At 34.8% G+C, this 129,133-nt stretch overlaps 2 protein-coding genes across 2 annotated transcripts; one reads left to right on the forward strand and one right to left on the reverse strand.

The window, feature by feature from the left end:
* Positions 1 to 44,479: 44,479 nt before the first annotated feature.
* On the forward strand, positions 44,480 to 108,111 carry LOC112688659 (G1/S-specific cyclin-D2-like). Its single transcript, XM_025561966.1, has 5 exons — positions 44,480 to 45,089; positions 69,348 to 69,563; positions 90,978 to 91,143; positions 105,782 to 105,918; positions 107,900 to 108,111. The coding sequence occupies exons 1-5, from the start codon at positions 44,895 to 44,897 to the stop codon at positions 108,041 to 108,043; spliced, it is 858 nt and encodes a 285-aa protein (XP_025417751.1). The 5' UTR covers positions 44,480 to 44,894; the 3' UTR covers positions 108,044 to 108,111.
* A 3,554-nt stretch (positions 108,112 to 111,665) lies between these two features.
* Positions 111,666 to 112,392, reverse strand: LOC112688647. The gene has a single exon (XM_025561945.1). The coding sequence runs from the start codon at positions 112,367 to 112,369 to the stop codon at positions 111,824 to 111,826; it is 546 nt and encodes a 181-aa protein (XP_025417730.1). The 5' UTR covers positions 112,370 to 112,392; the 3' UTR covers positions 111,666 to 111,823.
* Between the last annotated feature and the right edge of the window lie 16,741 nt (positions 112,393 to 129,133).

Genomic DNA, 129,133 nt, shown 5'->3' on the forward strand with positions numbered 1-129,133 from the left:
AAATATTCGAATTTGCATATTATGTTACGGCGAATGAGATTATAAAACAATTTTGTACAAAAGGCTGAGACCTCAGGGCTGTAGCCCTCCCTGTCCCATCCTCTGGCCGGTCTTGTAAGCACCTCTCGTCGGTCCCGTAGACATCTCTTGCCATCCCATTGCTACAGCTCTGTACGTGTTCACTATAGCTGCAGCGGTGGGACGAAAAATATTCATACGTATTCCGTGCGTAATCGCGGAAAAAAAAGAATTTTTTTTTTAAACCTGAACTTTTCTCGTATTTTTCATCGATTCGCGACCGATAGAAAAGTAATCATTTTATATGCGATCTCAAGTCGTTACAACACCGCACGCGTTTCGTACTGTACTCGTATTTCTTTAGTCTGGTCTACATTCCTCGTATCTCCGTTCTTTTAAATATTGTAACAAACTTTTTTTATTTCGCATTATTCGGAATGTGGGGATTTTTTTTTTTTTTAAGTTTCAACGTACAAAAATAAAAAATAAATACGAACCATTGCATCTAATTAATTAATTATAACCATTTCAAAATATTAGATTTTTTAGGTGAAGCGTGACAATAGTAAAGAGTAACATATATGTAATATATAAATAATCTAATAACGATGCATTAATCGTCAAATGTTTAAATGATTAACTAATCGGTTACACGGAAAAAAAATTACTATTATTTTATAGTTAAAATAAATACAAATAAATATTTACTGTATTTTTGGTTATTAAAACAAAACGAGCCTAGTTTCAATAACTATAATAATATAGTATCATTATAAATAAATAATATAGTTAAACTACCTATAATAATGATTATTATGGTTTTTATTATTATTATTATGGTCTTAAAAATTATTATAGATTAATTTTATGACTATAAAATGTAGTTAAAATAATACAAATTATAGTTGGCAAAGATGTTGTTACTATCAAGCTTTATTGTAAGGTGCAGTAGGACACTAATTGTGCATTAGGAACAATAAAATGTGCTATAGAATTAACGAATATGTGCACTTTATTATTAAGACGATCTGACCGTTAATGAAATATCAATAAAAATAAATAAATTATAAACATGACGAATTGTTTGAATATTAGGTAAGTGAAACCGATGTTGGCTACTTCCACGTCATTGGATTCATTATCTGCTTCATAAGAATCAATAAAATGAGCGTGGAGAGTGTGGGGCGAAGCCTCCTTGTAACCAGTGGCGTATCCAGGGGGGTTAGGGGGTTACAGCCCCCCCCCCCGAAAATGTTTAGTGTATGTATATTGTTTATTGATTATAATAAAAACACACAAAATTCAAAAAAAATTTAATATTCCATTTTTTATAACCCCCCCCCAAAAAAAAAAAAAAAAAATTCTGGATACGCCACTGCTTGTAACATATATTTTATTTGTGCATTTGAAAAAAATTCTTACAATAAAGCCTGGTTACTATTATTTATAGTAGGATCAACTTTAAAAATATGTTGGTTCATATTTTGAGGTTATCAACATGGATTGTTATTTGTTCCGATTAATCACATTTTAGTTAGCACACACGCTTGAGATCACTTTGTTTAATTTAAATTAAGTTAAGTTTTTAAATCGTGTACATCGCAATATCGCATTGACGGACGCCACGTAGGACACGTCGTATTATCGGATTATCCGTTTATCCGTTAATGCGATAATCCAATAATACAACGTGTCCTACGAGGCGATCGTCTATGCAATATTGCAATGTATACCATTTAATAACAATTTTTCGTCAGTCCATCACAGGCGATTTAAGAGTACGTTACTCTAGCAAGTTTTACTCGTAGTAAATTATAATTTATTATAATGTCATTTTCAAAATTAGAAATTGTTTTGTTATTAAATTTATCTGAAAGTACGTACCTCAAGTATCTAATTTTAAAATATAAAAAAAAAAACGTTTGCCAATACGACAGATCTATAAAGATCGTTTTATGTTCGGTGAATTCCATCATCTATATGGAAAATTACGTGGCAATGCTGGTTTATTTTTAATATATACTAGGATGTCTATAGACACATTCGACTACATCTTAGAAAAAATATCACCTGATTGTAGTCATGGTTCAACAAATTTTCAAAAACCAATTTCTGTTGAAAAAAAGCTCCTTGTATCCATAAGGTAAATTAAGTTATTAATTTATTTAATACAATATATTTTCAGTTATTATAACTGATAATCTACTATGTAAGTAATCATTCGATTTTAGTCTGTCCCGAGAGAGGGGAACTCCCCCAAGAGTGTTTCAATTGTCACATTAGCTAGTGAGTCGGTGGTAAATTTCTGAATGACCTTTTTTTATAAAATCAGCAATTTTTTTTTCATATAATATTTTAAATAGAATTGAAGAATTTTTTATAGAATAAAAGTTCATATAAATACTAATACCTAATATTAATATTAATATGTATTTAAATATATTAATCATATAATAAATATTGTAATTATTATGTAGTTTATTTATTATATAGGTGTAAATAATTATAAATTAATAGATAGGATAAAAAAATAATAATCACTGGTTTAATTAAAAAAATATTAAAATAGATGCTTTACCTGCAATTCAGCTGATTATCTAGATTTAAACTTTTAATGTATCTAATCATAATAACATAATATTTAATAAAAATGTTTTGACCAATAAAAAAACACTTAAATACTAAATAATGAGTTTTTTTCTAATGTGTCACTACTATTTTGAGAAATTTTAATGGCAGTAGATGGTTGAGAGTTATTAGTATTATTGTTATATTGAACATAATCTGGATCATTTGATGCGTAATAGGATGCCATTGATGAAGAAGACGAAGGATATGAATATGAAGTACCTGCAGCTGTAGTATTATAATAATATGGCATATTAGCCGTTGTTAATAATGGTTGTCTTATTTCACTTGACTGCAATTCGTTAAGAATAATTCCTTGAAATTGACTTCGTACACGTAATTTTTATATTGCATTCATTTTTTTAAAATATGGCAATAAGGATTTAAAAAAACACATTTTCGTCATTTTCGGAATTCTGCAATTGATTTTTTAGCAAAACTGAGATCTTATTATTTTTGTCGCGTTCTAAGTTTAAAAGTTTGTTGACAAATGTGTTTGCATAAGTTTTTTTCTGTTTTCTTTTTTTTTAACTATTTAACTATAGAAAAACTAAAAATGATTGGAAAGGAATTTTACCAAAAATGGAACTATCTAAATTGTATTGGAAGTTTAGATGATAAACATATTAGAGTTCGATGTCCGAAAAATTCTGGTAGGGTATTTTTTAATTACAAACAATACTATTCAATCGTTTTAATGGCTATTGCTGATGCATATTATAAATTCATAATGGTAGATGTAGGAGGTTGTGGAAAAGATAGCAATGGCGGTATTTTATGCGCTTCAAATACATATCACCGTCTTGAAAACGAACCGTTAAAAATCCCAAGTGAGAAAAAATTTTCAAACTCAAATGTAAAAGCTCCACATGTTTTTATTGGTGATTAAGCATTTCTACTGCGTACTTATTTAATGCGACTATTTCCTTGATATCAATTACAAGATGCTGATAAGATGTACTCAGTGGCGCATTTAAGGGGGCGAAAGGGGCAAATGGCCCGGGCGGAAAATTTTTGGGAGCGGCAAAGTATTCTAACTTTTATTATTGATGTATTCATGATTTTTTTAATTTTCACACATTTTTTGGTATTGTTTAGTATTTTAAAAAATATTATTGAGCATCTAATAAGAAATTAAAAAAATTATACTATATCTAGTCACCTAGGTAATAGTAAAATAACAAAATAGGTATATTACATTTATTGTTCGATAAGATATTTTATTTTCGTTCAATGTTTATAATAATGACTCGGGTACACAGAACGCGGTATTCACTTTAGGGCACATTTAAAAAGTTTACAAAAGGAGTAAAATTGTACATAAAAGTGTTCAATGTATGTTAGCATTTATAAAAGAGAATAGTTTAGTTAAAGTATATCCTTATATTAATACTAACTTGTAAGGCGTTGAAGCTTCTCGGATTTGTGAAAAGAATTTCGGCTGAATTTAAACTGTCCAGCTCTCTTAAGACGTTATATTGCTCTTTTGTTCGATCTGTGTTGGAGTATAGAGTAATTATTTATCCGTGCACACTTGATGGTAGTAGTCAACTAGAAAGAGTTCAACGGAAATTTTTGAAATTTGCTGCTTTCGCATTACGCATTGAATGTCAACCTTACGAGTATCAACCTGTGTTACAGTGCCTCCATTTGTCTACCCTATCTGACAGGAGGAAACAAGCTAATCTTTCGTTCCTTACTAAACTTATAAATGGTGATGTCGATTCCCCTGTCCTCCTAAGTAAACTTAATTTCAGAGTTCCATGTTTTTACTCCAGATGCTCCTTCCCTTTCCTAATTCCTTTTAGCCGCTGTAACTATCTCAAAAATCGTCCTATTGTCCGTATGACGAAACTAGCCAATGAGGACTCACTATTTTTGAGTGCTTGACACTAATTATTGTCTGTTCGCTCTAAATTTTATTATTATACTTGTATTTTTATGCAACATTTTTCTAGTTATTATGTTATTATGTCTGTTCGCTCTTTATCTAATATTTTATATTTCTAGTTTTGTAATTTATGTAACTTTTTCCTAGTATTATGCTAATATTCTATGTAATTGGGCCCGTCCCGTTTTTCAATAAATAAATAAATAAATAAATACTGCTCTAAGGATGCTACTATGTATGTACACCTTCAAGTAATTGTTCAACGGAAAAATCATTTTCTACATTAAAAAGGGTCAAAACTTATTTAAGATCAACAACGGGAGAAAAGCATCTTAATTAATTAACAACCTTCAACATTTAAGCCGATTTAACGAAAACTATTTATTTTAATGATATTATTGAACATTTTTCTTCTCAAAAGTCAAGAAAAAAATTGTAAGCTATCGATTATTTTATAATTTTAATATAATATATATAATCTAATAAAAAACCATGTATTGTTGTTAATCATTGTGTATATAATAAGTGTTAATTCCGTTTTCTATATTTAATATATATATTTTTTAAGAAAGGAATATTCACTTTGAAAGGAAAAAATTAGATTAACGTTAGGATATGTATTACTATAAGATTATCTAATACAATATCGTAAAACAACAATAATTTGTTTCATAAAATGTATTTTTTTTATTTTTTAGCTTTGAATTTATTTATATTTATATTTTTTTTTTTTTTTTTTTTTTGATAAAGGGAAGGGCGGAAAAATGATTTTGCCCCGGGGCGCGTATAAATTGAATGCGCCACTGAATGTACTACAACTATAGACATGCTATAGCCAAGATGACTATTGAATATGCTTTTGGTATTGCTTCATCAAAGTTTCGTATTCTTCTAAAAACTATTGAAACAAAAATAGAAAATGCCGATCATATTGTTAAATCAATCTGTGTTCTGCACAATATTTTAATTGATTTGGAAAAAAATATTACTGATACCGAATATTTAGCTAGTGTTGGAGATTTAAACACAAATATTAAAGAGAGGCGTAGAACTTTAAGAGCTAACAATAGGGCAACTCAAACAGCAATAAATATTCGAAATAAGTTTGTACATTTTTTTGTATAAAATAAAATTTAATCTAAAAATATGCATCTCGTTTAATATATTGTTAAAGCAAATAAAATAAATATTACACATAAAGTTAATAATTTTATTTTGTAATTTATTTATTTATTTTATTATTTATTAAGTATCACTATTTATATAATTATATAATAATTACGTATAGATATTACTGTATTAGGTATAAATACTACACATACTTACTATCTAATTTTAATTTCTTGGCTATGTCATTCCACGATTTTTCTGTAGTATATCGATCACGATATTCGTTGTCCCATTTATTCCATAGAACTGAATGTTTCTGAATTTCAGATATTAATAGCTCCATTTTTTTAAATAATATAATTTAAATATTACTTAAAAAAATAGTTATCAATATTTGTATATAATTATTTTAGTTTTTGAACGTTATTACTGTTACCTACCTACTTCGGTGGTCCATTACGAAATGACTAGCCATCTGAATACAATAATATATTATAGGGATTATAATAAAATGTAGATTGTATTTGTTATCTTCCGATTATCGTATGTTAACGATAGTTAGTGTGTGGTTCGAAAAAAACGTCCGTACACCACCGAACCATCCAATAATAAAATATTATTGTATTATAAATAGTGTTAATAATAACTATAAATAGTCGATTATTTGTAGTACGTAGTCGTCACTCGGTCAGTCGGTTGTGTTCATCACTAGTAGATGTACTCGATTTTCATAATGATTTAATATAATATAATATCATATTTTAGCACTCGATCGACGTCGATTATCAATGCATTGATCAAACGCATTATCGCGCACGGCGAAAACGAATTATTTTGTTTTTTTTGAATTTGCGTCCGATCCGTCCGTTAACGGATCATCGCATTCGTCGCACACACTTTGGACAGCTGTATTAATTTATAATAATATTAATGATGTGCAGTATTCACTCGATAGTTCGAAAAACTCCATAAATCGAACTAAACGCTTAGTCTCCCGAGACTAAGTCTCCCTATAATTAGAAGAAAATACATGTATTCTAGTCCCCTCGATAATTCGAAATGTCTGTTGGTGAGACTCAATCTACAATTCGAATGTTTTTTTCCAGAACCACTATAATTCGAATTTGCTTTAACGCGGTTATACATATGTTCATACGTATAAAGTATATTCATATGCACATCTATTTGACGTACTCGCAATGAAATGAATAAGGATGGCAATTAAATATTATCCTAATTTATAAATTTTATCGTACCTTACCTACCTAATCTAGACTTTAATCATATCATTTTTCCATTTTTATATCAGGGTTGTGAAAAATTGTCGAACGTTCTGACATGTACGAAAAAGGATGCAATACAATTTCCAATGCTATTAGCAAGTTAGATAACGCTATGGACTAGATTGTGACCAACAATTTAACAAAAAAAAAAAAAAAAAAATAAAGAACAGATTTCTTTAAAATGTAAAATATAATAACACAATGAACAAATGTCATTTAATAAATGTAAAATACAATACATAACATGCATAATAAATAAATTTCAATTAATAAATGTAACGCACGCGTATAATTGTTCACCTCTCTTTAATTCGAATTAATTTTTTCCCCGGGATTTATTCGAACGCTCGGTATATCGAAAACCTCTAGGAATCGAATTTTTAGCTTAATCCCCTGAATTTCGAATTATCGAGCGACTGCTGTATATATTACACATTTGTTTTTATTTCTCGACGGATTATCGGATCGGACACGTAGGAGGACGCGCCGTGCCGTATCCGAATAGCAAATACGGCAACGCCGTGCGATATCACACCGCAGCAACATTCCGTCGGCACGGCGTAGAGTTCGGTTGGTGGTATGTACCCCGTTTCGACAACACCGTTCAACACATCGTACACGTTTACTTAAATGTGACGTGTTTGCACACGCACACACACACACGATAAAAAAATGTATATTATATTTGACGTTGCACCCGGATGGCGAAATCGCACGCCGTACGTTAACGGCACGTTTTCGAATTCGGTTGTCAATGCAGGATATCAAAACCGCAAGATGTACAGCGACATGAATGGAAAAAAAAAAATGTACAAAACATAAATATACATTACCGTTACGTTTCGGCTTATTTTTTCGTGAAAACGATTCGGTCGCGATTTACTAACCATGGACGTTTCGAAACGATCATGAAGCTTGCGGCGAATGCTGCCGGTTGAATACGTTTGTTAACAATGAAAATAGTGTACTTTGTGAACTACCGTCAATAGAAAAAAGACCAAATCCAATCTAGTTCGGGACCGGAATCGATTTTATGTGTTTATTTATTAATTTTTTTTTCTTTTTATTAATAGACACTTAAGACCGCAGCAGTGTTGCGCTGATTTGGGTTGTGATGTTTCCAACATTTCGTGCAAATTTAAACTACGAGTAAATCAAAATATAATGGCAGTACAGAATAAATGGAGACTAACGCATTTAAACGTTGGAAAATCATAATCACGTTTAACTCAGGAATAAATATAATCTACTTGTATTGTACACCGAAATGGATAAATCGTGTTTGAATATTATTGATACAACTTAATTATTAGTGATGGGTCGAACCTTGATTTTTTATATCGAACCGAACTTTAAATTATTTTTTCAACTCGAACTGAACCGAACCTTCATATTTTCTACCGAACCTATTATGATTTTAAGTCGAACTCGAACTCAATACTTTTTATCATGTACATTGTACCTACCTACAAATTAAATTAACCATAATTATTAATTACTATTGTATTTTAAGTTTTCGTATTACCTATTCTACATTTTAACTTTTAAGTCTAAGTAATTGTATTATCTACAATATATTTAAATTTTAGATAATTTCTTATTATTATTATTATTATTTTACAAAACCAGTATGGTGCTCTCTCGTATTGTCTTGTAGCTTATAAAATATTCATTAAGTATTGAGTATTGAGTGTAATATGACAATACAATCCGTACATTTTAATAATATATAAAAAAAATAGTAATAAGAACTATAATTCCCAAATATAGAATGATTAGTAGGATTTAAAATGTAAAGTAAGTAAACATAAGTAAACATGTTTTTATCAACAGCACAGTCGCGGTATCGGAATATTATCATGGATTTACCCAAAACAGATTTTAACCTCTACAATAAATATGATAAAAACAAAAATAGCTAATTTATGAATGTAACTGCCTCTATTGGCGATAAACAACTTATTAATGTTTTGGTCGGCGGAGGGTGGTTGTGTAACATGCGACTAGAAAAATAACATTATTATTATAAATAATGCATAACGTGCCCTTTACAGATTATCACTTTCTATAGTCAATAGTCTAATTATTTCTAAATAATCATTATCAATTTTTATTTTTAAAAAATAAATTTTGAAGAATTGTACAAATATTTAGTTTTCGAACTATCGTGACCAGTAAGTCTGGTTCGACAAATATTTTCAAGTTCGATTGTCGAACAATAAAAGATGCTTGATAGTTCAGTTCGATTTTTGTTCATGCCGAGTTCGAATTTTGAACCAAACCGAACATCAAGGGTTCGATTCGGTTCGGTTCGAGATTCCAACAGTTCGACTCATCACTACTTAAAATCAAACAGTTGGATAACATTTGAATTACAAACATTTGAAGAAGTTTTCCTGTTGCGTAATTTAATCATCTCGAATACGGATAAATCATGTTAAAAATCGAAATTGATTTATAGTTTTGTAATTAGTCGTCTTGCAAATTGAATAAAATAGTTTTTCAATTAAAAAATAAAATTTACCTACATTTTAACAATATTCTATAGCTATGTTATTTTATGTTTTTTTTTTCTAAGAGAAAAATAAACTCACTATCGAAACTTTATAAAATAATCTTGCAATTTTGTAGTTCATTTTAACGTTTTTTTTTTTTTTTTTTTTTTTTTTTACGAACTCAAATATCTATGCCTAGCGTACTATTCGATCCTTCATTCATACATTTATCAATACGTAGTGAAAAAAATTACAATAAACATCTGTGACCATTTTTTTCTTTATTTTCTTGCACCGCTTCAATAGAATACAGAAGTACATGGCACTGCACGTAGTGTTTGGGATTCCGCAACCGCACGGGATATAGTCAAAACTCCCGTACGTGTTATTTTTTGATATTTTGTCATCGGTAACATAATAGCAGTACATGACATATTATATACATAGGTTAAACGGAGTTTATTTGGTCTGGAAATGTCGACTGGAAAAAAAAAAACACTGTTGAAAAAATAACAATAAAATGTACTTATTTTTTTAGTTTTTTCTTTTTTTCTCTTCGTGTATCATATTATCGATCCGGTTCTCGGTTACGTCTTAGGCGTGGAACTGTAGGAGTCTAATAATATGACTTTTAACTGCTTCTGAAATTTAAAAACACATATATTATGCTTGTGCGTACAAGTAGGTTCGCGCAGATGTTTCGGTGCTGTAGACAAGACTTTTGTTCGGGAGAGGTCCCGCCGTCTCCGTGAAATGTACTCGCGGAGCCGTACAAAACAACATATGTTACATACATGAATAATATATTATCATTTGACAATCACATATCGTAATGTTATTATATACGTCGACTGGCGCGTACAATCTCTCATGTGCGCCGCGGAAAAATATTTTATCATTTCAAACTAATGTCTACAGATACGTGCGTGTACGCAGACGGTGATCCTCTGCGTTAGCACGACACCTCCCTTAATAGAAGCGAAGGATCTTTAAATTGCTGACACTTTCGTCAGCGCGAACATTATAAAACGTTGCAATATCCTATGTATCTATTCAATTCTACGTTGTTGCATTATTATACAGCCCTCGTTACAACACCCCCTTAAGGATGTTCAACGTTGCGAATTCGAAAAAATACAAATAAAATATACTCAAACACCGAAAAACCTACCGATTTGTTACAATGGTAATATCATTTTTCTACATTTAGCCAGCAATGGTGTAGTATTTTTCGGTATTCTCGATTACAATAATGTTATTAAAAAAATAATTTACAGTTCTTGAATTATACAATCATTTTTATAAAAGTGGTTTCAATGTTACGTTTCTTTCACGCACAAAAATACATTGAAAATGCGAAGCGTTAGGAGGCTTTATTGGATTTTGTTTTCGTTGTTACGTAATATTATGGTAATTAATGTATACTGGTTGTTTGAAATATATGACATAATTAGTGAAACAACATGTATAAAAGATGATTTCATTAAAATATTAAGTATGGTATTTTTTATTTTTTTCTTCAAGCGATGAACTAACATCAGATCACTTTAGACAGTATATTGTACGTGGGAGGTACTTTACGCCGAGCAACGATTAATTCTTTGGAATTAATATTCATTTGCAATACGCATGCTTATGAATGCGTCTTTTCGTAACACTGAATGATAATTCTGTTCGTTACGAAAATCTCGGATGTGCAATGTACACCTTAAGGGTTATTAGTAGGGAACGGATTTATATGTAAATGCATATTTTTATTTAAACGAGGTATTTAAGATTCGATAAGATGATTTATGATTTAAATCATTCCTATTAAAATTATGATACTTTTATTTTACATATTTTGGTATAATTACATATTTTTACGTATTTCACTAATTTTTAAATATTTTTAAACATATTTTTATCATTTCATCATTCATACGTCTTCTTCGTACGAAAATACAAGAAATTATTTCAAAATTAGATCCAGAAACTTTTATCGCTATTGGAAAAGCTCAAAATACTATGCAAAATGAAACATTGAAAATAATTTAATTTTAATTAAAAATAATTTAACAAAATTATTAATAAAAAATATGTCCCCAAACAATAGTATGCAAATTGTTGAATCAGCGATTAAAACTCGTAAGCGGACCAATAGATGTCGTAAAAAAGAAAATTCATGCTGTTACAGAAAAAAATTCCAGGCAATATTGATTTTAAAACAATCAATGACATAATGAATGGCAGACAACCTTTTAAAAATTTGGAATTATCGCCTTCTGATAGTATGCACTTGAAATATGCTTTTAATACATCGGTTGATGTGAAACGATAATTTAGCCGTTTTAAAAATATTTTGATAACTAATAGGCGACATTTAACATTTGATAATTTACAAGATATTGTAATAATTCAATGCAACAATTATTTTCGATAATTTAATAATAATAATCACTTTTTAAATTTTATTTTCCCCACATATTTGGATATTTTTAGCACATATTTTATTAATTATACTTACATATATATGTACATATTTCTGTATTTTTATTACATATAAATCCGTTCCCTAGTTATTAGTAAGTATTAAGACTACGGATCGAACAATAAAAAAACCCAATAATAATATAATTAAATGATTAATAAACAATGAATTTCCTTACTTTTAATATATTCAAATTCATTCTTAATGTAATCTTCTGTGTTCGGTGGTTCTTTTCCACTGTTGATGAAGTTTCTTCGTCATAGATTTTTGTGTCTAATATGTTGTAATATTTCAATATGGCAGTGCCACATTTAAAAGTTAAATCTTTGTTCACTTTCGTCAAGTATTTTATTTTATTTTTCAATTCGAGTTCATCCGACTAAAATCGAATTATTGAATAATATTTTAGAAATCGGTAAATTATATCAGAAATATACGTATTCAACATAATACGAATATGTAAATACAATTTTATTTGTACACTTTATTGTTGTTCACAGTTATTTATTTTTATCTATTTTTTAATTATTTAAATTATTTTACCTGTGTCCAGACTAATTATTTAGGAAGGGTGGTAGAAGGGTTCGTCGCCTCAAACATCATATTATAGTAACCACGAATTAATGCACATGGTGTACACCACTTGATTGCACATTATTTATGCTCCAATAATTTTGTAGAAGTAAAATACTCTCCCATCCCCCCACCCAAAAAAAAAGCACATATTTACTTGGCTGTGTTACATGATAAAAGAACTGGCATATTCGTATTAATAATCAAAAATATTTTTTTAACTAATCTCAAAAAATAAATAAAATTTTAATTTTTAAAATATTAACTAATGAACGCAGTGGTGTTATATATTATATAATATAAACATGAATATAGTGTACATAATGCACTCAAACACTTATTTTTATATTAAAATTTAACGTAGATTATTATTAATATTAACATGCGTGTTTCATTATAATTCATAATGTCTTAAATCTTAAACCTATGATTAGAAAACCCTATATTTGGTTTAGGTGTGGTTGGTCAGTACTTAATAAAATCTAATGTGTTGTGACTTTATACGTGCAAAGTTCTAAAAAATATTGAATTTACAGATATTCATTATCAACAATACCATTTTCTTAAATTTAACCACCAGTTGTTCATCAATTTAACATTTTAATGTGAGCAATTAATTTTATAAATTCAATTGAATTAATACGAGTTAAGCAATCAAGCGTGACGACGGTTTCTCACGCGGATTTGTGTGGCACATTAAATTTATTAAACCACTAAGGTAGTAATCACCGGGGTATTGAAAATACATGTTTAACTTATCGGATTTTAATCACCACCAAGTTTTTATAATTCACTGTTCACTTCTTTTCGGTTAAAAATAAATAAAACAAACTCGGGCGGTCAGCCATACATCCTCAACCAGTGTATACAGAACACTATAGTATTGACTAATAAAATACCATCCTATAACGGTAAAGCGGTTCTACCGACATTTTTTCGAACATATTGTTATTTGTACAATAAAAGATACGAACGTATATTATCCTTATACACTACATATTGTATAGTTTATTGTACACTATAAGTAAAATATAACTAAAGGTCTTTAGAATAAACTCGAACATTAGGCCTTGTACTGCCAGTATAGAATATCTAAAAGGTATGTACGTTGCAGTGAAACCATGCAGGATAAACAGTTTTAAACATAATCTGGCAGACATGGAGTTGCACGGAGTTCCATTTTAATTTGACCAATACGTAATCGTAGATATTTTAATAATAATTCCTTATATTAGCATTGCTTACATTCAACGGCGCGACGATCAATTCGTTACACTTCAAGCTTATCTGTTCACTTAGGTTTTTCAACAAAAATTTGATTTTTCTCAGTTCATTGTATGTCCGGTATAAAATAAATCCTAACTCCTCGTTGTCTATCATTTGTTGTCTCAAAATCTCATCTTTTTCACAACACAAAAAATTTCACACATTGAAATTGAACAATATCATATTGTACGAGAAATTATTTGCATGATTATTAATGACTTTACAGTACCAAAAAATAATTTTAATATGGCACTTCTCATATTGTCAATCCCTTTTTTTATTGTTGGATACAACTCTAAATATTTGTCCAGCTGACTAGTCGTCACAATCGTATCAGTATCCAATGTCAATTCCTTCGAGACCGTCTGTCGGAATGTTCTTATCTCGTCCTCACTAATTTTTTCAGTCCATTCTCTAGGTGGAAAAACACTATCTAAAATAGATGTTTCTTTGTTATTTTCTTCGGTGTCAGTACCCTAAATATTGATTGTTTAACAATAAAATTATCAATAATAATCGTGGTATGTAATAATTATTACTAAATTACAAACAAAACTAGTGTATATGACTCAAATATATATTTTACCATAACTTACAGTTATTTTTCGCATTTAACAATAACATTTTTAGCAAGTTAATAGTACACATTTTATAATGTACAGTAAATTTAATTGTAGGTTGTGTTTATTATAAACAATTACATTTCATAATATTTACAAAAATATCATTATTATTATGCAGGCTACATTTTCATAATTACATTATAGTTTATTTTTTTGATTTCTTACCTCTTTTCTGATATCTGTTATATCTACAGGAAGGTTCCATTTCAATAACTCACCAAGGTCGGTTTCTTGAATCACATTAATGTCCATTTTAAATTGTATGAGTATTTAGAAAAAAATTGGACAAAAATCGTATTGATCAACAAAAATATATCTTATCATTTGTATTTGTTTATTGATTAGTTACACACAATGTTTATAATTTACTATGTATATTTTATATTATTCTTTATAAGTCATCTGCCAAACAAAATCGATGACAATTAATTTTCGTTCATAGTAACAATAATGCGTTAATAGAGGAACATTAGTTTAATTTGATAATGACGAATAAACTCGTTTATAAATAATATTTATAATAAAAAATTTATTTTATATATATTATTAAAAATAATAAAAATTATTTATTTATAGTTAAATATTATAAAATTTATAATATTTTTATAAAACGAGAAAAATAAATAAAACCAAATCGTTGTTAAAAAATGTGTTTCGTAGAGTTGTGTTTCAAATTTTAACAAAATCTACAAAAATTAAACCGTCAACTCTATGGTCTATTTATTCTATGCTTGAAAGTATGAAAGATATGAAACATAATATTAACGTTAGTACTCATTTAAAATTACAAGTTTATTTTAAAGAAAAAATCGAGTGGATTAAAAATAAAAATTTCAAAGTTTTGACTTCAACCTATATAAAAAATTCATTGGTGAAGCTCCTGATATTCAATATTTAGTAAAAAGGTAGGTGAGATAAAATTGTTTTGTATATATTGGCTATTTATTCTCCTTTCATTTATGACGATATATGTAATATTAATTAGTGAAATAAATATTGCACATTAAACTTCTCTATTCAAAAACATCTAATCAAAAACAAATCGTTCACGATCATTTACTATTAAAAAGGAATTATATGATATTTTTAATAAATACACGGATTTATGACCCACAAATTTAACGTCAGATAGATTTTTTTTTAGTTATAAAAATGGTTAATTTATTAAGCAGGTTATTGAGAAAAAGGAAAATTGAAAATATGCCTAAAGAAATTGCAATATACTTAAATTTACTGTATTCCCAAGCTGATACTGGTTATTTTTTCCGTCAAACTTCAGTAACCTTACTTACAAATTCTGCTGGTAATGTTACAATTAGTGATGGGAATAATTAAACGGAATAATCGAATGATTTTAATAATCGAAATAATGGTAACAGACATATTTACCAAAAGCAAATCAATCAAATTATTCGAAAAATTGCGTGTTTTACTCATTTCTCATTGGGTACTAAATTAAGAAGTCGACTATCCATTAGTATTGGATTGTAATTGTTAAAAATAATAAAATTACTAAATTTAACTGTAACCACAGGTACCTTTTTGGTAAGGGGCCTAGGTCTTATAATTTTTGAGAGGGCCTACCGGGATTTTCCCGATAACCCGGTGGGCCAGTATGCGCCTGTATGAGCTCAATTGTTATAGTATCGATATCACGAAAACTGTTTTATAAAGATCATGTATTAGGAAATATATAATATACTAAAAATAAAGTTTATAAGGTTCGCGTAATAACGATTGTCGTAAACTGGGGAGGAGCCAATGTTTCCTAACTTTTAATAAACTGTGAACATGTATTTAAAAGAGAATATTATCCGATTTCTGAGTAAAAAATAGTAAATAAAAATTTACTATTTACCGATTTTAACATTTCATCATCGGAAAAAGAATTGCCGACTTTTTAAAATTTCTTAGAGTGGGGCATTTGCCATAGTCTGCCCCCCCACCCAAATAACGTCACTGCTTCATGCTTTACTTTTTGATATAATATGAAATTAATCTACATGTGACATTATTTCGAACAATAGCTTGTTTGCAAAACCGGTTTTCAAGAACACAATCTAAAAAAAGGGAGTCCCAATACCGACAGATAAATACACCAATACTTTAGAATACGAGCATATAGTGATATCGGGTTTTTAAATTTACAAAATGTTGTTTTGTAATCCAATAAACAATGCACTGTGTGTTTGATAACGTTTTTACAAATGTACTATTGACTTAAATGATGGGTTTCGAAAACAAACCATTGAAAATGTATTTATATTCGCGTACAACAATCACTTCAAGAGTGTAAGTTTTTTTCATAAGAAATTCGAAAAATATTACACAAAATGCATACTGTAACATATTTTTATTACTGTTACTATTCAGTGCCTTATAATATCATATCATGTTGGCACATGATATATTTAAATCACGTACGCGCGTATTATGTGCTCGTGAAAAGGATTTGAGTGTATATATTTTGTCGGTACGGCGTTGAAACGCATTTAACGGAAAACGTTTAACAAAATATTATGTGCGTTTTGCTATAGCATAGCTATGAATATTTTACTTCGCTGGTAGTATGATTGATAAGCGCAGTAACTGTATAAAAATATGGCATTGCTCCTGACGTCACGATTTCAATCAAAAGCATAATGTATTAATGTGTAAAATAATACACGTGAATTTCGTATAGTGAAGCGTGTATAATACTTGATATGTATTGGGTTAAATTGTTTATATTATGTGTGTATGTGTATATGTGTATATATATATATATTAACAGCGCATTTACATATATTTAACGTAAATCATCATATTATATTCATATCTATGTTGCACACGGTGTTGGGTAACTAAACGTTATAACATAAGTAGCCGTGTAGTAAGTAAATGTATGCATTATGTATACAGGTACCCCACAAAAAAATAGTAGGCCTCCAACTCAATAAAAAAATAAATAAAAAATATTTAAAAAAAATGCTGACGTTCTTCACATGTTGGGCAAGACAGTGTTTGGGGACGACCACATGCTTGTAAAAACGTGTAATGACATGAAATTTTAAAGTGATTGAAATAGAGTTCTCGTCATGGTTCCGATTATTGAAGCAGCTTAACGATAATTAACAGTTACGAAAGTAGTTTTTTTGTACTTTAAAATGATAACACATGAAATTCAAACAAATTTGATTATACTTCGTAATAATTATGAATGTTAATACGGTACGAATAAAAAATATAATTGAACGCAACTTGTGTTTTTCATCAAAGTATATTTTGATCATATCATAATAATACATTAAACACGTATATTACCTACATATATCATTGTATTAATTATATGATATATATTTTAGTAAATTTTTACTACTACCTTACAAGAATTTTTCAATGATAAAATGAAAAAATATCAAATCCCTCAATTGGTTTTTAGAAGTAGAAAAGAATTTGAATATTTTACCCAATAATTGGAAACATAATAAGAATATCTAATTTTCTTGGTCTTTACTATTGACCCGGCCATTACCTTGCTATAATGTATAATATGCCACAAGTTATATGTCAAATGCAATGCAATTATTTTTTACACATTTGATATGGGAAAAATGTATTAAAAACATGTATTATTTCAAAAAATCTTTTTGGCGTTACGTCTGTAGTATCTTTGTTAGAAATTTACATAAAAACTATACACAAAATTCGGGAACTAACAATTTTCCGAATTTTTAGTGTAAACAAGTTTCGGTTTAAAAGTTATGAGAAAATATAATGATTGTTGGTCGTTAACAAGAAACATTACCTAAAGCCAAATAAAAATTTAAAGGAATTCCAATATTTGAAAGAAAATATCCTAATTTGTATAATTATTTATAGCATATACATATGGTGTTATCGAAGGAAGTTACTGAGAAATTTCAATGTCGACACTTTTATTTAGAAGTCATCCAACGGTACGAATAATTCTGATTTCTTTTGTACGTTTTTTCATTAATATACAATATTTAAACTATTAAAACCGCTCCGATATCGTTCATGTTTAAACATTTAACTGATATGAGTCTAAGAATGTACTACATGCATAGTCAGTAGTTGATTAATGTTTGATAAAAGTTATTTAAAGTAAATAATTAAAATCTAATAAACGATTTGACTATACATTATACCCTGAACAAATAATACTAATCTATTGTTATTATTTTGCGTCGATAAAACATCCTCGGCACTTTCGTTATTTTTCAAAAATAAAAATATTTTCGGACAGTTAACAGATTCTATACATTATGTACATAAAAAATTATTTACATTTAAAAACGGAATAAATTCATTATGCTTTGATTTTTGTGATTTTCTTTAAAATGTATACCATTAGAGAAGTATAGTTGTATGAATAATATTTGCTTTGTTCATGCGATTACATTTATGTCAAATTTTATATTAATTTTTTTCACCGTGTATGACGTATTGTATGTTGGCATTACATGTATTTGAAAATTTGTTATCACAACTCTAGTGCATGAGATGTACAGTGGATAATATTATAAATGGGTGTGTATTCATCCACGGATTAAATTCTAAATACACGACTATAACTGTATACAAACTCACATTATCACATTTACATGATATTATAATTGAACGTCATGTTTAAAAATATTTGTTACTTTTAACTTATTGTCGTTTTTTCTATTCCTCGAAAATCTTTAAACCGTTTTCTCCGATTTTCATTATTTATTTAAATATTCATACTTATTAAGCACGTAAGTATGTGTTTACTTGCGAGTGTAACACATACGTAGAGTATTAGATGAGCTGTGTGGTAAAATTATAATTATTCGGTTTATCAATGATTGATTTCATTTCGGACACACTCCCAAATAGCAAACATAATACAAAGATAAAGTTAAATGTTTTTTTTTTCAATCGTTATCACTTTATCGGGCTGTAATTAAATGTATAATCGTTAGTTACCAAGAATGGATTAAAATAAATATATTAAGTTGTTATATTATACGCTTTCAATTATTTTATTGATAAACGCATTTTATCTGTAATATATTTTTTAAATAAACTTAACACAATATGCTCTCAAACAACTTATATGTATATACTATAGCACATACAAATTAAGTATACGAATTTAAGTATTTAATATTTAGTGTATGAATAATAAACGGCTCACGTTCATTGAAATGTATATCTTCAATAGCTGAATATGATATTGTCGTATGACGAATGATATAAAAATAGAATTTTATGGAAAACAAAAAATATAAGCCAAAGAATTTGTTATACATTATCTATTTATGTTCAGCACTGTCCTTTGAAAATAAACAATTAATTTGAAAAGAAATGCAAAAAATGTTAAATATATCATAATATTAATATAATAAAATAATCGCAATTTTAATCACTATTAATTCATCGAATAGAATATTTCAAGTTTCTGCGATTAACATTGACCAACACTAGTGTACACATAGTAAGCTACGAAACGGAAATTTCACAGTCGGTATGCAAATTGTGAATGCATGATCGATGACTTTACGTGTCTCTAATTACAATTTTTACCCAAATAATTTATATTAGTAAACGCATAATACTCTTTGCTAAATACGTATATTATTTGCTATCGTTTATTTATCAATTCACTTTTACACTGTTGCTGTTGACAGAAAATAATCGCATTGTTGTCACTCAGAAAAAATGTGTTACTTAATCTACGTATCACCGTCGTATCATTCATACATCGTGAACAATGACCAACTTTTGCCGGGCGTTATTTAGATCCATTTCTTGTTGATGGTAAATCCACCATGTCTTTATATATTATAGTGTAAACTAAATAAAATTAAACAATCCGGCGTTAGGTTATATATATAACTTATAATTTATAACGAAGTATGCTATAATTCAATTACGGTCCATCTCGATCTAGTGTGGCATCATTTTCGGGGTTACTAAAATTTGTTTGTTGCGAAAACGTGTTATTTTTTAAAACCTTTTTTTGTAGCAATTTCGTCTACGTAAAATATTTTTATACATTTGCGTAAGTTGATATAGAGGGACCGCATATAATAGCCGATAATATATCAGCCGATCCGAAAAATAAATGATCCTACTCGTAATTTGTCCGAACCGTATTTGAGCCGACACTCCTAAAATATGTTATCTCCTACTATCTTATACCGTATTACTGATTAGGTTATAGATAATGATATAACATGATCTAAGATGTTTTGGCGTCCTTAATCCCCTCATTACTTAGTTTGAGTAATAGTAAAATTAAGTTTTTTTTAGTAAGTTTAAATAAAACGTAAGTAGGTATTTTGTATTATAACTTTGAACTTTATTGCATGATTATATAATATTGTAATAAAGTTATTAACTTATAAAATTGTAGATTGTTAATGTGTATTGAAATATAAATTAAATAAAAATAATTTTCAATTTGGCGCCCCAGTCGCCCATAGCTTTCGCCGGTTCTGATTAGTACCTATCTATCATATCATTGAATCTATAACCGTGGTATAAACTATTACCACAGTATGATATAGCCATGCTCAAATGACAAATACTGTCGGCTAAAATACGGTTCGGCTGAAATATGTGTCGGCTAAAATACGGTTCGGACGAAATATGTGTCGGCTACAATATTTTCGGCTATTTTAAAACTCCTCGATATAGAGCGTAGTGTATAATACAAAATATACATTAAATTTGTTGCGAACACAATACTGAATCAATGTAGTGCATTTTATCGTCCTACTATAACATTGACGAATATTGGCTCAGGCGGTAACCGAGTAAGTTGCCTATACCTAATTAAACATTGGGCGTTGTTAGAAAATGCACGATAACATTATACGAGTACCTTTTAATGTTACATCCTCGAGTATTTTTCATTATTATGTATTCATTGGTTTACAGTATCTTGTAGGTGTATAACGTGCAATCGATTCCCTATGTGCACGTCAGCAGTTATTATACATTTTTAACTGTCAGGTACGGTTTGTGCTCGCTCGTGTGTGTTGGACATGTAATTTTATAATAAATTCAAAATGCAAACGCGGTTAACTCGTCGGTTTCTACGAGCACCGAATGCCGTTAATGCGATTGTATTTAAAATCTATGTTCCGGAAAGTTAAGAAGAGAAGCAACGGTAGGCAGCGCATGCCGTTCAATAAAATTTTAGATAATGCAACGCGGTGTATATAATGCGGCGTGCGTTCGTTTCGTTCTTCGACAACTGTCTACTCGATGATATGATATCAGTATTTCGTAGAATTGATTTGGCCAACGGTTTCGGCAAGGAAAATATTTTCGTTTAAATAACATACAGTCCACAATATATGGTAAATATTTTGTATGTTAAAAAATATAACACTAGATCACATACCATAACGATCATAATACGCTATTATATTTATTTTTAGTTAAACGTAATCGTATGCGGATAAATGGTTTTTTTTTTAGTTAGGTCAAAATAAGTTGGCCAGGGATCTTAAGAAATATTTATGTATACCTACGAGCGAACGTGGTTCTTTCGATTAACGATTTGATCTTGATAAATGCCAACTTAAAAAAAAGGAAAACAATGGTTTTTTTTTTATTATTCTCGTTCTTGAAAATACGCCGACTGACAGTCAATTTCCCCTCTAAACTGGGGATTAGCAAACGATTTCGGAGTGCAAAAGATTAAAGCAATCAAGGTCTAGAAAAAAATGTAGTTTATTATATTACTCAAACTAGTCATTACTTACTGAAAGGTTTTTAAAAAAAAAAATACGATATTAACTATGAAACAACTATATAATATTCCGTGTTCCATGAATCAAATAGATTAATCATTTTTTTTAATTTATCATTATAAATATTAATTAAGTTAAATTAGTGTATAAAATTTACGCAATTTTGACAGTCCAGTTGTCTAGCTTCCGCCAGTTACCAACCATAGCTCTAAACCCTAGGTACTATTTTGTTTTAAATATGAATTGTATTTGTTGTTAACTATATTTTTGAAAACTTAACATTTTAGCACTAATTGGTGACCATTTATTACGATTTCGTAAATTAACATTTATATTGTTAACAATTTTTTTACTTTGTTATAATTAAACGCACATGTTACATTAATAACTAAAATATTGTATATTGATGGACAGTAAATATTCTCTATAGGGATTTTCTTTTTTTTTCTTTTGCCTTTGTCATAAAAATTACACCAACAATTTTCTTTTTCTATAAGAGATTCCGAGGAAATTGCTTATAAAGATTTTTGTTAGTAAATTTAATATAAAGTTTTCTATGAAAGGATGTTGCCTTTGTATAGTGAATGATATAAAAGAACTTAAGTTGATACCTCGGTATGGTTCGCTGCCTATTGAAATACAAACTTTATATTTCAAGTTCACCCTTCCTAGACCTTCCTAAGATTTAACGTGTATTCCTTATATTATTTTTGACATTTCCAAATTAGTTAAAAACTTAAATGTTTTGATTTTTACTGGTCTATTTGTAACGAAATATTTATCATTTACAATAGAGACTGATAAAATGAAACAAAGCATATTTTTGAGATAAAAATGAAGAGAGATTTATCGTTTTATTAATACAATAAGTCATTCAATTGGAATGTGTCAATTGTATTGATTATTTGTTTTAGGGAAATTATGTATTTAAATTATAGTGATTCTATCGTTAACAATAGTTTTTTTTTTTTTTTTTTTACATCAAAACATAATTACATATTTATTTATTAATAATAATTAATGAGCGGTGCCCTTTGAGTACAATAGATAATATAAAATTTCAAATAAGGAATAGAAATTACATATTAATATTAATTATAACAATAATAATGGTTAAAAATATAGCAATAAAGAAAACAAGAAAGTAAAGGTTTTTATCTTTAGGCAATATTCAGTCGACTTTTCTCTAAGAAATATAATTTTAAAAATTGTAAAATTCTGTTTTTCAATAAACAGAAAATTTAAATATTGTAGGTTTTTTTTTTTCAATTATTTTGTAAATTTAATTCAAAATTGCATGCAGTAGTGATAAATATCAAACAAATATTATGAACAAGGTATGAGTTGTATATTGTTCAGTAAGTATACGTCAAAACCGCATGTCAGATGCGTATTTGGTCTGAACCCAAACAACGCATAATATAATATGGAATTGTACTAGGATTTAGTTTTATAGCGTTGCGATGAAGTATTGCTCTCGTTCTTAAAAAGACAATTCCACATCTTCAACACACCCAAGTAATATAATAAAACTCAGGCTCCATTCCCACGGCACCAAATCCCGACCGAAGTATATAGAATAAAACGAAACGAATCGTCTCACATTATATGGTCGCTTGTAATTAAATAATATGATATACATTCCGCCCTCGACGGATGGATATAATTAACTAATGATTTATTGATAATTACTGAATACGTGATGTTCTCCGTGTAGGTACGTATATTCATTTTTCAACACAAATTATTTGATTTACTCGCGCTGCCTAGCATTGTGTTACAACTTATAATCCATAATAAAATATTAACAAACAACGGTGTTTAATACATTCGATTATAGGGACACAACGTTTTAATTGAATTTTCAGTGAGAAATACTGTACAACACCCGTAACCATAGACCTATAAACTAGTTTATAGGTCTATGCCCGTAACCGATGCGCGCATGATATCAACATAACACTAATGCAGTCGGTCTCAGTCTAACATTCGTCATAGTAATTGTTAATAGACCAATGGGACGCAATATACTCTATATAATGCTTACATTTTTATACATATTTACTTTAATTCAAGTTTGTGTTATTTTTTCAAGGTTTACTCTTCGTTTGAGAGTTACATTTTAAACGATTGCCAAACAATTGTAAAAGAAATTGTAACTAAAGAGCTAATAATTTATTTCCACACGGATGTTTCAAATTTATTTCTAATTTTAAATATATTTAATAATGTTCTTATTTGACTAATTTGAAACGGACTATCAATATTCATGTCATACGTGTATTATAGGTATAAATTAAGTTATAGTTAAGATGTCCGAAGTTGGTTTAATAGTTATTAAAAAATCATATAAGTAGGATTGACATTAATTATTTTGAATTTTACTCTTTGGTGTTTTAAACTTTTGTACCTAACCAAATACATAACAAGGTTATGCTTTTTTCATTGATCACCATCCTTTCAAATATTTGAGAAAGTTGTACGCGTTTAAATAAGAAAAGAGAAAGAAAAATTACTCGATCAATACAAGGAATAAACTTTATTTATGTAAAACAATAAAACATTGACGATTTAAGTGGTAATTAGTAAAAAAATAATCTGTCAGTCTTAATTTAATTTAAATGTAGTGTCAAAATCATTACAGAAAAATAATTTAGTATAAGTCATGCCCACTATATTGGATAATTATAATATTTAACATAATAAATTATATTAATAATCAATATTAATGTATTATGTATAAAAAAAAAACTCCTACATTTTATAATTGTAGTTTTAATTTTATATTTACATATTAATGGTACATTGGTATACAAAAATGACAGTAAACAAACAAAATCAATTATTGCTTTACGTTAACGTTAAGAATAATCATAAAAATTAACAATACCAACTTTCATATGGTATGTACATGATCAAATAGTGTATTTTGTATTGTAATGTTTTACAACATTAGAATATGCTATGAAATATATTAATAAATAAAAAAATAAATAAAATTAAACATACCCATGTGTCACAGTAAATGTAATTTCTCCAGTTCACTGGTTCAAAAATTAATATGAAAATATTAATGTTATTGGATTCAGTGTCGCCGAACTTGGCGTTCAAGTTTGGTCATGACCAAACCATATTTTCAAAACATTATTTTACCACAATTTTAATGTCTTATTTGACCGAGGAAAAAATCTACTGTTAGATTACTAGGTTAAAGTATTACGCATTTTCGGAAAAAAATTATTCGTAAGTCCAACTGTAATTATAGTTACCTATATGTTAAAAACTAATCTGTTAGTAGTAGTCTATCTGTTGAATTTAGTACCATATAGCACGGCACAGTTATATTTTTAGTAAATAATTAGTTGAAATAGCTGATTAATTAGTCACTAAAATCAAGTCTCCCGCTTATTTAGAGGACATCCCCCGCGTGTGTTGTCTCTGTATGGGAAACGTACAATATAGCAAATTTGCGTTCAGTAGTTCAAATGTAGCGATGTTAACTTTAATATTAAATTAAACTGATCTATGATAATACTTTAAGGAAAGGAAATTATCTGTGTTTTTTTGGACGGTTTTTGCCATATTTTAATTTTCAAACAAGTTATGAGTTTTTTTTAATTGTAACGTACTACATACTCATTACTCGCTTTAATGCGGCCTCTTAATATTTTTAGTTACAACAAATTCTACTGTACATTAGTTAACTTTAGATTTTAGAAAGTTTCACGATTAAGTTTATATGTTGGACAATTTAAAATTTAATTTAATCAACTATATTATTTTAGTAAAACTACTAAATAGTCCGACTATGTTTATTTAGTAGAATTGAGCATAAAATCGTACAAAAATATAGTTGGAATAACCAAACCTGTGTTAATTAACGTTTGGTAAATATTTTTTTCCACGAGAAATCGGTTGTCTTTTGCACGGTATATGTTCGTAATTCAAGTTTATAACTTAAATTTGACGAATTTTGTTTTTAAAAATGTTGCATCCACACATTATAGGTAAGTAGAGTTGTATATTGAAATAATTTCAAGCGTACGTTTCTGAAATTCAAAAAAGGCTCTTAGCTTAGCTTCCACCAATCAATTCAGAAACTCTTGTCATAGAATTACACGATTTTTCTCATCGCACTTACAATCATACAGGTACATATAGGTATCGTGCATTTTACTGACCATTGCGAACGCAGTTATAAGTTACACACGGAAGAAAAAAATTGCTGAAATATAATAGTTACGTAAAATGTAATAAGAATCACTATTTTAGGGGTAGAATGACTAAAACAGTATTGTTAACAGTATAAAAATAGTTGGTTTTAATAGTGAATATTACTATATTTTATAGTTTATTTTTTTTTTTTTTGTATGTTTTTAATCAACTATATTTTATAGCCCAAATAATTGAATACTATAGTAATATATCAAATTACTATAAAATAACACTAAAATATAAATTAAGTAGATACACTTACACTATACACTCAAGTTTTAACTAGTATAAGCCATCATTTCTTGGATCACTTACCTACATTGTTAAATTAATGCCTATTTAGTTTGTTATCTAATAGCTGTTGCGAACATTTTATTAAATTATACCAATACATTATATAAATTATATCTATGATGTGCTTTAATAAATACTAAAATTCAAATATCTAATTCGGTTTAGTGATGGAAATAATCAAAAGAAAACTCTCAAAATACTCCATTGTTTGATTTAATCAATTCGATTATTTTAAAAATAATTGAGTGATTCTTTATTCTCGTAATCTCGGTATTGAAATCAATTAAAATAATCAATTTAAAAGTAATATCCTGAATCGCTGGAGAGGTAATTTTTCGAGTGAATCGCTTGATTGTAACAACCAGGAACGTACCTAGAAATTATTTATGGGGGGGGGGTCCAACATTTTTATTTTATCTGTTTTCTAATTATAATTATAGTTTAACTCAATACCAAAAAATTACTGTTAATATACTATAGTATGGTTTATACATTATAGGTATATTATATAATCTATAAACTTTGTATATTGAAGATAATGGGAAATTAAAATACACTATATACTATTATTATACTATTTACTATTAAATCCTTGAGTATGTAGAAATTTCAATGGGGGGGGGGGTCTGAACCCAAAACCTCCTCCCCTAGGGTACATATTTAGTAACAACATCTTAATATTCTTAATATTTCGTTTATCAAAATCTCTTGAATGTTCCTATCACTATATTAGGTCTATTTACACTTTATGGTGTAACTATATTATTATAGTACTAAATACGGTATTAATTTAAAATTGCTTATTTCACAGAATAGCAATGATATCAAGACAACCCACGAACAAAAAGTGAATAAAGCATTTGTTAATAATTTAACTGTTCAACCGTATATCGCCATCGTATGGAATATTGAAGATGCTAGTAGTATATTGAATTATACTATAATTATATTATATTATACTATACTAAAATTGAAACGCGAATTAAGGCGTTAGATATTTGTTTTAAATAATTTCATATATTTAATCTAAACAATCCTCCAGAAGCTGAACAGGTTTGGTGGTTTATTCAAGATTATTTTTTTAAAATAACAAAGTTCTATAAAAAAAAAAATTGTGGCTGTTCAAACTTTAATTAAAGATTTTCAATAGTAGTTAAAGTTTAAATTTGGTTATAATAAATCTATACTTAGTTATCTATATTTTTTTATATTATTTATTGTAAAAAAACCTATACAATTTTTCGAATAAGAATACATCGCGTCGCACATGATAAAACACTAAGATAAGACTTGGAACATTTAATCTTTTTTTCTATGGTGTAGTGTTTTTCGTCTTTCTTTTACTTTTTGTTCACGTGTTAAGGCAACACATTAACGGTGTATAATTTAAAATTGTTTTTCTTTTAATAATTAAAGTTACAAGTCATAATACATTAATTGTCTCTTATTTATTATTTAACACCTCCATGTATTGACACGGCGTCAAACATAATAGTGGTTATGGTGATTTCATTTATTTACCATAAAATTAAACGCTGTTACCAAAAAATAACACAATTGTTCCAAGTCACTTAGTTATTATATTTATAGTATATTTTTTTTATAGTCCAATATTTTTTTTATAATTCCCGAACTCATAAAAATAGTGATGTTCTGTTCGTTTTCGGCCGCATAACTAATCTCCTTACTACTGTGTCATGTGAGGAAACCGATTTCAAAATTCATTGGAATATGCGCAAAATACTCACCCTTATTCAAATCTTATGTCTGTATACCACCGGTTCAATTTTATAATTGGGCCGAGGTTAGGAGCAACATGTAACATTAGTACTGCTGGCAAGGCAAGCCTTTGAGCGAAAAAAGGGCCATTGAACTGGGGTCAAATCAACTGGGTGATGTCATTCTATTTGCTATTGCTGAAAAAAGAAGAATGAATTGCAAAGAAAAAGAAAAAGAAATATTTAGTATTTTAAAACATATCTTGTATGGCTTTTATAATTTTAAGTGTTATATTTTCGTTACTTTTTTTGGAAAAAGATTCTCCCGGATATTTCATGTTCATTTTGTTTACTACTACTTTGTGGTAATTCTGACGGTGTTAGATTCTTTGATTTGGATATTAAATCGTCAATAAGGATATTATGACGCCTTAATTCATCAGTATGTTCATAAATGAATTGCAAATTTTTTCTAGCATTTCTTAGATCTTGTTCTCGCAAACGTTGTGTTCATATTGTCCTACTTGCAACATATACACACGCATAGATTGCTTTAACAAAAATACAATTTTTATATTATATATTCATTTATATATTTATAAATTATTACATTTTAATATAATAATTTCTTAAAGTTAATCGATATTTAAGTATTTTTCATATTATAAACTGTATTTAATACCAAGTATTGTACAAAAGTATTTTTAAATATTGTCATTTTCATTAAATTTTTTCTAAGGTTAAAATTTACAAAATTTTGCTTTTTTTTATACCAAAAGAATTGTCATGTTCTTTTTCTATGAATTAAATTTATCCGCCACTTGCAATTAATTAATATCAAATTTGTTGTATGACATGCTCGACCAGATTTATGTCCGCGCCCACGGTGAATTCTTATTTGAAAAAAATTATATATGTCCTATTGTTATTTGCTTTTGAAATATAACTATACACAAAATCTTAGTATGTTCTTATTTTAATTAGTCACCAAATAACCAGTAAATCTGTTACCAGACTTGGGTAGTATTCCGAATACAATATTTTGAATACTTATAACGAGTATTCTGAATACTGTACTTCAAATACCGTTAAATCATCTCGTTTTTAAATGATTTTATTACTATTAACTTACTGTTAACTATACCCTATCTTGTATAAGCTAATATCAGGTATTTATTGTTGTTGTAAATCATAAACTATAACAGTTATGTAATATAAAAATACAATAAAATAACATATATTTAGCCTACAATTTCAAATATTTCTGTTGAGTGGACATCTATTATTTTTATAATATGAAAACTAGAAGTATTTTAAAAGTATTCGGAATACTTTTGAAGTATTCTAAATAATGTATTCGGAATACAATTTGTATAAAGTACTTGAATACATATTCGGAATACTATTTTTTGTAAGTATTCGAGTATTTATTCTAAATACTTTTAAAAAGTATTCTACCAAGTCTGTTTGTTAAACAATTGAAAGCAGTGCCGGAGCAAGCGTCGGGGCGAACGAGGCACGTGCCCCAGGCCCCACGATTTTGGAGCCCCGTTATAGTGCTCCCATCTGAATGAAACCAAAAAAAAAAAAAAATAAGTTTACTCAAGACATACTCACAACATATTACCTAAAGTACTCAAGTATCACAAGAATTTTTACTTAATTTCTACCAGATTATTTTCGTTAGATACGTTGAAAATATAATATTTGTTAAAACTAAAATGCTTAACGTTTTTATCTTCTTTATTGGTTTATCACATATTCGCATTTGATATAGCCACTAATATGTATGTATAGTTTTAATACTAATACTTGCCTACTTTCTACAAAAGATATAAATAAATTTGATTCGATCAAATAAATTCATTTAATGAAGTTTTTGGATTTTTGTATGATGTTGAGAAACTTTGTCATGTCCCTGATTTAGAAATTTTAAATTTCTGCAAAGATTTGGAAATGCGTTTGTCAGTGAGGAACAAAAAAGATATAAATGGTTATGATTTATATGAAAAAATATTAATTTTCTGCCATTTAATTGATAAAAAATTTACATCACTTCAAGTACTATCTGAAATAAAAAAAAATTAACACATTTCCCAACTTGAATATTGCATTTCGAATTATGTTAACAATTCCTTTTATGTCAGCTGAAGCAGAGAGAACTAATTCTCTAAATTAAAACTTAATACTTAAATGAATACATATTTATGAAATACCATGTCACAAGAAAGACTTACTAGACTTGCTACAATTTGTATAGAAAAATAACTTTCAGAACAATAAATTATGAAGATATTATAAGTGACTTTGCATCTAAAAAAGCTAAAAAATTAAAGAATTATGATTCATAATTGACAATATTTTATTTTAACAATGTATTGTATATTTTTGTATTTTGTATTTTTTTTTAAAACTTCTTTTATAAATTAAAGTTATTACTTACCTACCTATTAGTTATTATAAATTAATTTATTTAAAGTAATTATTAATAATATTTGTATTTTGAGTTTTTATAATAATGATTAATATGATCAGTTTATTTTTTATGCAAATAATATAATACCTAACTATTGTACAGTAATTGTTTGTTTAAAAATAGATAGACAAAATTATATTTTGTATTAAATCTATAAATAATTTAGAATGTCAATGTAATGTATAAGATACGAATGAGAACCCCACATTTTTATTTGCCCCGAGCCCCGCAAAACCTTGCTCCGGCACTGATTGAAAGTAAAAAAAAAATAAATATTTTTTTTACATAAACGAAATTATATTTGGATACCATATTTAACAACAAATTTATTTTTAAATTTCATAAGTAAAAGCATATACTAGCCAAAAAATAGCAATTATAATAGTTACAATTTGAATAAATATAATATTATAATTTTATTCCTATAGGAATTATAAAATACAGTTAAATCTGCTATTTTAATAGTGGGTTAAACTGTTTTGTTTTTTCCGTGCAACTATATATTTTCTCCTTCGAGTACACCTCCGTGCCTTAAAAATTACACGGTTCTCGTAAATAACTTAATTAACAAAGCCGCAAGTCGACTGACGACTTCCATTGCTGCAGATTGCTGCAGGTATAAAAATGAAAATTTACCTAGCGTTCCAAAAACTAGAACGAGTCATATCTCCATGGTCCCTTATAATTTTAATTCCCATAACCATACGTTGTATACATAAACCCTTTTTTTATTATTTTTTTTTTTACACGGAAACAGGTTTCCGTCCGAACGGTTCTCATAGAACAAAATATTATAACCATACACATTATTTTACTAAGTACATAATCTACCTACATTATTCTTTGTAATCTTTTATAGTGTGTACCTAATATATTGCAAATATACGAGCGTGCGCCTGTTATGTATGTGTGCATATTGTAATGAATATACAGGGCTGAAGAAAAGGTGAAATAGGGAGGGACTGAGCACCGGGCCTAGGACCTTCAAGGAGGCCCATCATTCTTGGTCTATCACGTAAAAAAAAAAAAAAATGTTATAATGATTTGTTGTACTACAACGAAACAAGTAAAAAGTAATACGGATACTAGTTGATCTTATGTATGTACAGTATGTTAAGTAGGTATTAGAGTTTTATGAGCGATGTGACCATATGGGTTAAATAACCAATAATAATAATATTATGTTTATCCTGCTTTGATTTTCTTTTTTCTTTTATTAATAAAATATTACCGACTAAAAACTACTGTTTTTTTTACATTTTTTATTCACGTATTACCTTTAACATTTATACCAGGTGTCGGCTACCTTTTGAACCACGCGGGCCATATTTTTTTTTTAAATGTTTATCAAGGGCCACATTAAAAAATAATTTTACATATGATAAATACTAATAATTGTATTGCTATTATATTTAATTATTTTACATAGAAATATGTGTAAAAAATACGAATGTTACTGGTAAAAATTGTTTTTAAGAAAAAATTTAATTTTTTGACAAATTAAACAAAATGGCTTAACTTTGTTTTCGACGAAAAAATATAAATCAACCCAAGAATTACTAAAAAAATGATGTTCATCACAAATTTTTCTTTTTTTAGTCAGTCGCCATAATGTTTGGATTTACTTATGTATTATACATATGTATTAAATACATAGATTAAATATATTTCAAATTTTAATTTTTAAATACATAAATAATATATTAAGTATATTTAACATATTAAGATATCTTAATATGTCTATGATATTTAATTTATCCTATGACTGAATAGTGCAGCCATCATTATCTTCGACTCCGATTAGATAATAATAAAAATTTTATAGATTAAACTGACTATAAAACTATATAGATTAAACATCAACTATTAACGATTAGATTAGATTTTATTTATAAAGAAAAAAGAATTGAATAGTATTGAAAATTGTATGAACAATTTTATTGAATAAAAATAAAACACAAAAATTAACCACCTTTGTTCGGGCCATAAAAAATTGCTTCGCGGGCCACATGCGGCCCGAGGGCTGCGGGTTTTATTTTATTAACATCAAACTACGATAGCTCATAGTTAAAATAATAAGACTGATGAATCTATAATTTATGACTCTTGTATTAATGTTAGTTATTTATCAATTATTTATTATATAATCTAAAAGTTTTTATTATAATCATTGATATTAATGGAATGAGTACTAACTATATTATACATATACATATATATTGGTTCAAGTTTTTAACTATTTATAGCATTATAGCAAAACTTGGTTTATTTTCTCAGGAAATTGCTTATCGATGACGTCGACAAACAATGCATCATTATATTATTCTATTCATTGGTACAGTCGACTCGCGGTAACTCGAAGTTCAAGGGAAAAAATAAAAATTCGACTTACTAAAAATTTGGAGTCATCAAAAACTTTTAGAAAATATGTTTTTATTTTAAAATAATTTTTACACTAAAGGAATAAAAAAATATGTTTTCTTGCATTCCTACTTACATTTTATTATTTTTAAATAATTGGTTTAAAGTTAATTATTTTTGTTTATTTAATACATTGTTCTCAATTCTATTTTCTAAAATACCTAGTGGTTTAAATAAATAATCTCGGTAAAATATTTTAAAATTATTTATTATGCCTTGGTCTAATGGTTATGACACAAACGTAGTATTAGGAGATAAAAACTGCACTTGAATAGCATTAAAAGTCGAATTTAAATTGTTTGCAGTGCAATTATCCACATTAAGAAAGATTTTCCTTTACTCAGTGACCATTTTTTTTTATCTAATTTCATTAACCACAAATTAAAAATTTCAGATGTCATCCAGGATTTTTTGTTCGCATAATAATCTAATGGTAATGATTTTACTTGTTTAAAACATCTTGGTTTTTTCAACTTATCAAACAAAAATGGTCTTAATATTTCTGTGCCTAATATATTTACCTCTAACAAATGTGTTACTCTTTCTTTACTATGTTTCCACTTGAACAAGATTAACATTTAAATATGAATGTTTTTTTTAGGTAAACATTTGAAAAATAATAAGTCATAAGAAAAATAATCGCCTTGATAAACAATTTTTAGTACTGAATTTGGATAGAAAATTCGAGATGTTGAAAACTTGTCAAATTAATTTTCGAGTTAACAAGATTATTTAGACATTAAGTGTTATTGTTATTTGAAGGGGATTTTTAATTATTCGAGTTATCAAAGTTCGAGTTATCGAGGGTCGACTGTATAAGGTATTAACTATTTTTGAATATTATATTACTGTAAACGTTGAGCAACAGTGAAACACCAATTTCTATTATTATTTATATTATAATAAAACTAGTAATAAAATAATATTTTTTCTTTAACTGTGTATGTGTGTTTATTGTGTGATAGTATAAATTAAATATATTACTAAATTACATATTAAATTATTAAATTAAAAATGAAAAGACAGTCGAACGCCTTTATTTCTTTTTTTCAAAAAAAATAAAAGAATCTGATCAAGAAAACAGCTTGTCAAAATGTGATTCAGATCAAGACCAACCTAGCAAAGAACTTGTGATAATAAAGTTGAACCATTTTTTAAAATAATCTAAAGGTTCATACATTTATATATTTCTTATTTCTATGTAATTATTATGGAATACCCATATCCATAAATTTAAAAATCAATAACACAATGATATTTTCTTAGGAAAACCATAAAGAATTAGATCAATCTACATCAATGATTTCTGTGGAACAACCTGTAAGTACAAAGTTAGGAAAATTAATGATTAAAAATTAACATTTTTATAATCATCATTATACCATTTGCCTCATTTAATTTATAATAATTAATTAATATAATATTGAGATATATGAGATTTAATATATAAGGAGGGTGTGGAGGGCATAGCCCCACTATAACGATAGTATAAATTTATATCCCAATCCTACCCCAAAACCAATTCCAAATCACGCCATTGGCACTGGAGGCCTGCAAAAACTCTCAAAGGTCCAGAAAATACCTACACACACGATGTACAGCTACAAAAATTATTAGTAGTTTTTCATTAACACCCCACAAGCAACTCGAAGACTTTACCGCTCATTAACTCTGCGTGCAATATTTTAACAGACGACAATATTATAGTTTTCGATAAATATTGTTTAGTGAATGCGAAATGCATATGGCAGCGTGTAGGTGGTAATAACTTAACTATTCGATAAAACATATTTGTAGAACAGAAAAACAAATACAATATTGAACCGTATTACCTAATCGTAAATATGGTATTATCAAATATTGATGTCTGCATCACAATACTATGTGTGTTATCCAACCGGATTATGTTAAATAATAACATATAACTCTTAATTTTCAAAATCTCAAACACTTTGTTCACGTTGAATTTTTTTATTATTCACAAATAACACATTATTTTGATAAAATATACCTAGTCTAATTAAGTGATATGTGAACTTTACTTGAGGTTTTTTATAAAGGTAATCATTTTTTTTTTTTGTCGACGTTTTGTATTGATAAACTAGTGGCGGGCTGATAATTTTTACCGGCTTAGTTACTATAAAGTCCATATATTATCTGTGAAATAATACAAAGGTATTAGACTAGATTTTGTAAAACGACAATATTTACAAATGTTCATTATTCTTATTTAAAAATAAACCGTACGATTTTTGCTTGTCTGTGTTTCGTAAATATTATTAAGATTTTTGATTATAGCAAGTAGACGGAAACAAAAACATTTCCCAAATTATATTTTAACCATACATCGTTGATGACCTTAGTTTATATTTTCCTCATCATCAGTATGTATTATATTTTACCGTTTCGAATTTTAATAACAATCTGATGTTATGTATGGATTTATTTGGTTATAATCTTGTGTGGTTATTAATTTATTACTACATTTTTAACGGTAGAAAGGTACCGTAATGGATAGACATTGTTGCTATACTTATTAACACGATACGGCCATCCAGAGAGTTAAGATTAATCGAAATCCCGGTATTTTCCCAATTTTAAATTAAACTACAGAATATTAAAAATATTTTGTGCTTAAATAATATGCGTGCTAATATTTAAATTATAATACAAAAATGAATTAACACGAATTTCATGTACATTCAATATTATGTAATACATTCGAATTTTTATCGAATTCGGTAACAAACGACAACCAGTGACAACGCACAAGAAAAAAAACCGTTCGTTAATAGTTAATAACAACTATTTTAAATTGTATACAGTATATAATATATATATATAGATATAAATATGTATATTAGCAAGTAGCACTTAAAAAGACGCGCCATGTAATCGACCATTTATAATATATAATACTCGTATATATAAATATTTCTATACATAGAAAATGCAGTTGCTTCAATAAAAACGAATCAATTTACCTTGAGAAATATTAGCAATGATGTATTTATAGAAACGCGTACAACGTCATGTTATTCTATCAAGGAGTACAGTGATAGTATACAATACTCTATTATGCGGAAACCGTGTGATAGCCATGTGATTTTCAAATTATAGTCAATAAACTGTATTATATTATTGAGTCTCGTGTATTGAAAATGAGCAACATTTTTCGTGTACTTAGAGAATTGTTCTTTATGTCTCCAATACTAAAAATTATAATAGTGTTGGTAAACTCATACATTATGCATAATTCGATAAAAGCATACCAATATGTTTATAAAATAATCTTTCGGCTTCAAATTAAAATATGACATTATCAATTTTAGATTAGAAAATCCATTTTAAAAATGGTTGAACACTTCTTGCCGTATGATTTTTAAAAATAAGGAACGGCTAAGGACGACCAATATTACATTATTATATAGAACAGGGCTTGCTGAAAATATTCTAAAAACAAAACAAAAGTTATCAATATTTGTATGTTGAAAAAATTATCATTCTGTATGATCATTGAACAGTTTATGCAAGTCTACATAAATTTAAAATATTAAGTATTTATTATAATATTAATACTATTATTATTTATTCTATTTTCAGAATATAAAATATTGTACAATTATATTATTATATTTTATATTATTATTATAGTTATCAAAATATATTTTAGAATTTAAAATATACTAATACCTAAAGAATGTGCTATGTGCGTTATTAAGTTCGTAAGGAAAATCACAAAACATGGTGGTTCATTAATTGGTCTGAGTAGGTAAATTACGTGCTTTAAAAAAAGTCATAGTCTTACACTATGTAAATTGCGGCCCAATAAAAAAATTATATTATATAAAATATACGTAAATTGCGTCCAGAGTATATTTAAAATGTACGGAATTGCGGCCTGGGATATTCCGATTTTCAGTCGGCTGTACAATTTATAGATAAGTATTAATCTTTGATAGATTGATGTGGATAATAACTAATATGAAAATATATAATATTCACCAGTAGTGCCGGAACAATTTTTGAACCGAAGGGGCTGAGCACCAGTGGCGTGCACAGGAATTTGTTATTGGGGGGATGTCATAAATAAAAATATATTATTTTCAATCTTTATTATTTACTATTATAAAAAAAAAAAAATGCAATCAAGGCGGAAATTCATCCTTCTGGCTTTTATACTAAATTCATTAATTATTTGTTCTGTAGATAATGGATGTTTTGATGTATTTCTTAAATACGTTTTTAATTGTTTCAGACTAAAAAAAAAGAAAAAAAAAAAGAGACCATGGGGGATATACCCCCTTGCGCACGCTACTGCACAGCAACAAGTACAGATGAAGGTAAATCAGATATATTATAATAACTGTGTCCGATCACATCGGTTTTTGGTAACCAAATGATTCTTGAAATAAATTAGATTTATTGATGGGCACTGCCGAGTGAAAACTATCAAACTATTCGGTAGTTTAAACTATCTATAAAATCACTCGGTTGTTAAACCAATTAACTTGAATGTTTTCGGACTATTAGTTTATCTAACTTAGATTACAAATCTATTGTACAGTTGCGATAATGGATTTCCTGTTCTGAAAGTTATTCTATTTTGAGTGTTGCGGTTAAATATTAAATAGTTTCCAATTTCTAAACAAAGGGTAATTATCTCCATGTTATCTTATTCTTATATACATACTTCGTACACTAAATAAAATATCAACTACTACATACATAGTATGTAAATGTAAGTTATTTCAAAATAAACTATTGGTTTATTGTATATCACAATATATGTTAACACTTAAAAACAAACAGTATATTAAATATATTCGCGTTTTGTTTCTATGTTCAACATAAAAATTAATATAGAAGATGGCCTATGTACGAGTATATTAGTTACGGGAGCGTAAATTATAGGAAAATGTCCGTAAGGACTATGCCCTCACGGAATTTTTCCCATTGTTCCGATGCCCATGATATTCACTAATATAATATTACAAGCAGCCAGTGTGCATTTGATCGAATATCTTACGTACGAGGTTTTACGTTGTTCTACAGTTTAGATTTTTTTTTCAATTTAATAAAAATGGATATTATGAAAAATGAAGGAAAACGTTGAAAGTATTCAATGGTATCAAATTTCGTTTTCGCACATTGCTAAAAAATGATATTCAACGTTGATGTTGAACAGTTAAAACTTGTATTATTTTTTTTTTTTTTTGAAATTTAATGACAACAATATCTGTGTAGTTTTAAGGTCACAGTAATTTTAAAATTTTTGGAAAAAAATAATAAATCGACAGAAATTTAACAACAATTTATAAAAAAAAGCCGTTGACGATATGTCTACCAGGCCATTTAAAATTATTCATCCTGAATTATAAACTTCTGATGTCAAATCTTTAACTCGAGATGTAAAGTTGACTAAACGAAATTTACACTATGCTCGAACACCTATCCTACCAAAATGATCAGCCACTTTTTTGGATTTACACAACATTTTTGAAAACAAGGAATTTAAAAAAAAATAAAATTTAAACTTTTTTGTTTGTTAATAGTAAAGAATCAAATATAGTAGGTTATAGTGCTATGCATTATTGTATTACATGTAGATGGTATATTCAAAAGTTGTCCGAAATTATACCATCATCTATTTACCGTTTATTGTACAATAAATCAGTCTTATGATCCACTCATTTATATTCTACAACCTTCGTTGAAGACTACGCAATGCTATTTACAGACATTTAAACATTTAGTCATAGTGTGTAAAAAAAAGTAATTTACCATTTAATCCTATTCGGTTGTATGCCGATTTTAAAAAGGCTATTCGAAATGCTGCAAGACATGTTTAGTCTTCTATTGAAGTAAAAGGGTATAGTTTCACCTTGGTCAAAGTTGGTATAGGAAAATATAGCAACTGGAGTTAAGTAAAGATTACAAAAACAAAAATACTGATATAAGTAATTTTTGAAAATTATTTTTTGCACTTCCTTTTTTAAGTCGTGATATGGTTGAAGATTGTTTTGCAATAGCATTGCAACCACAAGATTATAGGATAGTAAAATTTACCGACTATATATTAGCAACGTATTAAACCAACGACGCAGGGTTTCCACCACAGATATGGGCCGAATTTGTATCCTCAATGATGAGTATAACAAATAATTGTGAATCATTTCATAAAAAATTAAATAGTTCATTAAATTCATCACAATTAAACATCTTTAATTTTATTGACATTTTAAAAAACAGGCAATATGATACGAATATCACATTGAGAAATCAGGGAACAGATTAACAAAAAAATTACTGAAAAAGAAACATTTATACATGACAAAACGTATGAATTGCAAGACAGAAACAAAATTACTAGGTCAGTCCATGTGCGGAAATTGTCTTCCAAATGTCTACTAATTTCTTAATTGCAAAGTTTTAACAATACATTTTTTAATCATACACATTTTTACTAATTACTAATAATATATTTTTTAATCATAAACAAAAAACCGAAAATCCAATATTTATACTATTATATTGCCAGTATTAAGTCTGAAAAATGAGAAGTAAAATATTGATTTTGCAAAAAAATCCTGAAACGTAATCTACGTATAAATAAAAAATATTTAGGTGGGCGTACAGTAACGAATATTTCATAACTAACAGGTCGCCACGACCGCGTTCATACATACAAAAATATACCAAAACCACAATTTACATAGAAAAAATGGGACGAAATTTACAGCGACCCCATTCTGTATATGTAAGTACGACGAACATGTTGACCGATAAAACTGTTTAATTTTCTTTCAATCGTCGCGTTTTTTTTTTAACAGGACGGTACATTAGGTTCAGTCCACGCCACTCAACGCTGCACATAATATAATGTTTACAATTCCCATTGAAAATCGAAACATCGGTACTACGTATGATAATTTATTGCAGGCACTTTTATTTTATTCTCAAGGTAAAATTATTTCCCATAAAACATGATTACAAAAGAAGATCGTTGGTGATTTATTGCCTTATATTGGTTACCACCGCGAAAAATCACTATACGTTGCGGAAAATCGCTTAGAAATAACTACATAACATATTGGATCTACGGTTTACTCTTACTGTGCACTTCCGTGGATAATGGGTAATCTCTCTCGTGTGAACCACACGGTGCGGTTTCATTATTTATATTTATTTTTTTTTAACTTTTTACCAACTAATGCTCATTTTATTGGAATTATTATTTTGATCCAAAAATGGGATAAAAATACAATTCGTAATTATTTCCATCGTTCGCCGAAAAAGCAGATTATTCTATTAAAGAACGCTTCGATACCGCGAGCGATACTATATTAATTCTGTGCGGAGTACAGAAATAAATAAAGGATATCCCAGAGCTTATCGCCCCATTAATTGAAATAATAATAGATTTCATACAGTGGAATATTATGAATCGTCGACACGTGAGCATGTACGCACAAGCAACACCGCAGTACTGTGGGTATAAATTTAAAAAAAAAAATGTTATTTCGTCCATCATCGTTCGGGAACAAACCGATAAGTGTGTGTGTATTTTATGGTCGAGGAGAAAAACTACTACGAAGTACAGATAAAAATTACTTAATGGGCATTTAGTGCAGGGATTTTACAGTTTCGACCTTGACTCGGCGCAGCAGTCCTGTTATCGACGTTGACGATTTCTTCCATCGTTCAATGGGGGGGTTTTTTCTTTTTTTTTTCTCTTGTGTTTGTGAATTCATTATATATTATTACAAGCAGATGTGTATGTTTCAATAAAAACCGCTCGAAAGACGAATAATAATTGTCGGCGATAATTTACCGTCAACCCGCGCGGTGGCGTCGTTTCATTCGAAATCGTTTTGTTGTATTGTAGACGGTGCCCACCGCGAAAGGAAGAGACACTGACGTTTTACGAACCGTAAAAAATATGATGGGCGCGTACCTTGGCGTACCGAAGTTAACGACGGCCACCCTTTGTGGACGAGGGAAAAAACAGGAATGGTGATTGGTGGCTAAATGACAATCGAATCATTTCGTGTACGGATGAAGAACTCAAGTGTTTTCGCCTCACGGTATAATTTGTATTCGAATTTTAACTGGTGAAAACGCCACGACGGTGAACCTATGTGAAATAAAAAATAAAAAACTAAAATCGTAGCAAAAAATGCAAAAGAACCTATTATTATTGAATAACATCAAATAATAATAACAATAATAATAACAATAATAACGATCATATGTTTATGTGTGTTCAGTGTGTGAATTGCAAACAGTGCATACGTGTGTATTTCGAATAAGTATCCTTATAGAGCAATTCATGTGAAAAAAGCTTATAAAAAAAGTCATTACCTCGGCTTCTGAATAACAACCAAGTTGACCAAGTATGAAAAAAATAAACTCATTGCTCCGAATCGATTATTTAATAATAAACGTTTGAATTTTATTTTTTTGAAAAAAACAATTTATATTTCAGTTATTTTTTGTATCGCGAATGGATCTAAAAATAATTTACATTTACAAAACGTACATAATGCTTTTCACTTTATATAGACGCACACAACACGAGTGATTTCTCATTTCCAAGTTCCATAGCGAATAAAGTTAAAAAGTATGTGTAAACATTAATACCTGTAGGTTCCACCTCTCATCATATCAACCCGTTATAACTAATTGCGGTCCAACGAATTAATCCGTTTGATTGGTTATCGACATGAAACCATTTTTCCAAATTTGTTTCAACGTTTCACTAGTTTATTAACAATCGTGTAAGACGAGTGTTACCCTTTTCTGTATATACTTGGAGTTTTCTTAACGTAACATTTTTTACCTTACAGTAAAAAATCCAGCGCGATAACCACGGCAGTGGCATAGAAAGACTGGCTAGCACCCAGTGACAATATTTTCGGGAGGGACTATTATGGACAGAATTAAATTGCCACTGTTATGTAAGAATTATTAACAAGACACAGTAGGTTCTACTTATATACATTTCATTTACAGTATGTCCCAAAATTATTTGACAAAGGCAATAAAAATTATCTCAACTGATCACATGATTTACGTATTTCCTATGGTAAGTATAATCCTGTATTTATGAACAAAGGATATATGATGTGGTACTTGATTGTTTAATATATATATATATATATATATGTCTATTGGACTACTTAAAAGGCCGGATTAAGGGAGGTTCTAGGCGGGGCCCTCTCGAGTACCCAAGTGAAAGGGGCCCAAGCAATTTTAAGCTGATATACATTTATTATCATACTAAAATTAGTAGTTTTATAGATATAAATTGTACATACCTAATAATTTTATAATGCAATTGAAAATTTGTGAAATAGTTTAAAAAAATGTATCGGTCTGCGAGCGGAGCGAGCATCTTTATAAAGCATGTTTGGTCAAAAGGGCCCATATAAAATTTCAGCCTCGGAACCCAATAGGTGCTTAATCCGGCCTTGACTATTTCTGTAGTAAAATATGCTATGAATAAAATGTATTATACAATTAACTCTTAATAATAAGCATTGAATCATAAATTGAGAACTTTAAAACATTTTAATGAGCTATTGAAGTACAATTGAATAAAATAAATGCAATTAGGTTAGTATTTCTAACAAATTAAAATTTAATGTCGTGATATTTTTTTTAAACTTTAATTTTACTAATATTTTTAAGTATACAATTTATATTTATAAGTTATTTTTACTGTATTAATTTTAAACTTTGAAAAAATTTGTTTTCCTCACTTTATGACTGGCAAATTCAACAATAATTTATTCATATGAAATATTTTATTTGAATACCCTATTTTCACAATTTCATAATCAAATTCACACGTAGCGTGTACAAATAGACAACATTTACGTATTTCAAAAAGTATCATGGAAAATTGTCGATTTAATTGTAAGATAAAAATACGAATTTTGCACAATTTTGCGCCCCTTTGCAATTTGCGCGGCTGGCGTAAGCACAGTTCGCCATACCCTTGGTACGCCACTGAACCACGGTTGCGAATGCGCGCCCAACCCTTCGCGAACTCGGCGACGACGGTTAGGCGAACACCAGCTACGTGGATCGACCGACGTGTACCGTAACATGGACGTGCGCGTACCCGGTCTCAGTGGTGGTTTTACGAGTGTTGGAGGGGGGGCGATAGGTGAACCTCCCTCCCCCTTGAGCCGAAAAACTAATAATACGAACGAACAAATCGTTTACTAAAAATCGTTTTGGCGATAATTTTATGTCAAAACTGTTTACGAAAATGTTCGCCGTACAATTTCATTTATCGATACCAATATTTTTACGTCACGCCATTGTGGTGTAAAGTTTATAGAACTTGTAATTACTTCTCGTGTGTCAAGCAACAGGAAAAAATAAACGGGATACGGACGCGAACGGCGAGTACATGCAAAATATTTTTGCCCCCCTCACCCCATTGCGGGTTCTCAAAAACCGTCACTGCACGGTCTATGATGTTCTATTGGAACGCGTTTGGGACCGTGTACGGCGGCGGTACATACGACACGACGCGGCGGCCACGGGCAACAGTATAATATGCATATTTTAACGTACAACGATGCCCCCCCCCCAGGGCACTCCTGTTTTCGTTCTCTCTCGCTCGCACAATTTCTCTCTGCATCGCATACACGACGACGACGAAACCGGTGCGGCGGCGGTCCACAGTTTTTTTTCGTCCGTATTTTTTTTTTCTCTATTTTTATTGAACATTATTATTATTATTTTTTTTTTTCGGCATGTGAAAGAAAAAGATTCTTTATACGTCGTCGTCGTCGACGGGACCTACCGTACGACCGAGGGTCTATCCGCGCGCGAGTGCGTGAGCGGGTCCGTGTGCGCGTGTTTGTGTGCGTGTTTGTATGTGTATGTGTGTGTGTGTGCGTGTTTGTATGTGTGTGTGTGCGTGTGTGTGTGTATGCGTGTGCGTGTGCGCGCGCGTAAACGTATGTACGCGTGCGTGCGTGTGCGTGTACGTTTATGTGTGCGCGCGTACGTGTGCGCCTCTCCTTTGACTGTGTGTACGGTTTACCGGCGCTATACTCGGAGATACATTCGCACGCACACAAGCACGTTTACACGCACACGCACGCACGCACACACGCGCGAACATACGCGCGTACACACGCGCACGCCCGAACACGCACCGCTCTGTCCCACTGATACTGATTCGATTTCGGCGGCGGCGGCGGCGGCGGCGGCGACGACGGCGACGGTGACGGCGAGCCGATGCGCGCACGGCACACGCATTCTGACCTGGTCCGCTGCCGGGTTCGGACGTTTCGTTGCGCACACATCGCCTGTTCAACGCCCCAAACACTCTCCGCACAATCAACGTACACACGTCGCCCACGTACTCGCTTTTTCTTTCCCCTCCGCCCGTTTCGGTTTTACCCGGACGATTCGCCGTCGACAGATTTTGTTCCGATTCTCGACGACCAACAAAAACATAACAGAAACGTGTCAACGGGGAACGAACGATTGTTGTTGCTCCATCGTCTGCTCGCACGCGGTTCACGGTTCCTGATCGTACACATCGCACGTGGACACACGCGCACGCACACCCCGCACGCACTCACGTACCCAACAGCTTACTTACTCAGCGCTGTTCGCCAGCCAAGTTCAGAAGTCACCGACCGCCGTCATGGACCTGTTGTGTTGCGAATCCACGTCCAAGTGTGTCGCTCAGAAGGACCCGGCGCTGTTGCTGGACGACCGCGTCTTCAACACCATGCTCAAGTCCGAACTGAGATGCATGCCGGCTCCCGACTACTTGGTCAACGTCCAGAAAGATCTTACGCCCAGCCTCAGGAAAATCGTGGTCGACTGGATGTGGGAGGTCAGTAATTTTATGATACGGTAATTTTAAGATTCTTAATTTTAAATTGTACCTGTCACCCGCACCGTTTCTACGATAGTGGACGCGTCGTGGTGTTAACTATTTCCGACTCTGTGCTCGTTTTCGGCAATCTTCCGGTCCAGGGTCTCCTTTTTTTTTTAATCAGTATATTTATGGTGCTTAAAAAATCCCACTTCTAAAATATTTTATTTACACGTCTTCAAAAACATTTAACTGACGAGAGTGTGAAATCGAATTAACAATACGATGATTTTTAGCCGATTTGTACCTGTGAGTTGAGTGTTTTTTAAATTTTAATTACGACGAACATAGGTTATTGCACGGATCGCACTGAACGAAGTTAATTGTATTATTTTATGCATTGCTTTCGAGGTGTTATCGCCAGCTGTTTTTACACGCAACAAGTGGCCCCGCACTACTGTCCCCCCCGACCATGCTTTGAAAAAGACAACTGCGGTGACAATCATACCGGTTATTGATACACGTAAATAACAATACATTTTAAACGTATTATAATTTTTATTACGTATATACAATTATTTTCATAGTGATTAATTGCTACACATATTGGTCTAATATATCTGTTAATATTTGATCTGTCATATGAATCCATAAAGAATGCAGGAACGTTATAATCATAAATTTATTAGTTTCCAAACTAGTTAAGGTGTGTGTTAAATAAAAATTAATTTGTTTACTTTTATTTTTCATTCATTAAAGTACTTCCAAGCCCATAGAATTTATTAGATTGCAGAAATATCCCGCCCTCTGCAGTACCTTTCGTCGTGTTATATAATTTTAAAATTTATATTTCGTTTACTGTCTCGCGTTAGCATTTCATTCCGGATTTATGACAAAAACTAATTTTTTAAACTAATATTATTACTATTAAGTATTTTAATTAAAAATCTAATTCTTAAAACATTTTTTTTTATTTACACTTTGTACTTTTTATTGAAATGTAATATTAATTTCGTCGAATTAGCATTAATGTGTTATATAAAAATTTAAAGAACCAGTTTTATTGCGTTTAAATCCACTGACGGATTAAAATAGATTAAATATTGAAACTATTCTTCCATTTATTACGACTGTATTTCTGCTAAAGTGTAAGTACCTACCTATTTAATTTAAGCTTGTGAATATTATTTACTTTTGATGAATTTTTTTCGGATCGATATTTGGTTTTATACATCAGCTTTGTTTATGTAGATACGTATTTGTAAAAAAATACGCGAGCTTTTCATGAACCGACCAACCGTATGTATTGTACCATTATGAACGTTTGGTCGTTACATTTTTTTCGTCAGTAGCGAAACCGAAAATAATCTACCCACGCTTTGTGTTGGCTCTAAGCCAGAAAATAAAAAAATGCAACAAGACTAGCTTATGTGTGTTGTTTGTATATATAGAACTACTTTTTAATCGACGGCTTACATTGTAAATTTTACATTTTATACTGTTATATATACGGTATGTACGTGCTGAACACGTTTCAGTACTTAACAGTAGGTCATTTCGAAAATAAAAAAATCAAATCATTTCCAGATGATTCACAGACTTTGTTGTAGCGCGGCCACTCAATCGAACGAGAATATTGTCGGACAGGTGCTGGGGCGTATTTATTATCAAAAGGTTGGAATTATATTTTTATAGGACGTGATTTTTCAAAGAATGCCATAATAACGTTTTCGGGAGTCCATGTGTGTGAACGACTTCGTTTTTCTGAAAATTAGAACCCACACAGGTGGTTTTCGATTGTAAGATCGACTATACCGTAGTACTGTGGGTGACCGATTAAGGAACAACATTGTATCGACGCGTCGGTGTTGTTTTTTTTGTGCAGAGAGAAACAATTCCCGGTTGCAGCGAACTAATGCGCCGGGCGAGAGCCGTTTAAGTGAGATAATAGCCGTGTAAAAGTCATAAAAGTCATGTACGTTTCACGTCTTCACTGCAATCGAAATTTACGCGGAATGTAATACCCCGTCCAAACTACTCTCGTGCGAGGATTTTTTCCGCCTGGTTTAACGATTTTTTTCTCTAAATGTTCAAATCTAGTCTATTGTTACGAAAACTAATTGTTGGTGTCAGTCGTCGACGACGGCGACGGTAGGTAAATCTCGTCCATATATATGCAACAATCGTATAACGCCCAAAGAGGCCGGTCCGGGGTAAGCTGCGCGGTGTGGTTATGCGTTGCAGACGGCGAATTACATTTTACCTATCCCCGCCACGTATCGCCCAAAAATATCAAGACCGCGTAATAATGTTTTATCAATAATCTTATATTACCTATATCGTCGCTATGTACTTGCCCACCTTTATACCAAAAACCTTTCACGTGTGTGTTCAATTACCTCGGCGACGGGTCCTTGTAGTAATTTACATTAATTATTATTGTCTTATTAGCCGCACCAGGTCGTGAACCAGGACGGTCATGTAGCGATCGCGAGCGGAAAACACTCGTGATCTTTCTTCGGGAAAACCGTTGGGAACGCTTGTTATATCGTTATTTGCCTGGAAAACCATCAGTCCACACCGTTATTATTTATAGTCGTATACATTTTTGTTTCCCGTCACAATGAAGTTAAATTTTTGCTTTTATTTCGGTACCATGTAGAGAAATATTATACTTAGTTATTGGTCTCGACGCGGTAACTCACGCGATAGTCTGAATTTAGACTCTGGAACGCTTAAATTAAATTAATTTTTTTTTTAAACATTTCAACCGGAGGAAATGAATTATTTTCATTCCACATACCTATTGTTTTTACACAGTTGTAAAATTCTTATCGAACATTTTAGTTTCTGTATAAAAATTATCAGCTACACACGAACCAAGAGTTTTTATTACAATATTCTTTAAAATACATTAACTACTTTACTTCGTAAAAATTGTTATCATGATAATAATAATAATTATAACTAATTGGTTTGTTAATGGGCAAACAGAATTTCATCGTAAATATTTTTTCCTAGTGGCAAACGTAATTAAAGCCTACGCGACTTAATGGAGATCGTTTAAAATAATGATCGTAATATAACAACTGCTCGTAAAAATAAATATATAATTATTTCGTTAGGTGTAATATCACACGCATGGAATTATTCTGAAAAATTGTCTAAATGTCATTTTTAATTATTATTTATCGTATTTGACGCACATCGTTCCGCGTTCCAGTACAATATGAAATAAACTGTCGAACGGGCTTGGATTTCACCCCCTCCCTTCCCTTCCCAAATACTGGCCTCTCTCCGAGGGTCCTTCCGGCGAAACTTTCGCGGTCATCTGGTGTACGTGTTATACGTATGATGTTATAAACTCGACGACGAGTAGAGAGAATCGTTGTTGGTGTCGTGTGATGATGCGATTCGCGTAAAGTGCGAACCGTTCAAAACTGCACCACGTGACATTTGGAGGGGAATGACTGGGGAGTAATGTAGTTGACGGCGGCGGGAGAGGGGGGCGAACACTATGTGTTGTTGTCATAATGAATTGTTCTTATACACTCTTTTATCGAACGAATCCGTCTAATTAAAAATAATAATAATAATAATAAAAAATAAATCGAGTGTGTGCCGACTTTGTAATTTGTTCAGCTGTTTTCACGCGCACGCGCACTCACACACACATAATATATGAACGATATGCGGTGATGTGTCGATCCGAGGTCATTTCAGGGGGGGGGGGCTCTCTTCTAGTTCAACTTCGGCCGTAATAAGTTTATCATATATATATGTATACGACGAGAGGAGAACATGTGTCGAAAAATCCGAAAAAAAAATAAAAGTTTCACGTCGGACGTGCACAGTGCGCGTTTGAACGCTCTTTTTCATACGTTCATCATGTTAATTGTTTTTCGTGTGTATAATTTAAACGGATCATTGTCACCGTCGCATCGCACCATTACTCGTAACTAGGGGTTAGCTAAACTTCGGTACGAGGTTGTTTGTTGTTCAGCCCCTTCGCAGCACACAGAATGCGCGTTACACTTTCAATCGGCGTGGAATCGATTCGACGTTTTCCTGTACGAACGGCTTAATTTGTACCGTTGTCCGGCGGTTTTCGACCGTAATGTTTTCGCGTCGTCCCCGTCCGTCGAACACGTTCTGTACCGAAAAGGTGGTGTCGCATGAAATTCGAAAACGCGCCCCGAGTACGTCGCCCCGCGGTGCCGTACACGCGTATTACGTACGCGCGTTACCCCGTAATTCCGTATGCGCGCGCACGTTGTAACGCGGTACACACGTACACGTAATACGCGCTTTCGAACACGTGTACGCGTGCGTGTGTGCGTACGATGTGTGCGACGACGACGATTCATTAAAACGGCTCATCTGATATCCGCGAATCATTGCGGTCGTCGGTCGTCGTCGTCCGGCCGGTGGTTACACGTACTACACGTATTACCAACAACCCGACGTGCGCGCGCGTACAACACCCGTACGGTTAGTATGTGCGTGTATACCGCGTGTTGCAGCGGAGTATACCCACCGTGTACGGGTGTGAGGTGCGTCGGACGCGGGAAAAGCGTGTAATCACCAAGCAACGTGTTCGTGCGTCTACCCGTCCGGGTTATCGGACGACCGCGTTCGATTTTAACGCGAAACGAGACAGCGCGTGCAGGTGAGAACGACGCGCACGTCGACTTCATTTGGCGTCCGCTGACGCAAAAACAGCTGATCGGCCGCGGCTACCGTCTCGCGCGCGTGTGCTTGTCGTGACGAACACCGACCGACCGATAACCGACGCGTTACGGGGCGGTATATGTGTGTGTGTGTGTGTGTGGTGGGGTGGGAAGGAGCGCCGCGTTGATCTCGGTGAATCGCGCACGTGGAAAGATTTTCGGACGAAAATAATCGTGCGCTGGTCGTAACGTCTCGTCGTGTCGCGCGGTCTTGTCGTACCGACAGCGAGCAGAGAAACGTTATCGAACGGCGGTTTCGCGTAATCGCGCTGCCCGTTATACGATCGTGTCGAACGCGCGCGCGTATCCCTCTCCCGGTCATCGTTTCGTAAAGCGATTATCGGTAACGATCACCGTTCGCTGAAAACGTTAATGAAAAAAAAATATCGTTCGTCGAAATCCGCGATTCGTACGAAATCCAACACCGCCGCCCCCCCCGGGTGCGTGTCGAACGCAACGACCCAACCGGACGGACGTAAAACGTGTGCCACATACACAACAACGCCCGTATTCCACTTGTGCGTATTTCACATGTGCGCGAGTGCGCGCTCGCGCGTGTGTGAGAAAATAAAAAAAAAAAAAAAGCGCATTGGAATTTTTTTTCAGTCGCACAACGTTACACAATCGGTCGTGTGTTCTCCAAAACAGTAACAATAATAATAATGAATAATGGTATTCATATGTCGTCGTCGTCGCTACGCGCGCGTGTGTGTACGTGCGTAACGCGCTTCTCGCACATCTGACGAAATATCGTAATAAACTTGCAGCGATTTAAAATGATTTTTCGTTTTCCGTTCCAATGTTTGCGCGCGCAACGTTTACGCGCGCGCTGCTGCCGACGGTCCGGCGTTTTTCGTTTCGGCTCGACGGTAATACTCGTCTTTACTGGGGCGGTTTTTCGAAACGACCGATGGCCGCGAGACAATGACGACGACGACACGTGTAAAAATGGTTTTCGGACGAGGAATGCGTCAACGGTTGATTGGAATCGCACTTGGACCGTCGTGTCGGCGATTAAAAATTACGGACCTTTATTGAATGTTTTCCGTTCCCCGGAAATCTTTTGTCGTCTCCGATCACCACCAGTCGAACGCGATTCGTTTGCTCGTCAAACCTGCGTTAAGCCTCCGGACTCATTGTTCCGTTGCGGACTGTCGTACAGTTGCTGCGGAGTGTTCGATTGTCATCATTATTATATTTTGCTGCGATAACTTGTGTGTTATTCGTCACCGGATACAGAAATTAAGGATCATCTTTTTTTCCGCGTAAAAGACGATAATGTTTCGGTAACGGCCGATGGCCGATAATCCTTCTCGACCCTAAATCGCAGCGTACAGTCTTCCGTAACGATGAGCCGCGCCTCCGCTGATTTTGTCGGTGACCTTCGTCACTTCCTTTCGTTCGCGGTCCGCATAAATGAACGCGTACGGGCCGCCGAATGTCTATTATTTCGTCGACATTTCGATAAAATCGTTAAAAATGCCTAAAATATAAATCATTTACCGTAAATTACGATATACCTACGAACTCTGCACGAACAACAGGGAGCGGCACGCACGCTGTAGTGAAAAATCGCGCGTTTTCGTTCCGATCGTTGTACTCGAGATCCATCTGTTTTAATCCGGTGCTCGTCAACGAGTATTGTTCGCATTTTTAAAGCTAAACTATGTGTGTTGCGGGCGGAAAGATTTCCTCATCGAATCCCTTCATTCGCCGCCCACTTGGCGGTACACGAGGTTTTTTGTCGCGCGCTGCGAGAACGTCGTATTGCTTTCACTGCGATTTCGTCTCGCGACATTACTAGGATTTCCCGACGTTCGAGCGTTAAACCCATAAATACTTATAACGCGAACGTGTAATCAAATCATTAGCATAATAATTCGTTACGTAGTACGTTATTAAGTTGTAAAATCGCACAAGGTCGTCGTCATCGTCCGTTGGAGGTCTTGAAAGTGATCGTGTAATATTATTACCATTATTGTTATTTACAGTATTATAATACGCGTCCACACGCGACGCAAAAAAAAAAACCGAAGAGCCGTCGGATAGTCATCGATTGTAACGTTGTTGTGTATAGTTAGCTGTGTTATTTCTCTGCCATCAATAACGTTTCATTATACAAATGGTCGCAATATTTCGACCACCAATGCTCTAGTAGTTAATTTCGTCAATAATAAAACGCAAAAATTAACCGCACAATACGCAGTTCGGTCAATAACAATAATTATCGTTCGAATTAACACGTGTTCCAACTAACGATAACAAATATGTCATTCGGAAACTGCGGGTGACGTGAAAATCCGGTCTCGTCGAAAACACACGATGAGCTATTTTTAAATTCGTCGACTTGTGCCCGGATTGGCCATATTATTATTGTGCATTTGACTCTCTGACATCCGTAATCCGTGTTCATATCGTCGACTCGATAATAATCGTGGTAATAATAATAGTAAAAACCGATCACCCTTGAATCAACGTTTTATGATTTATTTATATTCAACAGAAAAGAGAATATTTCGTTAGGAACCATAATGAATTCGCGACCGCGCGCAAAACACGCTTATCCTCGGCGTTGAGTGTAAATAGTGTTTTTTCTTTTTACTGTAATCATCCATGTATAAAGAACTGGTAGAAGGGGTATAGTATAGTTTAAGGCAATTCGACTTCGATTGTCTCACTGTCGTTTTCCGATTTTAGACACGAATTTTTTCGGAAAACGATAGACCCGTGCGTTCGACTATAAAGTTGCGGTTCCGGGGTCTGGTGAGGGTAGAGCGAAACGGAAACATGAGTTTTAAAATCGGTGCGTGGAACGTTCGTCGCCATATCATCATGACCAAATAGTATTTACATCTTGGGGTTTTTTGACGGTATTTTTATTAATGCGTGTTGCGTATCGCGGCGATTAGCATCGTGTGTTCATGACGTTTCGGTTATTACGTTTTTGAGTTTCTTTTTTTTTTTACACGCCAAGTACACTCATCAACACCGTTTCCACGATATTTTTTCTTCACCGATCGGCACAAGTCGAGAATCGACGCGTTGCAGCGTTGGAGGTTTCGTCGAAGTTTCCTCCCAACTTCCGGAATCGCGTTTCCTTTTTCCCGTCGAAGTGTTCCGGAAACGCGGGCGAGTAGCACATCTCGCGTGAAATACTGCGCGAAACCCGAGCGCAAACTGTAAACCGTGCCATTATAATTGAACGAGTTCCCAAGGAGTTCACGGGCGTGCGTGCGCGGTCGACGACGATCGAAAAATCGCGCCGGCCACACGTATAGGTGTACCTGACCACGATCCGTTGCCGTTTTGGTTTGCTCGCCACCGTGCGTCATCATTACATCGTTACGACACCGTGTTGTTACCGGAGCCTACCCCAATTACCGCGCGACGTGTATATTGCATTACAAGAAAACCGCCCTTCCGCGCTCCCCTAGCAAGGTGTGACAAACGGAAACGTTAGGAATAAAACCCGTTTTGCAACGTTGTCGGCCGGCCAGGATTTACCATCGTTCCGAGTTCGATTTGCGTCGGTTCGATACAATGTACACAATCAATCGCCGTTACGACCGCGGATATTTAATTTTCTTCGAAGCCAACAGTGTAGCACTAGTAGCTGGTAGCGTTGCGTGACGGGCACGTTTAATCGTTGGAATTACACGATAACAATTAGACGAAATGGTTGCGACGACTTTTTACGTGCGCGGGGGAGCGGAGGCAGTCGTAATTCATAACACTTTTTAAATATTTCTTCGAACCATCGCATGCCGTCGACGGCCTCGTTGAAACAATTAAGTAGATCTGGAACAATAGCTTGACCGTTACAGCGATTTATATTAATAGCAGCTGATGGCCAACGAACAATATGGTGTGTAATAATTACGTTCGAAAAAACACGCGTTGAATCGTTATTCTTATTGTTACGACGTCGCGCGTTGTCCGGTCATATTTATACACGTCGCTTGGCGCGTGTACGCGGTCTACAAATTGATAATTGTAAAAAAAAAAAAACACGATAAACGTTATTTTTACGTTGGTTATTATTTTAATGTCCGGGTACATTATTTTAATTCGGTGGGAATGATAAGAAAACGAGAAATAACAATTTGTTGGTTCTTTTACGCACCGTATTGATCGTACGCGTACTCGTCGAACGGCGGAGAATCGTACGCGATACGGTTAATCCAATAAAAACGTTTTTTTCGTATCTACAGCTATATTGTACGAAGACGACTGGGTTTGGCCGATTCCGTGGCCTCTTATTCGTTTTATTATTATTTTTTGTTTCAAATCAATTCAACCAAACACTTGTCGTTTCTGTTCGAGTATTTTTGATTAATCGTCGTGTCGGAAGTACAGTGTACTTAGTACACGCATCTATCCGGTCGTGGTGTGCGGACACTACCCACGCAAGTGTATCAATGTTCGATAGTGTACACGTTTATCAAGAACAATAATATTATCGCGCGGCGGTTACATTCGAAAATTGTAATCCTACTGCTGCGCGACACACCGCGCGGATGGGCGATCGGCCGATTCTGTGCGCGTATACACGATTTATTCAGGTCCCTCGGCTACCCTACGGAATCGCATACGTTGTTTTTAATATTTTTCTGTCAGTTTTGATTCTGATTACCTGATTTACACGTTTTTCTGGCAGTAGTAGACGAAGTTAAACAAAACCAATTGGATTTCATCTCGCTTCGAGGATTTTACTCCTACAGTTACACACTTATTTTATTAGATTGTTGTTGTCCAGTTCTTTAACATAAAAAAAATAAAAAAATCAACTTTGACGAACGGATATTTCATTTTATGATTTTATCGTGTTTAATGTGGCTGGTTAGGGACAAAATTGATTCGTACGATGCCCGGATAAAAGTAAAATTAGTGAAAACTGCTGTTTATGGGGGAGGCGCGATGTTTTTTGTTTTGGGGATGGGTGGACCAAAAAAGTTTGCGAACCACTGATATAGATGAAGATTTGTTACATAATTTTATTGAAATCCGTCGCCAAGAGTATTCGTTCACGTATTTGTTAACCGATTAACACTGTATTATTATGAATAACGTGAATGGGCTGGGCGAAAAAATAAATTAATTTTCTAGTGTCGTGGGTATAAAAATGTCAGCGTTTAAAGAATCGTCGGTTAGGAAAACAACGGTCCGTTACTGAAATGTTATCGAATAACAATAATTTCTATTGAGTTGTATGATTATCAGTTTATAAATAACACTTGAAAAAAAAACAATAGGATTCCGTGTTTGAAGTACAAGAAAACCCAGTGTTTCTGATACATTTCTATTTCTATTTTAACTCGCTCTCCCCATCACCAGTACATTGGTTTTTATATCTGGAAAATCGATTGATTTAGACACGAGAAAAGAAGTTTCGGAAAAATTACCAGTTCAAGAGCAAACGTTGTTTGCGTTGCATAATATTGATTTCACCCGACGACGACGTAATTGGGAATATTTTTGATCGTGTGTGCGATCAACAAAACGTGTATCGATTGAAATTCGGAAATTCATCGTAAATTGTGCATATGTACACGAGTATAATAGTCGGGATAACCCGAAGCCTTCTGGGATGTTTGTTGTGCTAATGTGGAGAGGAGAAGAAGGGAACCGTCCGATTCATTGAGTGCGCAACGTTGTCGTACTGTTCACTGCTTCTCCCTACAAAAATTATGTATTAATACATGAGCGTTCATTATCAAAACCAGTTATGGGAAATATAGTAATACTGAAAAAAAATAAAATATCCAAATAAAACAAAACGAAGAAAAAAGACAAATTTGAAGTCTTGTGTATGCCTGTTCGTGTTCTGTTGTTTGGACGCGTTCCCTCGTTACGGACCGCAATAATTCCTCTTGGTTTTATTTTGCACTTCGATTAATCTTCATCGTCGAGAAACAACGGTTATGCTCTCGTACATCGCAACGCGTTGCAGCGTACACGTTGGCTGATATTTTTTTTCTTCGATTTTTCTAATCGTGTACGATTCTGTCGAATATTAATTTTTGTTGTTCAAACAATCTTGTCGACTAACTTCGATAGCTCGACGAGAGGGGGCAGCTAGGGCTGTAGCCCTGGGGCCCGGGCTTCAAAAGTTCACTACGCCTCGGTCATGATGTCGAGCTATTTATGAATCACCAACATGAATCGTGCTAATAACCTACCCAAATTATAGCGTATGCTGTTTAGTTACAACGAGTCTACAATTAAGTGAACACTAAATTATTGATCTAAAACGTAGACAAATAATATTTTCAAGAAAGACCCATAGGCTATAAATAGTTATTTTCATTTAGTTTGTGGAATAACCATGAATGCGATTACATTATATAGTGGCGCGGAACCCTACGCATAGGTCAAGCCGGGGATCAGATGGGCCGATCTATTGTTTGCAATATTTTGACCTCACGAGACATATCACCAATGCCAGACGGACTCTGTCGGATCGGTGTGTGCATGAACGAAACGGAATCGTTCAAATGTAAATCAAATGTAAATTAAAACACGTTACTGTACGGTGTTTGACTAGTACGAATACATACCTGTAATTTGAAAGCGCAAATTATTTTTCTATGCATATTAAAAATGTAGGCTTGTGGCCGCTGTATTTTTATTTGGCCCAAGTAAAATGCTAAAAGTTCGGCGCCACTGACATTATTTCTTCGGTACACACATTTTAAAAGAAGACATTGGATGTCAGTGGCAAGTTGTGAATACCTCGTGTGAGAAGAGCTTGGATTAATTTGTATCTGGGGCCCTTGATTTCTCCTCACGGTCCTGTGTGTGTGTGTGTGTGTTGAGCGTGTTGAGCATCCGCCGTCGAGATTAATTGCTCGCACAACGTCGTGTCTTCGTCGCAGAACTCGTTTATTTTCACTTTATTCAATATTAATACTACCGAACCGACGACGTCGCGTTATGCAATTTGGACGCTCGCCGCACTCGCTCGACAACAATAAATCAATTGTGTACGTCTGAAATGGTATATTGGCCTGCAATCTTACACGCGTGCATTAGAAATCGCCAATAGCCGTTATTGGTTTGGGGCACCGAAATATTATCCCGCTTTTATTACTCGACATTTGAATAAAGCCGATCGTGTATTAGTTTTCGTCCGCGTTTTTTCAATCGATACACGGTACGCATAATGTTCATTTAAACGATTCAGCGTCTTTGAAACGTAAAACGAAAACATCGGTTTACGGTCTCGTACATTAACGTACTAATGATACTCGTCGCTATACGTATTCGTTTTCAACGTAAATGCGTATCCGTAGCCGATGGGAACCAAACGGGTATCGTCGGAATAGGTGTCATATGTAAAATAATAATATCGTTAATCCGGACGAAATCAAAACGACCAGTAATTGAAAACGTGAACGCGTTTCAGATGTAAATCTACTAGCTCGCGTTGTCCGGCGACATAACGCGTGCTGTATAGAAAATACATAAATTCTTTACGGTTCGTTTTTATGGTACGGCGTGTCCTAGTTGAAAACACGAGATTTCGAACACGTTCTCCGGCGCGTTCGTACGAGAGAGGATAGTGCGCGTTTACGTTTTATTCGGTGTCGGATAGTCGTTCAGGTTTCATTCAGGACGCGACGGCGGCCGCGTCGGATGAGAAAGACGACGAGTTATATTATATCGCATTTAAATGCAATAAATCGTGTGCGCGCGTGTACCCCCGCAATATGATTATTTCACGTTCCGTCAAAACCATCCCGTTTAACGGCATCTCATCTCCATACCGCCGCCGGTTCGTTTTTTATTATTGTAACGCGCAGAGCAGACCGGTGGGGGGGAGGGAACAAGGTGTAAAAGACGTAAAAAACGATGGGCACGATTATTGTAGACACCGCCATCGCAGCACAGTACCGCCGGACACCGCGGTATTTATTTGTTGCGATTTCGCGTTTCGTCACCGCTGTTCCCGCGGAAAATCGATTATTTTCGCGTCAACGAAAATCGTCGCGTCGCGAAACGGGGATGGAGGATTATGAACACAGATTTTGGTGTTCCCAATATCTTCCCTGAACTATGGTAACCGGTACCCACCCGTGTGCGAGTGGTACGCGATCGACGAACCTCGAACCGACGCGCGGCCAGTAGTAAATCGACTCGGATGTAGATCGTTTGACGATCGTAGTACTATTGTGTGTTCGTCGTCAATTACTCGGTTGCTCGGACGTGTGCGCGAGCGAGCGACGTCGTTATTAAAAATCGGATAAACCCCGCGAAACGTTGTGTTCGTACGTGACGAGGTTCAGTTCGGTGTATATTTTCGTAAAATGATTAAAATAACAACGGGCGGGCCGTCACGTCGGGGTAAACACTAGAACGGAATGGATGGGGGGGGGGGGAGAAACCCCATAAAAAACGAACGAATCCATCAAAACAACTATAAATGGACGGGAAAACAATTCGGTCCGGCGGCGCCGCCGACCAAACTGGTTGTGGCTATTTATACCCCGCCGCCATTTCGGCATTAATATCGAAAAATTCCGTGTGTCCGAACGCGGACGGTTTCGGTTAAAATTAATTCGTGAATTCCCGGTCGTCCAAGAAATCGACTAAGGGGTAAACACAACACCGTCGCTAAATCGTTTGCAATCCGATTGGATCCTCTTGCCACTGAGGTGACGGGGACACGCCGGCACACATTCGATACGGCGACTTGAAACTCTGCGGAATATCCGCGCGTACGTGCGTGTTCGATTGTTGCGTTTCTCATTATCGTTATTCATTTCTGGCGTGACCGCACCGGCAGTGGTGTGTGCTGCTCGTGCGGCAGTAGTGGTAGGTAATAGCTTTGCAGTAAACCGTGACTGCCGCAGCTACGGAGACCACCTCGGCGACGCGACCGGTCAGTAGTGGTGCCCGGCAGAAATCCTTCAACGGCCCTCTCGGTGGACGTAATATTTTTATTTATTTTCTCCGCGCACGGCGTAAAAGCCGGGTGCCGCTGTAAATATTTGAAATAAATAAAAAAAAAAAAAAAACGCACACATTTTTATCGTTCCATGTTTTAAGACAAAAACAGAATAGTTGCACCATCGATCCGCGTGCTTTCGACCAGGAAAAACAATGTGTTGTCATAATCGTCGAAAACAATATCATTCCGCGAGACGTTGTTCTCGAACGTTATTCTTCGGGGGTACCTCTCGGATCGTGCAAACAATCGATAACTTCCTCCGACTGTATGCAAATGTAGGGCCGTCGTCAACGGGGGCCCGTATGATATAAGCGTGCGCCACGAAGGAATGCCCGTAAGCGAATTCGAATGTCATCACCATCGGATTCGTAATGATGACCGTAATGATAACCAAAAAAAATATTACCAAATGCAAAAGCGTAGAGAGCTCGGGAGATAGAAAAATAAATATCAAATAAAAACCGACGTTTTTGCCCCGGGTAATCCGATCCCCGTCGCTCACGAGTCGCAACGACTACAGTGGAATAATCCGGGTTTTAATGATTACGTCGTAGTCGCGGCGACGCGTTTTAATTACAGGGACGTGGTCGTTCGGTTTACTATGGCGGCATCGGACGATATATTAAACAAATTTTTTTATGTATACTCTTTCGCGCCACCGCCGTCGTACCGTGGGGGCCACCGCAGTGAAGTGCGGCGTAAGATCGAGATTTCGATTATCGCTGCGGTATACACAGACGTGGTGTGGTGTATCGTCTGTCGCGAGAGATCTTCGCTAAGATTTTTCGATACGGCCAGAAATCGGTTTTTTTTCCCACAAACCCATCCATGGGCTACGCTACGTTTCATTGATAATAACGTTCATGTATTTTTTCTTCCATATTTTCAATCGCGTTGTACCGGTTTTTTCTTTTTATGATAATTTCTTGTGCATCTATTATATAAGTGCGCGTCAAACCCAAACAAGGATATTTTGTTGTGCGAAAATCTTTCGCGTGTTTCCTAACAACTAAATATTTAATATACTACGCGGTAGGTAAAAAAAAATCCGATTGTTTGACCGTATTGCAGATCCATGTGGTCGGATTCGGTTGGCACTGGATTATAAATCGCGTGTGTCGGATTTTCGAAAACAATGTAAATATCTCTTGTCCACGCACCATATTTTTAACCCAGTGAAATTCGTGTGCACTGTTCGTAAAACATAACGGTGTAGTTTGTGGTACGAGTGAAAAATGTGTATCAACGCAAAAAGAATATACTGTACCTGACTTGCGTGTACAACATGGACGGGACTGGATCTTTTAGAGGTAGGAGAGCTGTAAGTATCATGATAACACAGTCTTACTGGGACTGCGCCCCCTATACCCCATTAACTGATTTACATGCAGCTTTGTCACTATTATAATAGGTTTAGTTCAAATTTTAGTAAGAAGATGAAAAAGCGAGATTTTGTAAACCAAATTTTGATATTCCTAGGCAAACCGTCGTAAATACACTGAACAACAACTTAATAAGTATTTTGATTCGTGCATTGAGCTTACGGACATAGACCATAAGATTTCATCTCACAAACGCGAAATTCTGAGATTCATGGTTTTTAATCTGAGAGCGCTATAAAAATATTAATGGGAGTCAAGTCCTCCAATGTTCTCCCTAGTTGCGCTTACGGTGTAAAAAGCTTTACGGTCGTCATCCGGGTCCGAAGACTGTTAGGCTGTTATTGCGCCGCGATAATATTCGTTTAAAACGTGATTTGTATGCGTACGCGTGTACTTATTTACAGGTGTAGCGAATATGTGTGTTTTTATTGTACATTGGTTGGTCGCTGTCGACTAAGGTTTAATAGGCGACGGTATGATATGCGTGTACGCGCAGTGATTGTGCACTTGTCGTTGGCGGTGGTCTCGTGTGACCGAGATCGGTATAGAATAATGTTTATATGTAAGTACACATGATCTTAAAATTTTATGCGACGGTTTATTCCTCTACGAAATAGTATTCTTCGACTTGGAAATAATAATAACGTCCTTGTTAAAACATAAACAATTATATGAACTATTCGAATTGCAGCCGTATTAAATAATTTGATTTTCCAATTCGAACAGCATAATATAATACGTATAATAATAATACGGAGTGGGGGGATGATCCGTATTTTCAAACGAGAACTTTTTTATTTAGAAACTATATCATTGACACGTGTACACGTGTCAAATATTTTGCGCAACGATAAACGCGCTATTGGAGTCGATTCGGTGACCTGTGTAGTCCGGTGCATTCGAGAAAAGAGCATTAGTTTTGTTATTGGCTTTCCTTGTTCGATATAATATAGTCACCGTTTTCAGTCCGTCATTCTCTTATATTTACCGAGTCAATGTAAACATGACATTATTCAATGAAAGCAAAACAATATCGTTCATGATGATTAAACATTTTTTTTTTATTTTAATTTTTTTTTTATCAGTTTTGTTTTTAACTCATTCGTGGCTAATCAATAACGTTTCACTGCGATGGTACAGTGCATAGGCAACGCAGTGGACACTGTTAATATATGATATAATATGTTTACGACCGTTTCAGCTGTTTGAAACATAATTCAATTTTTTTCAGCGGTTGTACACTTCCCGGAATGTATTAGTTGTTATTTCTTTTTTCGGGATCGTGCGTTTTTCAACTCGTATAATGTGGGACGTGTCGGAATACCTAATTTTCGGTTGATATTTCACGTTGTCGACCATATCCATAACGACGTGCAGCCGAATCGCGCATTTTAATGGATATGGTGGGGGAGGGAGGTATTTGAATCGGCTCGTTGCAATAAATCCGCGAAGTTGCACGTGTCAATGTTATCCCATAAATATTAGTTTAAAAAAACAGAGTAAACGACCGGTTTTCGTCGTCGTTTGGTAACAACTACGCGAAGGCCGCCGCCGAATTTCTCCATTTACAATATATTATGTGAACGTTTTTCGGTCTCGAACATATCCTCTCCGCTCTACGGACGATAATTCCACTGCTATCGACGACAATGCGGCATTAATAGCGCTTAATTATAATATCAAAGTCGTAAAGCCGTTTCTCGTCGTCTCGTTATTTTTCTACATCCGAGCATTTTATTACTACTACTACGATTATTATTGACATCGAATTCGTGGTTATCAAAATATTTCTATGCTGTGTGTGTGTGTGTGTGTGTGTGTGTGTGTGTGTGTGTGTATGTGCGTGCGTGCGTATGTTGTACGTATCGCATAATTATTGATCAAAGACATTGGTCGTTATTGCGCGTAAATGTGCGTTTGCTGTGCGTACGCGCGTGAGTGGGCGTATACGTCACAAAAATTCGCGTTGGTGTTTAAAAATCGCGTCGAACACAATCGCCGCAGTATTAAAGAATTCGAACGCGAAAAAAAAAATTAAAAAAAAAAAAAACTAACCGTTCACGACGCTTATTATTATAATGCAAACACGACGGTCCACTGTTCCGACTAATCACGCTGACGTATGCCCTGGAAAATGCATTTTATTGTTTCGCGCGCACACCCACAAGAAAAACGTCGATCTGTTCGTTTTGCGCTACACAAACAATAACGGAACACTTTCAGTCGGCGTCGTCGTATGTGTTTACCGTGTGTAAAAACAGCGAATCTTTTTTTTTCTTCCTTTCTCATTTTTATGTTTTCGCTTTGTGCTCGAACGATAATAATTGGCTTTACGTTCGACTCCCGTTACGGATCGACTGAACCGCTTGTACGCGACGTTTCTGTTGGCGCTTTCGTACACGTGACCCCCGTCCGGGTCGTCTGCAGGGCGATTGTTTTGCTCGCTATACTTACGGCGGTACCACGTTCGAACAGTCCGGTTATTTTTTTCCGTTTATTTCCGGACAATCGTTCACTCGTGTACATTACCAAAAAAAAAAAAAAAACTATAATTTTCGAATGTCATTCTAAATGTTTTCGGCGTGCTGACAATACAACGTGTCTCAATGGCGCAATCGATGAAATTTGTTTTTACCGCGATACACCGGTTAAACAGAGATATTCACATGATTGTTTTTTCATTGTAATCTATATTCGTAGAGTTACTGCGGTTCAAAATACGTCTTAAACATCAGGCAATGTTCCGTCTATCTTTTTTTTTTTTTTTTGTTGCATTTAACGTTTTGGAGTCGATGACGGTTTTATGGTGACTTCTCGTCGACGTTCATATTCGTATATTTCATAAACGTTACCCGTTAAAAACTTATTCCCGCGCGATAACGATGTCAAATTTATTTTTTTTCGTCCCGATAATATACGTGTTGGGCCGCTGCTGCCGGGCTCGCCGTTGTGGACTTACCAGACGATTGACGATCCCGGCCGACCGACAACGAGTTATTGACACCTGTTATTATTCGCACGCAGTACATGACTAATGGGCTCAAGGCTGATGAGGAGAAAAAAAAAATCAACGAAAACCAAATCGATAGCTATTTCTGAATCTTCTAAATATTATTAAACGATATGTGTTTAAATCCATCGCCGGTGCTGGTGGTGGTTGATGGACCGCTCTCTGCTCGAGTTTTCGAAACAACGCGTTTACTTATTATTACCTAATTTATAATAACATTTTTTATGCATTTTTTTTTTTTTATCCGAAACATGCCTTTAGGGACGTACAATATATAGATTAACCATATAGTTGCACCGTGTATGTGTGTGTGTGTGTGCGTTACGAGAGGATAATACGTACTACTTATCCTTGGGTAAAATCGGTATTCGACTATCGCACTTTGCTTGTGCAATTCATATACATTATGTGTGTTCTTCGGACGTCCACTGTATATACATACATTTTCGTATAATATATTATTTATTTCTTCGCCGTCGTCGTCCAATGGAACACGGGGTAGGCGGGTAGCGGATCGAGGAAGGGGGGTTACGGTCACTCGATATATTTTATTATTATTTATTAACGATCGTGGCATACGTTACGCGCGTGTTATACACCGAACGACAGCAATTTTCTCCTCTAGTCGAGACGGTTACGCCGCCGCCGCCACTGCCGCGTAAAACGTCTTTTTTACGATTTTTTCTTTAACCCTCTCACTCCGTCACTTCTTATACTTCCCTCTTTCTCTTTATATATATATATATATATATATATATATATATGTATATATTTTTCTCTCTTTATATTTCTCTCTCTCTCTCTCTCTCTCTCTCTCTTGGGCGGCTGTAGAAAAATATAATGTATTCTAAAAATGTCCGTCGTTGTCGAAGCTGAATGTCAAATCAAAATACGTGTAGTTCGACTTCGTGGTTTTTTTCAAAAAGAAATCGACTTCCGTTCGCGTACGTTCCAGGGAAAGCTCGTTCGCCTTAGCGTTGGAGTTAACAAAATATTCGTTAGCTGAAAAATTGAAAAGAAAATTGTAAATTACTTTACGATGTACACGACGCATAACTGAACAATGGTGCTCCCTATAGAATACGCAAAAAATAGCATAAACCTCTATTATATACGGCACATGTGTTTTAATTTGATGACAAGCCGTATTTCGCGAAACCCCTCCACGGAAATGTGTGCTTATCCCTCCTCAGGATAAATATCCGAACGCACATTATGCAGACCTTGGCTACGTACAGCCGTGCAAAATGTCCACGCGCATAGACAAGGTCGAACCGACGAAATTTTTTTGCGTCATACACGCGCGCACTTTTTTGGTGTGTACAGACAATGTCGCCGGTTACATTTGGTGTGTATTTTATTTGTAATTTTTTTTTTCCTGTTCTATCTCGATAACCAGTCGACCAGTGAATTCGTTGGTACGTTTTATTATTTTAAGGAATCAACATGTTGTACATTTTTTCTATTTTTTTTTTCTCTCTCATAGTAAACGTTTTCGACGTTTAAGGTACCTATAGTTTCATCGAATGGGCGCGATAAATTTTGATCGGATGAAATGTTCTTAATATATGCACTCGGTGGCGGCAACGTGCCAGTTACACAAGATCTCCGGCTACGTAGGACCGTGTGCCAGTAATTTATGCAAAATATTCGATTTTAATTTAATTTTCAAGTGTACCTCTGACGTTTAAGTAGCGTTCTCTTGTCGTCGTCATGGATCGTTGAGTAACATTTGTTGTTAAATCACTTGTCATTTGTACGCGAGTAGCGTGTTTGTTTATATTTTCGAATCGTGTACGGTAAAATAAATAAACAAAAACAGTTCATACTCGCAAATCGTTCTGCAGGAAAACCAACGTTATTCACGGGAGTGCTTCATATACGGATAAGCATTGCGTAACCGCATCTCCTCCCGCAGGAAATCAAAATGTATATTTCCCGTACGGTGTTCGAAAACAACGTTTGGTCTCGATTGCTTCCATACCAACGCTGCGTACATGCCATGTATATATAAATGTACATCACACAATACACGAATGTTCATTTGTTACACTGGTCCACTCCATTATACCACTATCGGCGGTTGCTATTGCGGCGGCGGCAGTGATTAAAATTCTATTTCATATAAAAGTCGTCGCTTTTTAATTTTCTAATTTATTATTCCCCACCGTGGGCGCCATTAAATGGAACGGACAAATACATATATATATATATATATATGTATATAGAAAAAATAAAAAAAAACAACCCGAAAATCCTATCCTTCAATTACGAGTACATGCGTTTCGGGTTTAACAACATTCCAACGTCCATTGTCGGCGTACCGGCCCCTCGTCTCTCACTGACAACAACCCGGTTAGTGGTACGTACCTCGGCCACCGCCACCACCGACCTAGCTCCACCCACAACCGCATTTTATCCGACAGTGTTGTGTATACGTGCACACAGAGAGATATACGTGCTCATCAATCTCGCAATAAAATCTCTCACCTCGGAGCTAAAAATCAATGGTCTTCGTTGTATATCCCTTGGGTATAGTAATTGACTGCGGCATCTTCACGTCGGGAAACACCGCAGCGCGTAGAAACGTTATTATACACACTATGTATATCATCATCCCTCGCACGATTAGGATTCGGATAAATAGTTTTCGGTCGGCCGGCCGTTTGGCCTCAGCTGTACCTGGAGGCACATTCCATCAGTGGTGCAGTTATATGTATACACCGTATTTATAATATAGTAGTCGTTATCGTCGTACACGCATTTGCGTATACACGTATACATATACTCGTACCGCATTCCCACGTATAAACATTATTTAAAGTCTTTGGTAATTTCTTAATTAATTTCTTCGGCCGGCCGCCGCCGCCGCCACACGTGTTTCGGGCGGCACTCTGCTGGTGAGTATTTCGTGTCCCGTCGGCAGTGGCGACCGGACGCATATATCACGTGCTAACCAAAGGAAATGTCCGAAAATGCCGCCGCCACTTGTCCCGTTCGGAGCGCGACGTGTGTGCAGCGCAGCCTTCCCAGGAATCCCGAACAACAAAACGAGTCCTGTCGGAGGCTCTCCCCGGAAACCGTATTGTATACACAAAAACCGGCCGCCGCCGCCACCGGTTTCTTCCCATGGTTGTCGTAAAAATTATTTTTATTTTATTTACCCCATTAATGATCATTTCACTCGGCGACCGAGACAACAACAACACCGGTGTGCACGCCTATGTGGAGTGCTGCTTGTGCTGCTGCTGATGCAATAGTAGTAGTGTCGAGTGCCTACTCTATGCCCACCCGCGATAGTCGTCCCCGTACATACCGCGTAACGTTTATTGTTTATACGTGTATACACCGTGTTTGCCGCGCGCACGCGTGTGAACACCGTTGTCCGTCTCCGTCCGCCGTCGGCATTATCCGTAACAATAAGACCGCAAGAAACGTGAATCAAAACACGGGGGAGACGATGTATTACATTTATTAATATAGGTAGGCTGTGTCCGTTCACGTCGTCGTTCCTTGTTACTAATTTTTCCAACTGCGGTGCGTGGTGTTGATACCGGGTAGGCTGCAGGATCACCACGCGCGTTTCGTGTACAACCACCAGGTCTCTCGACTTTGACACCCTGTAATTACTCGTCGCAGCGACGATTTGACTTAAGGCGACATGACACCGGTTCGAAAAAAAAATAAAATAATGAAAACCAGATAGTTTCGTAGGAATATTTTCGTATTATCCTATGCGTGTAATAATTGACCGGAGCGCCGTAAAAACTTTACGTGTGCGTAAGTGTTATCCGGGCGCGTTATTACCCGATCCGGTGGAATTTATTTCGAATTACATTATTATTCGTAAACAAATTTGATTTTGGGCCGCACGACACATTATTCCAGTGTCGTTCGGCCGCATGGTGGTGCCCCATATGCGGTAAACTTCTAAATTTGCGAATAAAATGAAAATAATTTGTATTTTTTAAATATGGTTCGATTGAGAAAAATTAATTATTGAAATTGAATCAAAACCATGCTTATCGGTGATAAAGATTACCAAGCATTTCAGAGCTTTGGCGTGGAACTCTATTGGCGAAACTATGAGTAGTGATTGCAATGAACTTTCCCTCACGCTAAAGTACGAAAGAAGTAAAATTAAATGCATTTGTCAAATGACAGTTTAGTTTATTCTTGGCTCTATTTAAATTAAAACAACGCATTGTATTCTCACAACCCCTCAATTTCTCTTGTACCTATGCAAAATCAAATACTAAATATTCCAAGTTATCCAAATTATATTCCTCGTACTACTACTCACTCGTATTCTACACTTTCTAATTCTTCGGTCAAAATTTTGATTAAACTTTGCCACATTTTAAATATCTGCAACATCGATCTAACATCATGTCACGTAATTCAAATCAATCACACACTTACACACAACCATTAGAATCTCCGAATAATAATCAAAATTCGAATCCTTTATCTCCTAGCTCCCCTAATCAATACCGTTCAAATTAAAATTGTATTTATTTTTTATTTTTTTTTTTATTCAATTACACAACCATTTACAAAAAATTAACTATTTAAATTTAAATTTTAAATTTGTATATCATTTTCAAACAGCAAAGCAGGTTAAATGTTTATTTGATTTTCAAATACCAGAATATAATTGTAGGTAATTTTTTAAATAATTCAAAATTATTTTAGCACTTTTTTAAGTAAAATATATTATTTTATATTATTATATTATTTTTATTTTAAAATTAATAATTTTTAAACTTTTTTGTTTCATTTACGTTGGTTGTCATTTAACTTCGTGTAATATTTTGTCGACAAATAAATGTTTAATATTTTGTTAATCAAAACTTTGTTTCTTTAACCTTATCGTTACCATTGTCTTAGTTTTGTATTTATTGCACTCCTCATATTTGTCTCCTGCTTTGTCAAATAAGGACTTAAAATATTTAACAGCTTATGATGTTATTGATTATTTCAAGTAGTATTCATGAAACTTTTCGGTTATTGTTGAATATTTTAAAATAATTGAAAAATAATTATTTCTTGACTTCTTCTTCTTGTTTTTTCTTGTCTTCCTCTTATTTTTTTGAATTAGTCCGGGATAAACCCAATATTTTCTTACTTTAGGTGTATGAATAATTGGTTCATCTAGTTCACTGGCTGCTTCAGGAGCGCATAATATTTTCAAAAGTATATTATCACGCGATTGAAATATGTATAATCGACTGTACTTAACTAAATTATAAAATACACTGACTTAGTGACCTTACGATTTGGGACTATCGGGGAATATAGTAACTATTTTTTGTAAATGAATGTTGATTTTAATTATTTGTAGTTAATTTTATGATATTTTCATTCTGCTGCATACGGCAGTACCGCATCGTAGTATGTGGTCAAACACGAGTTATCCGGTGTGGCAAAATTTTGTTCTCCGGATCCGGCCAGAACGCGTCGTGTGGCCCATAAGGTTTTGTTATAACATTTTGTTATAATCTCTCGTTGATCGTTATTAGATCAATACCCTACGCCTCCGATACGGGTTGTGCGTGCCGCGCACATACTATTACAATACCGTATCTACATTACAGCGTAGGAATACGATGCGAATATTTCAATTTCTTTATTTCTTGTTTCTTTTTCTTTGAAATAAAAGCAGATTTCTATTGAAATTCGATTTAAATTGGTTGCATACGCGTGTAACATAAATGTGAAGAGTTCGTAGGGTCACGCGATTCGGCACACAACCGCGGTTATCTGACCGACATGATGAACTTTTTGTGTTTATCAATATTGTTTCCGGTCCATAAATGTGATAAACGTTTGTACTAATGACCGGGTTTAACCGTTTCATTAACTTTCAACAACAAGATTTACAAATTATAATATACTTCGATAACACGGCGATAGAAAAAATATTAAAATATTACAAATACATAGGTGTGTTTGTTTCCTCGCGATTTCAAATAGAAGTTCATTACATTGAGTTAAGATTATTTTTTATTGATTTTCGTTATACGTTTTAACGAAACACAATAATAGCTCTCATTTATTCCGGAAACCAACTTGAATCGTAAGACCTACACGTTAAATCTTGCCCCTATTCCCCCACCAGTGTGTATATATACATATATTGTGTTTAATTGTATATAGTTGGATTTCTTGTCTGACGTTGAGTGTGTTATTTTTGTTGCGCAGGTTTGCGAAGAGCAAAAGTGCCAAGAAGACATTTTTCCATTGGCCGTCAACTATTTGGACAGGTTCCTGTCGGTAAATCCGATCAACAAAAATCACCTACAGCTGCTGGGCACTACTTGCCTGTTGGTCAGTTCTAAACTTCGAGAATCCGACTGCCTCTCCGTAGACCTTTTGGTCATGTACACGGATAACACTATTACTTCTGAAGACTTGTTGGTAAGTCGCTTAACAAACGTTATTATTGCCTATTTATTCATCTGTGGTAATTATATCATATCGAGTTCGATTGACACGAGACGGTCTTTGGATTAGACTCGCGAGAAACCATTTTCTCGAAGTTTTATCTGCACATGGTACATTGGACAATGGCAAACAATCTATTGTTTTAGCATCGTCTTCTGCGCGCAGACATTGCGCGCGCGCGTGTAGTGTCTGTGTGTACGATTGACTCTTAATACTGGTTTTTCTTGCTAAACGCAAAGTAGTGTTTTGTTTTTACGTCATGCACTTTTCTGAACATCTGATTTCGAAAGTATCTACTTGTAGTTGTTTTTAATTTATATACATCTCATGATCAATCTTGCAAAATTCACTTAAAACTTACAACTCATTTTTATTATTAATTAAATGCTTTGATTGTATGTTGTCTCACGTTTATTTAACGCATTGTTATGATCTCGAATTCGATGTTTGTTATTTGCAGAAAACCATGTAAATTCATTCATTTCAATGTTCGTACAACAACATAATAGATAGGTATTACGAATAATGAAATACATACTTCATTGAATAAGTTTTTGTTGGTTTTTTTTCATTTTATTTAAGAATTTACTTTTATTCCCATTATTATTATTACTATTATTATTATTGTTAAGTAAATCGTCGATTCAATTCAAACGTTTAAACATACGTCATAATATACCTGCACACCATTTGTACGAATTGCAGTGAGTGTATCTATTAATGTTTGCGTCGATCCTGTAATAAAAATCTAAGAACTGCGTCGTGATAAACATATCTTACCAAAAACATATATGTAAAATGAGAGCCAAGTTCAATTCTATAATATATGCATTGGCTGTTAACTTAACGACAAAAAAAGTGAAATCTAAATGGGTGCCAAGTTCAATGATCAGTCCTGAAATTAATTTATAATAACATATAATATTTTGTAACAACATAAAATATCATTTCTTCTGTTAACTTAGGATAACATATTGAAGCTTAAGATCTGACTTGGCTAGTTTTCATATACGAATTATTATTAAGTATCTATTAAAATAGTAATGGAAGAGTGAAGATGATTTTCGGAAGAATAAAATAAGAACTCACAGCTTTAGAATTTGTGAAGGCTATAATATAATTCGTAGCCAAGTCGGACCTTAAACTTCAATATGTTATTCTAAGTTATAAGAAGAAATTATATTTTACATTGTTATGAATAAATTTCAGGACTGACCATTGAACTTGGCACCCATTTAGATCTCACTTTTGTCGTTGAAGTTAACAACCAAGGCATATATTATAGTATTGAACTTGGCTCTCATTATACATGCATGTTTTTGGTGGGATATCATTACTTTTTGTTTGTAAATTATTAATAGCTACTAATTCATAATAAAAATATTTCCAAAGTGCACGTTCGCGTCAAGATTTTATTTTATGTTCTGTGGTTTATATCGCACCGCTCCCCACCCCGCTACTCCACGACAAATATTGTGTTCATTTTGACGATTCATTATTTTAACTGACGATGAGAACATTATCTATGTTTTGAAATATAATAATATATATATATATATATAGATTATTTAACAATATAATTGTTTTTTATTTTTTTGTTTATTTTTAGTACTGGTTATTAATTTTTCCCCTGAAACAACTTCGTTGTCGATTGTCGTCGATAACAATAATTTACCATGACCTATTCTATAAATAAAGTTTATTACTATATACTATAATTCAGTTAAAACCATTAATAACATTTGTTATAAAATATTTTCTGTTCTATATTGAGTATAAAATATAAAATTATTTTATCTCTTTTTGAGTATATTTTTAATCATCATCATTTTATTTACTATAATTTCTACTGGTGGGTGGGTGATTCATCATTGTATGATAAATTATTTAATTATTTTAATTGTAATTTTTATAAAAATTAATATTAATTACATACATAGAAAATTGAAAAAAAACTATGTTGCTGCTTATGGGTCGCCAATATCGACTGGACATATTTTTGGCGCGGCGATACGGGAAAGGTTAGCGAAACTATATTAGTCAACATTACATTACATACATTAATTTAGAGGCACTTAATTAATTAATTGAAAAATGTAATATAATAGATCAAATAATTGAAAAATTAAAAAAAAAATCAATTAATTAAAAAAATTATAATAAAATTATAAAAATTTACAAGTTTCTGATTTTTTCCTTTGTTTACCTAACCTAACCTAACTACCTATCTGTATGCCAAATTTGAACTTCCTAGGTGATCTGGAACTGGGCTACAATTTTGATCTATAGGTCAGTCAGTGATAAAAATGACGATTTTGAGACGTTTTATCCAAATAACGGTTTGAGGTGTGTTTATGAAATTTGGAGCACATATGCATCTCGTAAGTCTCAATATATAAGCCAAATTTGACATGTTTATGTGGAATAGTTTTTGAGTTATGAAGTGGTCGAAAGTGGCTCCAAATGGTTCATGTACACACGGTGGTGCTGCTCACCAGTTCTCTTAGCTAGAACTTGGTTTGACACGCTACCGCGTGTCTAGGTTATATGTTCGTACTGGATGTCTGTTGCAGTCCGCGTACATAGGTTTTGATGTTGTAATAGAAAAAAAAACCAGTCTGGCGACGATTACCCATGTCTCAGTTCCATTTCCGTCTATATATTATACATATATTACTTATTATAGTTAGTTTTTTTTCGTTTTCGAAACAATGTTTATCGCTATTGTTTCGTCATCGTGTACATAGCTTTCCAATAAATACCTCGCCGCCATGCAGTTGGCGCTGAATTGATGTTAGATATATACCGCGCGAGTCTCTGAAATACTGAAAACGCGATCTGCGTGCGTTAAAAAATAAAAAAAATATAAAAAAACAGCACGAGGCTGAGAAGAAGAGGGTCGTGAGAAGGTAGTGGGAAGAGAGACGTAATTTTGGGCGACGAAATAAGATCTCTTGACGCGGCAGAAAGGTATATACAGGTACCCGAGGGAATTAATATCGTTGTGCGGCGAGCTAATCCAACGCGAGCGAAACGCTACGTATAACGTGTATAATATGTGGGCATTCGTCCGACCGACAAAACGACTTGGTACGCTGCGGTATTTTTTTCCCCTTTTGTTTTCGCGCGTATCGTATTATTTTTTCTGGCGCAGTTGCGTGCGTGCGTGTTTATTGTGCGTACTGTTGTACAAACGGGACACCGTTAGCGCACGGGAAGATCTCTTCACGTAGAAAAATACAAAATATCGATCGAAAGAAAGAAAAATGAAAAAATAGAAAAACGAAAAATAGAACGAACTGAATAATACAAATTCTTTCTGTCTGCTCTCCGGTGCACACGCTTGATGTTGGTACGTTTCGGGGGAATAATTAACGGCGGGCGGGGCAAAGAAGACCGGTAAATCTTCTGCAGCGCGAGCGTGCCCGATTAGACGCCGCCGCCACACACACGAAATCGAGCGACAAAAAAATAATAAAAAAAAAAATAATATACGTATACGAATCAAAAACGTACCCGAATAAATTATTCCATCGACAAAGAATGGTGTTACCATCGCCTCCGCCGCCGTCGATTACCGTTGTCATGAGAGTGTGGAATACGCCGTAAAGAAGTTATGCTAATAAAAGGGCGGTGGCGGCGTGTGGTACACGCCACTTGCCGGGCGGCACAGGAAACATTGTCCAGTTTTTTCTCACTCTCTCTCCTCTCCCGCGTCCACGTTCGTGTTTGTGTCCTTCGTGATTCGGGCGCGCTGCGCTGAGGATCACAATGGGTTGCGTTGCGCTCGCGTGTGCGCGCGACCCAGAGAAATGGAAAGAAAGATTGGGTGAAATCGGACCAGAGTGTGAGTGTGTGACACGAGTCTGAAGAAACGATTGCGTTGCGCGTGTATAACGACCGAAACGAGAACGGCCGAAAAACCGAAATAGTGTTTACCGCGTGTCGTCGCGTCGTGGGAGGATTCCGTCGAACAAAAGGCGACAGTAATTATTATGAAAAGATACTACGTGGTCGGGCACCAGTCGTGCGCTGTGTACGACGAGGGCGTAATGGAAATAAAACCGCGCGTAATGTGTACACGAAACGAATCGGTTTTTTGAGGGTGAAGCGCCGCGTCTCTCACCTCCGTGCCCGTAAAGTCGACGTTCATCGCGGATGCGTATTATATCGAACGACCGTGTGTCGTCAATCAACAATTGTACTTGGAAAAACTCTAACCTCCCTTCGTGCGCACTCAACAATAATTCCAGAACACTATATTGTTGTCACTCGCTACGGTGAACTAATCGATTTCGACGCCGACGGAATAAAAAAACAAAACGTGTTCGTCGTGCCAATCAAGAAGTCGGTCGAAAACGAAAAATACGTTTTCTCGTTGATCTCGACATCATCGTAGCTTTCTCGAACAAATCTTCCTGGAGTTTCTTCGCCGTTTCAATACGAATTCTGAACAGTTAAAATGTTTCACGTTTTTTCCTTTTTTCCACGTTTCGCGCTTTTCCCGACATCCGTACGACAACGGTGAATTGTGTTTAATGAACAGTTCCGCGATCGCCAGACTCGTGAAAGGTTTTCGGAGAACGAATCCCCAAAATGATCCCTCCCCGCCGTACTGGTGATTATGTCCTTATAAACGGTATGGTCTTTCGAAACGAAAACTTTCGTCCGTCCGATCGATTTCCGTGTGTCCGTTTCGTCGTCGTACACAACGAACGCTCACCCGTACGCGTACCAATAATAATTGTTCACTTTTATGTCCGACCGTCAGCGTGTGGCGCGCAGACGAAGTTGTTTTTCGAATGCATCGACGACGACCGGATGCCAGGGCTCATGGTCATGTTTCTGCCGCGAAAGGATCGGTTCGGAATTTTTACTGTTTATTTTTTCGTTTTTGTTTTCGAATCGGACCGACGACGACGTGATGAAGTCGAATTATAATACGACGGCGTGTTCGACCGGAGAAAGGATTGCGTCGTCGCGTGCGTGCACGCGCGCGTATGTGTTGTTGGTCGGGCGTCGATGGAATATTATATTATCCTCGCTATGCCCTGCGGTGTGCGTACGCACACGTATTGACAGTGTCGTTTGTTATTATTACCATTATGCGTGCACCATGGACGAGTCCACGCGCAAAGACTTGCCCGAAAAAATTTCTCCACCCCGTTCGCACCCCGAGAGAAGTATTTTACCGTACTCATTACACCATGTACACCACGAAATCGTTATTGTAATGATATTATGTAGTTCACACCGTCCGTCGTCGACGCGCCGCTCGTTTGTTATTGAAATCATTATTTCTTGACCCGTCGCCGTCGGTATTGTGTGCATGCGTGCGCGTATGTGTAATAATACGCTTGCCGCGTGCATTGTTATTATTATTATTATTATTATTATTACCGTAATATGTACTTAGACGCCGCCTCGTAAGGAAATCGTGATAATGCGTTCGCGCCACTTTGTTTTTTTTTTTTTTTTTTTCTCTTTCAATAAGCCTCTTCTCGTCGTGTACGAGTATTGAATATAATGTATGCGCGCACGTATAATATTTACGTACGGTTTTTATCGATTCGGACACACCGGGCGCGCAGGGTTATTATTACCGTGCTCGGTGCCGCCGTTGCCCGCGTAATAATATCATCTCTTGTGCCACCTCGTCGTCTCGCCTATAGCGCGGCGTGATCCACAAGACGAGAGGCTGTTTGTTTTCCGTTTCTTTTCACGGTGGGCGTTACTGGTTGGGGGTGGGGGGGGGGGGGGGAGGACCGCAGCAGCGTAATCGTACCGCGCGCGCTTTAAATCGCATTAATATCCGCCGCCGTTGTAAATTGATACGTAACCGGGTCCTGCGAGTTGTAACGCGTAATGATGATTACGGCGCTGCCTGATGCACGCGAGTCGTGTGATTCTGACAGTGAAACGCGTCTCGACCGGAGGGAGTGTAGAGGATATATGGAGTCCGCGGGTCTCGTTAGCACGGTCGCGCGTCTATGTGGTGCAGCGTGTCTTCGTTTTCGACGACGTCTCCGAAACGTTTTCACGGGCCAACACGACTAGTGTCTTGTTACTTCTCACCGCCACCGAAGTGGTTTTCGCGTATTGTTCGTGCAACACGAACGGTGTGGGTAGATCGAAAACGTTCCCGGCACGGCTTTTTCACGCGCATAATTTATTCCGAATCCCGGCCTCGAGCCTCTCGATTTTCGATTATTGTCGTCGCGTGGATCGCATTCGTTGACAAAAAAAAAAAAAAAAAAAAATTAACACGTTAAATCAGTCGCTTTAATTAATGCTTACTAGTACGTTTGTGCTGATCTCGGTTGGCCACTCGAACATCACGAGTTTTATTTATTTATTTGTATTTCTTCGATTCGTCGCGCTTGTAATTTTTCTCGTCATTAGTGCACCATTCGCTGGCGCTAACCTAACCTGGATAAAAATATTTTGTTATAATCGCGGCATCAAATCGTTCCGCGTTAAAAAGACCACCCTGTACGAGTTCCAGAAAAAAGTTCAAGCACGATTACTGTACTTGTGGAAACCCCCCTGTTAGAGAAACTTGTGATTTCACAACGACGAGCGATTGTTGTGTGTTTCACGTATAGCATATGGTAAAAATTTGTATTTTTTTTTTTTTTATTCCATTCCAGCGTTATAAATGTGTGATTCGGAAAGACACAGAACGCGCTTTGAATACGGAACATGACATTCTTACGCAATGCGCGTGTATGTATGTCTTGTACAGGTACACGTTCGGGTAACCCATGTGCGTGTTACATTCGTTGTGATGCGCGTGCGTGCGTGTATCGCGTGTAGATCATATTTAATGAATGGTGTGTGTAACGTTTTCGCGTAAATGTTCCCGTTTGGGGACCATTCATGTTTCCGGACGATGTCTGTTCGTCTGTAAAAACAAAATCCCATGGGGTCTCCGTGTGTGCAACGCCCGGTCGGAGAAGGCAAAGAAAATAAATAAATGTGTCACATAAAACCCGTGTATTTATCGTTTTTTCGGCTTTCATTCATTACAAATACTATGTATAATATACAGTGAGTGTATATGTTATGTGTGTATAGTGCATTGGCAACAGGATTCTGGTCGGAGCTCGCACACTTACGAACATTATTATTTTTCCTTTGTCGACGTGCGTTCGACAAGACTTACGAATATAATAATAATAATAATAATCATAGTAATAATAATAATAATAATAATAATAATAATAATAATAATAATAGAAATAATAATAACAGCGCTCTTTTCTTTTGCCTATTCTGTAAAATCTGTCCTGCCTACGAATATTGGGCATATCGTACACAATACGGTACAGTAAGCGTTTCAGAAATGTAATTTAAGATTGGTGTTTACGTCGGGGAAGTTCTTTAAAATATTTGAAATTTGATTTTATTACGAGCACGCACACATTTCACTGCGGTCTACGAACAACACACTGCGAGCATGTAGTGCGTACGAGATGTACAAAATGTGTATAAAATAATGCCGCGATAAAAAGCACGTGACCAGTTTTCAAGTTAAAATTGGGATTTATTTTTTTATTTATGGGATTTAATCGGCGAGTATGTATTTTTATTGTGTTTTATTATTCGCTCGGAGACCAGTTTTGTTGGCTGCAGGTTATACGATATGTATACATACATAATGCATGCGTAGTACGTATGTGTGTTCACGTATATATCTCTATAAAATGTAAAAAAAAATAATATTCAGGCACAAACATTTAACGACGACCTTCAACGGATGTGGAATAATATCGTTAATTATTATTTCGTATACACCGAAGTCGTTTCCTCCGTAATCCCATTAAATACTAGACCAATAAGATTGGAACCTCGTGATTTATTTGTAGGTATCCCTTACTCTTCTGCAGCTCATGTCCCTTGCGTTAGATGTTTAAGAAATACATAAGGAAAGTAAACGGAAACGACGCGCGCGTAGTAGTAGTAGTAGTAGTAGTAGTAATAATATGCAACACGTGATACTTACATTTTCGCCGGCGTCGTTTCGCTATTCCCCGAATCTATTAATTTGTCGGGTCCGGCGAAGAATGTTTTTGAAATAATGCCGACGGTTTAAAATATATTGCTTTTGTTGTTGTGCAAGGTTCTCTTATGTGAGTCGTTAAAGGGCGTTGCTGAGCCAGCCTAAGGGTGCACCTATCCTTAACCTGACCCAGGGTAACTTATATAATGTTCCTCCTTATTTATTTTTTCTCTTGGTCGCTTTCTAACAACTCTGCCTAGTATCCCAAACGGACGAACCGTTGATTTATGATTGCTTGTTATTCTTGAAATTCCATTAATGCACATTTGTTATTATACATCCTCTCTCGGCGTGTACAGCATAATAGAGGTATATATATATATATTTTAACATAATATTATACGACTACTATATCGTTTTTCAAAACACAGTTGAACATAGTCACTGGACAAACACAAGATATTATACAGCCATATATACATATGTATAATATTATGTTATTGTGGCGCGTGAAACATTGATAGCGAATAAATAAACAATAAGAGTTAATATCGAGAGTTATGGTGTAACAAAATATTGTCTCGAGCAATATTATTTTCATTTGTATATTATCCGTCGTGTGCAGTGTTAGTCTTCACTAGTATATAATATATTTACTGTGTCCTTCAATCGGAATTCCAAATTTTTCTTACAGTAAACATAGCGTATATTAAAAAAACTTATATTAATGGTCACATACTCGCATTGAAAAGCTTGAAATAGGTTATTTGAGATTACTTAAAGGTTTTTTTTTTCACACGACGTATTATGATTTAACCTTGATTCAGAACTAGTGGAATTTGTGAGAAAAAATAAATTTAAAATGAAATCGGAAAACAATAAATTGTATAAATTCAAATCGAATAATTTGAGGTATGCACAGTGCACGTACATTGTACATTGTTAGTGTATTTTACTATGTGCCATATTTTTTTCATATATCATATCATATATATTTATATATAGTTGTAATTGTTATGGGAATTAGTATATTTTTCAAACATTTATATTTGACAAGACAAAAAACCTATTCCAACTGAATTGGAATACATATTTATAAATTTTTATAGATTTATCGCTTTTTTCAAATCCACCTCTTCTCGCATTATGGCTAACCGCATTAGATATAGTGTTTTGCGCATGAATTACAATTTTTTGGTCAACAGGAAGTCAGCCTAATTATGCATTTCGTGAACGAAACCCCATGAAAAAACGGTCGATTTTCATGTCGTGCCGCCACCATCGTTTTGGAAACTGTATTAAAACATATATTACGAACAAAACCTCTTGGGTTACATCGAATTTTTTCGCGAGACCAGTGCGAAGATTTAATTTGATTCGAATGCCCCCGAGGACATTGTACTTACTATATGCATATATTACTATACATATTATATTGTGCACGTCATGTCCGCCAAATATTTAGTACGGTAGAATATTATATTATGTGACTGGGAGTGCAGTGCATGTGATGATCCGACGAGTGTTTCGCACGGTTTTTTTTTTTTTACATCGCGGCGGTCTTTGAAATTTGAATAAGGGAACCTTGCGCACAAAAATCGATGATCGACAACAATTTTTTTTCCCCCTTCCTTTTCTCGATAACTGTATGCGACGAACGGCTAATACAATTCAAACAAGATACATCCACCGGCGGGCGACGAGCGTTTCGTAGTTATTGCAGTAGTTAACCCGTCACCGTATTCTTGTGTTTCGAACACGTGTATTTCTCCGCGCAATTTTTTTAATAAACATGTTTACGGTTATGTCCTCTCTTATTTCGCCATTTGGTCGTCTTCGGCCAAATGCGAATAGTCGTCAGATGAGGCACATCCGGCGAGTAATTGCGCGTATATTATGTGCACAACAATGTTATACCGTTGTGATATTTGGTATCTACTTGTACGAGAACACAGTGTCGTACGTAAAGGGTGTGGGATTTGGCGTTCAAACTCGTATCATTACTAGACTTCCGAATAGTAAATAAATAGGTAACAATAAAAAATATTACGACTTAAATATTTCAAACGTCCTCCCTCAACACGAATCATTTTTATGTACGCCATTGTGAGAATAGGAGACGCATACAGGGATGTTCGTGTAATATTATGCGAAAACCGATCGAATTCGTAACAATAGCCAAGTTTCGGCGGATTCATCACTATGTGTGGATTAGTCGCGTTAATATTCTTCAAACGTAAAAATAACGACAGGAGCGTATTTAGGGGATGACAAGAGGTCATATTTATAATCGTTGTATTTTCGAATAAAAATTGGACGTGTAACGACAAATATGTTATTTTGATTACAATTGTTCGCGAAGAAACCTTGATCAGATATTTTAGAGGAAGTTTTTTTGTTTGGGGTTTCAGTGTCCTCAGAAATTGTTGAAAATGCTTATTCCATTTTTGCCCGACGTTCAACGGTCAAAACGCCGTTCACGTGCGACTGCGACGTCAACGCGCGTTTACAACTTTCCGACGCGCGTTTGCACGTGAAAACATGGATATACCACCACGTGTGCTTTCGCGTCTATAACGGTCGCCATGTGCAGCAGCACTCTAGCCCTTCAGACGTGTTCCTCCGTCGAAACGAATAAAAAAAATCGAAAAAAAAAAAAAATCAAAATCATCGGATCCGTACGGGCGGCAACAACAGCGTTAGGGTTGCGGGGCGGGGGTGGGGCGACGAGGAGGTGGAGTTGCGGGAGGCGGCGCGTCCGCGTGCGCCGTCCGTTTGATAATGGTAATAATTATATACATATTATTCTCGTCCCTCTCGCTCCGTCCCTCTCCGTCGCACACCGTCTCACTCTAGACACGACTACTCTCCGCGTTGCTCCCGCTACGCGCGTCGGCGGCGGCGGGGAGATGTTCGTGTGCGGCGCGCACCGGCTGTCAGATAAATTTTATGAATGAAACGCATTCCAAGTACGCACGCGCGTACGCACGCACGCACGCACGTACGCACTCGCACGCGCATCTATACGCGCACACATACACGTATATACGTATGTGTACAATTATTGTAACCAACAACCATATGACTGTCGTACGCGCGCGCACATGGTGCGGTACAAGGCTGCGGCGGCGTTCACTAAATCGTCGTATTCACGTCGTGCTCATTACCATTCACCGGGGACGCGCCCGATCCTGCGCCAACATTCGGGACCGGTAGTGCATCGATCGTAGTTATATCGATTTCGTTCGAATGTTTTTGATCATCGATTTCATTTTTCCCGTAGGTCAAACCCAATTTTCTTTTTCCACTTCTCGTCGACCCGCACGGGGTTGATGATCTCGCCACCGCCGCGGCACATTTCCCCCGACCGTTGGCCGACGACGCTCCGTTTCGAGTCCCAGTTGTCAATCCATTTCCAACAGTCGAATTCTCACCTTGTTTAATTTTCGATATTTTCCACTCTTACGGGTCTACAGAAAAATCACTGTGATATTCTATTTTATTATATTAATGAATTTTAGGTATCGCTTGTACGTCGCGGCACAAAGGCGTGATGTTTTTCGAATAGAGGTTTCTTTTTTTTTTTTTTTTTTTATTAAATTTCTCATTCGCTCAATCCATGATAAATTAAAAAATTTTAATCGGTCTCGTCATGTATGTTGGTACTGACAAGTGTCCGTTCCAAAAGTATAACGATAAAATATCAACTGTTATTGCATTAAATATTTTTATCGATATTGTAATTAATATTGAGTTCTAAACAATTATGTGTCGAAAACGTTGGTTAATATTTAAAAGAACACCGAGGAACACCTTCCTCCCAACTGGCCTGCACTGAAAATAGGGATTTTTACGCGGATGCTTCGTGTATATTATTATTGAAAATATAATAATATAAATGTTATGCCACGAAAAGGAATTTTTCCCATCTGATATCGGCCTGTGTCGTAAGTTGTTTTCGTACCGTTTGCGATTATTAACGCATGGGTATACCAGCGGTAACTCTTTATTTTCTCTCATCGCCGTCCTCGTCTCGTTTTATCTACGAATTTTTACGATTACACTGTTCGCACGTTATATCATAACATTATAAAATGTAGTTGTATACACCGTGGTCTTAACGACACGGAGAGAGAACACTCGTCGATGTTCGCTATTGATGAACTCGTTAAATCGTACAGACACATTTGCTTTTTAACAATCGAAACGTACATTATCATACATTTTTACTCCCAACGATTGCTCGACCAGCCTTGTATACGAGCTTCGCGTCGATAAAAGCGATCGAAAATATGTTGATTATTTATTTTCACTTCTTATTCGTCGAGTTCGTATTTGAAAACTTCTTTAATGGGTTCCGAACCGTCGGAATTGTACAGATTAATATGGACGATAACAACTAGTTTTCGTTTTTATTACCAATGTTTCTACGTGTATAAAATTAGGTTACAGTGTAATTAAATCAAAAGTTAACGAGGACTACCTGCCTCCTACATATGTAAAATTATATACGTACGTGTGCATTGCGTTGGAATATTACATTTTACGTTATCAAATCTGTATTTCGTTTGTGATTACGTGCGAGATCTTACGCAAACTGAAAAGAAAAATGGATTAAAACGGATTTCCCGAGAAACAAAGCGAACGATTGTGAAAATAATTTTTACACAACGTTTGAGTGCAGTCGTCCGTTAAATAATAAAAATAATATTTGTTCATTTAAGCGAACGGTGTATGCAAAAAATATAAAAATAAAATAAATAAATAGTTGAGATGCCGTCGTTCTGGGACAAGTGAACCAAATAATTTCACGTTCGACCGGAAGTCGCACTCCACGGGCGTCTACGGAGGGATACTATTATTATTGAATGCAAGTCGCGTTCAGTGAAATAGAAAATGTGAAAAAAAATACAGTCCGGAAAAAAAATTAAAAATATAACTCAGCTTCGTAATCAGCTACGAAGAATTGGCTAACGTCAGTTCTTGAATAGGAAAACATCCGCATCCTATACTTACTACTCGTATGTATAGGTATTGTGAAAGATTTCGATTTCGTTTATTTTATAGTTCAATGGTTTGCGGTTATATGGTGGAAAAATAATCGTGTACCTCCTCTTCGAATATATATATATATAATAAAATACATATCATTTCTATTTCCTGTGTGGGCAGGTAAAAAAAACGTTACAGAACACCAATGCTTGTGGACTTGTCGTTTTATTTCCCTCCACATATTTGGGCGCGCTTTATTACCGGATTTACCAGGAATGCATTATTGCTACACCGTAGCCCCCAATATGGACGGTGATTGTTTAACACCTTAGATTTAATCACAGGAGAAAAATATTTAGGTACTAACTAGGAATAATATATAATTATTTGAAGTATTGTATTGAATCGACTTAAGAGTTTATGGTAATTTTAAAGTTAATAATAAAAATTTGTGCTTGTCTTTAATTCCGAACAGAACTCAAGTGTAAATAAATTTTATTAAATAAAAAATAGCGAATATCAAGTACACATATTGAAACAGTGGTGTTTTTAAAAAATGAGCATTTAAGTTGCCGTTTAAATAATTTTCGAAGTATTTAGAATGTGTAAGAAGTAGTAGTGTTACATTATTTACGTTATTATTTTATTCGTCTTTTTTGTTTGCCATGGGCTTTTTAGATATTTAAATCTGGGTGTACTGATATTCAGACGATTTGGATTTTGATGAACATAATATTAATAGTTTTATTCCGTTTAATTTCAGTTACGACAATAATTAACAATTATAATAGTACAGGAAGTATGCACGCGTTAGTTAAGGTGTTTGTTATGAGTATAATATGTGTTCATGCGTTACAGACGGTTTAAAGTATACTTATCGATGATACGAACGTGAAATATAAAAATAAAATAAAACGAGATCATTAAAATTGTTTTTTATCACAATTAATTTTACTTGTACAAGCATGTACCTATGCATACGTATAGAATATATTTTCGTTTAACCATACCGGTTTGAACACTAATCAATGCGTTTTCAGAAGTATTTTTTAAACTCTCATTTATTTTTTATTCGGCCGCATCTTCGTGCATTGTGTGTAATTCATATACAACTGTACGTATATATAGTCAAGTCGCGATAACTCGAAAAACTTGACAACTCGATTTATTTCTTATTTCCTTAGAAATTCTCGTAACACTCAATGTATATTATAAGTCTTGATAACTCGAGTATAAAATTGTAATAAATAGCTTAGTCGAAATATATTATTATATCTGTTATATCGGTACTGTATAATAAAGACTAAACGAGTAAATAGAAACTGATTATTAACGCATGCACAGTAAGTACCTATGTATTGGTTAATATGTATATTAATGCACAACCCAATGCAATTGTCAATTGTTTCAAAAAAGCTGGATTTTATTTTAACGAAGAGCAGTTTGATGGTGATGTATGTTTAAAAAACGATGACTATGATAATGGTGGATATGATTAGCAAATTGTAGCAGATATACTTAATCAAACGACTACATTTTAATCGTATGCTACAATTATTGATAAAATTGTAGTCTGTGGACTATTATATACTTGTATTACATAGTATATATGACATATATTTTAACTGATAACGGAATCATGGGTATAAAATGTCTATCATAAAATGTGGAACATGTATATCAAATAATGATTCCTGATGAGCCAAAAAGACCTTTAAATATAATTACGGCGAACCAAGCACTGTCATCATCACAAACTGTTAGGCAATTTGTTGAATTTGTCGAAGTCGTCGTGAACACTACTATATTCGAAGCCATTAGACAAATTAGAAGATTTTGTGTTAACATTTGTATACATATATTTATCATATCGATTTTTATTGTACATTTTTAAAATTAGATTTCATTACATAACTTGTAGTTTTGATTTAAAGTTGATAAATTCGCGTTAGGTATATCTTGAAGTGAATTTTTATCCTCCTTCAACTTATCGCGACTCGACTGCATAACATGATGGTAATTTATTTACAGAATAGGTGCGTACCTAACGAGTTTTTTCCATTAGAATAAAATTGAAAATCATGTTGACCGACCGACCGTATGTGCTATACATTTTTGTTGACAAACATATAATCTTTACTCGGAAATCGTAGTCGTGGTCGTTATCCTTCTCTCACCGCTCTCTTCTCAGCCGATCATTTCAATATAATCTTACGCATCTATACGTACGCGTTGTATTATAACATATACAATATAATAATAATATATATATATATATATATATATATATATATACATATATGTAACATACGTCCATTTCGTTTCCGTCGCTCATTGTGTTTCGGTTATTAAAAATCCTCTTTGGCCGAGCTCGGTAGAAGAAGGGACGCACACACGCATACGCGAAATGGAAAAATACGAATCAATAACGAATGCGTGGCCCGAAAGAAACTCGTTGTTCGATTCATATAAAATACCAGGATACCTCTTTTATATAGGATGTATTTACGATTCGATTTCTGTTCTTGGGACGCCGTAATGGTGTGCGCGTGTGTTCACGTAAATATATATTGAATATATGTATTTACGTCCTTTATAACCCGAACGAGCGACGAGGCCCTGCAAGATGAGATACGATACGCCGATCGGCGTGGTTGTGATTATTATTTTCCGTATACGTCCGACGAATAGAGGACACGCGCGGGAATTCGGTTCCCCTAATATACGACGAGGTTTTCTTCTGTACCCGTATAGAATATGTGAAGCGGGTGCCGTCACTGTAGGTCCACGGGATAATAATAATAACAATAATAATAATAATAATAATAATAGTAACAATAATAAAACTACGACAGGTAGATGTATACACCGCGTACACTTGTACAATACACACGGAATATACGTACTTTGTGATGGTGGTTGATGCGTGTGCAACCACCACCGCGCCCAGGACGATTGTACGACGCCGCCGAGTCGTTCTCGGTAAACACATTTTTCCCTTCTTTAGGTCCCCCATCTGGCCGCCCTCGAGTTCAAATACCACCGTAATATCGGCCGTCATCGTGGTTTTCTACAAAAATCTTACTGTATACTCTCGTATACATATGACTGAGCACATTCCGGAGAGAACCCTCTGCTTTCTCATAACCGTGTTTTATATATATATATATATATATATATATATATGTGTGTGTGTGTGTGTGTGTGTTTGTGTACGATTTAATATAGTTTTTGGCACTATCGTTGCCGCCTACGTCGTTGTTTATAGTGTTAAATATATAATGCGAAACCTTCGAAATGTATCCCTCAGAGATTTTGGCGCCGAGCTTTCTTGTCACGTACAAAGGTTTTATGTACTTTGTGTTGATTTGTCTACACGTGTATTACGCGCGAGAAGAATTTTTATCAAAAATCGCACACCCTTTGTTTGCCAGCAGAGATTAATAAGTAACGAATTGGCGCCCTGAGGAAGTCGCGCGTCTTTACCCACCCCCCCCCCCCCCCAGGTGGACTTCACCGAATCCATAAGCTCGGACCAGTCTTGAAAAGGCCGTTTTCATCAACAATGCCGCCCGTAAAGAGGGCGGTACACACGTCCGCGCCCCGTGTACAATCGATTACCGCGGTCGAAGAGCACTTCTACCTGAGATAGGCGATAGAATGTATATAGGTACGACCACCGCGCACATTCTGACAACACTATTAAAAAGGGTTATAATATATGTAGTGAAGAGAAGACGACCTTGAATGGGTGTCTTTATAGCCATCAATCGGACGGCTAACGCGCGCGTGATGAATGGAACAGGTGGTTAGTGCTGTTCGCATGGCTTACGTACGTAATATTAAAACGCGATGTGTCGCCGCCGTCCGTGGCACGGATATAGTCTCTTTCGTTTTCCTTTCTAATCAAAACCCGAAGCGAAATGTCGGTACAGGGTACATACCGGTAGAGGTTTACGAGTCTTACCTTTTACCCTCTCCTACGCTTGTTTGTTTTTATCGTTCTCTTACATTATACATACGTGCAAGCCCGGATTAAGGATCAATTGGGCCCCAGGACACCATACACTTAGTGGGCTCTCATTCAACTTGAACTTAAAAATAATTATACATATTAAGGACTGTATATTAATATTTATTGTATACGTTTATACTAAACAAAAAATATATAATATATATTTTTTTGTATAGTATAGTATCTGTCTTATATATTTTATAAGACAGATAAATTAATGTAATAATCTAGTTATTATATATACAATATACATATATAAGGGACACACTTGATAGGTTACTAGAGCTATAAGTTAAATTTTTTTCTTACTTTCTGTTTTGCAATTTGTTGTAAACTTTCATTGAAATATATCGATTGCAAAATATGTACTTTCTGAATATAATACCATTAACGATGTTAAATTTTCTTGAGTCACGCCAGTTCTATATTTATTTTTTATTTTTGTTAACTTTGAAAATGATTTTTTGGTTGAACAATTGGCGACTGGGATAGCTAAATATAATCTAAGAGCAATTAAAATGTTAGGGAATACATCCTGCAATGATTTTTCATAAAACCATTGTAATAAACTAAAAGTATCACTTTCATCAAATGATACCTTACTTAAATTTAAAAATGTATTATCAATTAGTAATTTTTCGTGATATAAAATTAAGAACATTTTTATATATTTTTAACAATTTACCTACTATGTGCCCCGGGACCTTTTTTCCCCTTAATCCGAGCTTCCATACGTGTATCAGTTGATCAATTAAATGTATTCGTAATACGTTACCGTTGCAGCCTTAATTAGTTAATGCGTCATCGACATCACTAAAAACTATATTCGTTTATCAGTTAATAATTAATTCCGATCGATTTTATATTGCATAGTTATTGTTACGGTTATTATTTCAATACGATGTAGACATTATACGTAAATAATTAAAACGTGTAATCTTCGTTTTCAAAAGAGTACACGTTTTAATTGTTCTTCATTAACCTAAACCATCGTCTTATATCATAAGAACCGAATTTTAATGTGTGGTGAAATTTCGAAAATAAAATGTGCAACGTCTGGGGGCTGAAATATTAACGCACACAATACGTTTTCACGCGCGTATTGGTGTTTCCTTGTGTCTAACCCCGTCGTCTAAAACAACGTTCCTCAACGTTTTTATTACGGGACGCGGGCATACCGTAAAAAAATAAAAGTCAAACGAAAACAGTCACGGCTTCAGAGACTACCAGGGGAGGGGCTATTTTTTTTTTTTTAGCTATCGCTAAATTGCAGAGAGGGCTTAGAAAATATACTTACCGGGAATGAAAGTTTTATTAAGTTTTATTATAAAGTATTTATACATTATACATGTTTTAATTAAATAAAATATTCATATATTACGTTCTTATATAATGATACATGCTTCATATTAAGGTTAGGTTATATTGATTTATAGGCAAAATAAAATTGTTAGGTAGGTATCCAATTAATCGGGATTTTACAGAGCACATGGACACAAATGTATTATAACATTTAAATTTTTTAAAAGCCTGGGGAGGGCATGGCCCCAGTGGCCCCTCCCTTGGAGCCGCACCTGAACGAAAATCTTATTCAATGCTTACTTGTGTGTTAGTATTTGATTTTAATCAGAAACAATCGATTTGGACTTCTGGAGTTCGTAAGTTGTAATCAATATAACTGAATGTGCTTTTATCGTGTCGATTTACAATTTCGTGTCTAATGTAGTTCGCGACGCATTTGAACTCATCACAGCGACACAGCGGTCGATAAACAACGGTCTAGTAAACCGTTTTAAAATTTAGTTTGGCGGCGCTTTCCTCTTCACGTGAACCATTACGTTATGATGTGATTATACTTGTTATTATTGTGTTCCGATCAGAAGCGTAACCGGTGGATCAGACACCACCGCCGCAGCGTGCGCGCGCATTTAACTTCTGAAGTCTGACGCGTAAATAATCGTATATTACATTATTATACGTGTGTTGTATATAATTTCTGGTGTGTATATGGTTGGTGGGGGTGGGGTGGGGTGGAAGAGATTGTTGCTGCCGTCCACATAGTCGCCACGTGATGATGTTAACGAGTGACCGACGACCCAAACCGTGAAACTTGGATTGTATTTTCATTACTATTATTTTTTCTCCTATTAATTTTACACGGCGGCGGCAAACTAAACGAATACGTGTCATAAACATATATACACACACACACACACGCCCGTATATTTACGTGTATATACTTACCTCGTATGCCACCTCACGGAGATCGACCAGTGTAATAATATAATTTAGTACGCGTGTTGGTTTTTTCGTTATTGTCGGTCGTAATCGGACGACGGAATAAGTAAAATATTATATATATTATAATAGGCGGTCGCGTAGAAGTTATAGTTGGAGGTCGGGTGGTTGTGTGCGTGGTATATATATATATATATATATATATATAGGTACACACAACGGTTCTCGAACAGCCGCCGTGTGTTTACACGACGAGGACGACGACGACGACGACGACGGTGACGGCGCACTATTAAAGGGGAAAAAAAAATCTTAGGCGTCGGACAATGTTATCTAAAATATTCATCTTTCCGTTTCGCTCGGAGCCAGGATTCTTGTTTTTTTTTTTTTTTTTTTCATCCTACGGTTTCTATCCATCATTTATAGATCTATTTTTTTTCTTTTTTAGTACCTTTGTATATATATTGTGATCAATCGTAGACGGGTTTCAATAATAGTTGGATCCTCCTCTTTCTATCCCTCCTCTCATCGTCTTCGTTATTCTTCGGCTCGCTTACCTCCGCTGCATCACCGTGTATATACTCATTAGCGAGGAATGCTAAATTTTCAGTGTTTTCGTAACATTTTACGATTGTGTTTATATGTGTTTTTTTTCGGACAGCGCCACATTTTATGGAGGTATGGTTTTTTTGTATGAACGAGAAAAAATTCAAACTGGATTTAACCCATCCCGTAATCGTTCGTTTAAATATAAACACAGAAGTGATTTAACGAACCTTCATTATTTTAACAACCCTAATTTATTCAGTGATCTTCGTTTACCGATATAGATTGTATATTGAAGTACATTATCGATACGGTGTAACGATTATAAATAACACTTAAGACTAAGATGACGTCGGAAAAATACGAACAAAATATATACCTAGTACCTGATCTTTTTTTTTTTTTTTTATAGTTTTAGTTGGAGAACGCAATAGTTTTAGAAAAAAATCCTTTCACAGTACCTGCATTTATGTAATTGTAATTATTAATATTTTAATGTTTTTCCTTAAAAAAAAATAATTCATCTTAAAATTAAAATAATGATTTTACCGTTGTCCATTGCCTGTGAAAAAAAAAAAAATATATATATATTAATATCGTCAAGTAAAACGAATCAACGTGAAAAATGACCGTGGCTCTTGAAAGCACTTAAATTGTCTATACAAAACGCCGTGTAAGTCCGGCCGGCCGGCCGGTCGGCACCGAGTCGCGTAAAACTTCCCGTGAAATGTGCCGGACAAAAGAACACCGCACGAGAAGTCCTTTACAACGGTATTGTATCATTGTGCGGTACGCTGTGTAATTTTATTTATTATTTCCTGGTTCCATGTGCACCCGATTCGTTTCCCTGCTCAATAGGGACAGAGAACGCGCGTAATTGTGTCCGTTTGTAAGCGAAGTCGCGACGGGTCGTGGGTTTTCGCGTACGGTATATTATATTTATTGTTATTTCTGCGCACACAACACGACTTGCTACCGCTGCGTTTCTTCTCCTCGGTATTCTTATACGCGTTCAACAGTCTGAGAATGGAAGAGAGAGAGAGAAAATATGGACCATATGGTGCGTAGATATTACATTCCGATTTAGAATTTATTTTCGGATCGCCGATAACGTCCTGTGTCCTGTGCGCACGGTGGCGTTCAGCTGTACGTCGAGTGTTATATACGTGTATGTTGTAATGTGTATTATACTTGACAATAATGATGTTTCCTGCCGCACGGGACGCGGTACACATGAATGAGTTTTTATATAATACTGTAACACGTAACTCGTAATTTTATGAAAAATATTATTATTATTAATATTATCGAAACCACTTGTAATTTATGTGATCGCGTGATCCCCCGGCGGGGCGTTTGGTGTACAGTCGATCGAGAAACGTTTCTCATGCGACCGTCGAAGACCCATGTGAACTCTATAGCAACATCATACGTAACAATAGCCGTTGCGTTAAATGACTTTTCCGATGATTTTTTACTTTTATTGTGTTTGATTACCATTGATTATTCTCTTTTTTTTATTATTGTTTGTAAATGATAACGAGCGTTTACGTTGTTGATGTACGATCTAAATATGTTATCGTTTGGATTACAGATGTGGGAGCTGCTCTTGTTGAGCATCTTGAAATGGGACGTGTCCGCTATTACAGCTCACGACTTCCTGTGGTATATACTTAAAAGACTGAACATGGACACAGCCAAGCCGTTTGTGGACATTGTTATCAAACACTGTGGAACATTTATTGGCATGTGCGCCAGAGGTAAGTTGCATTGAATAACAATCAATTATTCGCTTTATCGCTGTTTATAAATTTATTACTATTACCCTGCTGTTCATCCCCTTTCGTCTCGTTTGTTTTTTCTCCATAATATCATTACTATTGTTGTTGTTAGCGAGACAACATTTGGATAAAAAAAAAAAAAAAAAACGTAGATACTGATCGCGCATCACACCGTTTTCCTATGTATTAACGTATATTAACGTACATCTTGACCTTATTTGGATTCGAGCAATACGAGGAGGACCGGTTTATTAGCGCTGTTCAGTTTTGCAATTCGGTATTTTCATTGTGTGCTGTGGTATCTTTAAGACGTCGCTTTGTCGACACCGAAACAAAGATCGAATTTAACCCATGCAACAACTAAAATCGGTAAGAGTAAATTTTAAAATAAAATAGCTTTTCCAATTCAGGTGTAGAATCCAACCAATGAAATTAATCGACGCGCTGAATCGAGAGAATCATTATTAATTCGGGATTTACTCAGATTACTAGCAGGGGGAAATATACGATTCGAGGATTTATTCTTTAGTGGCATCTAATCCTGTTGGGATTTTATTTTAGTTTTTTAATCTCATAAGATCTGTTACTTATCGGTACGATGTATTTATGATACACTAGTAAAATAAAATATGCGTGTTGCGTACTATATTGTATTTTCTAGTGCATTTTATTGACTAATTTTTATTAAAATTTCAAATAAAGATCAAACTGTAGCTGACTGTGTAAGAAAAAAAAAATTGATTGCATAGATATTTTAAAATGTAGAAAAAAATAAATATCCACGGCCGACAGGTGAAAACGACATTCGAAATAGTTTCTCGATTTACTCGTAATTTCAAATTATTCAGGTTATTATTATTATTATTTGATTTCAGTGTCTTATTATACCTACATAATATATGTTTATAGGTTATAGCTGTACTCTGGCCTCTTGGCTATTTGAGACTTTTAGGTCCATCGGTGGCACTACAAACGCGTAGTTTACCCTATTAGATTTTCTCTTTCAATATAATTATTTTGACCATGTACGTTAATACAGGGTTCGTATGTAGTGGTGGTATGTGAACGAGTTGTTTCATCACGTTCAGGACATCCCCGCCGTAAGCGGTTTTATTGTTATTTTCTCCCCTACGTGATGATTAAGATAAAAAAACAATTTTCACATATTATTCGGATAAGAGAAGTACATAACATTACTGATGATCCGTCGATATGAATTTTTATACCTATTCAGTACGCGTAAGGTAACGTGGAAGTGTATATTATAGTCGGAATTGGTATCATGCATGAATGTTATCTATGTAATTTGTTCGATAAATATTTTTTCTCTTCAATCTTGGCTCTTGAGTGATTTTCAACGATTTTATCGTGTTAATTGTGTTTCGCTTGTTTTTTTTCATTTTCCATTTTGTTTTTTTTTTGTCTTGTGCATAAAATTAAATGTTCCTACCTCGACAACGGTACTTCAAAACAATAACGTGTGTTGATAAAGAGTGAGTTAGCGGGGATGGGTGGTGTTTTTGAATCAGATTACTGAATCACATATTATCTGTAGCGACTGGAAAATGTTATTTTCAATTGCCTAACCATTTAATTCGCACGATCATTCGTAATCCATCACGAGCGTAGACCTTACGACGAAATCACTCGCCATAATAGAATAGTGGTCGTTCGAGTGCCGATTTACACGTTGAAAACCGATACCTAAGCGTTTGAAACTCATCTCATCATCACATGCACGCATCTTTGTATTTCGTGGAAAGTACCACACACGATCAAAGAAAACGTACCGAATGAAATATGTTATATTATTATTACGATTTACATATGATAATAATAATAATAATAATAATAATAATAACTTAATAATCATGATTCCCCTAGCGCCTTCGTTCCCTCTACAACCGCATGCGTATACGTGTACCAACTCCACGATTTACATAACCGTCATCGATTGCTGTGTCTTACACATGTTGCGTACGTTTTGTTACTGTTATTGCCACATTAAAATATCGTATGCATATGCGGAGGCGGCGGCGTCGTGTGACCGCTATGGCATCGTTAAAACGCCAAACGAAATAAAATCACGAAAAGTGATTGTAAAACACTTTTAAGACAATACGCGGCTACGGCAGCGGTGATACGGCTAACGCAGCAAGCGCAAAAACCGTCTTTGAAATTCACCTGCTCCTATGCCCGCGGAAACGAACGCTAAACATCCGTATTGTGGATCATTCAAGTAGTTGATGTAATCGTATCGACGGGTTTTTAATGCGGTCGTTTTGATTTTACCCGCCGCCGTAAATAATAATAATTCCAACGACCCCGGCGCAACGCTAGTTATTGTGTCCCGTGTGTTATTATTTACAATTTTCACATTACATCTACGCCTTACACCATAATATACCATATCCCTCGGAAATGTGTACGACACGTGAATAATGTTAATTTCGAAAATATATTCGGGCCTTCTCCGTAAAGTACACGTACACCGGTCGGCGGCCGTCGAATAATAATGTAATATATTGTGTGGTTTGTGTTTACGTATTAACCGGAAACTACTTGTGCGACCGAATCCTCCGGGTGGTTTGTTTTTCATTATATCTGTTCGCAAGGTCAAACAACGACGTGGATCTAAACAGGAATAAGGGTTGTGAGGAGGGTTTATTATTATTATTATCATTATTATTATTATTTTTTCCCCCTCGCGATGGGAACGGCGAGAAAACAAGACGTAGGCGAGCGACGACTACGCGTACATATGATGACGACCATGACGTTGATTATGACGACGAATGTTCGAAGGCGCGCGGGGTCAATGTGACGTAAATACACACGTATAATATATACAAATATTCATCCCTCGTTCGTACACGCACTGCAGTATATTGAATGAAGTGTAGACTATATATATATATATAATATGTAAGAACCTCAGTGGTTCAATGAAAAATTTTCTTTATGGTTTTTAAAAGCAGTTTATTGGGTTTGTCAAGAGAGATAACTGCAGCGATTTTTTCATTTCCTCGTTTTATATTTCGAACAACGGGGGCCGAGCATTCAAAAAAGAACAGTTAGAAAGAGAGAGTTAAGTGTGCGTGTGAGATAGAGTGATGGAGAGAAAGAGAGACGGTGACGGAGAGAAAAAGGACAAGACAGAATTACCGCTATAGTATGTAGTTAATATACACTTATTCCATTTTTTTTCTTTCTTTTTTTTTTTTAAATTTTTTTTATTTGTGTGTATTTCCCTCCCATACGTAATATACGGCTCCGATGTTTTTCTTTACCCGTACATGTGTTGCGTTAAACGTGTCATCTTGGGAATATCTTTGCCCGGCAAACATGTGCGCGCGCGTTCATCTTTGTACAATATCGTCGTGTCGATGATGTTGGTCCGCGTGGGCCAACGTGGTAATAACCACCGCCCTGCAGTTTCTTTCGTTGCGTATAATAATCGTGTGCAGAGTCGTACATTGTAACACGAGATATTTCCGTAATATTTCTCTCTTGTACGCGTAATAATCCTTTCGTATAATTAACGTAAAAAACATCTGATGTGCAGACGATACGGGATTACGGAACATTATCGTTGTGCTTTTAAATCGTACATGCAGTAATATATTACTGGAGCGCGGATTTATATACATTAAAAACCAACCAAATGTACGCTAAAAAACCCTAAATATGCATAAAAATATGCAAAAATATGCGCTAAAAAAGTTTCATTTTTTAAATTGTTATGTTATGAAACAAATGATGTGCTCACTTAGCATATCATATGATCAACCAGAATAAATATGCAAATGCATACAAACCCGCGCTTTACCTATTACGTTTCACCAGTTTTTTGATTCAATCGTTTACATCTAAATGCTATTATGTATTATCTAAAGAACAATTATGTCGATTTACTTTTTCCGGCATTTTTCATCAAACCGTAAACGCATAACGTTTTCGTTTAATTAATTTAAAGTTATTGTGATTATATCATATTAAACATAATATTTGCAGAGAACTTAATAAAATGTCTCAACTCGAAAAGAAAGCCGCTTTGAAAATATTATAAAAATTATATAATAATTTTTAACTCTTTAACTAAAAATGAATAGCGATGATTTTTAAAACGTCGAAAGGGAAAACCAATACCTGTATATTATAATCATTGACGTGCAGTTTTCTCATTCATTTAGCGACATAACGTTTTAAAGAACATGTACGTGATATATAGTAAAAAGCTCAATTTTTATAAAAAAAAACGTCACTGACTGAACACTCGCGGTTTTTCGATATTGACGACGATCGAATTCCAATCCCATCATCACTGTGCACGACGAACACGGGGCTTGTGATAAAACATTACAACAACATTACAACGCTTCGGAAAACTTTATAATTGAATTTAATTCTCATTTGTACGGGATGGTTAGGTTAGTTAGTTTTAAAGTCTGATTTTGATGTTTTTTTTTTTTAATTCTTTTCGTTCAACAGTAATAAATCTTATCGTCTTATCGTATCGAGTAAATGTATACGTTGATTATTTCTCTTTACATATCCGATCACACACACATACACAAGCACACTACTAGTAGACACTTTTTTTTTTTTGTCACACGTCGTTATTTCATCTGTGCGTTTTACCCCGGCGGTGGCGGCATAAATACACACACGCACACACATTCAACACATGCTGATGGCGTCAAACGCCGCCTCGCAAGTCTGTGGCCTACGACTCGTCGACGGCGGTGGTCTTATACATATTTTAATAACTATTATTATTATTAATTTTATTCGTGTTAATTATCTGTTTCTTTCCCAGGATTATTATCTGGCCGCGGCTGGCTAAAGGTGTTTATATTTAGATAATAAAACGTATGTAGGTATGTATTTGATATGTTCGTATACGGTATAAAATGTATACGTAAACTGTATACGTCGTATACCGTGTGTATTCAATTTAATAACGTGTTTCGTTTCACTGTAGTATAAACTCATGTAGAACAGAAATACGTCCGAAACGGTATAATCGGTAATTAAAAACGATTGATTAATGCGGCGTTAATGCGATAACGTTTTTAAAACCGCTTTTGGATAGTAATTATATAATTTTCATTCAAGTGTATTCTCTATGAAATAATCGTCTATATGATACTTCGAATTTGATTTCAACTTAACCCTAAAACGTATATAACAAAGAACTTAAGCGTACGAAACTTGACTTCTCGATCGGGATCTTAAGTCTCTGCAAATCGATTTTACTGGTACTGAAAAAACACTTTTAATCGACCGCACGAATACGTACCCATAGAGGGTCAACATTATGTACACGCGGCAAAGTGCGTTGACACTACGATGTCCGATCAACTAGTTTCTCCTTTTCGGTTTAATAAATACATTATATATATATATATATATATATATAAATACAGACACACGTATATGTGCGTTATATTAAGAAAAAGAAGAAAAAAGCCATACGTACAATTACTGATAAATTGGAATGCGATCTAATATAGCCGGCCGACGGTGGACTTCTGAAAATAGCCGAGACAGTGTGGTGGCATTGTTCGGAAACCTATAGTCCTTGAACGGGGTGTTCAGGTTTTGTTGACATTCCAGACGTCCGGGAGTTGGTGGATACCTTTACTTAAAGTACCATAATATATTATATGGTCCCTTCAAGGTCTTTTCCGAAGAAAAAAAAAAGTCGTGATATCGCTTTTTTTTCTTACACGCGTGCTCGCTCAACGTAAACATTCGCTTGTTTTTACAGGATTTGTGTGTTGCATAATAATAACTTGTTGGCGTTGCATTCAACATCCTTGCGATGCAACGGTTTCTCATCGCCGATGCACTACATCCCCCTTGGGCGTCGGCCAAAACCAAAATGGTGGTCGTCACGTCATTATGACTGGGAAAATCAACTTATTTATTCCCGTCGTAACAACTGCTGCGATTCTGTTTTCTTATTTAGAAAACATGACTCGGCAAATACTTCAATACTTCTCACCGCTCGATTAATTTCCATATTAGTTGGAAAAACGTTTATAGAATATATTTCTGCCCTTTATATTATAAGCGTTTTCATTCCTGATTCCCATTAATTGGGGTTCCCTTGCGATTCAATTTTCATTTTCGATTTCACTATTTTTCCAAACACAGCGATTGTTGTTGGCTCATGTGATATACCACTAAAATTAAAACATTTTACGACAAGTACGACGTGTATGATATACACAGGATACTGTAATAATCTTCTCCGGGTACATAAAACTGTACGCATTTTTATTTATATGCCCAATGTTGGTATCAATCGTATTTAGGTGTGTGTCATGTAACCGGTTGTTAAAAATTTAAAAAAGTGATTGTTGCGTGCTGTCAATGATTTCTAATTACCGTACACGTATGTGTATTATTATCTTTTTGAAACATAAAAATCAAATGTATGATATGAATAAAACACTACACACGCGCATCAATTGTTCTCAATCCACATTCGGTTCTATTGTTGAACAGATACTTTGAAATTTAAGTTTTTATCAAGTCAACGTTTCGTTGGAATTTCGACCGACAGGAGGGGGGATATGATAGTTCGATTTCATATATTTCTTTGATTATTGCAGTTTTCAATTTTCTTTTAATATTAACATACTCAAATTCGTAAAACATTCGAGTTTCAATGAGCAACACATATTTCAATTATTTTGAACAACGTAGTTTTCTAATTTTTTACATTTCCCTTTAGTGGCAAATAATCGTAGACCAATTATTATTAATATTATTCGAATTGTATTATAATTATAACTTGACTAATACCCGTGCCACAAAATTATCAGTGACAATTTGCGGAGTGCCATTTACATTTTATAATTAATTCGTATATATTTAAAATGTTAAAATATGTATTCTTATTTTTTTCGATTTTAATCAATTATTTTGTTGAATCTCAAACATTTAATTCTATGCCAAAAAAATATGGCGTTATTATTATCACAAGGTAATATCTTGCAGAACTGTGATTTATAAAATAATAATACTTAAACGAGCTCACAAACGCGTACATTTTATTACATGTGTGTAATAAAATGTACATTTGCTAGTTTGTACAAAGAAAGAAAATAAAATTGCAATCGCTTAGATTTTATGTTTGTAATGTTCAGTACCGATTATATAATTATCATTTGTAAGATCGTTGTTTCCTACATCATCAGGTTTTGGTTTCTTCAATTTTTTCTTTCTTTTTTTCAAGTGGAAATGAACTGAATTTCAGTGCATCAAACGTTTTTGAAAACGGTGTAGTGTACATATTCTGGAAACTTTTACATCTGGCCATCGTGTATGATGTGACAGGTCAGTTATCAGTGAATCGTACTTCTAGGCGACTATAATAAAATATTCCTGTTTTTGGTATTGTTTATTATCAAAAAGTTGTTTGGAAGAACTTCAAGGTTTTCCGACGGAAATTAATGTATTCAAACATCAAATGATCAAATATAGAAAGTGTAATCAAATATTTTAGAACCGACTACATAATAAAATCATGTACGTATATAAATTCCTTACACGTAAAAACGTAATGATCAGCGTTTACTATTATATATTACATTACGTTGGACATTATAAAACAACATAAAATACGAAAGACTAGAACATGCATGTAAACATTAAAATATAGCGATTTTAGTTACACTCTTTGTTAAATATTGTAAGTAGCGTATTTGGAAACACGATCGAGATCCAAAGATACATTCTAAATCGCTTCAGATCTACCTATATTGTTCAGAGTTTTCCACAATCCTTTTCTCGTACATCCGTGTCGTATGCTATTGTGTTGCCTACCGGTATGAATATATCTGGAGCGTCTCCAGAATCAATCGACTTGCATTATTTGTAATCTTACGGATTGAACGATCCTTGTTTTGTTTGGAAAATTTCTAACCGGGCGGTGACGGCGTGACGACGTTTGCTGTACGCCGCATACACCCTTTCGTTTATTATGTACGTCGTGGTCGTCCTGTACACAATGCACGGACAACGGAACGCAACACAATACCGTCACGTAATAATAATGATAATAATAATAATAATAATAACAACGATCGAGTTGGCGCCGCCTCCGATAATTTACGCTTTCGACGAGTACGTAATAATGGAATCACAGTGTATGTATTGTGCCTACCTATGTGCGCGTTGTCCTCTGACTTGACAGCTTCAACGGTGAGCTGCTTCGGTCTCTCGTCTGATTGGTGGTCAAATTTATGAGATTGTCCGTGTGTGTGTGCGTATTCGACGTAGCGGCGGCAACGGGTCCAAGGGCGTCGTCCGGCGAACACACGCGCTCGGCTCGTGACTAACGCAAGGGGAGTTTTTTTTTTTTAAATTTTTGCGTGCCCCACCGCAGTGTTTTCGTCGTCGTAAGCCTCGGGGGAACGTGTGCGTTTTTATTATTTGACTTTTCATATTTTATAAGATGTTTAACTTGCGCGCGAGATTTAGAAGGGGGCGCGAATAGGGCAGTGATGGGGCAATGATTTCTGTGCGTGTGTGGGAGTGGCCTATATAGGTATATATATACATCCTATTTATCGACGACTGCTGTTTACACACATACATATATCGTATCCAGTATGATTTTTTTTATATATATATATATGTTTTTTTTTTATCTGATTCGATTTTTTATTCCGTTCCGCTTACGTGCGTATACGAGAGAAACGTCTGTGTATAGCGAACGGCCCCGTCCCGCGCTGCCGCGATCGTCATCGACGACCGTCCTCTACGTAGTCCGCGGAGGCCACGCATGGGATTTATTTATTTTTTCGTAATTATTATTATATTCCCATTAAATACACGATTGAACACATTATTTTTTTTTTTGTTCATCACCTGTAGTACTTCTAAATCATTTTACATAAGCACTAACCCGTCATCCTTAGTCACACCCTTCGCTGGCCTCCCTGTAAGTCGGCGCGTGCACCCCGCTGTACACGGAACGTCGACAAACACGTGATCAAGACACAGATCACGGACCTGGGGTGTAGCACACCGTATTATTGTTGTTATCAACACCATTCGATCATTATGTCGCAAGATAAAGATTTACAAAAAAAAAAAATAAAAATATATATATATATATATATATATATATATATAATAAATTATGCGCAAGTGACTATTGTTCCGTCCCGACGTAACATCTTAATCGACTGGTCCGGTTCTGGAATTTTTTTTAAAGTTCGTTAAAAAAGTGTATGATATCAAATGTACCCGTGGTCAAAACATTTGCATTACAAGGGAATAGAAAAAAAACTGCGATACGAGCTAATTAGCATACCGATATTGCTGCTATTTACCTAGTATAGGACTAGGTTATAGGACTAGATGTTTGTCGCCGATCCCTTAAATCGACCACCGTATTGAGTATCACTTTTGTTTGCGATGTACGCTTTGTTCATGTAACATGTCGAACAGATATTTCTTTTTCGCACCAGAAGTTTCTAATTCTGTCGTCGACCGATCATAATATATGGCCATCGCGCGTAGTATATGTGTTCAGAAACATCGCGGCAACGGCACGCGGGGGCGAATTATCGCGCGTGGTCAGCGTTGTTCCCGTGGGAATATAATTATTATAATCATTACCTATGTACGGCCGATTGAACGGTCGACGAAAGCAGTGGCGCCCAGATAGGTTACCAAAGGGTGCAATTGCATGTGCTCTCGTCGGGGGTGGGTGTATAGGTGGGTTGGTGGGTATATAATTGGACAATTTGGATACCAAACATTATGGAGTACGGTGAGCAAATAACATTATTATTATAACACAAACATTATACCAATACGGCACTGGGTGTAGACATCTTAGTTTTAATGATTTATAATACATCTTAATTCCTTAAATTTATAATTATTTCAAGAGTTGATTTACAGTTACAGACAACGATTTAAACGAATGTTTTTTTAAAAAAAAAAAAAAAAAAAAATTGGTAGGTGGTTAGCGTTTAACTTTTTAGTTTCATATGCTCTCAAAATACTTCTGTGCGCCACTGGACAAAAGTAAACGTGTGCACAATGGGAAATGTTCGGTAGACGATCGAGCGCGTTCGGAGTTTTGGACAATATTATCCCCCACCCTGCCACGGCTCCTCTGGCGCGCACGAGAACAGGACGGGAATAAGAAATTGTTAGCTGACCGGAATAAAGTGGATACCGGTTGAACGGTCGGTGAAACATAATACATCGGAATTCGAGGCGGCGCGACGGGCCGTGCCAGTAGTATACTTGTATAAAATTATAATTCGGTTTTCGGGTGTTGCGCAAACGCGTTTCATTCACGAAAACGTTTTACTCGGTCGCCGGTGTGTGCACCTACCTACGCCACCAGCACGCGCGCACAAAGAGAACGGATTTCGAAAGTCGTCGTCGACGGTATATATTATTGTGCGGCTAAACTGGTACAGATTTACTGCCGCGCGTGTGCGGTCCACGGTGTTATACGGGCACGGAAATTTATAGACGGAACGTCTAGGAGGGACGACGGTCTCGGCCTGCGCAGCCTTACAAGGTACACCGTGTACGTAATAACTGTTGCGGCGGTGCGTACTGGTCGTCGGTCGTTTTTGATCATCATCCCATGGCCATGTTTTTTTTTTTTTTGGAATACACGCGGCGCGCGCGATATTAACCGAAGGAAAAAAGAGAGAAAAAAAAAAAACGCCGCGCATACATTAAAATACGTAAATGTATTCGACGACGGGCTGTAATTGCCGCCGAAAACTGTTGCGCGCCCATGGTTGACCATATAACGTTCAACCGTATAATGGTAATACGCGCAACAACGACGACCGTGCCGCGGTAACGTACGAAATTGTGGTTTCACTTGGATCGTCCGATAAGAAAACGCAAACAAAACGTACATCGGTTTTTGATCTCTACGAATATTCTCGTGTGTGCATGTGACCTGTTTTATTGTGAGCTCGTTTCCCTCCCCGAGAATGAGAGAGAGAGTGTGAGAGAGAGATGATGAATTCGTTTTGCTGAATAAAACGTGCGTAGTTTTTGCTACAAGAATTATCTGCACAAGGCAAACAGATATCGTAAATTTATCAACGCACAGCGGTATTCTACATGGTCGATTATGACATTGCCGTTTCTCTCTTCTCTCTCTCTCACTTTCTTTCTCTCATTCCCTCCAAGTTTGACTCGAGGCAGATATTGCACAGTGCATCACCTCCCCTCTGCAGATTCCCCAAGGGCTGTCACACGACATTCGTTCGGCCGTTAATCTCTCGTCAACGCGGCTCCCGACGCTCTCCGCAGATTTCGCTACCACACCGCCACCTTAAGCGCGCGCACGCCGTGACTCGCAAACTATATTACCGCATACCGGTACCCCGGTATACCATAGGTCCGGGCGCACGCTGGTCATCGGACGGAAATTTATGGTGCACGGCGGTACGTATTGTTTTGTACGATATGAATGTACGCGACCGCAACGAGACGGCCCCGTTTCGTCGAGATTTATCACATACGATCACATACGTATATGCGTATCATATCCCTCCCACGGCGTCCGCCCGTGTACATTTCGTTCTCGTCAACACGAAAATTTAGTCACGTACCGAGAGTCACATCCCCCCGAGCGCTCGAATAAAAATCGAGTTGGCGAAACAAAGGACTACTAACTAGCGCGTGACGACGGCGGAAAAGAATGCGGTGCGCAACATACGATTTTAGACCACCGGCGTACGTGTTGCGCGGCAGTGAACAGGAGAGAAGACCGGGATCGCTTTCGTCCTCGGGCGCCTAGACCGTACGTTGCGCAAACATAAAACTAGACCGTTCGCGCGTTACGTCTGAATGCGAAACGGAGCGAGAACAACAATCTGAAAATCGCCGCCACTAACCCCACACGCCCCTGCATGTAATTTCGCTAGAGACCCTTCGGAGCCGTTCTTGTGCGCGCGTGCGCTTCGCACAGCTTCCTGCCCGTCAAAAAGTATTCGTTCATCCGGACGGAACCGTTTCAATGTTTGAATTTCTACAGAGGTACAGAGGTGGAACTAGGGGAACTTTTACGCCCGGGCAAAATTTTAAAATTACGCCCTACCATAGACCAATAATGAAATACTCTCCTCGAGAATACTTGTTGAGTTTTAACCCGTTAACAGTGTTTAACAAAGTTTGAAAATATCAAATCAGTTAATTACAAAAATTACGACCTCTAAAGTTGTGCGTCCGGGGATGAATGCCCGTTCTCCACCCCCCTAGTTCCGCCCCTGTCTACATGGCGGTGGTACACCGGTCGAGACGGAAAAACGGGAAGTCACCTCCGGTACGTGCGTTCGCGGGGCATACCCGGTAACCGTCTGGGTCGGTCCGCCCGTCGTGGTATGTGCTGCCGCGCGCGTACGAGAGACCATTGGTTATTAATTGGACCCCCGTCGGCAACCTTCGCATCTCGACGGCGGCGCTTCCTGTCCGCGTGCGCGCGCGCGCGCTCACCGCATTCCGAGACGCGTAAAAACTCCGTACGCCTACCGGGCTCCCACTTAGCTGGGCGGTGGGTCTGGTCGGACGGTGTTGTGCACGCGCGAAACGTCGTCTGCTACGCTCAAGCGCCAAGTGCACGTAAACCTCCAAAATCACGTTGCATACGCGTTTCGTCAACAAAAATATGCCGAGTAAAATCTGTATCCGGTACCACCGAGAGCAGCATTGATTTTACGTTTGGTTGTCTACCGCGGACGTTACGTAATTTCCGTTGGTACGAGGAGTGCGATTTGAAAAAAAAAAAGTTACCAACGTTGCACGTTCTATTTTTCGATAAAATTTATCAAGGCATTATTGTTGCAAAGCCGTTGCAACGACAAAACGAATCAACTAAATAGTTCTTAGCGCTGCCGGACACTGGATTTCGTTGGTGTTGCGTTTGTGGTTCGGTGATGAGTTCAAGATTCGAAATCATTTCGAGCCCGGACGAATGTGAAACGTACATCATAGATTTAACCGGCCGCACCTAGGATTGATCGGTGATCAAGCACAAACCGTAACTTACGTAAACGTATACATGTGTATCGATTGTTTGGGACTTCTAAGGGCCCGTGTCGATCGGATAAAAATCGATGAAAATTAGTCACCTGGTTCGTAACGTAATTAAAAAAAAAAAAAACAATTAATAATATTAAATACAGTAATTTCAGAACCGTGTTAGGAAAATGGGATCAAAGAGCGACAAAAATGATCGTTAAAACTTTCGAGAAGTAACATTTCGATATTCATTACTGAAATCGCCCCGATATACATAAAAAGTGTATTCTGAATTCGACAAAACGTAATAGGAAGTTTTTTCTCTTGGCGTTCATTGTCGTCAACGGCGAAACGCGGTCAAGTGCGTTTGTAGCACGATGTAGCCACGCGAATAAAACTAAATTAACGCAGATATAATGAACGAATAAAAACGCGCTTGAATTGATTCCACCGATCACGCGGATGATTGTTGTTGACCGTCGAACGTCGCAAAAATAATAATAACATGATTTATTCGACGGATTTGTATTGCGATTATCAGCTATAATATTATAATCTCGCATACAATACGCGCTACATTATAATATCGTATTTTCGACCGCAAGCCGCTCTCTTTATACTATTATAATATACTACGCGCGTGTACTACCTGTATGTGCGCATTGTATAAAATAATATTTATTAATATTATTACGATTATTGCAGCATCTCAGCCCGTTCCGTCGCTCTCGCACTCTTGCTCCGTCTCTCCGACGATGTACAATATAATAATAGATACTCCGTTGACGGACTGTCCCAGTCACCGAAAAAACAACATTATGCGTATATTATACTGTACGCCGCGCGCACCGGTCGATTTCGACATGCGTATAAAAACCGTCTCTACACAATACGATAATAATAATAGTATGTACATGCCGTAATAATAATATTATTATACGTGTATGTGTGTCTAAACATCGTCTCGTTATACCGAGTGCCCCCCGGAGTAGCGCCGATAATGAACGAGTGGTTACTGCAGGGGCGGGACGAGGCAGGGAGGGTGAGTCTAGTAGACACGATGCCTCCGGGTGCCGCGCAATCTTCGTCCTGCAGGACGGTGTATTTATTATTTTTCTTCTTATTATTATCGTCATTATTATAATAAGTGCGTGCACGAAACCGTTGTAACGTACGGATTTCGTGTACGTGCGTGCTCCAGGTCAATCGGATGGTCCGTGTTAGAGTTAATGGATGCAAAACCGTCAAACCGAGTGGTTGAAACGTGTTTGTGAAAATGTCCTTAATCGCGCGCAGTCTATCCTTTCGGTGGTTCCGACTGTTGCGCTCGCGAATCGTGTGCTTCGCTGAGGCGTTTCCTGTTTTTCGTTCGAAAGCCGCAATGCTAATTGTATTATTCACTCATAAATATTTATTTATAACGGTTGATGATCGTATTATCCTTCCGACTCCATTCATCAACGGTCAATTGTAACAAAAATCAATAGTATTTTAATTTCATTATTATCACGTGCATTGGAATCTGTTAATATTATCAAGTTTGTGTGTACATCATGATTTACGTTCGCCGTTGCGCAATGTGTTACAGACTACAAGTTTTGCTCATATCCACCAAGCGTGATCGCTGGAGCCTCGATCGCGGCTGCTCTCAACGGACTGGAATACGCGGCCATTCATAAGTACGACTTGTTCACCAAGTTGCACATCATAACTGGCTCAAAAGTGGTAAGTTCAGAACACCATTTTTTTATTATTATTATTATTACTATTATGATTGCTCTGTTTGTAAATATTTATTTTATGAGCGCGTAATCTTCGTGTTTCGCGACGGTGTATCGTCCGACGATGATCGTCGTGATTGTAAAATTATAATTAATTCGTGACTCGCGAGTAAATTTCAAGGTAGGCTAGGGTTGAGGGAACAGTGGTTTATTTTTCTTTGTAGAAAAACACATGAAGGTTTCATCCCACCATCGAAATCCCGTAATACAACTTTCAATGAACGTCAAAAGCTCGTACACCGCGTTCGTAAAATCCCCTGGGCGAGTATGCGTACCAGCGTAATTGTTCTGTGTTCAATATCCACTCGTTCAAATATCAAGCAGTATATTCTTATGTTCTCCTCCGTATCTTTGCAGTTGGTTTCTCGCGTCCTTTCAGGACTCAGCCATTTCAATGGTGTTTCCGTTGCAAGCCCTGCAGGAGACCCTGCTCGGTGCATTAGTGTTTGCGGGGCGCACTGTTACAGGTGTTGCATTATTGTTCGTCGGTTGCTGCATTCGCAGCATTCATGGGAGCGTGTCCATTTCTTTATGTCCGATTCCTTCGATATTATCGTTCTGAACCTCATTCAGGGACGTACTCGTGTAGCATGTCCAGCCTTACGTTTATTTCACCTTGCTCTCTTCAACTCTTCCTTGGGCTTTGTATTAAATCACTGACCATTGCTGCGGGATCCGCACCGATAGTTGTACTTTGATATTATTATAATACACATGCTATCCACACTTGACGGTATGTACACACAATGGTGTCGGAGAGAACATAAGAGAGTTTATACGTACAGAGGAGTTTCGTTGGATTCGACAGTTCGCGTAAGTATGCACGCGGCAAACAGCGCCGACGTTCAACACCCGCGTGCGTTCTACGCGCACGCCGATGACGATTTTAAAACGAACTGTTCGCGCACGAGTACAATTATTGTTAGCGGTACGTGATGGTGATATCCGACTCCGATCAAACGTTAGTTAATTAGTTAATTAATCCTTTGCCCTCGAGCGTTACACGCGCAGGGTTCACGCGTCCATCCCGCGATCATCGCGAATCATTGCACAATTATTACCGAACACGATCATATTCGAATTTCGCAAATACACCTCTGCGCGTATACATTATCGTGTGTGTGTTTATGTAATCAATGCATTTGGTATGTGTGCGATACGTGTATTTTCGGATATGTACGCGGGCCACACGCGTACCGGCAGTTATTAATGTTATCCTCGAATCCTTCTCCTTCTCCTATACATCTCACTCCCGGTATCGGTTGATTACCATACGCGTACATTTCACCTGATACACCGTGTTTATATTGCGTATGTATATGTGTACGGGCGATGTATTATGCTAATGGAGTTTTCGAAGCGACCGTGTGACCGACAAATACACGCACGTACGTAATGTGTGTACACGTTTTCGTTGTTGTATTATATGCGCGTGTTTATGGCATTCGAATCGCTTACGCGAATCGTTCGGTTTCGACGAAAACGTCCTGCAGCGCACGGGGATATATCTCTTTGTATTCCTCTTTGATCTCAACGATCGTTAAAAACTCGTCCCCGTATCGTTTCCCGTGTGATGCTGCGCGCGCGCATCTACGTATGTGTTTAGGTGTACGGACACGAGCTGTGGAAAATAAAACTACTATTTTTTTATATTTATTTTTTTATTCCGAACCCGCCGAGACGCTTTTGTACGCGAGTTATCATTGTTATCGATTCGTCTCATTAGAGACGGTACAGTACAATAACGCGTAACTATTATTATTATTATTATTATAAATTTAATGTATACGGGATGGGTAACCGTCAATGGCCTTTTTCTTACCGCGCGCTCATTATCCTTCGTGCATAGGTACGCGGAAAAAATTGTTAAAAAGCTTTTGATTAACCGCGGGATTGCGTTTTTTTTTTTTTTTTTTGTTTTCCAGGAGGTCTTGAAGACGTGCCAAGAGCTGATCGAAGCTATGGTTGACAGTCACAAGAGACAACGCAAGGAGATCGAGTATGAGATGTACGGGAAAGTGTACGACAAGACTGCCGAGTCCGACGACACCACGGACTGTTGGATTTGAAATGGTCGTTTAGACTTGCAAAACACACTAAAAAAAAAAAAAAAAAAAAAAAAAAAAAAAAAAAAAAACATAAAAGAAAATTACTCACTCAATTTTATTTTACTCTGTATGTTCCACTTATTATTCGATCGACGACAAGCCGCGCGATCGACACGTATATTCCATAAAAACTTTTATTTTTTAAGGTACTCGCATATATTATTACATATGTTTAGATATTTAGACTCGTATGACATAATAATAATAATTATTAGTGCCCTTAAAATTAGGTTTTATGATTATTATTTTTATTATTTTCTTTTTGACGGGGAAGGCAATAAAATACGCTTCATGTTTCCGTACATATAATATTATAATAAGATTATTATTATAATCATCCACAAGCAACTCCGGTCACTTTGAAACGGCGTGCGCTGGCTAGAGTTTGGGAGTACACCGCATTATAAAGCCAGCGTTAATTGAATAAAAATGTAATTGAAATTAAAAGTAATAATTAAAAATAAATTTCCTATATAGATTTTCTGAATCAATCGTATTGCGCGTGTATGGTATAAATATATTTTCAGTTCATTGTTAAATATTTTATTCGTTCCGCACAACACCCGATTTATAAATGAATTAAATGTACAGTAAAGTTCCGGTATGGCTACCTAACAAACAGATTCCTAAAATTGATTAACTTTTAAGTAATATCAAAATAGTTAGTTATTATAATATTATATATATAAATATATAATATATATATATATATATATATATATATGTATATGTATATATATATATATAGATTTTCTCGCATATTTTTAAGAGTGTAAGATAGGCTTGCCGATTCGGAGTTCAGCACGAGGATGGTGCAACATTGTTTTTGAAGATCTCTTGCATCGGAAGTCTAATTTTTTTTAATATTTTTTAAAGCTCAAGTTAGAAGTGAGATTTTCCGTAAATACATCTACATGTATGTATGTATGTATGTATGTATGTATGTATATATATATATACATACATACGTATATTACACAATTGTTAATTTCTTTTATTTTCGAATGTTTATATTTATTTATATATTTTCACTATATTTTCGCATTAATTTTTTTTTTTAATTTCTAATGATATAAGTCTGTTTTAAAAGGATAGCTTTTTTTTTTTCTATTTGATCCCGTAAACAAATCACTATATATTTATTTAAAACAAAAAATAAATCGATGTAGTATGATTGATATATTATACTTTTTTGTGTACAATATCCAGATAATTTAACTTATTATTTTATTCTATTTTTTTTCTTTATTTTTCGTTAACATTAAGAGTTTTATAACAAGTATTTTTAAGTACCCACATATATATTTATATATAGAACATACACTGTTGTTTTCTTGATTACGACCCCTCTCCACCCATTCCTTAAAAAGTCGGAGAGAAATCTACGAGAAAAAACGATAGAATCACGTCTTCCATAGGCTTCAAATCCGGCGAAGCCATTGGCTCCCGAGATTTGTTTCCCCCCTCGATTAGCTTCGCGATGTGTGCATATGGCATGCATTCAACGCCGGGACGCGGGTCAGGATCGCGGCGCGGGCTCGGACAAGGAGGGACACACACGAAAGAAAAAAAATAAACAAAAATTAAAAGAAAAAACGAGTTTTTTTTTTTTAATACGCGCACGTTGCTGCATACCTGGGTTCCAAGTTGATTTATTTTTATTATTATATTTTTCTCTCACCCCCCACCATAAAGTACTAGTACCGTAGTAGCAGTAGTATAGTGTATAGTAGTTGTAATAATAATAAATATTAGTGTATAATACACATACGCTCGCACTCGTGTACGTATAATATCATATATATATATATATAGGTCCTGAATGTGTCTCGAGCCCGCACGTATTACGTATACATAATTCCGTCTCGGCGTCGAAAACGCAATAGCCAATTAGAGGGGGGACATAACGTTTTGGCCGCGTTATAATTATTTTAGAATGTAAGACGCACTATACCAACATTTAATAGAGGTACATATACACTTTTGTACTACACATACAATACGCACATATGAATACATTAAAAAAAATATATATATAATATTATTATAAGTACACTTTTTGAAGAGTTATATAGTTGTTGGTAATAATAGTTGTAAAAAAAATTATACAAAATATAGTACTAGTACACGATTACTTTATCAGAACATTTATATACTTATACGTTTTATATTATATTTACTCGAGTTGAAAAAAAAAATAATATTTTATTCACTACTTTTTTGCACTGTTATCGACGCAGTTGTTTTTATTTTATTGTATATTATTATATTATTATGTATGATTTTTTTTTCCGTTCGGGCTATTTCAACTATTATTTTCTCCCAATTTATTTCTGCAGCCTTTCCTATATTGTTGGTTTATTAGGAAGTGGAAATACATTTTAGAATTGTTACCAACTGAAGTAGTCAAGTATAAAAAAAGATATAAAAAAAGAAATCTTAAGTATAGATTATAATATCATGTTTTCATTTTAATCATTTATTATATATTTATATTTATTTTTTTTTTCAAAGTATATCATAAATATAAATGTTGTGTTTTGTAGTATCGGGCATGTGTTTCTACACAACATATGTCTACAAATTATATACATAAATTTAAGTTTTAATAGATAGTTAAGCATATTAAAGAAAGTTATAAATGAAGTTTTATGAGGACACTGTTTTTTTTTAATGTATATTCTATATTATTCACTACGTTTTCATGTGCTTTACACAAGCCATTGTATTTTTTTTTTTTTTTTTTTTTGATTTAATACATAATTTTTTTTTTTTATAATTGGTAATTATTAGTACAAATATTTATAGACTACCGAATTCGTACATCGGATGCCAAGTTTTATGTGTTCCCATAAAGAAAACAATAGGACTTAGATAAGACTCAAACGCTTAAAATTTTGTTTGAAATACGATTACGTTTTTCTTTTCTTTTAAATCTATGTCGATCATAAACGCATAGACTTTCCATATTAGATGTATAAGTTGAGTCGATCTGGTCATATTATCTATGTTAACTTTTTTTTTTTTTTACTGTGCCATAATAAAATTTATATTAATGCGGTTTGTCCATTTTTAATGTTTGCCATTTATATATAAATATATTCAAACACTTTCACACACGTATAGATTGTATTGTATTGAAATAATATTTAAAAATGTTTATTTTTTATTTTTTGTTTTTTAATCCGCCTGAAATAATAATTATGTTTTCCGTAATTGTACATGATTTTGGCGACGTGTAAAAGAAATGTCGAACAGCGCACAGTGGGAGGAATACATGTTCTAGCTGGCCAAAATTAATATGATCAAAAAATCAATGAAATTAATTTTGATAAATATATAGTACACACATTATAAATTATATTACAACAGAATTTATTACTTTACACTTATAAATATATCAGGAAAAACAAAATATTAGGTATCAAATAATAACGAAATAAGAATGAATACAATATAATAATTTTACATAGTAATGTACATTAATATATTTTACTACATTTACATTATAGTTTTTCATAGTTAATACATTAGTTTATATATATATTTACAGTAAATTAGTGAATTTTATTTATTTATTTATTTACTTATGTTTAGAAATTAAAAAAAAAAAGATATTTTTAAATTTTATTTTTTATTAACAAATATTAAAATCAATTGGAATCACTTTCACTACCGCTGGATTCGGATTCATCACATGATTTTTCAATGTTCAATAAGTATATAACTTCTGGAGGTAATTTAGTTGGAGTTTTTTTTAGGTTCGGTTCTTAATGAGGTTATTTTAGGATTAGATGTTACTAAAAGAAAATTGAAAAGATCTGTATTGGTATTTAAACGTGAATTATGTCTTGAATGATGTTTTCTACATCGAATGTAGTCCTTGTTTCGTGCCTCTTGAGCTTCCTCCGATAACTGGCCAATCGGAACAAGGGCATACTGTATTATTAATGAGCCGTGCATTAATATTTTGTGTATGGTTGGAGGCATACGATACCAATTATAAAGTTGGACATATAGCTCAGCAGTTTCTTTTGCGTACTTGTCAAATCGTTCGTGGTTTATTTCTAAACCACTAGACATAGTCGTTAAAATGACAGAAAATCTATTCAACAAATTGATATCAACTCCGGTTATCTCAGACACCTTATCAGTGTTTTTAAAAAACCTACGAGCAACATTTCCAGTATTGGAAGTACCTCTTCCCTGAATAACTTTATCGACTTTCAAACCTAATTCATTCCAAAGCCTAGATTGTACCAACTTTTTTTTTTTCTGCAATACCATTATTTTGCTCAGTAGTGGTCCTTTTGGTTGTAGGGGCTGATTCTAATTTATATGAAATATGTAAGACACATTCTAAAAATTTGATCCACGCATGTAAAGTGGATAATCCATATTTAAAGTTATTTTCATTAATTTGAAAATTATGAATTTTATTTAAGTTATTTATGTTTTTAGGGTTACATTTACAAATAAAGCATACCTGACTTGACGTTTCAGTTAGAGTATTAATTATTTTACCATCAACCATTGTCATAAGCATAGTATAATTTACACTAATAACATTATTATTAATATTTAAATCGAATGATTTTAATTCAATAATTTCTTTTTCTGTTTTTTTAACTTCATTTCGGATAACCTCTGATGTCTCTTTTTCATAGAGAAATTTTATTGGCCTGCAATATCGAGTTGAAGAAGGGTATGTATTTTCCCATAAAATAGATTTTTCATTTATACTCTTACAATGTGCTGCAAGTCGCAGAGGAACCAATGAAAACAAAAAAATACTAGTATCTGTTAGATTTATATCGCTTTCAACATCACAATCATCTGTTTCTGTTTTTTTTAAATTGTTGATGATACTCGCTGTGGCCAGAGCTACCATCGCATCTCCATTTACATATAAAATCAAATTGTGAATATAATTCTCCATAATTAGTATTATCATCAAAATTAAGTGTTTCGCATAATCTTAATAATGTATGGTCTAATAAATCTTGGAGAGGAACTGACGCTCCTACTACACTTATTGCAATATTTTTTGGATAGTACCTATCTTTAGCCAATCGAATTTTATCATAGGAAGGATATATATCAGCTCCATGTTTTTTTGCACCTAGTCGGGTTAAATGGTAAGAATTTTTTGTCATACGAGTATCATCCATAAATGCAATAGCCTCATCTTCTGTGTATTGAGTCAGGTTTGACTTAGTATTTGTATACATTTTCCTTATTTTTATTGCACGTTTAGATGAAAACTCAAATACTTGTGGAATAATATGGGCTGCTGCACGCTTTCCTTCAACGTATAATGTAGATTTTACAGCGTAAACTAATTCATCCGATGTTATCGTCTCCCTTAAATTTTTAACGTGCCTACGATTAGAGCGGTCACTAAGCTCAGAAAAAACTTTGGGTTGTCTACCGGTACTTGTCGAAGGTTGGTTAGAAATATCACATTTTTTTTGGAAGGAATATTAAAATGTAATTGTAGCCAACATTTTTTTTTTTTTAACTTAGTTATACAATAGTTCGACTCTTTCCATTTTTTATTCAAAATACAACAAAATCCATCAATTTTGTTCGACATACATTTTTCAAAATCGTTATTATCAATATTCAAAATGTTACCAAGTCTATTTTTTAAATAATCCATTAATATAAATTTCATTTTACTAGAATTTCTACTAATTTCATTTTTCAAACATACTTAAAATAAGCAACTATTAATATATTGTGTTTATTGCTACTTTTATCTAAAAAAAAAAAACATGAATAATTCAGTTGGGGGGGTTGAGAGGGTTATAATTAGTATATCATATTAAAGTACATATATTAAGGTTTGTAGAAAAAAGAAAATCAAACCTCTAGAAGGCTGTAAAAATATTTGTTGCTTTATTAAAGGTAAAATTAATACGTTAATAACTAATTATTTAAGATCTAATTAATGAATTATTTTAATTAAAATAATAAATGAAAATGGAAATCTTACCATCTAAAGTCAACACGGGATCGTCCATTATAATAATTCTTAAAAATTATTTTTCTCAGTTGTTGACAAATGCTTAAAACACGTTGCAACGTACGAACGTAAATGATATACTTGTATAGAGTTCAATAATCTAAAAACATTAAACCGCGCTTATCACCGCGATACGCCGGAAACCTAATAAATGTTATCGATGGTGCTATATTTATTATCACCAAGCATCTGTGTATAAAAATTTGTAAAAATTAAAAATTAAAACGATTGTTCAATTTTCTGTTCTTGGCCAGCTGGAATTCGTATTCCTCCAACTGTGCAGTGCCTATAATGTTGTTAATATTAAAAAAAAAAAGTTCTTATCATATAATAATAATTATTTGTAAGTTGATATACTACAGCATGTTATTAGGAGGTTAGGTATGTATTAATAAATATCAAGTATCGATTTTTATTTGTACACATTACATTGATATTTTTGTACTTATTCGTTTTATTGTAAGTTCAATATTATACTATTAATATCAATAAAGGAAAAAGATTTACTACAGTTAAACATGTCGTTCGTTTGTGTATAGTTCATTATCATTAAAGCCGCTTGTCGGACCTGCCTGTACGTTGACGACGAAGGATTTCGAGAGAATATCTTTCCCGTCCGCCGAAGCGCTCGGACGCGAACGGTTCAACCGTGAAATTATCGTTCGCCCGTCAACTCGATCGAGTTTTCCAACGGTGAGATGCCGAACGACGCATTATCCAAATCCACGGGGCGCGTCTAAAACGCGGGGTTTCGTCGGACGGATCGCGTGAAAACCGTGGCGCTCGGCCGGCGGGCTCCTCGGTATCGAAACGTAACGCTACAACACGATCTTCAGTAATAATAAAAAAATTATTACGATAATAATAATAGTAACAATATAATAATTGTTGTGTCCCGGGGGAGTGGTAACGGTACGGGTTATTCTGTGCGGACCCGGTACGTGTTTCTGGGTGTAATGTATGCGCGCGTATTAAACGCGTTAGTATACATAACCCTTGACCACTTCGGTCGTGGCCAGGACGAGATTCGATCTCGACTCCTCGTGCCCGGACAGACCGGAAAAACGATAACTCGGAATGCGCACGAGAACTATGACGGCGACGTGTACGTATCGTCCGCGCTGCGGTGCGACTGACTGTGTTTTCGTTCGAATTAATTTACGTCCAAATCGTGATCGGCGACAGTTTCGCGACCCCGTCGTCCATACCAAGGCCGTATTGGGCTACGCAAGGGCCCATGGGCACCTGGAGCTTAGGGGTGTTTTTAGTAAACCAAAAGAATGCGGGTAAAAACATTAAATGCTTATTTTGTATGATGACTTTTGTGCAGTCGGAAGATATGAGTTATTCATTTTAAACAAAAATCTTTTGAAATAATGGGATGAAAAATATACATAATGCAATTGCGCACAATTAAGCGTTCATTATTTGTTTGACATTAACATTGCTATTTATCTAAATTTTTTTTTATAGGCAATCATATTAGGTAATATGTTACAGATCTCAGATACCATTCATGCAGTATATACAAGTGTGCACGTACTAGAGATCTGCATGGACAGTAACAGGCTTGGACCGGGCCGGGCCGTTATATAAATATTGCGGGTCGGTTATGGGTGGTATCGTAGTATTTTTCTTTGGACCGGTCGAAAACAAAACTACCTAGTTTAATTGCATTTAACCCAGTGTGATCGGTATTTAAAAAACTTAACTAAATTATAAAAATCAATAATTTTTTTTTTATACCTCACTACTCGCTCACTGATATTAAATAACGATAAAAATAACTTTATTCGTATTTTAATATAAGAGTACAATACTAATGCTAATTATTGGCGTTGGATTAGGAAATATTCCCTAACTGATAGTGTGTAGGCTTGTTACAAATCACAATAAAATACGTATGTATTAATCGTCTATATGATATTTATAGATAGATCACTGATAAAAACAAAAAAATAAATATTATAAACGGATCTGGTCGGGTTGGACTTAAAAAAAAAATGGAAGCATTTTGTAAGGTTAAGTTTCGGGTCGGTTAGGACCGAAAAAAAAACTGGCCCGTGCAGATATCCAGCACTTACGCGATTCAATTAGCTTACGGAGATTCCAGAGGTGCTTAACAACCCCAAGTTCTAAATTAGCACCCACAGTTTATTTCGAGGTAAAGATATTGTTTAAAGAAGATTATTTTGCGTTTTTTTAAATGAGTTTATTCCCGTTTGCATCGAACACCGACTGAACATACTTCTATTCGCGATTCGCTTTCGGACCAACTAACTGTAGTTATTTCGATCTAGATTGGACTTAATGATTAACGAAAATGTAATATACCATCTACTGGGTTTGTTGCATGCACATGCGGTGTCGCGGTGAACAATTTCCGCCATCCGTCCACCGGATTCAAGTCCGCACTTGTGTTATAAACGTTCAGTATGTAATCTACGGGTGTGTACTTTATCGGCAAATCCGGAAGAGTACGTCAACCAATTTCGTAACGATGATGATGCGAAGCAGTACAGAATTCGGGGTCCAGCGCTATCGATAGGAATTGAAAATCCGAATAATGCTGAGAAAAGAAAGTAGTAACAATTCCACTTTGTTATTCCACTTTCGTCTCACGTTATGATTCTCGTACACTTCTGAGTCGTGGCGAATAAAGTCGTGTTTAATATCATCATCATAAGGTTCATTATTCGAAATCTGTTCAATCTTAATGGTTGACCGGATCTAATGTTTTATTGTACAGCTCTGTTTTTTTTCAGGCGGAAGACATTTTCTGTGTCTTCCACGTTTTCCGCCACTTCCTCCTAGGTTTCAACCAATAAAAAATGATAAATTATTAGTTTTTTTTTTTTGTAAAACTAATATTTCGTGTCATCAATGTGTTTATAAATAATTCTCTGTCCTATATAGCAGTATAGACAAAGTGCTTTTAGTATAATCGCAAAAAAAAACACGATCGTATACAATTTATTTATAACAATAACAATTAAAATAAAACCATTAATTTTTGATAAAATACGAATTTAGACTGCATGGAATTATATTAGGCGGTACCCGAATGATGACGATTAAATACTTAAGCAGAAAAAAAGCTAATATCCTTTTTATTGCTCTAGAGATAATTCAATGAAATTATAATGCGGTTAACAGCGATTTTTCTTCGCTTAACACTATAGACTCGTTTTACTAACCTTAGTAAATAATTATCATAACATAAATATTGAAGTATCAGAATTTAATTATTTTTTCTTTTTTTTTGAATTGAAAAATAATATTGATTGTTATACATATTTTCGACGTTTTTTAAGAATTTAGAGATTTTTATATTTAAAACTATATTATTTTGCACTCATTTCTGACGTATTATTTTATTACCATTTTTAAATTTATTAGACAAAATTAAAAACCTCTACACAACATTTGAAACACAGACTTCGTGTATATTCTTCCATGATGCCCCTGGCTGTGGCACTGACCCAAATTAGGACAAATATTGATGTATATAACAATATATGATTAATAATAATTAGAATATTAATAATAGATCTTTGTTTGGTGTACTGTAAATCATTAACAATAATGTCGAGGGTGTTTAGTTTTTTGTAGTGTATTCGTAGACGCCTATTGAAATACAAATATTTAATACTACTATGCTTTTTTGGTATATTACATTATTTATTTGAAAATTAATCATGAATAATATATACCTTATTTATTTACATTATATAAATAATTATTTTTAATGTTCGAATTCATACAAATCTGGATGCTTTTATGACATCGATTATTTTGGTTTTAATGAATTTACAAAAAAAAAAAAGATCTTCAAAACCACTAAATAATAATAATATAGAATTGGGTGTAAATGCATGAAATCTACTTTTACTATTTTACTTTTTTATATATATATATATAAAAAAAAAGGTGATTTTTATTCAATTAGTTAATAAAACTCGTGTGTTATAACTAATAACGTACCTATATTGTTGGTTTAATTAAACAGATCAAATATTAACAGCGACGAATTAGAATACTTTATATTCCAGGTAAAAACTGTCTACATAATTATATTATATTATTAACAAATTATGAATAACTTTATATTTTCTTACTGAGAAATCGCGAATTTCTCACGATATCCAATCGATTTAATCTCTATTCGAATCCGAATCAACTCTGTAATTATAAAGTTTGAAGGGTTTCATGATCTTAAAAATAAAACCCAAACGAAACGGGAAGAACGCATTGAAATTCATCAGGGAATTACCGAAATACTAATCCGCTACAGAACAGAGACCAATAAGAACCATGTTTGGTACACTTTTCCAATTAGGCGTATTGAACGTGGCGCTACGGTGCAATGTAATTGTATTACTGATTCATTGAAGAAACGCCCTTGGAGATCGTTTTAGAGTGTAATCGAATAAAGCGTTTATAGGGTATATTATATACCGCGGTTTTTGGTATTAAGGCATTTTCAAAAACGTCAAATTTTAACTGGGTGTACCGCGATCGACGCAACATAGAGTTTTTTTTTTTTTATATTCGATTCATACGCTTGATAAAATCCGAATTCGCCGCATCGTTTAATTTATACGCTCGTGTCGAGGGAACGGAATCATCGTAAACAGGCCAATATCAACAACACGGTACATACTTAATGGTTCGGGTGTTCGGTGCGCTATAACATTGCGGTTAGGTACGCATTGTGTTTGGATAGCGTTTGATTTTATTATTTTTTTTTTCCAAAATCCGGTGCCCGATGGAAGTGACCGGATTGTTCGCATCGAGACGGCCAACGCGTTTCCGTCGACCGACTGCAGTGCGTGAACAACGCACTGAAACATAATGTTCGAATAACCTCGACCAGGATCGCGTCCTCGACCGGAGTCGAAAACACTGTGCCAAGTGCGTTATATTGTGTTTGAATATTATTAGGTACGTTTTTGTTGTGCACATTATTATACACGTTCGAGTGCGAACGGGGACGCACAACGTCTCTTTTCCACGACCGGCGATTGTTGTCATCATCCCTTCGTGATTTTTTCTGCTTCTTCTTCTTCTTCTTCTTCTTCTTCTTCATTTCTTTTATACGTACGTGTACACAACAAAATACCACTATTGTATTATTTTTATTATTATTATTATTATTATTATTAATATTATTGTTTGAATGTGTGACGGTGTCATACGGCAAGTTAACCTCAGTCAATAATTTTTTATTCAAAAAGTATTTTCAATGGCATTTTTGAACCCGACGAGGAATACAGTTGGTATTTTCCCGTGTGACAAAAATACCAAAACTCATTATTCAAATTCACAAGCGACGCGAGTTATGTTATTGTAGCCGCTATAGCCTATGTAGTAGGTTTAATACATTCGTTTAAGAAAATAAAAAAATAAAAATAAAAATACAAATATTAAATATTAATAATGCAACATCGCACCGGCATAGCAGCAAGATCTTAAGATATTGTACAAAAATTACGTCGCGAGTCCGAACGGGTTTCGTGCCACGGTTCACGGCATCCAACAATACCACTGTACGTTGTTATAATAACTATACTTTTTGTACTCATTGGCACACAATTACAGTTAAATGACACGAGCTATTTTTTTTTCCACTTTTAAATTATAACAGCGGGTTAATGAAGTATAATGGTTGTACGTTGATTGTACATAAATTATACATTTGTTCAATAATATATGCTAACTGCGTTCAGGGCGTAAACGACGTTGATGAATCATGTCCCATCATATCAATAAAAAGTAATTATCAATGTAGCATTAACACTAATGATGCACGACAAATATATTAAAAAAATCCCGATAAAAAAAAATAAACGTCAACAATCAAAAATAATCAATATAAATAGTCCAAAAAATAATATATACAAAAGTTATACTTGATTTAATGCTTTTTCCGAATGGTGAATTTCAAATTTTTTAATTTGAAACTTTTTCGTAGAACATTTGTAGATACAAACAACAAACTAGTGCTCAATTTTTTTTTTTTTTTTTTTTTTAGTTGAGGTGAAACAATTATATATATAATTTCACCTCAACTAAAAAAAAAATCGTTATAACGATTGAAATGCGGTACAATTTCAGTTATTATACTGGAGACGGTTTTTTTTGGTTTAAAGGCAAAAACTAGAGCCGAAGATGGAGAAAAATTATAAATTAACTTAAGCCAGTGTTCACACTTGTTTTTATCCATTTTAATATTAATTATTCTATTTAATTATGTTTATTGTAACAAAGTTTTGTAAAAAATAATTATATACCAGGGATAGTAAATTCATGGTACATGTGCCGAAAATGGCACGTAAAAATTAAAATATTCATATTATATTTTTATTTTTTACAGTAAATTACAATATCACAATGTTGGTACTTTTTCGCTAATGTTGACGTTTTGCGGAAAATTAAATTTTAGATTCGTTAATAAAGTAGATAATATACTAAAAGTAACGTAACGCAATATAGTAGCATTACAATTTTATAAATTTTTCTCCAACTTATTTATGTGAGACACTATTTTCAGAAAGGAATTTTTTACAACCCGATTTAAGGAACCGACTAACTGAACAAGTATTCAACAACAGTAATCACATTAAGACGATGAATAATTACCAATGTAATGTAATTCTGTATTTATATAAATTTTAAATTTTTTTATGTTTATAGTTAAATAATAAATGTTTTCCTTTAGTAAACAATATGAACAAATATATTTTTTTTGTAATATTTAATGGCACTCTTAATAAAAGAAAAAAAAGTGATTTTTGTTAAGTAGCGTCAAAATAATTCGCCAAACCTGTTATATACCATAGGGGGATCGAGACTTTTTTTAATCGATCGTGCACAAAACAAGTATATAAATGCGACACTAGGTCACCAAAATGCAAAGAAAATACGTTCTTCAAATGTTGATAAAATCATTACCTCGTAATAAATATACGAATATAATTACATATGTTCTTAATGCCTATTATAATTCTAAACTTTATTTTACTAGAATCGTAACTTTGAATTGTGTTGATGCAATTAAAGTAAAACTGTGTAGATCGTGCCTTTGCACGAGAAGCGCAACCCGTAGACACGCCTATGTTACATGTAACATACTTGCAAGTATAATATACTAGTATATATTATACTTTTATATTTCACATTAACTGTCATCTAATCAACTTTTGAGGACTCTTTGCCCTAACGCGACTTTCACCCTATCTTTATATGGTTTTATTTGAATATATTTGCATGGGTATGTCTCTAGAGAGGTACAACGCCGCAATAGTTACAGTGCGGTGAGCATTCGATCATAGAGCAACCCATGTCGGAGGCCGTAATGGAAGAGTAGACAAGCGTAATGATGATATTGTCTGTTACATTTTCGTTAAGCAAAACCGTAGTTTTAATTTTTATGTTCACTCAATTCTAACTGTGTTCGTTCTACTTGTCTAACAGTTAACAAGCACATTGATAAACTACATTATGAATATGTTGCCGCAACGCCACTGTCGTAACACTGGACGAACAGTGTCCTTACTTAGAACCCATAATTTGAATACTACCATAAACGATGAATATTAAAAAATATGTTGTTGCAAGGTTCGTGTAATTTTCGTGTACATTTTAACACTGGTTCATTGGATAAGACTTGCAATGACTCGGTCGACCCGAGCTGTAATCTCGCCCATGCGAACTTATGATAGGGCTTTCTCTGAAAAAAAAAAAAAAAACGGATTTCATAAAATAAAACAACACATCGCGATGGATTCAACTAGTTTGTGCACATTGTACAATTTTCCATTTATAACCGGCAACTCGTTTTCGCGTATGAAATACGATAGAAGAACAATCACTCTATTGCGCATCAAATATTGTATAATGAATAAATTTGAAAAAAATGATTTTCGCAATAATATAGGTATACACAAAAGATTAGATTTAGTTACACAATCTACCTTATTATAATTAATCCGATCACCACAAACCGAATTGAAGCTTTCCGTACAGACAGTTTAATAATCTCATTACACGTGTATTCCAAATCATTGAGGTTATTTTAAACATTGAAAGTATGTATATAATATGTACAATGCATAGCCACATGGTATTAAACAATATAGCCAATATAATATTATATATATATATATATATATATATATTAGTTTTTAAACGTATGTTACATGAATAATATGTTCTACCTACTCATCATGTGGTTTAAAAATATGATACAAATTATTTATTTTATTATTATATAACTATTTAAGTATAATTTTGATCAACATTTTTCTATGTTCATTCATAAATATTCTACAGATGTTATTTTCAATTTGAATTTTTGCCGTTTAAATTATACATTATATAGAGGTTTTTTAAGAACACAAATAACGTGTTTCTTGAACAAAATCATAATTTTGTTGTAAAATTGGATGTTTCCGAATATTTTAATATAAGAGCAGTTGTAAGATATTTTTGTAAATCCATAATACAATGTGATATGTTTTGAAGATGTTTGTTATAGAAGTTACATTAACCTTTTACTAAACATAGTATTGTTAAATCTATGTCTATCAATGATGTTATGTAAGGACATGTTATGATACTTTTAGGATGTTTTAGTTGATTTATAGTGTAGTGAGTACAGTACCACCTTTGTATATGCGCATATTATTTTATATATTTCTAATAGAAAGATCCTTTAAATTTATTTGCTTTGGGAAATCGACGAAAATATTGGGTCGTCCATGTGTAGGTAAATTAAGTCGACTTTCGCGGGTCAAATATAAATCACGTAATTAAGGGTGGTAGTCAACATAAAAAATCATAATACGAACAAAAATTTGATACTCGTTGTACAAAATTCACGGTTCTACGATGATGAAAATTAGTCAATCAGTTTGGGTTTATAATATTATGCGTAATCTTTATAGAAACGACTATGATAATCGTTTTTGTGTGTTTACCAAAAAATACACGAGATGATTCAGTGATATAATATATTTAAATTTATATTATTACTATCGCAACGAACCTATATAACATAAAAACTCAATACTACGTATTATTTAATTGAAAATAAGTTATTTTTTAATTATTTTTTTATCGGTAGATTATATGTTTATAGCCGTCACAGTATGAACACATAATAGGTTTGGAAAATTTGAATAGAGGATAAGAAGAAATAGGATAAGAATAATAGCACGCTTATCGGTTGAAAAATGTCATAAAAATATAACAGTACTATAAAAATAATCCGATAAATGATTGGTAAAAAAGAAAATTTAACTCTTATAATATACATCCTGTAAACGTACGTGGAATATACTCGATGCTATTTCATAACTTTTTAACTTAAATATGGAATGTATTGAGTATTCATACCACCAAATTGCATAAAATACCGATTTACTCTTCTCCAGCATTTCCGTCAACCACGTGATAACACGATATCCGTACACGTTCGAGTTTGTTATGCTTGCCGTATAGATCGTACGTAAGTGAGTCACGATTTTTGGATTTTATTGCATTATTGATTGCCAACAATAGCGATGTGACATTTTTAAATGTCGTGTCTGGTCGCTGAAAAATAACAGAGGAGAAAACATAACCATCCTACAGTCAACAGTTTGTTACACTATTGCTATAATTGTCGTCATACGAAAATAAAAACGTGAAAGATAGGAAGCTACGAGAGGGAATCACCATGAGGAATGTAAATGTTGAGAAGGACGTGTTGAACGGTACGGTTTTAAACTACGGAGGAAAAGAAAAAGAATTACACTACGGTAATTGGGCACAAGTTGCGCGTGCAAGTGGGGCGGTAAGTGGTTGTAAACCCCCCTCCTGAAATTTTCTTCGATGTCTAGGTTAAAATTTACAAATTTTACGTGTTTGAAATATGAAGATCTAGTATTGAATACCTAGTATCATTGATTATAGAATAGTCTATTCTATTTTCAATGCTATTATTTAAGTCAAAATATATAATGGACTTGCATAATTTTGTTAATTGTAAAATGTGTTATATTTTTACTTTGACCCTTCCCTCCCAGAAAAAAAAACCCTGTGTGCACCACTGTTGGGTACAATATCTCGCAATGACACAACGTAGTGAATTAATGGAACCGAAAATTAAACAGCAATAATAATAACGTTTCGTTTATGCGTTACGACGGGCCGCAAACGGTGTCTTACAAAAATATGTATTTTTTATCGACGCCGTCGCCGTTTAGGAAAAACAGAAAAAATCGATATTATGGCGTGCGGAAGGTACCGTCGTGATGCTCGCGGGTGCAACCAAACGTTGTGCTGTTGCGGTCGCAATCGAATTTCGTAAACAGAAGATAACACGTTAAACAATAGTGCTGCGTTTATAATCACAATAATAATAACCAGTGGCGTGTTTAGACTTACTTTTATTGGGGGGGGGGGGAAGGGTAACTCAAATATTTTCTTTGATTCAGGTTCAATTTATTTGTGTGTCGAGTTTACGAGGACTCCTCGGGACGGATCGACTGAGTTCGACAACTGGTTCGGGCAGAACATATTTTAAGTAATTTTCGCTAGGTGACACTTCAATAAAGTTGTTCGCCATCGTACTTCATTTTAAGGTGTATATCAACTGAGTCCCGTGCAATTTTAGGTGTAATAAGTGAGTAATTTTAGGTGAGTCGATGATTTAATATTAACTGAGTACCGTCAAATTTAAATAAAAAATAAACATTTTTCTTGCCATTTTTACACACTTAGGGCTGCCTGTAACAAAAAAATTCTACAGATACGGTTAAAAATGTTTTTCTTTTTTAATATTTTATAATTTAAAAATGTAGAGGTATAATATAATGTGAATAATTTGTGTATAATAAATATAGGTAATGATAAAATAACATTTATATTTTGGTGTAAAATGTATGGTATGGGGTAAACATTTTATAAATTCAATTCTAGTTATTGTGTTTGATTGCAACAGCTGCATTTGATCTCCAATTTCTTTTTCTTTTTTATCATTTCTTTTATTGACTTTATGAAAATTTCTAATATTTATATAAGTTTTGCATTGTACATTTAGCAAAATATTTATAAATTAGTAAATGTTTGGATGGGCTGAATAAAACATATTGATTTTCGAATGAAAGGATTTACAACTGTTGGTCGTCCTCACTAATGAATATGTAAATGAGGTCCACATTAATAAGGCATAAGTGTGACAATAACATATATTTTATTGCAACGTGGCATAATTTCCGCTGTGTCAGGATTTTAAACGGTTGATTTTATATTTTACTCAAAATAATCTTCGGACTCAGTTCTTATACTATTAGTTTCCTAACCCCAAACTCAATTAGTGTATGTCTCGTTTGTATCCGGGAATCGATTAGTATTTAATTTTTTTTCCCCGTTTAGGTATAGGGGCTCAATTAGTATACAACGTCGGTGACGTAGCAAGGGCACAAGGTCCACCGTGTCCGCAAAACATTGAAGTTTCGCGAAATCATGCTCCGAACGTAGTTATTACCTTACATCGGATATTTTAAAGTTTGACAGGAGGGTTAACGAAACTTACTACGCTGCTGTAATCCCATACACTGCTACTCGGTGTCGTTCGAGATTCTATTCGTACTTGCACGTAATCACATTGCAGCGGTGCACGTACTTTTAACTTTTGCAACGGTTAAGCAAACTTTCGTTCTATTCTTTTTATTTCTTTGTTAACGGATTCCCGGACGGCATACAACGCATACGATGACTTTTAGAAACTTACGCAAATTAATCGCATTTCCCGACGTATAATAATTTTTTTCAATGTTCAGTAATAATCGTGTAGAAAGTAAAAAACAATTACATTACGGTCTAGAAGGTGTTTAAATTAATTTTAACAAGTAGTAATCGAGTTATTTATGGCTCGGTATTATTATACATGGATAACATTAATCCATTTTACATGGTAATAACAATTGGTCTATGTTCGATGCACACCAAGACCAATAACAATCGTTTTCGCGAGCGTTGACGACCGCACGGTCATTTTTTCTGTTGGTGATTTCCGATTGAGTGATCCGACTTTTCCGGTCTCTTGGCTGCTCTTCGCTCGATATTGGATTGATTCGAGTGCGATAACCTGTCCAAATATTTTTTTAAACTGATCTGCATACAAGTAATAAATACGATTACAACAAAGTTATTCCAACGCTCGACGGATTCGGGTTTCCATTTCTTAAACGCTAAACAATACCATAGTTATTCACTTGTACACAGGTTACGTACCACGACCAGTGGCGTAATTAGGAATTTGTTTTTTTTTTTTTTTTTGGGAGGGGGGAATTATAGGTTTTAGTAAAATATGTACACCTCATACAGTAACCATCCCCACCAGAACAAAATTTTTAATAATTTAAATTTTATTAATAATAATAATAATAACACTAATAGTAATCGTAATAATAATGATAATAATCATACTATCACAATATAATAAATTAAGAAAAATACATAAAAAATGTTTGGGGGGGATCCATCCCTCTAATCCCCCTTAATTACGCCCCTGACCGCGACAAGCAGCGTACAGCGTTGCAATTGAATGATGTCTACGATGACCATCGAGTTCGGGCGACTCCGGAAATGTCTTTTTGTGTATCATTAACGGACGGACGACGTTTCGAAAAAGGTATTATTACGTACAGATGTGTGTCCGTGCGCGCGTTACAATATTAAATATGAAAAAAATAAATAAGATAATAATGATTTCAAGAGCAACAACCGTTTCAAGCCGACGTGCGCGGACGGACGAGATGCGACTGTCATCTCACGACGTACTCGTACGCGCTGCTGTTGGAGTGCGTGCGTATAATGGGTAAGGTTGGACGTCTTTAGGACTTGAGACGCGCACGAGCGAAGCGCTTAATAGCCGTTCGGACCCGCGTGGCCGGTGGCGGCGGCCACTTCTCGCACGCGCACCGACAGCGTTGCGCATACCTACGACGCGTCCAACGTTACCTGAAAGGATGACTAAGTGATACGGCCGTCACGGTTCTCATTCGAAAGCTATCTTGCGCTTCGGAGTGAGTTGTCCGATTCCCGACCGGTGTCCGCGTCTGTACTTCGGCCGTCCGACTCGGCGGGTGTCTTACGAGTGTTGGTTGTTATCGTGGTCGTATTTTAGGGGGTGGGGAGCGAAGGGACGATTGCCCCCCCCCCCCCTCGAATCTGTATTCAAGGAATTGATTATGTGTGAGATAAACATTTCAAATTTCGTTAATGCGGATCATTTCATAACGGAATCAAATCACGCGTGACTGTGAATACCGAATTTGGGCTTTTTGTCGGGTCCGTATTTAGTGAAAAATCAAATAAAACACAAGCGTATCTTTCAAAATACAGACATGTGTTAGAAAAGAACTACGCAAAAGCCGATTCTAAGCGGATCCGGCAATAGATTAAAAAAAAAAAAAAAAAAAAAACCACAAATATTAATAACCATTTTAGGAGTCCTCGACCACTCGACACACGGTCGTTACCGTTGTCCACCACTTCGGTTGTGGTAGAATGACATCCACGCGCGTGTCGGTCGCGAACGGTTTTCCGGGCAACTATAGCGCACCGGGACGGCGTCGTCCCGTCCGGAGACGGTTGACCGTAGCTCCGACACGGTTTCACCCGACGTCCGCGGTCCGACTTTGGGGTGTCACGTCCCGTTCGGAACAATAACGACGAATCACCGTAGCGAACCGAGCGACGACGTCAGCGGTGCGTTGAAGAACGACCGAACGCAAAACAATGGGGACGGGAGGAAAAGCGAAAAATAAAAAATAAACCGCACCACAAACCGAACGGCGGCGAAGAACGTAGCCCCGCGCAGGTAGACGCGATTATTATTGTTGTACCGCCGCGCATTGTGCGCACGTCACGCGATACGTCGCGCCGCGCGCACGGGCATATCGCGCACCGAAATCTGTCTTGGCCCGCGTCGCTGTTGTTGTTGTCGTTGTCGTTATCGTTGTTGTTGTTGCTTTTCGTTACCCGTCGGGGGGACCGCACCGCGTACACACTCCTCCCTTCCCCCCCCCCCCCCGTTCACCTGTGTCCAATCCGAAAAAACTAATTTAACGCGTGTCTTTTATACACGTTTTTATTCCTCGTAATGGGAACCATCGAAAACCAGCGGGGTCGCGCCCCGCACCTTTCCCTCGTCGCCGCGCACCTAACCGACGGTCTTCGGCTGATGTTTCACCGGCGGCTCCTCTGCACGCGTGCGCCCGTACCGCGTCGTATTGGCAACGTCTGGTTTCCGTCCGTCTCTCTCTCTCTCTCTCTCTCTCTCTGTCTCCTTAATTGCGTTCTCGTAACCTACCTCCTGCACGTCACGTCCTCGTCAGGGACGGCCGTGTGAAACCCGGTGATACGCGTCTTCCGAACGTCCGGGGACGTGCTCGAATCGAATTCTTATGTCCGGGATCCGCCGGAACGCGTCCCGGGTCGTCCGGCAGTTTTGGATTCGCTCCCTGCGCGCGCGGCTCACGATTACTTTTGATTTCTGGTAAAAATAAAACGTTTTATCGTAATTTAAATTTAACAGCGCCTTAATAATATTAGTGCGTTTTTACTCATTTGCTAACCAAAACGAACTGTGGAATCGTTGAGTTTATTTTACACTTTTATCGCTGATCATGACTGGATACCCAATCAACTTATCCTTACTGCATGACTTTAATTCAGTTTACGGGGATTTTAATTGAATTGGATAACCCGTACAGTCAATGAAATCCGAATATGTCCACCATTGGTTCCTAAGCACCTACTAGTGTTTTTCTGTGGATGTGCGGAAAAACGTAAGAATGAAAACCGAAGAGAACGCGTCACTCTGTATGTTACAGAGAAAACGCGACGGAACGCGCCTCGAACAAAATACTAAGCGTTATCTTTTTTCGGTTTTATTTTTTTTTCTTTGTTTTCGACGGGTTTCCGTGTACGAAACATGCAAGCTGTAGATAAATATTATACGCACTGCA

Source organism: Sipha flava, unplaced genomic scaffold, assembly GCF_003268045.1.
Source record: "Sipha flava isolate LNK unplaced genomic scaffold, YSA_version1 3_pilon_pilon, whole genome shotgun sequence".
Lineage (NCBI taxonomy): Eukaryota > Metazoa > Arthropoda > Insecta > Hemiptera > Aphididae > Sipha > Sipha flava.

What these genes read in the sequence shown, in the direction of transcription:
- LOC112688647 (XM_025561945.1), bottom strand. Translation starts at nt 112,369, where the DNA reads ATGGTATTGCAGAAAAAAAAAAAGTTGGTACAATCTAGGCTTTGGAAT.
- LOC112688659 (XM_025561966.1), top strand. Translation starts at nt 44,895, where the DNA reads ATGGACCTGTTGTGTTGCGAATCCACGTCCAAGTGTGTCGCTCAGAAG. An exon ending in TGGTCGACTGGATGTGGGAG is followed by an intron (nt 45,090 to 69,347) that starts GTCAGTAATTTT and finishes TTTGTTGCGCAG; the next exon opens with GTTTGCGAAGAGCAAAAGTG. An exon ending in TTACTTCTGAAGACTTGTTG is followed by an intron (nt 69,564 to 90,977) that starts GTAAGTCGCTTA and finishes TTTGGATTACAG; the next exon opens with ATGTGGGAGCTGCTCTTGTT.